This window comes from Carettochelys insculpta, chromosome 1, assembly GCF_033958435.1.
Source record: "Carettochelys insculpta isolate YL-2023 chromosome 1, ASM3395843v1, whole genome shotgun sequence".
Taxonomy (NCBI): Eukaryota; Metazoa; Chordata; order Testudines; family Carettochelyidae; genus Carettochelys; species Carettochelys insculpta.
This window is the reverse complement of record NC_134137.1, coordinates 72,068,384-72,190,279: the sequence shown is the minus strand read 5'-3', so window position 1 is coordinate 72,190,279 and position 121,896 is coordinate 72,068,384. Positions and strand designations below refer to the sequence as shown.

The window sequence follows — 121,896 nt, the reverse complement described above, 5'->3', positions numbered from 1 at the left end:
GTATTGCTGTAATTGAGAGATAATTAATGTCTACTTTTTATTTCCAGAAAGGAAAACAAATTTATTATGTTCAATGGAACTAGTATGAAGGATCCATCGTGAAGTAAATGGAGGTGACTGAGACACTTTCATTATCTATGGATCATTAGTACAATACACCATAATGGCTTCGCAAGAGCCTTTATGGTGCATCCATGAATATATTCTGACATAGACTGTACTACATGAACAACTGACATTCTACAGCAAAATATTTAATAACTTAATGCCAGAAAATCTACTTCAAAATGCATCTGTGAGATGCTATGAGAATGAACTATCTGTGGTTTGTGCTTGGTGGTTGGCTACTACTGATCAGAGACAATGAGAAAAATGTTTCCAAGAAGGCATTTTACAGTATATAATCTCCCACAACTGTCATCAGCATAGCTGCATTCAAGTCAATGAAGATATGTCGACTGCTGAGGATCTGCGCCAAGATTTTTTCCTGTCATACATTAGCTTGTGAAATTTAATATCTGTGGAATTAACCTCAGCCAGTCTTATGACTCCCCATTTCTTCTCCAATTGCTATTAATCATGAGATTCTTCTCAAGACTATATATGTACTTTGAAGCCCGATGCTGAATGCTGTTGTTCCTTCTACTGCTATGAAGCCACTCCCGTCTGAAGTAATGCACCTATAAATAGTGGCTTTGTGATAGATCCAAATGTCCCTATGACAGTGGACTTTCTCCACCTGGCCAAGGTATGGCAATTCACATTTACTGCTAAATACAACTTGAGCAGAGCCATTATGCTGCAGATGGAATCATTCAAATTAGCAGGCTGCAGCCTGCCACTTCTATCCAACTTCCATCAGTTTTCAGAAGCCCTGTCTTTCTACACAGGAAAAGGAAAATCTACTGGCAGTATCTTGATTACTGAGGAATAAATCTATGTCTAGCATCTGTGGCTCAGCCTTCGCTCATCTTAGCCTGGTATGTAAACACACAGCATTGTGCTTTTTCCCATGCAATTCATCACCTTTGGGAAAAGCTCCTTGTAAACATCCACACAAGTCACACATTAGCCTCCTTCAAACTCTCCTTTTTCATGTATCCAACAAAAAAGCTTGACAACAGTTAAATGCTGGGGTGCAGAGACCACTTCCTATCATGGTGACAATACTGTTTCCATGTACGCCTCTGTCTGTATGTGTGTGTTGTGTTTTGTCTTTTGCTAAGACGGCAAGCTTGTTGGGCAGGGGCTGTTTTTGTTGTACTTATCTCAGGATGACTATGGACCATGTGTGCAGCTCCTAGGTGCTATAATAATACAGTTTCTGCTCTCCTCTCTCAATTAAGATACTTTCATGTGTTTGCCTTGACTGTTTTACAGAAAAGCCATCAGTTCTGCTACTACTTCTTTGTGAGAATTGAAGAGAAAGTGCATGAGAATCACCATCACCACTACCCCTCTTGCTCTTTAGATAGATACTGGGGAGGTTTGGAGGGTTTGTGAGGAAAAGTTTATGGAAATACCGGATGGGAAAGGGATCAGTTTGTTTCCTCAATGGGGGAAATATTAGTTGTGGTGTGTCATTTATATCTGTCAGATAGAAAGCTTTTTGGGACCCTCTTATTGTTTTGACCCGACAGCCTCAGCGTGTACGGTTGTAATAATGCCACTGTTTCTCTGTCTCCCAGTCCAAGAGTGCACCTCTGTTTTCTACAGCTTTTCATTTGTTTGATCTCTTTTCTCCACAGAAGCTGAAGAAGAAATACTCCACATCTATGGAACTGCTTTTCTTCACAATGTTTGAAGGAGTCAGAATGAGGTTAAGCTTGCTTGTCCATGCAAGGTAATAAAAATCCGCCTTCCTAATTTGTGCCAGCTGCCAGTTACCACCACATATGAAATAGGATAAGCAGACTCCACAGAGTCACTTATATATCCCTCACCCTTGGGCAGAGGTACAAAAACTCATGACCTAATAAACTTGTTAGTCTCTAAAGTGCCACAGGATTGCTTGTTGTTTTCAAAGTTATGGACTAATATGACTTCCCCTCTGAAACATGTACAGTGTTATTGTTCCATCCCATGCCTTTGCCATAGACTACCATCGGTGAAGTTGACACCAGCCCAGTGTGGGCTGCTGTCAGGCCTGCTAAAGGGATGAGGTTTGCTTTTGCTGGGGTTAAATGTATGTTTGTCTTGGCAATTGTTCATAGAGACCTGAATCTCTCAAGGGATCTCTTCATTTCTATAGCTAAACTATAGGTTTCCCTTCTGCTACTAAGTGTCAGACATCTGCTTTCCTTCTATTTTTCTCCTCAAGTCTTACCACGTATTTGGCACTGTGCCCTCAAGGCAGCAGAATCCCTTATTCCTCCTGCTTGTCACAAACAGGAGATTATACTTGCTCAAGCCCACTGTGCTTAGGAGCACTACAGCTATGTCTCAAAATGTGGAGAATTACTCGTGTCCTTAGTCTCCTCTACTGCACACCTCTCAGTGATCTAATTGTGCCCAGGGTGTTTCTGAAAGTGCCAAAGGCACCATCATCTGGCACAGGGCAGAAAGAGTTTGCTACTCCTTGCATCACTTATGTTTGCACCCAACATGCCTAGAGGTGCAATTTCAGGCAGGTTCATTTGCAGTTTTCAAGTAGATGTGTTTCCTCCCTTCCCCCACTTTTTAAAAAAGAATGGAAATGGGGATATCTGGTTGAGTGTAATTTGCATGTTTGAAAATATAGTCCTTTGCACCTAATGCCCAGAGACATTATCAAGGCTGAAAAATCCTGAACATGACCTATTTTCTCCCTCCCCATTTATGCCCGTTTGCATTTTGGCACCTCTTCCTCCTCAAGTCCTTTATTACTGATTAGATTTTTTAAATGCAATTTCTGTAACATGGCTCTTACTCTCCTGTGTGAATCTGTAAGGAGAATATTTATTTTACACAGAGAAAATGGATGTAGGTGGAATTACAGTTTTTAGTTTCAGGCTTCCAAAGAAATGAATGCAATTAAACAAAGTAACACTATCGTTTTCGTACAAGCTAGTCATCAGAGTACCCTGTAAGAAAATACAATATTGGCTTTTAATGAATGTTCTCGTTTTGGGACTTGTATGATTATATAAGACTCCATTACTGCCTATTAGCACGGTGCACTCTGCCCTCTACTACTAAGTATGTTCAGGGCTAGAATGAGGTGGGCTGGCAGTGACCCAGCAAACAGATACTTCTTTTGAAGGTTGTCATCTTTGAAGGCTCAATCTTCTGAGCTTTCATTTAAAAAAAAAAAAACAAGCAGACTTTCAGAACCATTTACTTGTAAAATAAGTATTTACATAGCATGTGAGTAGGAGTTTTTAGATAGTTAAGTGCCCCTCTGTTCTGAAAATCCAGTCACACAGTTATCCCACAGACACTGGGTGCACAGTAGAGTATTGAACAGATGGGGAGATCATGTATTTGGTTTAGAAGGATGTTCAGAAAAGGGCATAGAAATACTGTGTGGGCTCTGAGATGATGGGTGGCCTCTTGGCATATTGTTTCTTGATGTTTCAGACTCTTCTTCTGGATGCTTAAGAAATAGCAAGACAGTCTTCTATTTGGTATCTACTTTGTCATGATATTAGCATGTGGCTACAGATTAATTAATGTTTGATATGCCACAGGAACATTTAGTGAAAAGTTCTTCAGAGGTCTTCTCTAAAAGTATTTCACACAGTGTAGGGAAGAGCTACAGAAAGGTTTCCTTCCCAGGAGAATCAGATTCTGCTGGGTAATGGTGAGATACTACATAATAATGAATTTGTGTGTATTTACCTTATAGAACAAATGTATCAACACGACGGCTTTCAAACTTACTCCATTTTGTGAGCTCTTCCCCATTCTTGATGGAAACACCCTAGGACCCTGCTCTCACCCAGCTAGGAAATAGCTAAGACTCTTTATCATTAAGTAATGCGGGAAAGATAGGCTGACCTCCTGTTGGTACCTGTTTGTGAGCCCCAGGTAGAGAATGCCTATATTAGCGTATAGGAGTGAGAAGAGGCATATTCTCCTGCAGGCTAGCCAGACAGGTAGCAACAATAATCCTTTGCTAATTACTCTCCTTTTAGCACATAAGAAAAGCGCCGTCCTTGTGGCATGGAGAATTCTGCAAATTTCTTTCAGGAACTGATCAAAAGAATGCCATAACCAGGTGTGATCAGCAGCTGAAGAAAATATATACATCTGGGCAGAAGGGAAAATCACTGCAAGGGAGGGTGAACACTCTTCAGTTGTGTTATTCTTTGAAAATGTTTGATTCCCTACATGGTAAAACCAAAGTTAGAATGAACGGCAGTATAAAATAAACCACAAGAAAAGAGGTCTGTTCTGCAGCTAAGCTTCTTCTGCCTTCTCCACCTCTCTTTCCATCAGCCATTCTTTTCCCAAAGAGGCATGAGAACTAGAAAATTCACTGGCATAAGTGGATGGAACTACTTCACTTTGGGCTTGTCTGCACTTGCCTCCAGCTTCGAAGGGCGCATGGTAATCAGGGTGATGGGAGATTACTAACAAAGAGCTGTGGTGAATATGCAGCACTTCATTAGGCAAATTCTCCCCTATGGCAACTTCAAAGTGTCAAACTTCGAAGTGCCCGCATGCATGTATCCATGGGCACTTTGAAGTGCCCATGCTACTTTGAAGTGCCTTTACTCCCCAGAATTTTGCACACGTGATGGCACTTCGAAGTTTGACACTTCAAACTTGCTGTGGGGGAAAATTAGCCTAATGAAGTGCTGCATATTCACTGCAGCACTTCATTAGTAATCTCCCATCACCCTGATTACCATGTCCCCTGCGAGGTTGGGGGCAGGTATAGACAAGCCCTTTTGGGAAACGCATACTAAATTATATCAGTCCAATAAAAATCTAAAGTGCCTGTGTGGAATATTAAATTGAAGAAGCCCCTCTTGTTTGTTTGGGAATATGTTGGATTGATGTCTAGAAGAAGGCTCCCTTAGGTCTGCTGAACAAAAATTGTCCCTAAAAATGTTAAACTGTACAGAAATCGGTGTCTAAGTTTACGTGTCAGATTAGATGTGTCCTGAATGAGTACCTGTAAAGGGTTGAACTCAGAGGGAATGGGTTCTCTGTTGGCAAGCAGCCAGGTGAGCCAATGGGAAGAGAGAGGGGGAATATTTTGACCTGAAACACTTACCTCCTGAGGTGGGGGAGGGGGTGCTTTTTGTTTGTATGGCTGGATAAGAGAGATGTTTAAACCTGAGCAGGCTTAAGGAATTCCATAAATATCCAGTCCACAATGAGATGGCATACAGATATGTCAGTAGAAAGGAAATATTTAGTCAGATGCAGTCTGCTTATTTTTTTTATTTTGGGTTTGGTGCGTGACTTTTCAGGCTGGCTGATGTACCCCTCTGTATACACTGTAACTTTTAAACTGAATCCCAGCAATGTAATTTTCTGTGCTTTAAACCATCTTTTTTGCTGCTCTGTAACAACTAGCAACCAAGTATTCTTTAATCATGTAAACCTTTTTTTTGTTAATAAATCACCTTTGTTACAGACAATGATTTGATTCCTGCATCCTAGAGAAGAGTTGGTGTATAGGAATGCCTAAGACTGAAAGGTCAGCTATCAGATTACAGCTTAATTCCTTCCTCTTTGTTTTCAAGCTCTCTCCTAAAGGAGAGTTAAGAGGTTGGGGTTACCCACAGGGAGACATCCCAGCTGTGTCTTCCTTTGTTTTAAAGGGGATTTTCTCAGTTGGGTGGTGTCAACTACCTCTCAGGGTCAGGAAAGCTGTGACCTTGGGAAGCTTGAAAGCAGAAGCCTATAGAGACAAGGTATTTTAAAGGTCTGTTATGAGCCTTCTGCATTCAGAGTGTCAGAGTGGGGATAAGCCTTGATGTGTTAACCTCCACATATAGCCACATGCTGGATGAATAAGCTAAGGGCCACACATTACATTTGGTTTGTCTGTGACAGTCTTATCAGCCAGACAATTGGTTTAACTCCTGGCACAGGCTTAGCTCAGCAAGCCTACATTCCTGAGCTGATAAATCCAGATTCAATACTTGGAAGAGACAGGCCATGAAGCTGCTGACTCTTAAAGGATCTTATGCTGCTTTGGAAGTGGATGATGCTTAAAAGAGTAAAAATTAGCCTAAAAAGAGGAGATGGTTGTCTAGATAAATAATTGATCCCAAACAGTGGCAAGTTTAAAATATTCTTCCAAACGTATACATATAGTAGGCAGACACACCTGCCAGTATGGCCATATTGGGTGCTCCATTAAGAGCATGTGCAAGATAGCCACCAGTCCTGTCTGCAGCAGGGAGGTGGGGGAATGTACATGGATGTATATTAAGATACAGATTGTGATATGCACCCAATTGCTAGTGGGATTTTTATAGGTGAAACACACAGTTTTCTGGTCATATAGAATGAAGCCATGGTTCAAATTCATATCTAAGTCATGTACTTATTATGATGAGTTGTTAGCATGCATTCATAACATTTCCTCACCCAACCCAGGATTGTAAGCACAGACAGCTATACTCAGCAAATATGTTAAGCTGTTCTCATGATGTCAGCTTACTTCAAGTAGTGTTTCTGAAAGAGAGAGTTTATTAGAGTCAGTCCAGAAGAGGAAAATATATTTTATACCTGAAGTGAAAAATATTACTCCAAGTGACCCTGGGACTTCCTCTTTCCTGTTGAGCAAATAGGAGGTGACTCAGAATGAGGGACTTTGACTGAAGTAGCTTGATAGGATGTTGCGGGAGCTCCTGGAAGAGTTGACCTAAAGCAGTGCAATAATGGTGTCCTGCAGATCAGGAGGTTCTGTAGGAACTACAGAGAGTAAGATCAGAACATGAAGATTAGGCCAAATAGCAGCTGGCAGTTATCAGGAAAATAATGGATTTCTTTCTTTCTTGAACGTAGGATATCAGAGTGGAATGCCTGGCTCCCTGTATAGTAAAACAGATTCTCAGATGAAGTCTGCAGAGAACTTGTTTCCTTAACATTAAAGTCCATCACCTGGTCACTTGGAACCCAAATGTGCTCATTCTACATATGTGGTTACTTACTTCATGTTGGCACCCCAAATACCACTTGCTTTTTCTTATAGAATTACAATCCCTGAACAACCTGCAATGTCCGCACTCATTGCTGCCATCATTACAATAGTTGAAGTTTCTAGTTTCCATAGCCAGTTTCCAAAAAAATCTGTAACAAACCTACAAACCCATTAAATGGGAGAGGCAACAAAGGGGATCTTTAGGGTTTCAGACAGAAAGTCATGAGGTAAAAGATAACTATACCCTTATTTTGCCTTTTTTTAAGTTTCAGTTTAGATGTGTGCAGTTCCTTTCTTACCTTCTTTTTCCTTTTCTATAGCTGTAAACTCCCTGGCTATTGGTAGTGCTCAATTGCAGAACTTTGTACATGATAGCTTAAGGGTGATGTGGCATGCACCTGCCACCCAATGTCTAATGAGCCAGGAACAAGCCTTGGGGAAAAACTATCAAACAAGATAAGTGGTGGCATTGTAGCAGAACAATTTGTAGATAGAGATAAGAGGAAGGGCACAAACGTGCAGCAATCTTGCATGATGAGATGTGGTAAACACATAAGCAGGGTTAAAGAACAAGAAGTAACAGAACCAATAATAGATCAATAACTGACAGCTAAGGAAGGACTATAAATGTTGAGTGACCTAACAGAACTGTATAATGAGGCAGAAAAACTGTATATAAGCAACACAGAAACCAATGCAATTTGGACCTCACCGGTGGACCATGGTGCTGATGCCTCAGAAGGCTAAAGAACTCCCACTCATCCGCAGCTGACCAGGGTCCCCAACTTGCCAAAGGGATGTGAGATGCTGCTTTCCTATGATGCTTTTGGTTTTTAGTTCAGGGTTTATTGCTAAAGCTGGTCAGAGCAATAAACTGCTTGTGGTTAACAGATATCTCGTCAGCATATTTTGTACTCAGAAAATCCAGTGTTGAACTTGAGACAACTTTTGACTACAACAATATGTCTACACTAGGGAGCTTTTTCGACAAAACCCATGAAACATCCACACTAAAATTACTTTCTGTCCACATGCTGTCAACAGAACGTGACACTTTTGTCAGCCTTCGGCTTCCCACATAAGGCAGACTGTCTTTCTCGACAGAATGTGTCAACTAAAAAGCTGTGTGGATGCTCTGGGGGAGCCTCTTTCTACAGACAGGGCTTCTGGGACACCAGGCAGCCCTATCTGCTGTGCTTCTGGTTGGCTGTTCTATAGAGATAGAGGACATTCTCTGTTAACAGAGCAGATTGCTTTTGCAATTCACTTTTGTGTGTGTATGTGTTCTGTCAACAGAAGTTTTGTGAGAAGAGCTCTTCTGGCAGTGACTTTTGTCAACAGATCACTGTAGTGTAGACATAACCCCTATGTTTGCCCTTTTTAAAGATAAAAATAACTTTGTAGTCATCTTTTGTGTATTTTCTTGGCTTAATATTTCTTCTGGCAATGAAAGTTTGTTGCCATGAAAACTGTGGTGCCGTGAATGTTTCTGTGTCTCTACCATTCCCGATGTGACCCACCACACATACATACTACTTAGTTTTAGTTAATGAGCTTTGACTGGTTGACAGATATCCTCAGAATCCATGTTAGTCTGTATCCGCAAAAACAATGGAAAGTCTTGAGGCACCTTATGGACTAACAGATTTATTGCAGCATAAGCTTTCACGGGCAAAGACCCACTTAGTCATATGTATGGCTTTGCCCATGGAAGTTTGTGCTCTGATAAAGCAGTCTAGGCTCTCTTCAGATTCTGAAGTGTTAAAACACATGGTGGATCCAGCAATTAGATCCTTTACAGCAGTCTGGTGGATGGCCAAGAGTGGATGCTAAACTGTGACACTGCTCATTTTTAGGTATAGTGTCAACATAGACTCTAATGGTGGTGAATTAAAATGTCAACGGTCAACAATTTTACCCTGATCAAAGCATGCTAAAAACGATAATACTCCTAATCACAGTTTGAAGACCTTCAGAAACTACTAAGTGTCATGTCATCTTAGTTTCTAAGGTAGCCAGTGCTTGTTTATGGGCAGAATGTGGGAGTGTATTACTGCATTCTATTTCCATTTTATGCCTGGCTGTGGCAACATACATAGCTAAAAAAGGCTGGGCCTACATGAAGCCTCAGATGAGGATGTGTTGTTTCTAAGATATAAGACACATAAATCCAAATTTGATAATACATAATATTTTAAAGAAATTAATGCCATGAGGTTTTCAATATAAAATATGAAATCTTACCATTTCATGGAAGAAATTTTACAACAAATATCTAATTATGTTTGATTACTGAGCAAGGTTATACACTTAAAAGCTTAAAAGAAATTTTTCATCCATAACACTAGAGAAATTTCAAAATTCTACAAAGTTTAAAATAGCCTTTCTGCAGAAAAAAAGAATAAGGAGGAACCTGGATGGAAATGCAAGCTGTAATTAAGGGAGCTGCTTGGCATCTAACCTGCTACCTTTCAAACTCAGGACAAGACACCCAATCACAGAACCATAGATCTGGAAGAGACCTCAAGAGATCATTGAGTCAACCCCCCTGCTTCAAGCAGTATCAACCCCAGCTAAGTCATACTAGCTATGACTGTGTCAAGCCATGACTTAAAAACTTCTAGGGATGGAGATTCCACCACCTCTCTAGGCAACGCATTCCAGTGCTTCACTACTCTCCTGGTGAAGTAGTTTTTCTGAATATCCAACGTACTCTCCTTTTGTAACTTCAGACCATTACTCCTTTTTTTTTCTGTCTGTCACCACTGAAAAGTTTCTGTCTGTCCACTTTAGAGTTCCCCTTCAGGAAGTTGAAGGCTGCTATTAAATCACCCTGCAGTATTCTCTTCTGCAAACTAAATAAGCCCAAATCCCTCAACCTCTCCTTATGCATCATGTGCTCCAGCCCCTTAATCATTTTCATCGCCCTCCGCTGAACCTGCTCCAGCACATCCACATCCTTTCTCTACTGGGGGGCCCCAAACTGCTCCAGATGTGGCCTCACCAGTGCCAAATAGACAAGAACAACAGCTTCTCTAGATCTGCTCAGAATTCTCCTCTGAATGCATCCCAATATGCCATTGGCTTTCTTGGCTACAAGGGAATCCTGTTTACTCATATCCAGCCTTTCATCCACTATAATCCCTAAATCCCTTTCCACTGTACTGCTGCTTAGCCAGTCGGTACCCAGCCTATAACAATGCTTGGGATTCTTCCATCTCCAATGCAGGAGTGTACACTTCTCCAGTAAGGTATAAGCAAAAATAAAGGACCTTTTGTTTCATATTACTCCATCAGGGATGACAGCACCTGCAGAAGATTCATTCAGTACAAGCAAGAAGGTTGCTAGAGACAAATTAAATATTTGCACATCAGACTCACCTTCCCTCATGGAGGGTCCAGCAGGCAGCAGTCTCTCATCCACACATTAATCCTGTACAAATCTGACTTTATCTCAGCTTGGCCCTGATAGACAAACCATTCATAGCTCCAGCCAGGCCACTCTCTCAGGCTGTATCTACACTACAAAAATAACTTCAAAGTTGCTTACTTTGAAGTACAACTTTGAAGTAAGCAACTTCAAAGCTGAGCATCTACACATATCCTATTTTGAAGCTGAACTTCAAAGTACAGCCCTACTCCATTCCTGGGAATGGTGTAAGGAATTTGAAATTGGGCTCCCTACTTCGAAGTTAACTGTAGCACCATGAAGTTAACTTCAAAGTAAGGGAAAAAGTGCATAGACTCTCTGCTAGCTATTTTGAAGTAGTGCCCAAGTTAACTTCAAAGCTATTTCCTAGCATAGATGCACCCTCAGAGTCTCTCTCAGAGTCTTAAAGTTAGAAGTCTTCTCTCCTCCTTCAAGCCACAGATGAGCGGGGCTCTCTAATTTTGAACCCCTCTGTCAAGGTACTCAGCACATCCAGTCAACTACCAACTATAAACTCAGTACATCCTACTAACTACCATCCTATAGGTACTTAATTCATCCTGAATATCTATTTTTTTATCTCAGAGCAGGCAAGAGTTGTGGGGCATGCCATATTCTTCTGAAGAAGAAATGCAAATAAATAAGCAAACAATTGGTAGGGAATCTGCAGTTAATATATCAGCTTCTAAAGAAACTGAAAGCAAACTGCTATAGGACCATTGCTCCTGAGAGCTGAGGGAGGTGATACACAGAAATGAGCTTTCATCATTTCAAAGGAAAGCTGAACAATGTTTATGCACACACACATTTGTTCTATAATTTTGATAAGGAGAAAATAGTGATTGCTATGAACAATTGTGCATGAATAATCTAGAAAAGTGTTTAATAGAATTTAAAGACAGAGGGATTAACTAGTATGATCTGTATTTACATTAAATTTCACCCAATTAGTTATGTACTGCACCCAATAATTTTGGCTTAAATATAGCTTTCAGAAAGACCTCAAATTTTGATTTGAAGACATGAAAAGATGGACAATCCATAACTTCTTTTGACAGTTCTTTTCAATGGTTATTTTTTGTTGAAAAATAATCCTAATGGCCAATCTGAGACATGTAACTCATAACTCTAGATGTAAATTCTATTTAATCTTCAACTTCTGCCTCCTCTGACTTGGATCATGAAAAATTATGACATAGGCATGTCTTCCTCACCAGTTCATTCATGGTTATATCTCAGAAGTAAATATATGGTGGGAGCGGGGGATCCATGATAGGACTGGATAAAAGCCTAGGGATGTGAGAAGCAAATTGCTAAAGCCAGCACAACACCACCTGGGCTGTGGCCACACTTGCAGCTCATTTTGAAATAATTTTTGAAATGAGGGGCAATTTCGAAATGAGCAGGAGAGCGGCTACACAGCAATTGCTCATTTCGAAATTAATTTCAAAATTAAAAGGCGTTCATTTTGAAATCGTTATTTCACTCCTATTTTGGGAATAACACCTCATTTTGATGTTAATTTCAAAATTAAATGTGTGTAACCACTCCCTGGCTGCCATTTCGAAATGAAAAGTCCTCCACAGAGCCATCCCCTCCCACGAGCAGCCAGAGCTCTATGGCTGTCAGCTGTGGGTGCCTTAAAGCTGCAGGGACACAGAAACCCCATGCAGGAAGCTGAGAGTGTGCTGGCAGCCATAGGAGCATGAAGTGGCCAGACAACACTCCTTAGCACCCCCAGAAAGTGACACCTCACTGTGGCCAGACTGATGGCCAGCAGCCAAGACCACCAGGATCCACGTGGAGCCAAGGGGTCCAAGCGGTGGGGCTCCCAGGGCTCTGGGCAGCTCCCAAAGAGGAGGGGGGCCCTCTGGCTGGAAGCTGAAGTCCAGGACCTGCTGGCTGTCTGGGGGAGGAGGACATCCTGCTCAAGATGGAGGGGCGGAAGAGAAACGAGGACGCCTTCACCCACCTCGCCAGCAACCTCGCTGCAAGGGGCCACCCCCTCCGGACCCCTGACCAGATCCACTCCAAAGTGAAGGAGCTGCAGCAGGGCTATGCCCGAGCAAGGGTCTCAGCCAGACAGTCAGGGGCAGCGCCAGCCACCTGCACCTACTTCAAGGAGCTCCACCAGCTGCTGGGACTGAGGGAGGATGCACCACTTGAAGAGACCCTGGAAACGGCGGAGCTGGAGATGCAGGGAGAGGAGCCCCAGCCAGGACCCTTGATGCCCCTCCCCACTGCAGACCCTGAAGTGCCTGCTGGCACTGGGGACAGCGACAGTGGGAGCGTGGGACCACTGTGCATGGTCGAGCCCTCCGAGGGCCCTAGCCAGGCTACCTCCACCCAGGCCTCTCCTGAAGCACCCGAGGAACCCTCAGGTAGGACCAGGCGTGGGGTGCACTGGTCATGCGAGGGAAGGCGTGGTCCCTGACGCAGCCAGTACAGGCCTGGGCACACGGCCATGGCTCAGGGACCCAAGGATGGCCATCATCACTGCCGGGTGGGGCCCCCACGGGGCCATGGGCTGCCATGAGGGTCAGAAGCCTAGGAGGGCTGGGGCAACCACTCTAATGGCCCCGCGTTGATGGACCCCACAGAAGACGGGCCATCCCAGAGCCCCTCCCCACAAGCAGGGTGGGATGGTGGTGGGGACAAGGCCACTGGCCCACGGTACCCAGGCTCATGACTGAAGGGGCACCACCCTCTCACGTTATGTCTTCACAGCCTCGGCATCTGCCAGCCACCCCAGCACCTTGGATGTGCCTGGGAGCCCCACATTAGCAGAGGAGGGTGAAGGGGCAACACCTCCCTGGACTGGGCACCGTGGTGGGAGGAGCCACCGCCGCAGCTGGGCAGATGATCCACATGGCTGCATGGCAGGAGCAGAACCACTTGCTGCAGGAATGGCTAACCACCTGGCCCAGCCGCCCGCTTCATGGATGTCCTTTCCCACAGCACCCACCTCTGGCCCAGCCCCCTCTTCCTCCCCAGTACCCTCCTCCTCCCTGCCACATCCCCCTGCCCCAGTCTCTCCCTCTTCCCCACGACCTCTTTCTTCCTCAGCTCCTCCCTGTTCCCCAGGCCCCCCCCCACATCTTTTGCCCCCCTGGCCTTTGCAGGTCTGCTCCCATCCAGCATGACCCCAGCCAAGCAGCAGGAGCTGGCACGCTTGCTGTGGCCAGGCAAGCCCTGACCATCTGTGGCTCCCCCCGCATCCTTCCCACGAGTCCGAGCTCCTAGATACCCCAGTCCAGTCCTACCTCCCTGTTCCACCTGCCCCATCCCGGCCCTGCCATGGTCCCTGGGCCCGGGGCGGTCGTGGCTCCAGGGGCCGTCGTGGCTCCCAACCAGCACTCTGATGGAGGATTGAGGCCCCCCACCTCCCTATGTATATAGTTCACCCTCATCCCCGATGTAAATAGTTCCCCCACCCCGTAAATAGTCACATGTTCTTTCTGTTCCAAACATAGCACTTGAATTTCATTAACGGTGTATGTGTCCTGCCTCGGGTGGGGATGGCAAGGGCGGTGCTGGTGAGGCAGGTGTGAGAACTGGGTGGGGGGGTTGCATAGAGTGAGCAGGGCCAGGTCATGGGGACCCCCGGGCAAAGGTCTCCCAGAGGGCCTCCCGCACACGCACCATGTCCCGGTTCACCTGGCGACATGGGACTGCACCTGGCTGCTCATAGTGCGGCACAGCCTCGGCTGCCCAGTGTGCCACAAATAGCTCCTGCTTGCTCTCCACAAGGTTGTGCAGTGCAGAGCAGGCGCCCACGACCATGGGCACACTGGGCAGGCCTACCTCCAGGCGCATCAGGAGGCACCTGAAATGTGCCTTCAGACAGCCAAATGCCCGCTCCACGGTGTTCTGGCATGGTTGAGGTGGGCATTGAAGAGGTCCTGGTTCTCATTGGTGTGTCCCGTGTAGGGGCACATTAGCCAGGGCTGGAGTGGGTAGGCAGCATCTACAACGATGCACGGGGGCATGGTCACATCCCCCATCAGCAGCTCCCATGGGGGGATGTAGGAGCCCTCTGCCATCCTGCGGCTGAGCCATGAGTTCCGCAGGATGCAGGCATCGTGGGCCATACCCGGCCAGCCCGCACAGACATTGGTGAAACGTCTTTGGGCATCCACAAGGGCCTGGAGGACAACAGAGTGGTAGCCCTTGTGGTTGATGTACCATCCCTGGCTGTGGGTGGGGCCCGGATGGCAATGTGGGTGCTGTCCAATGTACCGATGCAACTGGGGAATCCCAGCTGTTGGAAACTGGCCATGGCAGCATCCATGTCCCCAAGGCGGATCAGGCGGCGCAGGAGGATCCTGCTGATGGCGGCGACAACCTGTAGGGTAGAGGGCACAGGCGCCCATGAGTGTGTGGTAGCATATGGGGGCCCCACTCCCTGGCAACCCCCTCCATGGGACCCCCCTCCCCAGGGCCCCACACCTTGGTACCCCCCTCCCCAGGAACCCACCATGGGTGTGTGGCCCTGGATGCCTTACCGCAAGGAGGATGACCCTGATGGTGGCCTTCCCCACCCCGAATTGGTGGCCAACTGAGCGGTTGCTGTCTAAGGTGGCCAGTTTCCACAGAGCGATTGCCACTCATTTCTCCAGGGGGAGTGCGGGCCGCATGCGGGTGTCCTGGTGGTGAAATGCTGGTGCCAGCCAATGGCACAGCTCCATGAAGGTGGCCCAAGTCATCTGGAAGTTACGGATCCACTGGTCTTCATCCCATTCTCCTAGGATGATGTCGTCCCACCATTCCCCACTGATGGGGTACCGCCAGAGGTGATGGTGGGGCTGGAACAGGGAGTGCTCCGGATGCAGCATGGGGTGAGCCTGCAGGACGATGGCCACGTGTCGGGCAGCATGTAGCCTTATATGGCGTGCTGTCAGGATGGCCATCAGGCTGGCCATGATGTCCTAGGTGTCCCCATCAGTGAAGTGCTGTGGGTCAATGGCAGGCAGTAGGGTGGTGGCTAACCAAGGCTCTGCTGAGTGCTTTGCTGGAAATCGAGTGCTGCAAGCAGCCAGGGTCCTCAGCATGTGCACAGGGGATGTGTTTGGGAGGAGCCCTTTAAGGGGTTGGCTTGCCCGAGCTCCAGGAAGGGCTTGTCGGCCATTTGACCCTGCCCTCACCATTTCCTGCCATGTTATTTCGAAATGAAGCTGTGGCAGTGTACCTGCTCCATTTCAAAATGACTGGGAGTCATTTCGATGTTGCAGAGCACAACGTCAATCTGCATTTTGTGCATAGTCGCTTCCATGCCATTTATTATGAAATGGCTTATTTCGAAATAACCGCTAGGGGTAAGCCATTTCGAAATCACTCTCTAGTGTGGCCACAGCCCTGGAGAGATACTCAAAGACAGACCATCTTATGGTCAGCATTTGCTTCTCTTACTGTAACATTTAAGAATTTCCACACAGATGTGGTTAGGTCCCTAGGAAATAACAGATATCCCAAACATATATGACAAAAATACCAGATTAAGATCTGTAATATTGCTTTGAATTAAACTGAAGGGGTTATTTATTTATTTTTTTAATATCCTGAGAGACCAGCCACTGTGAAATGTGAAAAGGAGCTGCAGAATTCATCTAACCACCTGTTCCATTGGGAAGAAGAAGAAGAAAAAGAAACTTTTTTCCTTGTACCCATGTGAATACTTAATTATTCTAAATTAAGTACTTTTTACAGAATATGTGAAATGTCTAATTATTTAAAGTGTTTTATTCAAAAGTTTCCATTATATGTCCTAAAAAAATCAAAGAATCAGGGAGCTGCATAGATTTAGTGGAACATTTTCAGGTAAATCTATCTTCATCAAAATACTGTATGTTTTTTTTTCAGAGCCCAAATTTTTTTGTGGACAAGCATTGGTTTCAGATGTTTGTTCAAAAACTTCTCTGAATTTCTCTGCTATCTGGTCACTATTGACCCAGGGTGATGGAGACCAGAAAGACAAATTGAAAACTAGTGTTTTTTTCCTCAGACACAATTCTGTTTTCAAAGAAACATTTAAAAGGCTTTGTTTCACTCCAGTGTGGAACTACAAACAAAAGTCCATAATGTTGCAAGTTGTCAAATGGAATTGCCATCTTGTGATCATCATTGGTGCTGTGGTGGGAAAACTGATTAAATTATTTCAGCGTAGCACTAGTTCTAACAAATTGGCTTTGCTGTGTTTGAAAAGTACCTAAAAAAGCATACACGAGGAAAACAAAGATTTGTCAAATCATCCTTTATTTATAGTATTAAATATTGGCAACTTCTTAATCAAGGAAAGAAGTTTGAAATAATTTGGTCTGATTTACAAGGTACAAAACTTACTGTTTTAGCATTTTAATAGGTAAGATTTACTAATCAGGATGAGGGTTACAGGTTATCTATGTGTATACCTGTTGGAAAATTTCTGTAGAGATTAGAAAAAATGAATGAAATGCTAAATGCATATTTTTTTGGATTTTTGCTTAGAAAGAGAAAAAAAAGTTTGGCTTTAAATCTTCAGCCTCAGAGGTGGTTATTTTTATTTAGTTGACTTTTCAGTAATAATTATTCAAATGGCTAACTTTAGAATTACTGGTGGTAGAACTGACAGTTCTGTAACTTTTGATTGATATAAAGTTTGACAAATTGATAAAGACTTGTATTAAAGAACCATAGTTCTATTTTGCTACACAAGATCATCTCCGCAGAATAAAGAACTAGAATACATTTACCATTTAATAAGAAGAGTAATTTATTATGCTTGGATTTATTACTGCTTGATAAGCTTTAACATCATAAATTAAATTCATGCATTTAGACATTCTCATATAATTATACTTAGTTTACTTTATGTAATTTCTTATTTATCTTTAAAGTGTATTTTGATAAGAATTCTCAAGTCTGTGCGTTAGCTGAAACAACCTGAAATTAATGAATTAATGATAATCATGCTACAGTTAATTGGGTAATTAAAAGTATTTAACGAACGTGAGTTTTATATGTTCATTTTCCTTAATGCTCTCAAACCTTGCAATTTTCTCACACATCTTGTTATTCTCTCTTTTGGTCATCTTTGGCTGCTGAATGTGATAAAGTATGGAAACTAAATCTACTATTATAACAACCTGAAAACAAAGGTGAAATATTTTTTACAGTTGCTTTGATTGTAATCCAAAAAGCCCGCTTTAACAGGGAAAGGACACACACTCTCTCACTTCCACTCTCCATATCATGACCTGACACATATTAAATCAGTGTCTTCTTGTGAGGCAAACAGCCCTTGATAATGAATGCCAATTTCATGCATGTTACACACAGACAAGGTCTTGCTGCTCACCTTTTCTATTCAGTTTCCTCAAAACTCTGTACTGGTTATGAACAGAGTCTTCACATTGTCACAAGTTTTCAATATCAAATAAAGAACAGCTTAGCCCAAGCCATACTCAGCAACAGTTTTAAATGATACTCTGTTCCCTAAAAAGACAGTGATTCTTTCCAATGAACTAGAAAATCCTTGCAACTATAATGTAAGTCCTATTTCCTTTCTTTCTCAGTGCTCATATTTGCTTTACCTAACAATAGGATTTGTATCAAGAGAGGTGCAGTGCCTCACTGCTGCAGGAGGAGGGATTTTATCTCAAACAGGGATTGTGTTTTACATAAACAATCCCCCCAAGATTCTCAGTGCTCTTGGGGTATGTGGGCTGTAGTTGGTTGCCGTGTGTGAGGGCTGGGGTAAGGCTCTGCCTCTTCCCCAGACAAAATGACAAGATACTGTTGAGCAGACTGTAGACCAGATGTTCCCCCTCCTGGGATTGTGGGTAGAAAATGCTCTGATCTTGATATGAATGCAAGATTCAAGGTATCTACCTGCTCTGTGCTGTAAGGTGTTGAAGGTGGCTGAGCACCCAGGATATCAGAAGCATCTGTAGTTATGGTTTCTGAGAGGGTGTCTGAGAGAAAGAGGCTCCCACATAACCCTTGTGAAGATTCTTTGGTCAATCAAAAAACATGAAAACTTTCCATGGAATAGTTTATTTAAGTAGTACTTGTAGGGCTCTCACACCCACTTTAAAGCAGGCCTGAAAGCATGAGGAATGTAATATGGCATCAGGTGTTATGAATGAGCAAGTGGTCCTGTGACCCAACACATGGAGGTCTGTTTTTACATGATGAGGATTTAACTGAAGTTGGGAGGTAGGGTCGGACATTGTGAAGAATATTCCATCAATCTTAATAATAATTAATTATTAATAATTTTTCAACAATTTTTATATATATCTCGATCGATGGATGCATGGATGGATGGATGAATTAGATATAATATAGATATAAGCTGTGTCTACATGTGCACGCTACTTCGAAGTAGCGGCACCAACTTCGAAATAGCGCCCGTCGCAGCTACACGCGTCAGGCGCTATTTCGAAGTTAACTTCGACGTTAGGCGGCGAGACGTCGAAGTCGCTAACCGCATGAGGGGATCGGAATAGTGCCCTACTTCGACGTTCAACGTCGAAGTAGGGACCGTGTAGACGATCCGCGTCCCGCAACATCGAAATTGCTGGGTCCTCCATGGCGGCCATAAGCTGGGGGGTTGAGAGATGCTGTCTCTCCAGCCCCTGCGGGGCTCTATGGTCACCGTGGGCAGCAGCCCTTAGCCCAGGGCTTCTGGCTGCTTCTGCGGCAGCTGGGGATCTATGCTGCAGGCACAGGGTCTGCAACCAGTTGTCAGCTCTGTGTATCTTGTGTTGTTTAGTGCAACTGTGTCTGGGAGGGGCCCTTTAAGGGAGCGGCTTGCTGTTGAGTCCGCCCTGTGACCCTGTCTGCAGCTGTGCCTGGCACCCTTATTTCGATGTGTGCTACTTTGGCGTGTAGACGTACCCTCGCAGCGCCTATTTCGATGTGGTGCCGCGCAACGTCGAAGTTGAACATCGACGTTGCCAGCCCTGGAGGACGTGTAGACGTTATTCATCGAAATAGCCTATTTCGATGTTGCTACATCGAAATAAGCTATTTCGATGTTGGCTTCACGTGTAGACGTAGCCATAGATGTAGATATAGATATAGTGCTCCTTAAATCAAGTCAGTTTATTGGCTTAATCTAACACAAGAAAGCCTCTTACCACCATCAGCTCCTCAACCCTAAAGATTCTTCTATTCATTCCACAGCTGCTCTTAAAAACAAACAAATGAAAAAAAAAGCAGCAGAACTACCATGATCGCCTACAAATTTTTATATATATTTCAACGTTATCCTAACAGCTTTCTGCAGTTCTTTTAACATGTCTCGTTTGATTCAATGGCCAATACATTACAACTTCAATATATGCTGTATAACTGAAATGTATTACTTAAAGGAATTATGTAATTTTCATTGTTGCTGCAAAGTATCATATCTTTCAGCTGAGTCAGGTTTTGCCGGTTACCACTGCAAGTGTCTGACTTCATCTATACTTTTGACAACAGTCATGTTATTATAAAGCGAAAGTATTACTCATTTAGACTGGTTTTCTGAGGCCAATTTCTATCATTATAAGTAGAATATATGTCATATAAATGCAGTTGAAAAATAAACTTTTTTAACCTATGTGGTATATCCTTTTTGAAATATTAACTATTGGTTTATGATCTGCTTCTACCAGTAAAGATTTATCATATAAATATGACATTTTTGTGTGCAAAAACATTGTCAGAACCTCTTTTTATTATAGTATGCTGACATTCTGTTTTTGACACAGTTTAGATAAATAAGCAACTGGTTTCCATAGATCATAACACTTTGGTAATAGAATTGCTCCTATGCCTTGTTTTGGCTGCCTTTGAAGACAGATTTTCTAAGTCTGTTGCTATCAATGCTAGAGCTGTTTTTATTAGTTGCTTAACCTTTTTAAGTTCTTCCAAAACTAACATTTCCATTTCCATCTATTATTTTTATGATGTAAAGGCCCTAAGTTTTCTGGGGATTTTTCACTGCTAGATCAGTTATATGCTTTCCTAAAAGGTTAACCATACCCTCCAAAATCCTCTAATGACTCCTTATATTTTTGGTTAAACAGTATTGTGAAGGGCTCCTGTTTCTTGTGTCTCAATCTGTAATCACTGATTACAATTTCTTCTCCTAGATGTTAATGATTGCACCCTAAATTTAAACGTACTTTTGCAAAGTTTCAGTCATGCTTCTTTTTATTTACGTAATGCTTTAGTTAGCTTTTATATCAGACCCCATTAAGTTGTTACCCATATTGTTCTATCACCTATATACACTAGTGTATATTCCATGTAATACTTCTAGAGCTGAACATAATCCAAAAGTTAATCTTAGAAAAATAGTAACATCAATAAAGTGTGTTAAACATAGATAGCAACTGACTTTTTTGAGCCTATGGGTTTGTCCAAAATCCATTTGAAGCATCTACAGAAGAAAAGTAATTTGCTCCTGACTTTTGTCAAAATATTTTCTCCTTGGTAAGTATGTTTAAAATGTTCATTTTATTATACTTTATTCTTCTGTCTCTAAACATAGACAAAGATCCATCTTTCTTTTCTATTACTACTAAGATTTCACCCATCCAGTCAGCTTTTCTACTCCTAGGGTGCATCTACACTCGTCCCCTCCTTCTAAGGGAGCCTGGTAATCAGCCCGACTGGAGGAGGCTAATGAGGTGCTGTGATGCATATGAAGCACCTTATTAGCATAATGGCCTGTACAGCAACTTCAAAGTTGCTGACTTCAAAGTACTGACAGGCAGTGTAGCTGCAGTAGCTTCGAACTACCTGCTGAACTTTGAAGTTCCCTTACTCCCAAAATATGTAGAACTGATTGTTTCATTTAATTGTTATTTTGGACTTTGTATTCAATTAACCAAAACCATGTATTTAATAAGTTGATATTCTATTTCTAAAGTTTCCGAACCCTGAATAGTTTGAATTTTATCAATTGATCTTAGAGCTAAACTTGTATTTAAATCTAAAATAGAAATATTTGCATTTTAACTACTACCAGTCTTAATTTTTTTAAATAATTATGAGATATGACTTATAATAGAACTCCTCACCACTTAAGATTGTAAATAAAAATATATTGTGCTCTTTTTATAATTTTAATTTTCTTCTGAAATTATATTTGTTTATATATGTATATCTATTACATACAAAATAAAAATGGGTGGGGGAGAAGACGAGGGGAAGTCAAACTCTACAGAAACTAGAAGATCCCTCAAAAACTGGAGTCTTTTTGATATTTGGAAAGAATGTTAGAGATCTAAGCTTGATGTAGAAGACACTAGGCCCAAGGCTGGCAAAGGTTCAGAATATGTCATGTTAGTATCAGATAGATCTGCTTACCTACAGACTTTCCAGTGTGGATTTAGTAGAAGTATTTAAAGTCAGTACATGAAGCTTGGTACCAGAGGGTTTAGGAACCTTGACTTGTACTTCTTTTGGAACATGAGGTCATCTTGCTGCAAAATTTCTGAGGTGATTTGTCCCTTTTTTCAGTGACTATCACAGGATTTATATCTCTTTTTTGAGGTCTTTGAGCTAATTTCTGAAGTCGTCTGATGCTTTTTACCCAAGGGAGTTAGAGCTGTAGAAGCAAATATGTTTTCATGTGGGACAGCTGAATTTGCCATTGCTGAGGATAAGAGACCTTCTATAGATTTTGCAGGTTTTAAATCCCACGGTTTTCATAATATCCATCAAGAAGAGAAAAAAAAGAAAAAAAAAGAGAAGGTGAAAACAAGTGACACATTCACCAGAAAGAGGGAGGGGGACAACAACAACAGCAAAAGAAAGAGAGAGTAGAAAAGTAATCAAGGCAAATTAAAAAGTTAAATAAAGATACAAATCAAAAGCAAGGTGCAGAAATTAATCTTGGTGTAAGTATATACTAACTTGTGGGTATGACACAGCTCCCATTCAAGCAGTAAGTTAAGAAGGAACTGAAGAAGTGGTGAGTCTGGCCTGTCTTTTATGTCCTCAGATTGGTTCATGAGCATGCACATTGTGCAGGCTGCAAAAAAAAAAAAATTCCAGTCAGAGGCATCTGAAGTGTTGCACCCATAGGCATTACTTGAAAAATTCTCTAGCCTCCATTTTGTGCAACTAATCTCTATTCCAAATAAGCAAGACTCACAGCATGTTTAATTTGAAGTTGTAGATCATGAGCATACTCTGTGAAAAGATCGGCTAAATTGGTCAAATTTGGAGATGCCCCGTCCATGTAGTGGTATGGCCACAAAATAAGTGGCCTGATACATGGGCAGTAGGGTCAGATGAGATAATTATAGCTCTGAGGGGAAGTAACAGCAGCAAGCACGTGCAAGGTTAATAGAACCGAACAAGTCCAGGCATGCCCAAGGTAATGTTGCTAGTAAGCATGTGCAACGTGTTGGCATACATCCAGAAATGAGGTAATATTTATCAGTAAGCACTCCCACACAAAGAGGTTTTTTATATATATTTTGTGTAAAAACTGAAGGGAAATATAAAGGTCAAACAAGATTAAAAATAGCCCAATGCCTTTTCATAATTTTAGGAGCAAAAATGCCTATTTCAATGAAAAAAATGGCTGCTGTACTATTTTTTTCAATAAAGTAATTAATAAGTAATTTTTGGCATAGCACCATAAGATTTACTGTAATGGATCAAAGCTGGTTATTCAACTGGTCCATACACAGTCTGAACTGTTGACTTGCACCTAATTCTTCTGAAGAAACTCCTTTTATAGTGCACCTTGCCAATTGTACAATCCTATATTGTACATGGAAAACAAATTACTTCCTGACTGCAGCATGCGATCCGATTATGCCTTACAGCATAAGATTTAATTAGTCTTATTATTTTAGCTAACATGGTTACAAATATAATTAATGGTTATTTAATTTTTTTTTAAAAATGTAGCCACAGTATTTTTCACATGGCCTTTTGCAGTAGTGATTCCATAGGTTGATACAAAATTTGTTATAAATGTATATTCTTTAGTAGGGTATGCATTTACTTTCCTTTATTTCAGTTAATGTGTCTTTTAATACCATGGGACAGGCTGGACAAGGACAACTAATTATTGTTTTGCTTTTCCTTCATAAGGTCGATAACCTCATTCAGTTCCCCATATAATATTTTGCTTGTCTTGACTACATAATCCTAGTTGTTACATATTCTCACCATATACAAGCCACGCCATGCATCTAAGCCATCTTTATTGCCCTTTGCTGGACCTATTCAATCTCCAAGTGTGGCTTAGTGTGCTTACATGGCAGCCAGACTGACATAAAAGAACATAATGATTTCAGAGCAGCTGTTACAAGCCACTCGGTCAATGATCTGTGAACTCAGAGATCTGTAAGTAAAGCATGACTAGATAGGCCATAATAGTGCTAAAAAATCTGCATTTTAATAACACCCTCATTACATATTTATGCCTTCCACAAAACATTGCATGTTTTAAGATGTAATTTTAAATGATTGCCTAGAATATTTCTGAAGGAATCAATACAGTCTATTTGGTCCCTGATGTGCCAACTACAAATTAATATGAGCATGATAACTCCAGAAGAAAGTCCAGTGATGAGATCTTAGTTGTGACTATTTTTTTCTTCATTGGCTGAAGAGAGGGCACAGAATGCTAAGTCAGAAATATTAAAGCAATAAAATACTTAAATTAAGTTCTATCATTGAAATGACAGTTACAAGAATTTAAGAGCGAGTCAGCTAATACTGTAATTAATATCACTAGTCCGAGTGGCTTCCATTCAAAGAGGAAAAACAAAAGCACATGAGTGGTGTATATCATAAATATTATTGAGATCTACAGTGCCAGAACTTTTGTATAGGTTAAAGCGGTGGGAAGAATTCATACCCTTGGGAGTTTATAAGTTACTGGCCCTGATCCTACGCTGAATAAGTGTGGGTGAGCTATTTTACCTGTGCAACGTCCCATTGCTCTTCATGGCTCCAAGAAGTCCAGTGAACACAGGGACAGGGTAGCTGCAGCTATGCACTGCGTAAGGAGGATGGTGCCTATTGAATTCAGGAAGGAGTTGGGTCTGTGTCAGGCATGTGGGACTGTACCTAAAGTGAGTTAGACTGACATAAGTTTTAAAGTAGAAAACTCTGTTTCTTTTTTAAACCATTTTCTCTGTCCAGCAGTAATCCCGCCCCCCCCAAAAAAGTGGCAATAAAAAAACCTTTCTGATCAACCAGACAAGAGATTTACAGGAGATTTATGGTTAAAACCTTTTCTTTGCTATAGGTGATTTATCTGAAGCCTGCAACTTCCACAGCACAAGTCTGGTATTGGGAGAGATTTGGAGATGGGATAACAAATGCACTTAAATGTGTGGAAATAGGGAGTCAAATCTTGCTTGGTTTTTTTTAAACCACCACTATTACCACCATTTGTTTACCTGATCCAGCTGCACATCTAATATATAATTATAAGCTTTTAATGGCTGTTACCTCAATAGTCACTCCAATTCCTGGTCCCAGCAAAACTAAGTGCATATATTTTATTTTTTGTGTCTAATCATATGGCAGTCACTGAATAAAAATCAGGGCATGTGGATGAATAGGTATAAAGTTCCACACTAAAATATACGCTGCATTCCTACTCATTTAACACATATTTCTAATCAGCTGTTAATTTGAATTGTGCTCAAGTTCAAATGATTCTTGGCATAATAACTATTGTAAATAGAATCACTGACTTTACTAGTGAACAAAGTTAAATATTGAAAAAAACACGTATTTGCATTTATATACAGTATAATTACATGCTGATCAGTACAGTGTAATTAGGGATACAAATGTAAAATGTTAACTAAGAACCTAAGTGTTTGCTGAAAAATCAATAGGAGCAAAGAATAAAAATGAAGAGCTAAGCCACAGGATTTTAGTTTATCTTGTATAAAGTGAATGGCTGAGAAAGCTTACAAAATACCTATAATGTACTTCAATCAGTTATGTAAATGAACTCTGAAACGGTCCAGTGAACTATGTATTTTTTTCTTGAGACCCTTTAACAAAAGTGTGAATCTTGACTGACTTAATGTATTTAAGATTTGCCTTATGGAGAACTGGATTTGGACTGCTTGGGATTACAATCGAAATGAATTTGATGGTTCAGCTCAGCTTCTAATGGATTACAGTCTGAATGCCATCAACTTCATATGTCAGAAAAATTGTGATCCCTTTCCAAATTTAGAAGTCCAGAGCTGAACAAACAGAATGACTAAAGTCCATCTTTTGATCCCAGGAAGGAGGCAAAAAGAGAATTTAATGCCCTTGCTCATTCAACTGAGGCTTTCTGTTTGTCTAGCACATGCTATCTTGATGTTGAAAGACATGTTTACTGAGAACCAGGCAAAATGAGTAAAAGGTGCAGACATGATCTTGAGTGAACCCAGTTAAAAAACTAAAAAACTAACAAACATCAACTAAGATTACTAAAACATAGAACAAGAATTCCATTTTTTATTTTTATTTATTTTCCTTTTGATTTTCAGATGCTGTTGGAATTAGGCGGTTATAAATGGCACTGTGTGAATCTAGATCAGGGTTGGAGTGGGGGAGACTTTGGCTACGTCTACACTAGCACGCTACGTCGAAGTAGCCTATTTCGAGGTAAGAACATCGAAATAGGCTACTTCGATGCGTATCATCTACACATCCTCCGGGGCTGGTGCTGGTGGCATTCAATGTCGAAGTAGCGACAGGGAACGTCGAAAGGAGCTGCCCCGGAAGCAAATGCGGAGTGTGCACACACACACAAGCGCTCCCCATCAACATAAGGGGTCAGCAAAGCCTGCGGATGGGATCACATGCTGGACTAGCCCTTCTGGGACAACAGCAAGCTGCTTCCTTAAAGGGCCCCTCCCAGACACACTCAGCCTGCACAGCACAAGGTTTGAAGAGCTAACAACAGGTTGCAGACCCTGTGCACACAGCATGGACCTGCAGCTGCAGCAGCAGCAGCAGCAGCAGCCAGAAGCCCTGGGCTAAGGGCTGCCGCACACAGCGACCACAAAGCCCCACAGGTGCTGGGCAGAGCGTCTCTCAATCCCTCAGCTGATGGCCGCCATGGAGGACTCTGCTATTTCGATGGAGTGGGATGCGGATTGTCTACACATGCCCTACTTCGACGTTGAACTTCAAAGTAGGGCGCTATTTCCATCTTCAGATATTAATAGAGATTTCGATGTCTTGTCGCCTAATGTCAATTTCAACATCAAAATAGCACATGGCGTGTGTAGACGCGATGCGTGCTATTTCGACGTTGTGCCAGCTACTTCAAAGTAGCCAGCTAGTGAAGACAAACCCTTTGAGAAATATTCACAAATAATTGACTGAATAAAAATGAATTTGTTTTTGTTCTGTTAAGTGTCTCCATTTGTAAAATATTTACTGTCCACAAATACTCTGGTGAACAAATCTTTCTGGCAGCATTATTTACAGAAATAAAAAATACTAAGCTTATAGGACACAATAGCCATATAAAGTGAACTTTGAACTCTCAGACATACTGCTCCTCCACTCAGGCGAAAGAAACATATGGGACAATACAGCTCAAATTTTGAATATCAAATACTAAAAACATGGCACAATCTGCAAGCAAGTAATTGTTTTTAGATAATATACAGCAAATAAACTGGTATAAAGAATAAATTGGAGAAAATCCATAAATGCATGGCTAATTCACAAACAGACGAAAGGAGGTGAATTCAGCACATTGTGAGCCGATGCCCAGGTGCCAGCTAAGGGTCTGGTGGGGCAAAGGGGGTGATGCCACACCAGCAGCCACGCTAAGCAGCCAGGGCAGGCTGGGTTCTTTGGTTTGTATTTAGTTCAGGTACAGCAGCAAGAGGAAAATTACACTTAGAGTGGCTTTAACAGTTACTTTTTATTTATACAAAGATAGAAACAATTTAACTAAGACAAATGATTAAAGTACAAGTTAGTACTCGCAGTTTATAAAGGGGAAACAACACAATTTAACTTAAGAAAAGCTTTAGACAAACTAGCTAGCTTAAACTAATACAATTAATGTGTACACAAGAAAGGCAAGTTGCAGGTGTGATTTTCACCCCTGCCTTTTAGACTTGGTGGAACCAGAGTCTTTCCCTCAATTCCTATAGGAAAGAAGTGTAATACAGGTGTAATTCTTACCCCTGCCTCCTAGATCCAGTGTGACCCAGAATCTTTCTCTCAATCCCTCGGGAAGAAGTAGATACGAACCAGGCGTCCCCACTCTCGCGAGTTAATTCCAGACCTGGCCAGCGGGTGTAGGTGATTGAAACTCAAAGGGGGGGTGGTCTGCCAAGCCCCTTTATACTCCTTTTGTCATGTACGCTTCTTCCTGGTCTCAAGTGGCCAATTGGGAGGAATGTGTTTTGAACCCCAAGTTTCCCAGGGAAGATGCAAGGCTCAATTCGCACCTGTGAATTGTGGACAATTGGGCACCTTTGGAGGTGATGGGCGGGGGTTCCCCGTCCTTCCTGGGGAAGTGATCAAGGCGTGTCAATTACCGAGATCAGCCAGAAGGGTGGCCATTAGCTAGCCCATTCACTGTCTGGTTTTTGTGTATAATAGAGAGGCTGGGCAAGACAGCACACCTGTGTTCCCAGGACATCAAAGGCTACCTGTCTCCCCTGCTTGTTTCTTTCTCTGTCTCTCCCAGTGGGCGGGGGGAGAGGAAGAAAAGGCCAAGTGGGGGGTTCGTGTCTGGCTACACACATTGAGTGACTTATTGTTTGTTCTTATCTGCCAGAAATAATTTAAGTCACCTGTGTTTGGGGTGACATTAAAATCTCTGAACACAAATCAGGTTAATCAGATAGTTCACAAAATTTCACAAACCTTTTAGATGACTCCCCCAGTGAATAATGCAAGACCAATATTTGCTTTTTTAATATAAAAAATATACAAAATGTAGGATTTCATATTCTATAAATTAGGTGTTTTGCTAAATTTTCTTTCAGCTTTCAATTTTGTTTCCACCCCATTATCTAAACTGAAACAGAGTGGATGCCAATCTATGTGCATGGAAAGCAAAGAAAAGGATCACAAAAACTCTCGCCCTGTGAAACTGCTGAGTGTTGTACAAGTCTAGATATGACTAAGACTCACTTAAGCAAATCCACCGTGAAAGGTCAGAATGACTTATGGGGGTTACATGTAAAGAAACTGCCACTTTAGTAGACTTTCTAATCCTCTGAAGAATAAGGCAGTGCTCCTGTTTCACTCAGAAGGAATCTGCTTACTGCACTGACACCATTTAAAAACACAATTCTGGCACCCTTATATATGTGTATTTGATGATACGTCACTCCACAAGCAATCACATTGAAGTTGAGGTCAGGTGCAACTCAACATAAATAAGGATGCCACAGTCTGCAATAAGTCTATTAATTATCCTCAGTGCACTACTCCATTCTCTGACTTCATGCTGAAAAGCCAAATTACTGCTCCATAGCAGTAGCATGAATAAATACATGCACTTTGCCCAGCAGATAATGCTCAGATACTCTTGGAGCTGGGGGAAAATAGTTTTCCTCTCTTGCAAAGCTTTGAGATTTAAAACATTTTCCCACTTCACACAAGGATGAAGAAACAGACCTTTTGAATTTTTTTCATAAGGACACAACAGAGACACACATCTCCCCAGAACAAGTGCATACACAAGTGCATTTTCAGCTGAAATGTGGGAGAGCCACATACAAGTTCCTGCTCTGCCTGATTGACAGTAGAGACTTCAACATCCTTCATTCTTAGCAAATGCTTTAACCACTAGGCTGGCAAAACAGACTTTCACTCTACACCTCATCTGTTAGAGCTGTTTCACTCGTCTAGGTAATTGTAAAATTCATTGACTATAGCAAGTGAGACTGATTGAATCAGATGCCTGGACTAAATCAGACAATCCACGTGTTCAAAATTTGGGTCCTCCAATGCTTGTTGAGTGGCTTGCTGCCAGGTTACTTGTAGATGGAGGGTGTCAGGTGCACACATACATTCTATGGGGTCTCACTAACAATATAAACCTTGCTTTGACATTGTTGGTCAAGCTCTGAAGCTTACCCTACTCACATTTCAGAGTTCAAACAGAAGAATGAACTGAATTGTCTACAAAACCATTTTTAGAAAGTTAGCATAAATCAGTAGACTTAGGTTGAGAAACCTGCTCTCAGATGCAAAGTAGATGTGCCGTACATGTAGTATAGATTATAGGTTCAGTTTCTAGCCCCTATTACACCTTTCTGTGCCAGATTAAGGAACCCTCTATGAAATGCTCATTTTCCTAGTAGGGAGTTAGATTGTGCTCACCTCAAGGATGGGGGCTCTATCCTGAAAAACAGTCACTCTGAATAAGTTTCCTTTGAAAGTTTTAATTTTGATAAATTACCAATTTAAATTTACACATTTAATTAAAATATTCCCAGGCAGCTTTTATAGAGACAGATATGGAACATGCCACGTGTTCTCTTTGTTTTGCACGCTGCCTGAGTATACTGTCTCTGCTTTATTTGGAAAATTTGCTAGCTCGGTGCAAAGAACAGATTTCCCCCATGTGACTATGAAACTATACAATAGCTAGAAGAGGCTTCTAAATAGATCTAATGTGCTTTAGTATTCATCATCATCAATAACTGTGGGCTCAGTCCCCGTTGGTGTCTGATGCCCCTCTCACTATTTCCTTCCATCTTTCCCTATCTAGTGCACAGTGGCTTAGTTTCTGCAGACTAGTTCCGCAAGGTAAACCCAAAACTAATGTAATGGTGATGATCATGTGAGATGATTATGGTTATGTGCCCACACAAAGGCAACTCACCACTCCTGGTGCAATTGCCCTAAAGTGCTGTGCTGCAAAAGATTGTTGTCCTATTTGTATCTTTAACAATGTAAAAAGGAAGCATCTTCCTCTGTCCAGAGTTCAGATTAATAGACAATTACCAGGCCACACTTTAGGTTGTAATTCATCATATAGCATTTGCAATGCCAAAGTGTACACTTTGAAGACCATGTACCTGTAGGAGAAAAATATCCACTGCTGAAATGATAGCCAGTAGTGGCCTTTAAGGACATACCCACAAACAGTGCTACCCATTATTGACAGAGTTCTCCCCTCTCAAGTGCAGGATGCCAGGTAATTTTCTTTTATTGTGTGCTGCACAGTAACATGAGCACTCTTCTCACCACATAATTAGTTCTCATGGGGTTTATATAAAAGGGTTTTCATATTCCTGAACTCTTCTGATGGTAAAAAGTAAACCTGAGAACTAAAAGCTTTAGGCTAATGTCAGTCTCTACAACCTGGCCTCATGTAATGAATCCACACCTGCTGTCTGGATGCTGTATATATAAACATTCCTTTATGCTTCATTGGAAATAAAGCTCCAGAGAGATGTTAACCAATGTTCAAACCAAGGTATGCATGCCACTGCAGAAGGCCTTTGAAGCAAATCTGGCCATGTTGCAACCACTATTCTTGGGTTTTGGAGGTATAATCAAAACTGGTGTGTGAGACAATGACCTTCTGTGAAGGTCAAAGTGAGCAACAGCAAAATCAAGATGTCTTGCTTATGTTTGGGTTCATTTTTGTGCTTTAAAACCATATTTATATCAAGATCAGTGGGATATGAATTTTACTTAAAAACAAATTAAACTACAGAGCCCATAGCTTGGGACTGGAGAATGTGCTTGTCTGATAAGAACTAAGAACATGTATAGGTGCTTAGTCTGTTAGTGTCTATTACAAATATTAAATTTAGTGTGTGCTTGCAGTTTTTGTTATACAACAGTTCACAACTAGGGGTCTGAGCCCATCCTTTCTTCTCCACAAGCACGTTTGTGGGGAGGAGGGTGTCAGCAGAGACCAAGGATGATGTTGGAGTCAGCCCTGGAAAGACAGTCAAAGATGAAGACCAAGCTATTTAGCTTCACAGGACCTTCAGTGGTATGGAATTGTAGGCAACTACATTGCCTGCTACCCTCAAACACCATGCCTGGCTTTTAATATGTCGAAGATGAAGAAAACCAGTTATGACACAGGTAGGTTGTGCTGTTTTTATAGAATGTTGGGGGCATCCTCAGAAAGAAAAAGGTTGAGACCTCCTAGCTATAGCCAAATCTGTTTCCAGGAGATGACAATGTCAGGGTGGGTGAGGTAATACCTTTTACTGGCCTAATTTCTATTAGTGAGAGAAACAAGTTTTCAAGCTTCCCAGAGACCTGAAGAAGTGTTCTTTGGACCTCAAAAGTTTGTCTCTCTGAAAAGTTGGTCCAAATATCCAAACCATAAAACAAAAAACATCAGCGTACATGGTTGACCAAATAGCTCCCTTTCTACTGTCTAGTCACCATGCACTAAAGTTTGAGCATATAGAATGATATTTGGGGCAGCAAAGCAGAGAATAAGAAATATTTCTCTTAGGCCATGTCTATATTACAAAAATAACTTCAAAGTTGCTTACTTTGAAGCACAACTTCAAAGTAACAGACTTCAAAGTTGAGTGTCTACACACACATTACTTTGAAGTTAAACTTCGAAGTGGGGCAGTACTCCATTCCCGGGAATGGAGTAAGGACTTTGATATCAGGCTCCCTATATAGAAGTTAACTTCAAAATAAGGGAAATGTGTGATAGCTGTCTGCAGGGTACATTGAAATAGTGCCTAATTCCAAAGTTAACTTTTCAAGTTAGTTCTTAGTGTAGACACACCCTCAGTGATTCACCTGACTATCTACTCCCACTGTTGAATATTTCTGATATTTTTCCAATTTATTTCGTGGAGGAAAAGTGTGAGGTTTTTGAGTGCGGGGGATGGAGGGGTAGGTCTACTCTTCAGTAAAGCAACCTAATTGAGCAACTAAAGGGTCTGAGAACTAATAACAATGGGCTAAGGAATCTTTTTTCTTCTGGATCATTGCTTCAGATGAGGCCTATCCAATAATCAAAGGACTGAGAGCTATTCTGCAAGCTTTGCTGGCCTGGGGCCATGTCTACATTAGCCCCAAAAGTTTACTAATGAATTGCTGAAATGCATATTCAGCGCTTCATTAGCATGCGGGAGGCTGCAGCACTTCGAAATTGACGTGGCTCGTCCTGATGGGGCTCCTTTTCGAAAGGACCGGACCTACTTCGAAGTCCCCTTATTCCCATCAGCTCATGGGAATAAGGGGACTTCAAAGTAGGCGGGGTCCTTTCGAAAAGGAGCCCCCTCAGGACGAGATGCACGGCGGCGAGGCACGTCAATTTCGAAGTGCTGTGGCCGCCTGCATGCTAATGAAGTGCTGAATATGCATTTCAGCGCTTCATTAGTAAACTTCGAAATGGCCATTTGCGTGGCCATTTTGAAGTTTGGGGCTAGTGTAGACGTTGCCTGTGAGAAATAAATTAGTTAAGATCTGTTTATTGACTTATGACAGGCATTGATATTACAGCTATCATTGGCTGACACTTCTTGGAAGTCTCAGCTTTTGCTGGATAGACCCAAATATTGAACTACTTTCTCAGTCCTAATACTGATTCCACGGTTATACACCAGGCCCTACACAGTCTTGCCTAGGGCTTAAAGCACACTTCTGCCTGCTAGTTAGAACTGCCTCCAAGGTGGGCAGAGTCCAGTGTCAGTACCAGAGAAACAGGAGCTGAATGTATGAGCCAGAGGGTCAACCAGAGTCATGAGATGGATTGGAGCCAAGGATCAGTACCATAGGGGCATCCAAATTACACACTGAACAGCTAGGAAGATGCTATTGCCGATGAGCTTAAAGGCCAGCCAGCTGCCCTTCTGATGTAGTCAATCAGGTAGCCTGCTGCAGGCTAGCTGTTCTTATTTAGTTGCTAGGAGACCAAATCCACTGCAGGCCCTGATCCCTCACGCCCTCCAGGACAGAGTTGAAGTACACATGGAGAAATATGCATGGCTATTCACACTGTACTGCTCTGTGGATAAACACAAACAAACACCACTGTCATCAGTGCTGCATTTTTGGACTTTATCTATTAAATGGTATTTTATTCTGAGTTATGGTAATCAGTCACCTAAGATTGCTATCACTAACTGGCATTTTGGCATATTATGGAGCCCTGGGCAGTTTCTATAATGCGGTAGAGTACTAGGACCAATTGCCCCTTATTTTTTACCAGATATGTTAGTGTGTCTGGTGTGCTAGGGAGATGTGTGTAGGAAATATCTGTATTGTTATCTTTATGTTATTGAAAAAAAATCCATGAAATTTAAGATTACTGTAGCAATTACAGGTTTGCCATGATTTTGCCCCTTTAATAAAATAAATCATGAATAAAGTATAAACAAAAATGTATTTTGTTTGGGAAATTGATTTCCTTCTGCTGTCTGGGAATCCTACCTAAATATGTAAGGCAGTGGTGGGAGTCTGAAAAGCTTTCTTACTATATTGTCGTGAACGGAAGATTTCCTGCCGTGTGTCTAATAGATAAGTTAGTCTGTGTTTTAGACTCTCACCTGTGAATTAAATTCTATTGTTTCTTTGCCAACTTGGATTTGGGGCCAGGTTTCGGGAGGGGGACTGTTGTCCTGCACGAACTGAACTGGAAAGGATTTCAGCACCCAAAAAAAGGTATTGAAAAGTAACAGACAACTTGGAAATATTAGATCAGTTTTTAAGTGACTATTAAAGTCATTTTTGAAGTGGCTATGTGCTTGAAAATTCTATTTTTGTCACATTAAATGTGTAAAAAGATGAACTACATAAAATGCTATTGAAAGTGTGTGTGTGTGTGTGTGTGTGTTTTACTGGATATATTCACACTGAAAGGTGAAAGTGATGTCTTACTGACATTATGTGAATGAAGTCAAGAAGGAATTATTAGAATAAATCGGAGATAAAATGATATAAAATAATGTGAATGAAGCAAAAAAAAGAAATAAGCAGCTGAAATGAAACAATATAATTGAACTGTAACAAAATGTGAAGTAGGTCAAAGAAATGTGTTACAAAAAGTTTGAACAGACAAATGGTAAACTGAGATTTTTTAAAAACAAACCTAGATGAAAAAAAAAAACAAATTGAAACAATGGGGCTTATTATTAGGCACCAATTCTAATATCTGGTACCAACTGTGCAATATTCAACAAGCATGGGAAAGGTTTTTTCTAATTACACTGTGTGAAACATAGTCTTTGGTAAAATGCAATGTGTAAGAAAAGGTATACACAAAGCTCCTAATCCAGACCCCACGGAAGTTAATGGAAGTCTGTTAAGGGATTTCAGTGTGCTTTGGATAAGACCCTAAGAGCCTGATCCTTAGATGCAGTATGACCCAATGAATAGGATAGTGAACTAGAAATTTGGAGACCTCATTCTATTCCTAGCTCTGCCAGTTATTTGCTATGTGAATTTGGGCAAATCACTTGATCTCTGTGTTTTTGTTTGCCCGTCCATTCTTTGACTGTCTCACGTATTTAGAACATAAACTCTTCATGGAGTTACTATCACAATACAGCTGAACAGAGTCTATCACAATGGAGTTTAACTTCATCAGAGGCCTCTGGGCACTTCTGTAATGTAAATAATAATCCTGCTTTGGGATTTACTGGCCCAGATCCCTACAGCTATGCAGGGTCCCACCATGTAATCTTTAGATTGTTCTAGACTGTTGTGGAGACAAACAGGCAAAGAAACAGTCTGAGAGTGGGAAAGTTGCAACTGACTCATTACTGGACTGTCCTGTTTTCCAACAGATCCGGTGAAGTCACAGCATCTTAGAACCTGATCCATAAGTTAAAAAACATAAATCACCTGGGGAAAAATACATTATTTCTTCCTGTCAATAAAATTAATCCATTTTTCAATGTTAAGATCACAATCAAGTTGACAAAGGCCTGGAAAAAAAAAGACATAAGGCTCATACTTCACCCAACTTTTGTTCTTTTGAGCATAGGCACAACTTGGGCTGCAAAATATAAAATCATCTATGGATCTGAGACATTTGCATGATGGTTCATCAGAAACAGATTGTGTATGGAACACCAGGCAGGAGCAATGGTAATTTCCTATCTTTTATTCTCTACTAAACCAAGACCATGAGCCCAGGAGCTAAGAAGTCCATGCAACTTCAGTGACAGATGTGGTCACTCAGGCCTGGATCCACATTATATGGATGTGTCCTGCCCCTCAAGGTCCTCGTCCTTCCAGCTATTTAGATTCATAATTCAACACAGTGCATGAAGTGATCATAACACACTCCTCAACAGCTTTAAGTTTTTCCAGAAACACACTAGTCTTGTAATGGTTTGTGCTAGCCTGTGGAAAACTGGAACGAAAAAGCCTTTGGCTGTTTGTTCTCAGAAGGAGAGGGGAATGTAGGCAATGCAGTCTGGGATGCTGACATCACAGACTTACAACCACTTGTGGCACATTTTTCCCCATAACACACTAGCACAGGAATCCAGAATGCACTGGAGCTGCAGAAACTATGGGACAGGTACCCACAGTGCACTGTTGACAAAGTCAAACTTAGCAAATTCAATGAGGGGATTCTACCTCGACTTTCTGAACAAGTGTGGACATTCAGCATTGACTTTATAAAATCTAGAGGTATAAAGTAGACTTTAATAAATTTGACTTAATTTCCTGGTATAGACATAGCTTGGGAAGCAAACATATCAACCTTCCTGAGCTGCAAAGAAAACATTTCCAATATGTTTCCCTAAGAAGGAACAGAGACCTAAGCCTCTGTTCTTTCAAATTCAGGGCAATGAGAAGATGGGAAGGGAAACCTAATCCTGGTGCGTAGGCCCAGTAGTTGGACATGTGTTTCATGATTTTTTCCCTAGGCCTCCCAGAGGAATTTTAGAACACACAACATCAGCCAAACCCTTTCAAGAAACCACCTTAGCCCTCCACGCTTGTTGTGATAGATTTCTCTGCTACAGATCCAAAAATGGGTGAGAACTTCAGGGATGCCCCCGAAATAACACTATGGCAAACAGCTGGTTAACTTGAATTTCTCTTTAATGAGGTACTACCTGATTGTCCAGCAGCCTCCTTTGTGCTTGCTCTATGGCAGATGTGAAGTCTGCATCAAGCCCCACAAAAAGCATTTGCCCTTCTTGTTTGAGATGTGGAAATTCATGCAATCAGTTCTGGAGTGCCTTGACTCGTTGACTGGTGTTGAATAAGATTATGGTCATCGTGTAAATGGAGGCCCATCCAGGATTTAAACCAGTGACCTTCTAGATGGGGAAAAAAACCCACAAAGCTTTATAGCAAATTACTGTTGTCTTGTGAAAGTATAAGAGACTCACATCCTCTATGAACTGGCATCATTCTATGGGTAGTGGCTTCTATATGCACAAGTAGGAGAGCCACATTACTAGGGACTGTCATTCAACTTTAAGTCTTCGAAGTTCAAACAGCCTTCCCTGTTGCGACTAATGCATATCATTTTGTTCAGATTGCAACTCATCTCTGGACTCTTTCCCTGATCTCTGCATCTTCTACTTTCTTCTGCCTAAGCAGAGTTCCAGAACCTGTACACTACTGTGATCATTACATCATTCATAACAACCTCAGATATGGCTAACTAATCTGTTCCTCAGAACACAGAGCTACAACTTCTGTATTTGCTAACATGCAGGGATTGAAACCTGAACAGCACCTTACTGACATAGTTTCTTCTGACATCCTTCCTGCACTTTTCATGCAATACTTTACCCTTTCCCACATTTCTCTTTATAACTCAAGTTGTAAGGATAATATTCCTCTTGAAAGCAAGTGATGTAGTCAATAGAATTTAAACTTCAGCTCTTCCTAATCTAATTTGACCTCTGCTCATTACAAATATTTTTTTAGCTACCTAACACTACCTTCTCTGAGAACAAAAGTACCTAACTACTGGAGATAGTAGTGAGCTCAGTTTTATAAGCCTTGGTTGTGACATAAGGATGTGAGCTGTTTTTCAACCTTTCAAAGGAAGAAGAGGAGAGAGGAGTACCTGTTTTAGGGAAATGCTGACTTACCGGGGCATTGTACTACTTTTCAATGGGATCCTGCTGATGTTATTAAAAGGTGCTGTTCCACAGCTGCATTATCTCATTCACTTTCAAAGGGAAAGCAGCAGAACTGATCAAAACACGCCTCCCTATGGCTGCATTCTGAGCCACTTTCAGTACTGTGGCAGATGATGTGAATGTGAAATTCTGTTCGCTAGGTTTGTTAAGTAACTATGGGATAATGGAAATTGTGTGCACTCTTCACATTTGCTTTTTGCTTCTTTATTCTTCAGTCCCATGGAATGGATCAGTAAACCCCACCACTATTCAGCCATGCTCTCCCTATTCTCAGCAGGGTTTCTACAAATGTGCTTTGTGTACATATGGCATAATATTTTGTTCAGCTTTTATGGCTTGCCAACAAGTTGTATGGTTGTTTTTAATTAGGGTTGGTTGAATAGTACAAACAGCAATTTGTGGAGAACCATGGTAATTTTGTTTGTTACACTGTTCCACTATTAGTGGAATTATATTTTTAGTGATTCTGAGTTTATTGGCCTTTAGTTTACCTCTGAAAATATTTGTGAATTGCCCACAATTCATAAAGTTTAGCATTCATAATGAGTCAAATAAAAATACTATTAGTTGTTCCTGTATCTGCTCTAAGTTATCCAGTTATTTTCTAAAGAGATCTTGTAGTAGGCTCTGGATCTGAAATACCCAGACCACTTGGGAGCATAAGTTTGAGTACCAACTGTAGTCAGCTTCATCCTTCCAAAATAAATAATAAGTAGAATGCTCAGTATTGCAGTGTGCTGTGTGAGGTTTATCTGAAAACTACAGTCCTATCTGCCATGTACTACAGAGAGAACTCATGACATTTAGCTGGGAATTAAGTGAAGACTAGAGCTGTTTGAGCAGAAGGTTGGACTAGATTGACCTCCAAATGTCCCAATCCTAATCATTCTATGATTCTATGACATTTTTCGCAGCAGCAGGAACATATCCCGATGTCTGTGAGAAACATCTTCCTCTCCTGTTGCATAGTGTACTGTGTGCAGGTTGTTTGGCTGGCTGCCAGCGCTAGCCTATCTATCTACTTTAGAATCCTTCAGGAGGAATGGTGCTATCTAAAAGTACATTTATATTGGTTTTATGGTAGTGCCTATGCAGCCCAGAATCTCATTGTGCTAGGCACTGTACAAACAGAACAAAAAGACAGAGCCTGACCCAAAGAGCTTACCATATAAATCTCAGACAAGAGACACCAGGTGGATGCAGACAGACTGAGTACAAGGACAGGAGGAGACAGCATTGGTCAACATAATGAGCCATGGTCTCAGGAAACCATTAGCTTCTTTCATGTACATTGCAGCAAGGGAGTTTTATGCAGGGATTTGATAGAGATGAATGATGAGGTTTGCAGAAGTATATGGTGAATAACTCCCAATTGTGTGGGACATGGTTGAAGAAAGGATGAACATTCAAATTTCAAAATGTAAGTGGGCAATGGAGACAGGCATCCTGGGCAGACTGGAGGTGGGAATTAACCCTGTTAATATTATTAAAAACATTAAACTAATCAATCATTAGATGCTAGAGTCTGCTCTTGAATATTGTGGGCTAGAGCAATCTTCAGTAATAAAACATATTAAAGAAAATTAAAATGTTGTTTGGGCAATTCTCATTATCATTATGTTTTTTATGATATATGAGTGAGATAATGATTTAGCCCTGTCAGATTATATACCCAGTGCCTGTTTCCAGAATCATATTTTGTTTGTTTAAAACATAGAAGTGAAATGACAGGTAGTAGTGCTGGATGAATTGTTCAACCAGAAATCAGAGGACTGGCACAATCCAGTCTGCCATAATTAACCTGAACATTGGAATTTCAGGTTCAGCACACTACCCCAAGTAGCCAGGGACAGGAGACCAGTGAAGAACTGAGTTCTGGATTACTGCCTTTGAAACAGACAGGATGACAGAACCTGACTTTTTTGATGTTTTTTCATTTTTTTGTTGTTTTTTGAGATTAGTCAAAAAGAAGGAGGAGAAGGTGGTGGGCTGCCATTTGGAGAAGCAGTGTGCCAAGAAAAGTCAGTAACTGGGGGGACAAGTGGAAAATTCTTTAGCAGGAGAAGCAGTAATTTTGGATTTTTGCTACCCTAGGTGATAATGATGGACCCTGGACCAGAGTCCAAAATTCCCTGAATTCAGCCACCCCTCAGGAATGTTATGAAGTGCAGTGTTTTCATAGGGGCATAAACTAATATTACTTTAGAAGATATAGGTGCCTTCACACTCAAGGGGACAGCTGTAGACCAGCTGTGAATGCTCCAACAAAATCTATGGATCTGTGTGTCAAGGGATTTGTGCACATCAGAATGGAAAAAATCATTATAGCTCTGATTAACAGCAGCCAGTGACTTAACTAATGGAAGCACTAACCTAAATCACTGTTTTCATATTCATCAATGTATCAGATTCATTGTTCCTCAATATCAAAAAGTCTATGTCAAAATATCCGAATCAAAGTTTTGAGGGCCACACTGGGGAATATAACCCCTTTCACATTTACCTATGTCAGAGAAAATTTACTGACAAAAGCAGTTACTCCAGTCATACTCATTATGGCTGTGGCCACACTTGGCCAAAACTTCAAAATGGCCCTGCAAATGGCCATTTCAAAGATTACTAATGAGGTGTTGGACTGAATATTCAGCACCTCATTAGCATTAGGATGCTTCCGGCTGCAGCACTTCGAAAGTGCCGCTCGGTGTGGCTACATGAGGGTCCTTTTTGAAAAGGCCCCGCATGTTTCAAAATCCCCTTATTCTCCTCTGCTGATCTCTTTTCACAGGAATGTATCCCCTCTTGCATCTGATGCAGGACTTGACTGGTATCATTCTATATAATTTCATTTTGGTATTTTGATACTGTTCATTTCTTTTTGCTTTGTTGGGGATAAATGTAAGATTTTCTAGATACTTCACAACAGAAGACCAATGATCCCCACCTCTTATGTAAGTTAATTTAGGTTTCTATGGGTGTCTCTACACTAGGAACTAACTTCAAAGTTAACTTCGAAGTTAGGCATTACATCGAAGTAGCCAGCAGAGAGTCTACACACATTTTCCGCTTACTTTGACCTTAATTTTGAAGTAGGGAGCCCAACTTCAAAGCCCTTACTCCATTCCCGGGAATGGAGTAGTGGCCTACTTCAAAGTTTAACTTCGAAGTAGGGTGTGAGTAGACCCTCTAGGTCAAATTTGCTTACTTCAAAGTTATTTTTGTAGTGTAGACACAGCCCATGGGTCCTATCCTGCATGCTGTTGAGCATGTGTCTATCATGCACAGAGCACTGTCATCTACTACTGATGTCTTTAGCTCCTTGATTTATGGCCTGCACTAGACTTTAGCCTGATGTTAAGTAATATTCAATGCAAATAGTGAGTGTCCAGCACTATCAAGAAGCCATATTATGTCTTTGGATTTGAAGCAGAACTCTCCTTTTATAACAAAAAGAAATCAGCAGGATCACTGATGTATTGTTCTTCATAGCTAGTGGTGCATAATATAGTCAAGGATCGATTTTGCTGGACCAATACTGTTCTCATTTATAATGATGTAAATCTGTCATGAAGTCACTTATTTCACTGTGGCTAGGTCAACACTAGCACAATATGTCGAAGTAGCCTGTTTTGAAGTAAGGACATCAAAATAGGCTACTTCGACACGTATCATCTAAATGTCCTCCAGGGCTGGTGCCATCAACGTTCCATGTTGAAGTAGCGACGGGGAACATCGAAAGGAGCCTCCCCAGAAGGAAATGTGGAGCGTCCACACACACAAGCACTCCCCGTCGAAATAAGGGGCCAGCAAAGCCCCAAGCTGCTCCCTTAAAGGGCCCCTCCCAGACACACTTGCCCTGCACAGCATGAGATCCACAGAGCCGTCAAGTGGTTGCAGACCCTGTGCACGCAGCATGGATCCCCAGCTGCAGCAGCAGCAGCCAGAAGCCCTGGGCTAAGAGCTGCTGCACATGGTGACCATAGAGCCCGGCAGGGGCTGGACAGAGGGTTTCTCAACCCATCAGCTGATGATTGCCATGGAGGACCCCGCTATTTTGAAGTAGTGGGACATGGATCGTCTACACATGCCCTACTTCGACGTTGAACGTCGAAGTAGGGTGCTATTCCCATTTTTGGATGGGAATAGTGATTTCGACATCTCACTGCCTAACGTCGATTCCAATGTCGAAATAGCACATGGTGTGTGTAGATGCAACGTGTGCTATTTCGATGTTGTGCCGGCTACTTCGAAGTAGCTGGCTAGTGTAGATTCACCTTGTGTGTCAAGAGATATTATAAATAATCTTCAAGTTATCAGGAAAATGGATAATCTACAGAATTTCTGAAGAAGATAATGAACTTCTTGTCCTTAAAAATCCTGATTATAATTCTCATGGCTAATTTCATATAATATCACTTTTAGTGATATTTTTCATTTACTCATTTATTGTGTGAGTTCTTAATGATTTGAAATACCATGAAAACAAATGTAAAAATAATCAAATATTGCTGAATCCATGTAATTATTCCTCAGAACTGCTAAATGGGTACAACATTTTGCAGATAGATTGGCATAGTGACAGCTGTATTGCTTCCCAAGGAAGAAGACTGATGACTTGTTTCAGAAGCAGTAGAAAAAGTTGCAGAAGATAATGCGAACTATAATGATAGGTGAGAAAGCAAAATACAAATTATCAAGCTGACTTTCAATTCAGGCTGCTTTGTAGACTTCATCAACACAACCAGTATGAAGAGGGCAGATAAAAGGTGAACACAGATTCTCAGTGCTGCCCTTTATCTTGGAGACATCTATTGCTGCCATCACAGAAAGATTATTTTGGTGTGTGAGACTCTGTCTTGTTTGAAGGACTGATAAACAGTGAATGACGCTCTTTCTAGACACAGAAATATTGGGAACCTTTTCATATTTATTATACTCCCTATCATGCAGCATACTGTGAAGCACTGGGATTTTATGTTCACAGAAATTCAGAGAATGAAGTCCCTAGGATCAGTTTTCAGTATGGCATAATTCTATAAAGGGAACAGCTGGGCTGTATTGTGGGAACACTATGGCTGTGGCCACACTGGGCATTAATTCCGAAAGTGTTTTTGAAAGGAGGAGCAATGTGTGTAGTTCCCTGGCTGCCGTTTTGAAATCACAAGTCCTCTATGGTTCTGGCTCCTCCCCAGAGCACGGAGATGCCCTGACCAGCACCCAGGGCTCTATGGCTTTCAGCAATGGCTGCCTTAAAGCTGCAAAGACACAGAAACCCTGTGCAGGAAGCTGAGAGTGTGCTGGCAGCCACAGAAGCACGTGCTCGCAGCTGCACACTCTCCAGCACTCCCCAGATGGCAATAATCCACCAAGCCAGAGCCATGGCCAGCAGACAACACCTCTGGGAGCCTCAAGGATCCTACAGCACCAGGAGACAGGGCTCCTAGGTCCCCAGGCAGGCTGTGAAGGGGAGGGGCACTTTGTGGCTTGATGCCAAGGTCCAGGACCTCCTGGCCATCTGGATGGACAACCTGGCCACAAAGGGCCACCCCCCCTCAACTTCTGACCAGATGAGCTGTAAAATAAAGGAGCTGCACCAGGAGAACGCAAGGGCAAAGGACTCAGCCAGGCAGTCAGGATCAGTGCCTGCCAGCTTCCCCTACTTTTCAGAGCTTGGCTCCGGGGAGGTTGGACTGCCGGAACAGGCCCTGAACACAGCCAATTCGGAGCAGGAGGGTGAGATGCCGCAGATGGAACTCTCTGCAGTGTAGCTGACCCAATGCCTGGAGCCCAGGGCGATGACAGTGAGATCAACAGAGAACACAGGAGTGAGGGCACGCTGTACATCATCGTGCCCTCAGAGGACATGAGCTGGGCCACCTCCACCTGGGTCTTCCCCGAGTTTCCCAAGGCACCCTTAGGTAGGATTGGGAGTGGGGCTCCATGTGCCTGCGGGGCGGGTGTGGTCCCCATCGCTGCTGGCCTGGGCACGGACCTGGTCACATAGCCAGTAGCCAGGGGCCAAGAGCCCCTGGGACAGCCATGGTCACTATCAGGGAGGGGCCTGCACATGGGGATACCCACATGGGGCCACGTAGGGCATGTGGCGGGGAGGGCAGCGGGGGCAAACCAGCCCCGCAAATGGCCCAGAGTGGATGGACCCCACAGGAGCTGGGACACCCCGGGTTCCCCTAACAAACAGGGAGGGATGGTGACGGGGACATGGCCACCAGCCCACAGTACCCAGTCGCATGACTGAGAGGGGGCTGCTCTCTCCCCTTATGTCTTCACAGCCTTGACAGCCATGGGACACCCCAGCCCCCTCGATGTGCCAGGGAGCCCTGCGGCAGCTGGTGAGGGGCAAGGAATGAAGCTCCGCTCCGAGGACTGGGCCCTTTGCTGGGCAGGCCCACCACCACAGCCTGGTGGTTGACCTAGCGGCAGCCCACACAGTTACATGGCAGAATTAAAACTTCCTGCTGTGGGACTGGTTCTTGATGGAGCAGATGGCCTGGGACCAGGACTCCGGGTACCTGGATGCCCTCAGCCGGGCCATTGCCACCCGCCTGGCCTGGCTGCCTGCTCAGTTGATTTCCCCTCCCACCACACCTCCCACCACCCCTGCCCTTGCCACCCTGCTCCCACCCCACCCAAGACTGAAAGGGAGGATCTGGTGCAGTGGCTGCAGGTGTGTGCGCCCACCCCAGCCATGGCTCCATCGGCCACTCACCGGCGAGTCCAAAGCCACCACACCCCCACTGTGCCCATATCTACTGGTGTTCCCAGTGCCATTCCAGCCCTGCAGGGGACTTGTGGTTCCAGGGGCCACAATGGCTACTGTCCCCTGACCCCTATGGATGAGTGAGACCCCCCGTCCCCTGTTATGGAGTTTGCCTCCCACCCCCTTGTACATAGTTCACCCTCATCCCCTGTTATGGAGTTTGCCCCCCCCGCCCTCTTGTAAATAGTTTACTCCCCGCCCTCCTATTACAGAGTTTGACCCCCAACCCCACCATAATTAGTTGCATTGAGGCTTCAGGTTTTCAGCAAGGAACAGTTAACTTCAATAGAAAGGTGTGGGTGTCATGCAGTGGGTGGGGACATAGAGGGACATGCATGCAGACAGGGGTGCTGTTGGGCCAGAGGTGAGGGCTAGGTGTGTGTGGGGTGAGCCAGGGCCGAGTCACAGGGGCCCCTAGGCAAAGGCCTCCTGGAGAGCCTCCCACAAGTGCACTCTGTCCTCGTGCACCTGGCAGCATGAGACTGCACCCAGCTGCTCATAGTGCAGCACAGCCTTGGCTGCCCAGCGCACCACAAAGAGCTCGTGATTGCTCTCCACAAGATTGTGGAGAGCACAACACGTGCCCATGACCACAGGCATGCTGGGAAGGTCCACCTCCAGGTGCATCAGCAAACACCTGAAGTGTGCCTTCAGTCACTCAAGCACCTGCTCCACTGTGTTCCAGGCCTGGTTGAGCCAGCCTGTATTGATCCTGTCTCTTGTTGGTGTGGCCCATGTAGGGATGCATTAGCCAGGCCTGGAGCAGGTAGGCTGCATCAGTGACTATGCATGAGGGAATAGTTGTGTTCATATGAAAATTTTGGACCCACTGCTCGGCATCCCACTCCTCCAGAAGGATGCAGTCCCACCATTCCCTGCTGGTGGGGTACCTCCAGAGGCGACAGTGGGCCTGGGGAAGGAGGTGTTCTAGATGCACCATGTTTGGGGGGTGGGCTGCAGAATGCCAGACACACGGTGGGCAGCATGAAGCCTCAGGTGGAGTGCAGCCAGGACAGCCGTCAGGTTGTCCTTGATGTGCAGTACATCCTTGTCCTGGAGGTGCTGCAGGTCCATGGCTCAGCCTGAGCCTTCAGCATGTACACAGAGGTGGGGGTGTTTGGGAGGGGCTTCTTAAGGGGGCAGATCCAGGAAGGGCTTGTCAGCCATTTGACTCTTCCTGCATCATTTCCTGCCCCATTCTTTCGAATTAAGATCAGAGCTTTATTGTTTTGATGGTGGTTGGAAGCATTAGCTGGCCTTTTGTTAGTCCACATGTGGCATAGCTTTAAGCAAGCTTCTGGCTGTATGGGGGAGAAGGGTGCAGTTGAGTTCTTGCCTTGCATGCCAATGAAAACTGGCTCATGTGCCACTCCTGGCACCCATGCTGGGGGTTGCTGACCCCCTGGTCTAGAAGGTGGTTGGTGCTAAAAAGACATGCGACCATATCATCTGGTACTGGATTCTATTTTGATCCAGTGTTTTTCCAGGGGGAGTGGGGTTAAAGAAAAAAATTTTTCTGCCCTATGGGATTGTTTATTGAAGCAAAGGAAAGCTATCAGTTTGGTCATCAGCCTGTGTCAGAAACTGTCTGACACACCTTAATAGGAAACAAAGAACTATTCAAGGAAGTTGAACCAAATCAGAGCAGGACAACAGTTTCAGTTGGAGGATTTCACTTGACATAAAAATAGCTACGTAAATTAAGAATCTACTTGTGTTAAGTTTCCTAGTGAAGTTAAAACTAGCTATGTGTTTTCTTTCCATTTCAATTTAGTAACTTACTTTGATCTGTGTTTCTTCATTTATAACTATGTGTCTGTGTCTTCACTTATAACTGTGTCTTCACTTATAACTACTTCAATCCTACTCTTTATGGATAATATAAACTCTTTTGTTGATGATCAAACATAGTGCAAATAATTGTTGCTGGGGATGGGAGCACCAGAGTGCAAATCTCCCTTTCATTGCTGAAAGGGGCTTACCAATTGAGCCTTCTCTGCACAAAAGCTGAGCAGAAAGAGACAGATTTGTTTGGGGTTTTGATCCCTTTGCGGGGGATTGGTTTCCTGGGTGCTGTGCCCTGGGAAATCAGTGTTTAGGTAAGGGCCAGTAACTCCAACTCCGTGCCTCAGCTGTGGCAGACCAGAGGATCAGGCTGATCCACGGTTTTGGCTTCTAGATCTGGAAGGTCATTTTGACACAAGAGTTGGCTGTTTATTGATTTCTTACTTATTTAGCACTTTCCATGCTCCTCCTTTTTTTTTTGGCCTTAAAATGCAAAAAAAGTGAAAAAAAATCACCCCAATTAAACCCCCCACCACTCAACCCCCCCAACTTTTCCACCCCATGGCCCCAGTTCACCCCTCCTGTGCACCCCAGCTCATCTTCCCCAGAGTGGGGGCTCCAGCTGCATGCCTGGGGCTCCCCTCCAACCCCTACAGACCTGGCATCTCTGTGCCCCAACCCCTGCACCCATCCTCAATCCCTGCGCACCTGGACCCAACCCCACCAACCCCTGTGCAGCCTCAGCTCACCCCCACCCTACAGCTGGCTCAGCGTTCACGGGGCTCCAAAGCCCCCCACTCAAGCACCCCACCCAAGTGCATCCCCGTTCAACCCCTCCCCTTCTTGGCTCTGGCTTCAAGCCACGTGCAGGGCTCCAGCTCCCAGCTCCTGGTGTGCTGCATCAGGCTCCAAACCCACTCAACCACCCTACCCCAGTGTACTCCCTGTCAACCCCCCACCTGGCTCAAATCCTTCCTGCCATGGGCCCAGCTCACACCCCCTGGCATGCAAGGCTCCAGCTTCAACCTGCTCCCAGAGCTCCCAACTCTCGGCACACACATGTGCAGGGCTTCAGCTCTAACCCCCGTATCAATCACCCTCACGGCCCTGGCTCCAACCCCCTGGCTGGGTTCAACCCCCGCCTGAACTCCCTGCTGCCCAGATCCAAGGCCCTGCATGTCCCACTTCAACTGTACTCTTTCCCCCACCCCCACAGTCCTAATCCATACCAGACTTAACCTCCTTGCCCCCTCCCAGGGCCTCAATCCTTTCCCCAAGCTCTCCATGACTTCCATGAAATTCAAGGTATGCCAGGGTTGCATGGAAACAACCCTCATGGCTCTCGAAGGATTACTGTATTCAAAATCCTTGTATTACCAACTATATTTTAATCAATAGTCTTGAGGCCATTTTAGTCAATGGTTAAAGGTGGTGGGGAGCCCCAGAGAGCAAGAAAGCAATTGTCAGTATGTGAAGGAACAATCCTAAACGATCTTTTTTGACTTCACTCCAGCACATCCAGTTCCTTCCTCTTACTCCCCATCCCCTTTTAAGTGTGTCCCAATGAATAGCCAAGCTCAGGAACTTCATCAGTGACAGGTGTTTGCCAGGAAGAAGCAGTCATACACCACTTCCTACACAACCATATAAACTCCTGCATATGCATTCCTTTGCTTTGTGTGCTACTTTTGTTCTTCAGTGGTTGAACATAGTATGACTTTATTATCTCCTGAGTTATCCCCTCAACACAGATAGTTTAAATGAAAAGTTAAAAGGTGTGATGGGGTGTAAAAACTCCACGCTGAGCTGGAAGAGGCTGAATAACAGAACTGGCAGTCTCAGAAATGGGAAGGTCAGACCTATCCTGAAGGCTCCTAATAAGGGTTCTAGAGAAGTTTGCCTCAAGGACTGAGATTGTATGTGGAACCCTCCTGGCAGTTGGTCAGATTGCTTTTCTTTTGTTTTTCATCTTATTTGGACTGAAATCTGGAGAACAACAGATATTAGGAAGGGACCCAGAGAAAGTGACTTGGAAATCACCTTCAGGGTCTGCAATCCCTAAATTTGATATTCCTGTATGTACCCCAGAATCTGACAATGCTGCAGTCATTTATTGTGTGTTGAGTTACTGCCAGCTGAAACCCAAAGGTTACATAGGCAGGAATAATCTTAGCTCTGAAAAGCAAGGCAATGCAGCTGTATGTTTGCAGTGAAAGTAGTTTTAAGTGAAAGCACTCTTGCTTTTTTCAATCATTTATCAGGCGGATGACCTGAATCACATCAATATATTACTGCCATTGCCTGGAGAGATACAATGAAGATACTAATGCTCTGGGTTCTGAAGCCCGTTAACCCTCTGAGGTCCTAGTTTGGAGGCTGGTTGGGTAGAAGTGCCTGTGCTCATCTTACCACTGCTCAGCTCATAAGTAAAAGAGGATCTGGGCTACAAGACCTGCCCACAGGGCTGTGGAATTAGGCATGTTAACCACTAGGCAAACTAACCCCACCTAGAACTCTATTACACCAGCCCAGTAAGATATATGTGGTACATTAACTATTTAAAGATTTTATATTTGTTACACACTTTTGGCTTCTACTTCTGGAAAGTCATTTTGACACTAGAGTTGCTTGTTTATTGATTCCTTAATTATTTAGCACTTCTACTTACTTCTCATTTTTTTAAAGAAAACCTTTGTCATACCTTTGCCTTGATCTCAATTTAGTCAATAGCAATTTTGCCAAAGACATCAGTATGAGCAATAGGACTGTTCACCTCCATTCAGAAAATCATTCCAATTTAGGAAAAGTGCTTTCTGCAAGTGTTGGGTCTGTAATGATAACTAGGTCCTAGTAGGCACAGCCCAGTTGGGATCTTGACTGAGGAAAAGAAGAAAAAAACTATAAAATGTCACAGTAACTGAAACAATAAATGTTAATAAGGAAGGTGTACAATGGAACCAGGCAGACAGAGTAAGTCTAAACAAAAAGGCCTACTTACATAGCTAAGTAACAGAGAGAAAGCTGTGCCAGTCTATATAGTATGAAAACAAAAAAGCAGTCCAGTAGCACTTTACAGACTAACAAAATAGTTTATTAGAAGATGAGCTTTCATGGGACAGACCCACTGCTTCAGATCATAGCCATACCAGAACAGACTCAATATTTAAGGCACAGAGAACCAAAAATAGTAATCAAGGTTGACAAATCAGAAAAATATTATCAAGGTGAGCAAATCAGAGAGCAGGGGGCAGAAGGGGGTGGAAGTCAAGAATTAGATAAAGGGAAGTATGCAATAGAGCCCCTATAATGAGCTAGAAAGTTCTCATCCCAGTTCAAACCACAGGTTAATGTGTCGAATTTGAATACAAAAGAGAGTTCAGCAGCCTCTCTTTCTAAACTGTTATGAAAATTCCTCTTCAGTAACATGCAGACTTTCAGGTCATTAACAGAATGGCCCGTGATTCTGTGAATAACCTGGTTAGGTCCAGTGATGGTATCTGCAGAATAGATATATGGACAAAGTTGGCAATGGTCTTGTTTCAAGGAAAAGGCCCAGGACTGGTTTTCCTGCAGTATAGACTGTGGTTGTTGGTGAGAATCCTCATAAGGTTGGGAGGTTGTGTGTAGGAGAGAATAGGCCTGTCACCTAGGGCTTTCTGGAGTGTGGCATCCTGATTAACGATAGGCTGTAGGTTTTCAGTAATGCATTGCAATGGTTTGAATTGGGGACTGTAGGTAATGACCAGTGGTGTTCTGTTATTGGCTTATTTGGGCCTATCTTGGAGTAGCTGGTCTTTGGGTATGTGTCTGGCCCTGCTGATTTGCTTTTTTTTTTTCCTGGTGGGTAATTCACGTTTATGAATATTTGGTAAAGATCTTGTAGTTTTCGGTCTCTGTCAGCAGGATCAGAGCAAATGCAATTGAACCTAAGGGCCTGACTGTAAACAATGGATCTAGATGTGTGTGCCGGATGGCAGCTCAAAGCGTGCAGGTAAGTATAGTGATCAGTGGGTTTCTGGTAAAGTGCGGTACTGATCAGGCCATCCTTGATTTGAACTATAGTGTCCAGGAAACGTATCTCTCTCGTTGAATAGTTGAGGCATAAGCTGATGGTGCGTAGCAGTGTGTTAAAGTCTCTGTGGAATTCTTCTAGAGTCTCTATACTATGGGTCCAAATCTTAAATATGTCATTGATGTATCGTAAGTAGAGGAGGGGCAATAGGGGATGAGAGCTGAGAAATCGTTGTTCCAGGTCATCCATAAATACATTAGCATAGTATGGTGCCATACAGGTGCCCATAGCAGTTCCACTAATCCAGAGGTATAAATTGTCCCCAGATTGGAAATAATTGTGAGGGAGAACAAAGTTACAGAGGTCAGGCACCAGATTGGCTGTGGTGACATCAGGGATGTTATTCCTGATCTCTTGTAATCCGTCTTCATGTGGAATACTAGTGTACAGAGCCTGTACATCCATGTTGTCAAGGATGGTGTTGTCAGGAATTTTCTGATGTTTTGTAATTTCCTCAGGAAGTCAGTGGTATCTTGGAGATAGCTGGGAGTGTTGGTGGCATAAGGTTGTCAGCCAATGGCCAGGTACGGGTGCCCCAGAGTCTGCTCTGTGGAGGCAGCATGACGACTCAGCGCCCAGCTTTTACTGCACCTTACCACTGACCAGGCTGAATATAGCCAAACCGGCTAAGATTTTTTGTTTGCGTTTGGCTGAGTTACAGCAACTAGAAGGAGTCAGGCTGAAGCTTAAACACGGTTACTATTTATTACAAAGCAGACATGAAAATCTTAATGGTTACAGAAATATATAAAGTCTTAATGGTTACAGTTGAAGGAAAAGTTAGATAAAATCTTAATGGTTACACTGTTATTGCTCTGTTTGCTTAGCTACTATAGTAGGATGTTACAAATGACATGTCAGTTAGAGAAAGTTACCCATTTGAGGACCAGACGCCTCAGACTAAAGAACTCTTTACTATTAAATGTGCACAAAAAAAAACATTGCAGGTATAATTCTCACCCCTGCATCTTTCGACTCCAGCGTAGCCAAGGTCGTTCACTGAATCCCTCGGGAAGAACTGTACGAGGAAGGGGGTCCCCTAGATCCTCGGGAGGCAATGACCTTACCCGACCAGCGGGCACAGGAAATTGGAGCTCAGTTAGAGTGGGCTGCCGGGCCCCTCTTTATACCCCTTGGGGCACGTAGGTTCTTCCTTATCTCAAGGTACCAACTGTACTGGTTCGTCTTTGTGATGCCAGCGCTTACAAGACAGTTACACTTGTAAGGAGAGAGATAACTAAATTTATAGAAACGGGGCAAACTTTCACACAGGCAGTAAAATTCCCCTCCTGGGACGATGTGTGGGCAGATCATTATTGATGCCAGCCAAGGGCAGCTTGAAGCCCCAAGGCCGACAGCTAGCCTATTAGCCCCCTTATCTGTATTCTTCAGTCCAGGGTCATGCTGACATAGCACACCTGCGTTTGTGAGGCACCAACACACAGTGTCCTCTCAATACATTCCAAGATTGTGCTGTCTCTTTGTGCTGTGTGCTCTGAGGCAACTAAGAGGGGCAGGCAAGATGGAGTAGAGCAGGGGGATTCTGTCTGGCTACAAGGGTTTGAGGAGGGAGTCCACATAACTGGATAGTCCAGTGGTAAGGGTGCCAATACTCAAAATGATAAGGGGTCCGGAGTTTCCATGTTTGTGGATTTTGGAAAGCAAATAGAGTAATCCAGGTTGGGGCGCAGATGGTGTGTCTGAGTGAATAAGGTCCCAAGTAGCAGCAGGGAGTTCCTTAAGTAGTAGTTGTAATTTCTTTTTGAATTCCAAAGTGGGATCAGCGGAGAGAGGTCTGTAAAATTTGGTGTTGGAGAGCTGTCTGGCTGCCTCCTGTTCATAGTATGACTTATTCATAATGACAACAGCACCCCTTTGTCAGCTGGTTTAATTATAATGTCTGGATTATTTTTGAGACTCCGGACAGCATAGTGTTCAGCATAGTTGAGATTGTGTCTCATTTGGCATTGTTTGTGTATAATGTCAGTCTGAGCACGGTAGAGGAAACATTGTATGTAGAAATCCAGACTTTCACTACGATTGTCAGGGGGAGCCCACATAGAGTTTTTCTTCTTTTGGTGTTGGTGGGTGGGGGGTCGAGAGAGTCAGACCATTGTTCATAGGTGTGTTCGAAGAATTCCTTTAGATGGAGGCAGTGTAAGAAAGCTTCAAGGTCACCACAGAATTGTATTAAGTTCATGGAGGAAGTGGGGCAGAAGGAAAGACCCTGGGATAAGAAAGATTCTTCTGCCAGGCTGAGTTGGTAGCTGGAAAGGTTAATGATATTGTTAGTTGAGCTGTGGTTGTTGTAGTTGTAGTATCCTGAGGTATGAAGTAATTTAGAAAATTTATTGTCATTTCTTTTTTGTAGGAAGTAGAAGTGTGTTTTATAAATTTCTTATCTAGTATAACTTCATTCTGTAGGGTCTTGCATGGATGCCTGGTTGTTGACGAGAATTTCAAGTTCAGAGGGTTCATTTTTAATCATCTTTTGTTTATTGTAAAAGATTTTGATCTAGTGGTTCATCGGTTTCCTAGAGAGCGTGTGGCATAGATGCTTGCTGTAGTCGGTGTAGTATGTTGATTGTAATGGGTTTTTCACCGTCAGTCCCTTGGGTACAATGTCCATTTTGTTGCATATGGAGAGAAAGATGATGTCTGTCTGGATCTGGGTGAGCTTTTCATGTAGTTGATGGATCTTCATTCCAAACGGCTAAGAGTAGTGCCTTGCATGTTGAATGGTAAGAGAGAGATAGCTGTGCTAGTCTATATACTATCAAAACAAAAAAGCAGTCCAGTAGCACTTTAGAGACTAACAACATAATTTATTAGGTGATGAACTTTTTTTTTTTATATAGCTTAGTCACTGAAGAGATGATGCTTGGTAAACAAGAGAAGCGCGGCATGAAAATGAATGTAATAAGATTGTCCTGTTGGAAATTGGACTTAATTGGTGGACAAAGCAATGAGAGGATAGGCTTTTCCACCCACCATTCATTTTGATTTCTTAAAAAGAGACTTAAGTGAGAAATACGAGCAGACCCAAATGCTGGCCGACTGAAAGATGGGAGAACAAGAAGAAGCCCAGGAGCTTCATGCCATGGTTTTCAATGACTGTATCTCTTGGAAACCACTGTGACACTATTGAACTTTCACTATCTTTATCCTGAGAAATATCCTGAACTAATGGGCCAGACCATCAAAAGGGACCCAAATGATATCATCAGCTCAGCTGCTTTTGGCTAAATCCTTAACACATCTGGGATGGGAGGCTTTGGATGGTCTTTACTTTTCCCACATTCTGTCTCCTTTTTCCTTCTGTTTAAAGAAGAATTTGGTATTGCAGACCAAGACTGCATATTTTGTAGCATCATAAGCCTGTGATCAAACAGGCAACTGAAAGCAAGTCTTAAATTGCCCAACACTGGTTCACCTATGCCAGGTCTCAGAGTGGCTGATAAAACTGTGTTCTGTGCTTGCATCTTTTGTTTGTTCATTTTCCCAACAATGAGGCTGGAAAAAGAAATCACACCTAGAGATGGGAGCAGTATTTTCTGTCTTTGCTGTGTTTTCTTTTCATCTCTTTTTTTGTGCATTTTGTTTTGTCTTGTATTTTAGTAAATGGACTGGAGTTTAACAATAGCATCAACAACTTTGTGAGTCAATTTAAAAAGTCTTATCCTCTCCAAAAAACAACCACTGCCATCTTTAAAACAATCTCCAGGAGTATCAGCCAGATTTTTTCCCTTTAAAGCTCTCCACAGATAAAGATAGCAAGTTATATGGTTAAAATGAAAGCGTTATTTAAAACAGGTTCAGCCTCTCTAGTCCAGGATCCTCTCATCTGGCAATATCCATAATCTGGCACGATTTTAGTTAGCCAGATAACCACTTATCAGGGGGCTGGCCACATTTCCTGTGGTCACATAAAGTTTGTGTATAGCCACCAATCCTGGCTGTCAGTATTATGTGCTGTTACTTAGCTCTACTTTACTCCTCGATGTCTTCCAAGAGCCCAGTAAGCAGTGAAAGCATTGGTAATGCTCATCATCATCACCAATAACCATAGGCTCAGCACCTGTTGGTGTCTGATGCCTCTTTCACTTTTTACTTCCATCTTTCCCTGCATCCATACTATTCTCAGGATTTTTCTATAACAACAACTCTCTAACTCCAATATTGTTCTCTTCAAATCATCTGTTACCATTGTCTCACAGCTGTACAACCTCCTGCCAAATAAACACATTTTCAAGACACTCAGGTTTGTTCCTAAGCTAATCACTTTGCTTTTCCAGATCTTATTCATTGCCTTTGAACTTGATCTTCCTTTCTCTATTCTAGTCACTATTTCCTCATGATAACTATATCATCCGCGAACCTCAAGTTGTTAATTCTTTTCCTGTGCACAGATATCCCTTCCTTGATCTTGTCCATCACTCTCTCTAGATATGAGATGAAGATACTTGCCGAGATCAGATTTCCTTGTCTCTCACCTCTACTCGTTCTTAACCAACTTCCCAACTCCCCGCACATTCTCATTGCTGCCTCCACATTGTCATTGATATCCATCAACAAACCATATCAGTCTGCTATCCCCTCTGTTTGACTCCAACACTGCACAAGGCACTTTCTGACCTATACTGTCAAATGCCTTCTGAAAATTGATGAAGCAAGTGTATATGTTCTTGTTCTTTCATTGAGCTTTCTTCACTATCAATCTTAGTGTCAATATCTACTCTATGGCACTTCTATCTTTCCTGCACCCCACTTGCTCATCCACTAGATATTCGTCTATCTGCAATTTTAGTCTCTCCATCAATATCATTATCAACATCTTGCCTAGATGACTTGTTCTGTAGTTCTTGCACTCCAGTGTACTTCCTTTCTTGAGTATTGTCACTAGCATGGATCCTGTCCATTCATTAGGTGCCATCCCTTCTTTCCATGATATATTACAAAGTCGGTGTATTTCCTGATTCATACTTTCTCTACTGTATTGATTATCTCTCCCGTAATGTTATCTTTTCCAGGGCTCATGTTGTTACTTAGTCATTTTGCTGCTCTTTCTACTTCCTCCTTCAAAACAGTGGTTTTGCTCTTGATGCTGAGTGGAGATATCTCTTTGGCTAGGATGCTAATGAGGCACTGCAATTAATATGCAGTGCATCATTAGCATAATGGTGGCCACAGCACTTCGAAAGTGCTGCTTTCAATTGCGCATGGCTCATGTACACAGGGTCCTTTTCAAAAGGACCCCGCACACTTCAAAATCTCCTCATTCCTATAACCAAATAGCAATAAGGGGATTTTGAAGTGTGTGGGGTCCTTTTTGAAAGGGACCCCATGTAGGCGAGCTGTGTGTGATTGAAAATGGCACTTTTGAAGTGCCACGGCCACCATTATGTTAATGAGGTGCTGCATATTCATTGCGCTCGTTAGCATATCCCAAAATGTCTCATTAACATCTCCCTTTCAAAAGTGGGGCTACTGTAGACATAGCCTTTCAGTTCTTTGATCAGTTTCTCTGAGACACTCGGGTCCAACTGTGCTTTGTATAGATCAGTGCAATATCCATTGCAATATCCAAACTTCCATTGCTGCACAATCTTCTCCTTTTTCATGAGTACCTCTTCATTCTCATCTTTGATTGCCATCTGCTTTGGTTGCCACTTTCCATTAATATTCTTAATCATCTTATACACCTCCCTGGTCTTACATTCACCAAAATACCTCTCTATGTCTTCACACTGCTCCTCTGACCATTTCTCCTTATCCTTTCAGGCCATTTTCCTTGCCTCACTGCATTTTACCCTATATTGCTGTTCTGCCCTTTCAGAAAGATCCCTTCTGATCTTCAAAGCTCTCTTCTCTTGGGTCAACTTCAGTGTCTCATGGATAATCCACTTGTTGATCATCTCTTCTGGAATAGTCTACTCAATTGCATCTTCTATTGCCATGGCCATACCTTTGACTCTCTTATCTAGGTTTTTCTCTGTGGCCGCATTCCAAATCTTCTCTTCGTGTGCTTCTCTGTATGCATTCCCTATTTCTTCCTCATCTAACCTTGTCACATCTCTTCTCTTCTCTTCTTAAACTGAGTCTTATACCTTCTTTTGAGTTTTAGCTTGATGTTTGCAATCACTAGACTGTGGTCCAAGTTTATATCCTCTCCTTGGAAGGTTTGGCACTGCTGTACTGGTGTTACCCATCTTCTTCTTATCAAAATCATACCTGTCATGTTCTTGGACTTCCCATCATTCAATGCCCACTTCCTACAGTCCTTTTGTTGGAATTTTGTGTTGCAAATCACCATCTCATGCTCTGTAGCAAACTCTGGTAGTTTCTTACCTCATTTGTTTCTTTTTCCATATCCAAACCTTCCCATGATGTTCTGTCAACCTTCATTATCTGTTCTGACCTTCGCATTCCAATCTCCTCAGATGACCAACTCATCTCTTTTCAGTATATCCTCCAGCATCTTTGTCAAGTCTTTATAAAATAGCTCAATCTCTTCCTCCATATTGTCTGACATGGGTGCATACACCTGAATGACTGACCTGTTGAATGGTTTTGCTTTGAATATCACTACCATCATTCTTGCTCTCACTGGTTTTTATCCTAATAATGCTCCTCTAGCTCTTTTGCTAAGAAGGAGTCTGACTCCAGCCTCAGACTTCGTTTTGCTCCCTGACCAAATGACTTTGCAGCTGCACATCTCTCCCGAAGCCATCCAATGCATTTCCGCCAGTCCAAGAATATCACATTAGTATCTCTCCATTTCCTTCAAAGGAGCTCTAATTTTTCAGTCACCCACAGAGTTCAGATGTTCCATGTTCCAATAGATAGCATATGTGCTGGTTGTAATTGTCACTCATCTGACTAACCCTCCTCCTTTATCCAGGCTTGGGACTATCATGGAAGCTGTAGAGGCTTCATGGTGAAATTGTTGGTAATGCTGCTAGACAATAATGACTCTCATGGTCCAGCAAATTCTGTCATCCAGCAATGGTCAGGTCCAGGTGGTGCCAGACTAGAGAGGTTCAACTTGTATTATACGTTTCAGATACTTTAATTGTTTTCCCTCCTTTGCTATGTCTTAAAGGTAAATAAAATGTTTTAATGGCTTGTTTGCCATGGTACTAACAAGGCTGAGGTGTCTGCATACCCAACACCAAACCTTGTTTAAAATGGATTAATGTTTGAAAGAGACAGGGTCACATTAACTCTTTTGTCTCTTTGGGCCCACATATTTCATCTAAATAAAAAGACAGGTCTTACGGAAGTCAGTGGTCCAGTAACCCAGCTGCCACAAGTCTTTCTAGCGTATGGATCTCCACCACCAAGAATCACCCTTCATAGATTATTGTGAGGATGGGGTGGTGAAGGAGCAGCTGGTATCCTTTATGTTTTGAGGTGAGATATACACACACAAGTTTCTGCCTATAGATAGATCCCAAAGACCCAGTCTGGCCCATTATCATTGCTCTTACAGAACCATTTATGCAAACAACACACACAAGCATTAGAGAAGGCAGGATCTGCACCCAAGAACAGTTATGATCCAGATATGACACAGATATTCCTGTTCAGCCACTGATATATTTGTATCTAAAAAATCAGATACAATTATACTGATATGATGTAACTGATGTAAAGTTACCTCTTGCCAGTAAACTGGTCCCACAAATACTAAATCTAACTGTAATATCGGCATGTTTAAAGTTAAGCATGGACGGGAGTTTTTGTAGATATGACTATCTTTGAATATTCTTAACCATATGGCCAAATTCACTGAAGCCATTAGGAGCCCACTAGTACATAAGCATGGATCTCAACCCACAGACATCTAGCATCTGAGAAAAAGACTATAGCACATGCACCATAATGGGTGTTGAATTTATTAGCAGAGCTAGTTGAATTATTAGCTGTGAATTATTTATTTAACAGTCTTTTGCATTTTTATTCTGAACATTATTTGGTTTGCTTTATAGTTAGTCAAACAATGATCAGGAAATAATTGCTTTGCATTTTCTTCCTGTCCCATCAATGGCTGAATAAGTTATTCACAAACAACTATTGTCCTCATCTGCCCATCTCTAATTATGATTAAGCTGATTGTTTAAACCTACAAATATATTCACACTTGAAAAAGTCTGATTTTTTTTTGTTTTTCATGAAATCATCCCTAGAGCCTGATCCAAAAACACTCATATGCATGCTTAATTTTTACACATGTGATCTGTCCTCTTGTAGCAAACTTATGGGAGTCAGTAACTGATGGGGATAAATCAGCAGAATCAGGGTCAGAAATTGGCATAGGATTGTAACAAGTCTTCTAACGACGCTTTGTTCTCTCCAGAAATGATTGAGAAATCAATATTTATAAAACATTTTTTCGTATTATTATATATAAAATGGCTGAGTAACGGATCTTATGTATTTGGAAACTCTATAGCAAGAGACAACAGCCCCTGGCATGGGTGCCAAGAGTGGCATGCAAGCCGATGTTTATTGGCACACAAAGCAGGAACTTAGCCCCGCCCTCCTGCTCCATGCAGCCGGGATCTTGCTGGAAGCCATGCTGCCAGTGGATTAACAAAAGAACAACTAATGTTGCCAACCACCACACAAATGGTAAACCTCTGCATCTTAATTTATTGAGTAATGAAGCTGTTGTAAGAAGGACTATTAATGACTTTGAAAGGTATCACTGGTACTTGTACCTTACACAGAGATCAAATGATCAGATTTTGGCACTCTGCCTCAGAAAGGTTGCTGACCCTGATGTATAGCATTGACTAGATCCAAATATCGATGCCAAAAATACACCTGCCCTGCAGCATCCCTATTACTCAAGCTCTAGGTTCCCTCTGAGTGTAGTCTCCTCTTTGTGCTTTATAGACACATTCTGTACAGAGGTGGTTTTGTTAGATGAATAAATATCTATTAAAGAACTAATCTGAGACCATTGAACTAATTTTGCTTGTGACCCAAGTCATATTTAAACCCAAACCTCTGGAAGGTGAATGGAAAATATATTAACTCATGTTATTATGAAACTTGCTCCAGGGCAGGAAGATTTCAATAACATTTGGGAAAAAACTCTTAAAATTGAAATATGAATAATTTACACAACGAGAAACCTCACCTAATAGTTTTATGTTCAAATTCAATACTTCCATGACCTATAGGTGAGGTTACAGTAATGTGCTTTATTTGGCACTATTCCTGTAACAACTTGCACAATAGATTAAGGCTCTTAGAGAAAGCAGCAGCACAACAACTCACACGACTTTGCACACATAATCAGCAAAGCCCACACTATTCAAAATGCATTGGCTGCTTACCATTCAGCAAGGCCCTGATCCAGCAAAGGGCAAATGTGCTTACGCTTAAGCAGGTAAGTATTTCCAGTGAAATAAGTGGCAGTAATTGTGCTTAAAGTTGAAAATGGCCTTAGACGGTTTGCATCAAAATCATATTAGCTTTAAAAGCCAAGGACAAGTTGCACTGCATTGTTATCATATGTTCGCTGTATTTACAGATATTAAGGAGTTTAGCCACATCTCTGTTAATGGGGGAACTAAAAATTGAATATCCAGTAACTTTACCCAGAAAAGCTTATGCTCCAAAATATCTGTTGGTCCATAAAGTTCCACAGGACTTGTTGTTTTGAAGATACAGACTAACACAGTTACCTCTTTGATACTCAGTTTTTATACACTTTGCAGAGCTATACCTGAATAGGTCGGTGCAAAGTAATGGAAAATCAAACACAGAGACGATCCGTCCGAGGCCACATAGGAAGTCTGTAGCAACCCCAGAGAAGGCCCAGATCTCCTAATGCTTCACAGAAGAATATTAGTATTGTAGAGCTGATCGAATATGTTCTGATGGAAAACTTTTTAAAAAGCGCAATTTCTATAACATCAGAACTGCCTTCAGGGAGAGTAATGACACCAAAGACTTAAGCGCTTAAAGCCCTAGTGTTCTGTAGTGCAATTTTCAGAACAGAATGCTGATTTTTGTTCATTGCAAATGCCAATTTTATGTTAAAAATAGAAATAAAAATGAAGCATTTCAACATTATTGAAATAAAACACCTCAGTTAACCGGACTACTTTTTAATTTGTTATTTTTTTTCAAATTTCAAAATGATGGAATTTCCTATGAGATGGAAATTCTTTTCTCACACTTCAGTAACATTCTTCTCTCTCCAGAGCAATACAGGATTCTCTTCAGTATTGCTAATCAGCCTGTCAGTAGCTGAGGGCTGGTCGGGCTGTGTAGTATATGGGTCTTTATTTATTAGTATCTCCTTTTTGTGGGACAGGGAACTACACCAACATGGCTCTTTCCCATATATCTGAGTATGCATTTGTCCAATTCTTCTCAACACCTAACCCCTAATCCTTCCTGGCCCTCAATAATTTCTGTCCCCTTTAACATAATGGAGAAATGGAAGGTCCATGTCTTAATGGGGCTAATTAGCTCTATTACTCTTGGGTTTAGGATTTCTTCTCTGAAAGTGCCTGGATGGCAGATAGGAGAACCCAGGCCTGCCCATTCCTTGGCTTTTAGCTAAGAGTCCTTGTTATGAATATCCAGCACCAATTCTTCTCCACCCCTTGCTGTTTGTTCTCTGAGCTTTTTGCTACCTCTTAGCTTGGCCCTCTTTGGAGTGTTGGTTTGTCTGAAAACTTCTCACCATTCTGGGAACTATTCCTCTCTCTGTCTAGCAACTATGCCACTCTTCTGCCTCACAGACATTTTCTTCTCATGCCTGCTTTGGTGCTTCCAGTCAGCTGTGGTTAAGGAAGAGGCAATTGCTTCATTAACCTTTTGGCTGCTGAACCAGCATGGGGTAAGACTCTGGAGAGGATAGTATGAAGAACCCTGTATGCTGGGATGCTGGGGGAAAGACTACCTTGGCCCTTCCCCTACTCTTGGGGGGCCCTACCAGGGGCAACTGCCCATTTTGCTACCATCATTTCTCCCATTGTCATCAGGCTTCAATGGCAACTGTGCCAAGAATTGGAGAACTAAAGAATGGTCTTGTCATACCCATCTGGAATCACTGAAAGCACGACAAATGACGTGGAGGAACTTAAACTTTTCCTGCCTATGCTATCTGATGCCTCTGTGTCCAAGAATAATCATACCAAGCAGTGTGTCTACGGATTTGGGTGGTGTGAGTTAGGCTTGGAGACAGATTGCATTTCTACAGTGACCTTGTTTCTTGGTGAGATGGCTATAACAATGGGTGAAACGATCATATGACATCTTGATATGTTTTTGAATTCACAAGTTCTGAGCATGTGTGGACCTTGAGCTTTGTTTGATCTGTAATAGCAGTATAACACTAGCTATAAACTGAGTTCTAGATCTAGGCTGAGATTGTGATCTGCCCATTGACTATTGGGTTATTTGGATACAGAGACTGAGCCTAAGTAGTCCTTTCTATTCTATATTGGTTCTGTTACTGTCCTTTTCCTATTGTGCATTATATGAGTGCCTTCCAGTAATGCATTAAGCCAAATGACTAACATCTATCAAGTTGCAGAGGGAGAAGCACAAGTTGTGAAGTGTCTTGTTTTGGCAGGTTTTATAATCTCCCTCGTATTTATGCTAGAAAAGACCAGATCAAAGAAACATAGCTTGCAGTTGGAGTGAAAGTTGGTGAGATCTATGGTGATCCTTAGTTTCAGGGAAGAGGGGTATTTCACATTTGCAGACTGGTCTTCCAACAATCAGTGCCTTGCAAAAATGAGAAATGTTAGTATTGAGAATGCCATTGTGCCAAAGGAACAAATTTACTAACTATGGCCTTTGTACCACAGCTTTGGTAATCCTTAAAATATTCTGAGGCCAGACCCTTAAAAAAAGAAGACTGAGACCTTGAACTTGATTTAAAACTCCATGGCTGTTTCCACATAGGTCACTTCCTTCAGAAGTTGCATGCTAATACATGGAGCGAAAGATGCTAATGAGGCGTGGATGCAAATTCCCCATGCCTCATTAGCATAACGTCACATGATTTGGAGTCCGGAAGACTGTTCTTCTGGACTCTAAAATGCCGTGTAGAAGCATGGCCCCAGGGAGCTTCTGGAAGGAAGTCCTTCTTCCGGAGGCCACTTCTTCCTGAAAATTTTTGGGAAGAAGGGGCCTCTGGAAGGAGAACTTCCTTCTAGAAGCCCTCCTGGGGCCACGCTTCTACATGGCATTTTGGAGTCCAGAAGAACAGTCTTCCGGACTCCAAATCACGTGACATTATGCTAATGAGGCACAGGGAATTTGCATCCATGCCTCATTAGCATCTTTGTGGGCAAAGACCCGCTTCATCAGATGCATGAGTGGGGAGGTTGGTCTCAGATGCATGGGTGGGGAGGTTGGTCTCAGAGGGGTATTTAAAGAATGGGGTCCCAGTAAAAGGGAGGACCAGAGCTGACAATTTCTATTCAGTCAGTGTGGAAAAGGCCCGTAATCAGTAGTACGTATGAAGCTGACGAGACATGCTGAAATATGCTCTACCATTCCCTCACAGGGATGTATACTGTTGTGTGGGATATTAGATTTTGTTTTAACTTAATCATGGATGTATTGGAGCCTGCTATCTTTTTCATGTGTCCAGTATAGTCATTTTTGATGCCCTGAGACCTTTGGCATAGATATCACTATCATAGAAATTTAGGGATGGAAGAGATTCAGGAGGTCATCTAGTCCAACCCCTTTTTTTCTATTATCCAATTTATACTTTCCTGTGATGGGGGTGGTTGCCCTGCCATGGGATAGAAAGAATTAAAATAGCACTGGAAAATTGATGAAGCTGATAACCAGTTGGGAGAGGGCTTGTGGAAGCGAATCAGAGTACATCACGGTTGTATAAAAAGATGGCTAGCCAGGGGGTGCTCACTCTTGCTCCAGCTTTGGCAGGAGAGGGACCTACCTACCTGCTAGTAGTGGATACCTTGGACAGAGCAGTGCTGGGGAAAAGCAGGGCAAGTCAAGGAGCTCAGGCCTGAATAAACCCCAGACTGAGGCCCAGTAAAAGTGGCCCAGGAAAGTACTAAAGCTGCAGAGGAACAGCCAAGACATAAATAGGCAGCAGGTCCAATTCCCTCCCCATCCCTGCTTTCCACTGATGAAGTTTGCTCTCTCAAACTGCAGTTCACTCCTGAGGGAAAGGGTTAGATGACCAATGGCAGTGGGTCATTGTGGAGAGGTGCATCTATGGACAAAGGGGTTCCCCAGAAGGGGCAGGTCCTGGATGTGAGCACCACGAGTTTGGCAGAATCCTGAGGGAAGGAGCACTGGAGCTTGGGTAGGACCTGGGGCCTGAGGAGGTGAAGACAAAAGGACAGGTAACAGTGGGCAGGACATCAACCTGCAGAGAATGCTCTGAGGGTGTGGAAGAGATAATTCCTGGAGTGACCGGCAAGAGGCTCCTGGATGGTACGTTCCAAACGGTTACACTTTCCCATTGTAACTTGAAACCATTGCTCCTGTCATATGCCACTACTGAGAATACTCTAGCTCCACCCTCTGGAACTCCTTCTGGTACTTGAGTGCTATCAAATCTCTCCTCATTCTTTTGTTTTGCAGACTAAATAAGCCCAGTTCCCTCAGCCTTTCCTTGTAAGTCTTACAGCTTAGCCTGCTAATCATTTTTCTTGCCCTCTACTGAACTCTCTTATTTATCCACATCTTATTTGTAGTGTGTGTGTGTGTGTGTGCGCGCGTGTGCATGTGCAAAACTGGATGCAGTACTTCAAATGTGGCCTCACCAAATTTTTTGAGAGTGAGGGCACTTGGAAGTTGCACAGGAACTTCAAAGTGCCCGTGGCTACATGGCATGCTGGCACTTCAAAGTTTGTAACTTTGAAGTTGCTGCAGGGAGAATTAGCCTAATGAGATGCAGAGTATTCATCACAGCACTTCATTATTATTCACTGATCAGGCTGATTACCATGCCCCCTTTGAAGAAGGGGGCTAGTGTAGACACAGTCTACAACATCCTCACATTCTACTAAATGCTGTGTTGTTAGTAGAGGGATTTGAGTACTGTGCAAGACTAGCTTCTTCCAGACAGATACTGATAAGTTAAGTGTTCTCATCTAATTAATTTTGTCAGAAGGACAGAGTGTAAAAGTATGGACATTTACTCGATTAAGGTCACTTTATCACACTTCTCAACAACCAGTGCATAGTCTGAGAAACCCTCAGAATACTCAGAAACATTAAAAACACCTGAAAACAGGTAAAGGGTTTTATCTGGGTTGTGAAGAACCTGCGAAGTATTTCCAAGGCAGGAGACATACATATTTCTAGCCATTTTTTTTCTTTAGATTCTAAGACTCTAGACTCCAAGGTCTAGAGGTGTAGACAAATAAAATAAATCATCAAGGAACAGTAAAGGACTGCACACAACACAATGGGCAGTAGAAAGAAAGTGAGCAAATGGGATGATTTATTTGAAAAGCTCTTTGGTAAGGTTGAATTCTATACTAGCTCCTCTTTTTTGACAGTTACCTGAGTGAAGGAAGATTTGGGCCTGGGGATTTTTCCACCTTATTTGTGAAAAACCCTTTAGAGTAATTTGAGTAATGTCGGAGGCTTTAATAAACTACTAGGTTCCGTTAGGGACCTGTATTTATTCATAAGATTATGTAAGATATATTCTAAAGGCTATTTTACCCTATGCACAGTGGTTTTCCTTCTATGCATTTATTATATGTCTGAATCTGCATACAGATCAACTTCTGTTTCAAAATCTTCAGCTTATATATATTCATAATTTCCTTCTTTAATGTTAGAACTCAAAGCAAACTCTATACTTCAATTTTCTCTTTCACTGTGTCTATCATTTATAATTAAAAACAGTAAATGGAAAAACAAGGAAATCGGCTAAACAAGACTACCTACACTCAGTAAAAGGTCCTATAACAAAATCGTGGGATCTGTGTGACAACTCTTAGCCCTGAAAAATTTATACAAACAAGCAAGAGATTATTTTGGAGGCAACATAAATGATTTTCCTCCACATGTAAACTACCCTCTTCCACAGATACATTTGGGATCTTGAGGTTCACAGGAACCAGCTAGGACAGCCGTTCTGCAGGCCAAATGCAGATAGTGGAATGCTAAAATAAAGCTCATCTCCCATTTTCTGAGCTTTAATTCAGATGTGCCACATGCATGAACACGGTTGTAAGGGGCTGATCTAACTCACATTAGTGGTAATGAAAAGCCCGATACTCACTTCAAAAACAGTTAGATCAAGCTCCAAACAGCATGTCCAAAGGGGTCTATTTGGCATCACAATTAGATTGGATGAGATAATGGCATGCTTTATAAAGACTATCACTCATACAAATTCTTTGGTTGTTATTATTATTTTCTATTAAAAGTTGTTTAAAAAAATCAAAACACTGAGAACAGAGAGGATGTCAAGTTTTTTTTTTTTTAAATAGTGCCCTGACTTTCAGATGTACTGGTCACAAGTAGACCCCATTGAAGTTTATGGCAATGATAGATGTCCTGTGCCTGTGAAAAGCCAGGCCACAGGAGCATAAAGGTGGGCTCCACAGTCCTTGTTTGCAGCTGTCTGATGGGCCTCAGCATTCCTGAAAAATCAGACCTCTTCCAAAACATGGATTTAGGTTTCTATTTTTGAAAAGTTAGTGTTATGAACAAGCCCATAATAATATTTATGAATTTTATATAATATATACTATAATAAATTCTAACTGCCGCCTGTCATATTTTATGTTAATGTGAATATAAATGTTTGGGTGTTTACTTCAGCAGTGATTAATGTGACGTTGCATTGATAGTCAATTTTCTCATGTAGTAGTGTTGGAGAAGCACAGGCAACGTGATCAAATTAAAAGAGAATATAAATTGGCAATGGAAAGCCTTTAATCAAAATGTACTTGAAATGCAGCCCCAATATTGTTCTTTGTTTGCTTCTCTCTTTGTAAAATGGCAATTCTAAGTTGGAGGTTCCTGCTATCTTTTCATGCAATAAAGCCACGTTAGTGTGGCCAAATTGTGAGAATCAAGAGAAAGAAAGAAAGGAAATTGAAGTTGTCATCCTAAAACCATATCAGTATTTCAATTAACTCAGAAAAAATTGAGGGTCATGTTGAAACAGTCTGTAATTTTTAAGGCATGTAGAATATTTCAGAATGTAAGTTTTCCAAAGTATCTTCCTTTTAGATGACCCCGTATAGTCCCTTTATTTCAGCTTTTTGACTACATAAAATAATGGGATTTTTTCTTTAGTGTTAGGACATATGAAACTATGTGATAGAACTTTAAACAGTTAAGACACTGATTTCAAATATATTTTCTTTCATTAAATAAAAAAGATTCAATTATTGACGATTTTCTCTAAAGTGATGATGTTCTAATAAAGTTTTTCTTCAGAACAGAGGAATTTTAATCATGCCATATGAAATAAAAATTTTGCATTACAATGTGCATGGAAATGAGAATGCAGGTGTCGGTAAAATTAAAGCTATTAAGAAAAGTTACACAATACATTCTGAACAGTGTTTCTTGTATACCATATATTGAACCACCTTTCTGCTCATGTTAAGCTGTTCAGTTTATAATTTACTATACAAATATCAGGTGCCACTGAATAGGTGCTCACAGTAAAATATCACCCATTCAACTGAATGACTGATTGTATCACAATTTGACCATAATGGCTGATAACATACACTTTAGATTACCTCTGGCGTGAAAAGGATAACTCTTGTAGTTTCTTTTTATTCAATAAAAAGCGTTCCTTTATTTTAAATAAAACACTGTGCTTTTGGTTTTGATCCAGGTTTCCTGAGTTCAGAGTACGCTTGAAAGTGCATATAATTACTTTTGCCTAGAAATGAATCAAGTCAAAGGGTCTTTGAAATCTTTCCTTACAGTGATCATGTGCTTCAGCTTTGGCAGTCAATAACACATCATTTATCAAAGGCTAGACTGGTTTATTTGAGGGGGACTTAGCTTGGTTCAGAAAGTTTAGTGATTTATTAGTTGCATGGTTATCTAATTGAGTCTCCTCTGATAGAAGTCCTACTAGAATCTGAAGGCACAACTGGCATACAGATTATCATTCAGCTATTATCAGAAGCTGACACCATAGTTGACGTTTGATGCAGTTCTAATGTTAGAACTTGATAACATATATCTTCAAGAAAAAAAAAATCTTGTATTTCTTTCTAAATATAGTGTGCAGAGTATGTGATCATTGCAGGATGTTTTCCCATGCTCCCAAAAGGCAATCTTTTTCCCTTAAAAAATAAAAATTCCAGTAGCTTCTCTTTATCACTGGAAGCCCCTTATTCACCCTTTTGTTGCTTTTATTGCATAGTTTCTTTGTCCTGGGCTCTTTTTACCAAATACTCATGTCTCCCAAACCCATGACAATTCCTAAACTAGTACCTGAGAAGCTGAGTAGGCTTCGTGTTTGTTTGTTGGAATAATGGATGTATCATGTTTCCAAGTGTGCTTGTGATGAAAGTTGATCACAACAAGAGGATAGTGGGACCCTAGGAAGTGAGCCAAGATTCCGACTTTTTAAAGAAAATTGATATATTTTTGACTCCTCTGTATTTCAGGATTCTGTGACTGTGGGGCGTACTTTGGAATTCATAATTTGTGCCCATCTGTGCTCCAGAAGTTAGCCTTTATGGTTGCAAAGGCACCTTAGGAACATGAGCTGAGTGTAAATTAATGCAACAATGTCTTCCTTGTTGCTTAAGTCAGATTGAATAACTCAGAGAAGGACAACCTCAGGCAGTGAGTGGGCTGAAAGTGTGACCCTCCTTCATCTCAGTGGGCCACAAGATTGTAGTATCCAAGACAGTCTTCTGAGATATGGTAGTTTTGCTAACTATGCCTGCGTTCCTACAATTTGTGGGGTGTGATGATTGTACTGTAGCAGCACTTGGACTGAATGCAGAGGAAGGGCATAGGTCTCAAAGTCAATGTTGAGTGCATGACACTATACTAATATTAATAGGAAAACACCCTGTCTGGATGGAAACCAGTGGAATCTGGCAAACTTGTGCTTGGGCATAGGTAAACAAAATGTCTCATGGACCACAAAAAGAACCTCAAAGGTCTCATGTGAAACATGGATTAAAGATTGCCAACCATTGATAAATATACTAAAGGGGGATGCAAAATACTCCTACACATAACAAAAAATAATTAGATACACTGTAGATCTAATACAAGTATACTTTATGGGAATTGGATAAGAATAATCAAAAGTCAATCAATTTTTCAAACCTGTCTAGAATGAAATTGCTTCCTGCTTTATTCAGTACAGCAGGATTAAAGAAATGCTGCACACTTACTTCTAAAACTGCCTATTAAAACATTTTGCAAACAAATCTGTCACCCTCATTTTTCTTCCAGTCCTATTAATAATCACAACTGTCTCTAAGAGATCTGTAATATCCTCAAATACATGAAGGTCTACCTTTCACAAGCGTTTATTTTTTTCCATATTTTAAGAAGGCTCACATATAGAGAGGAGCTAAACATTTAGAGTGCCTTCATTAGTAAACAGTTTTGTGTGCCTATGCACAAACACATTGTCCAAAAAGAGTGGGCGGGGAGAGGGAAAGACAGCCCAAGGGGCCCCCTCCTGCAATAAACAACTCCCTTTCAACAGAATCTAAGTGATAGAATTATTCGAGTCCTAAATCAGGGTCATCCATACTTCACCTAGCTTAGGGGCATCCATAATTCAGCTAGCTGAAGGCTGCTGCATTGGCAATTTGCCTGGTGGCTGATGTCTGCATGATGTGTTTTTGTTCTGGAGGTTTATTCAAGAATTTAATTAAAAACTTTTCTTCCTTTTAGGGACAAGAAGGATTGTGGGAGCTTTGAGAGGCCATGGTCTGAAAAAGTGTGAAGAATACAGGTCTTGATATGCAGTGCTGCACTTGGTCTAAGCAACATTTAATTCAGATAATACTACATCCAGATCTGCATTACGTGCACCTCTGTACTAAAGATGAGGTGCCAGATTGTGTCTCCTATTCTGTCTGGGTTTTGCATCGTTGGTGCAGCAAGTCTGGATCTTTTCAGTCACAAAAAGAAATAAAATGGATGTCCATCAGAATGAAAATACTGCATTCAAACATCATGGGTTCTGCAAATTTTCTCTTTATTATCTTCAGAATTGTGTTTCTTGAAGGCAAGTATAATCTGCAAAAAGAAATACTGACATGTTAATCTGATTCCACTCCCACAAATGCCTAGAACCTAGGCCATAATTACAGGTACTTCCTTCTCACAGGAATTTTACTCATCAAAATGCTTATTAGCTTCCAATTTCTTGTGGTACCAGGGAAAATAAATACAGAGAAGCAGAAGGTGTTTCATATTCATTTTACAGTTTTATGAGAATGTTAATTGCTGCTGGCATCATCTTTTAGTTCCCAGAAAAAATTGGGCAGATAAGAGTCCCAATAAAACATTTAATAAATCTTTCTCCAGAATGACATCTTTAGGAAAGCCAGGGGTTTGGGACTGTATACAGGTCCTAAATGACCTAACATTGTAAACTGACTTTTTGCCATACAAATGGCTTTCACTCTGGGAGCACTGTATGGAAAAAGAAACAAGAGTTGATGTAGTTGAAGGGAATACACATGGAGATCACTGAAAAGGAGTGTTCTTGCATGAATGTGAGCTGATACATAAGAACTAAGGGAAAGTATCCAGGCCCAGCCTTAGGGCAAGACAAGTAAAGTGGTTACCTTGGGCCCCACATCCATGGGACCCTGCACTTCAATTGACTTCCACTTGCCGGGCCCTTCTATTAGTGTCCTGCCTTCTGCCCCTCCAACCAGCCAGGCCCTTCAGTCAGAGGTGGCTTTGGTCTCACAAACACTTTGACTGGGCCTGGAAGTGTCTCTGATGGCTTCAGAATGTCCCACATGTTTATATTTAACCCACCTGTTGCAAATGTCAGAAAGCCACTCTGGAATCTGAATGGAGCTTCCTTTTGCCAACCAAACTAGGAATATCAGCTAGTATAATCCTATTTTTACTTCTCTGAAAACAAAAAAGAGGATCAGTTTTCATCTATCTGATCTGCTTATAGAATGTTGATTTTTTTATCCATACAAAAATATGGATAAAGGAATCTCGACAGACAAATTTTCTCTGTCCCATTTTTGAGCTAGTGAAGGCCAATAGGGTAATGAAAATTCTCATTTTCTGTGTCTATGTCATTAGTATCCTCAGGCCTATGAGTGAAAGCTAGGTGCTTAAAATCCTTTCTTGGTTAGATTACATTACAGCAACAACTCACAAAAAAGTCACTAATATCCCTAAAATGTTAATTAAGTACTGAACAAAATCCATGGGGCATATTTGGATTCTTCAGCTATCTTTTTTAAATAAATCTGCATTTACAGTGACCGTTTTATTGCACACACCTTAATTATAAGACGTTACATAGAAATTAGTTTAGAATTCTGTTAAGAAAAAAAGACTGTCAATCTAGAATTTATTCCAGAGTGTTGTTTCTTTCCATCTGAACTGGAGACAACTCATAGCACCTGTGTGACCTCCAGTTAAACACAGAAAAACCTGTCACACACATAATGGCAACAAAATTCTTTCGATACAATCTAGCTTTCTAAGTTTGTGGAAATGAGGAAGACTACAGATCTATTAATTCTCACTGAAGTTTTCATGTGTGTTTGTCAATGTGATTTGGGAGCACTCAGTTACTGCACACTTTCTAGTGGCTTGGGGTGGTACTACAATTCTTTTCTCACAGGCCGTGTGTACGCTAGCCCCAAACTTCGAAATGGCCACACAAATGGCCATTTCAAAGTTTACTAATGAAGCGCTGAAGCGCTGAAATGCATATTCAGCGCTTCATTAGCATGCGGGCGGCCGTGGCACTTCGAAATTGACGCGCCTCGCTGCCGCATGGCTTGTGTCAACAGGGCTCCGTTTTGAAAGGACCCCACCTACTTTGAAGTCCCCTTATTCCCATCAGCTCATGGGAATAATGGGACTTCGAAGTAGGCAGGGTCCTTTCGAAAAGGAGCCCTGTCGAGACAAGCCACATGGTGGCGAGGCGCGTCAATTTCGAAGTGCCATGGCCACCCGCATGCTAATGAAGCGCTGAATATGCATTTCAGTGCTTCATTAGTAAACTTCGAAATGGCCATTTGCGTGGCCATTTCGAAGTTTGGGGCTAGTGTAGACATAGCCACACAGGCACTTCCTGCAAGCTGACTTTGGTGGATCTTCAATGGTGTGGTTCTTCAGCCAAGTCACAAACACTAATGAATCCATTCTGGGATAGTAAACAGTCAAATTAGCCTTCCTACGGTCTTCAGACCCTTTGTTCAGGCTCTCTACTAAGCCCTGTGCCCTTCGTGGGGTTTACACCACTGTGGTTTGTAGATAAACCCATGCCCATCAACTACTCCAGATTCCAACTCAGGAACCCTAAAAATAGCAGCCATATGTTGCTTAAGTTCAATGCTGCTTCTTCCCTAGGCCTCTTTGTATCTGGCTCCTTTTAGCTTCATCCCTCCTTCAGGGTTACAGTTCTTAACTCCTATCTATCTCTTCAAACCCAGCTTAAGAAAATTCAGCCAGAAACAAACTCTGTTTATCCCTGCAACTACCCTTTGGGTTCCAGCCAAGAGCTGATCTGCTAAGGATCTACAAGTCCTTTTAGCTCAATCTACTGAGCTTTGATTAACAGCATCTGTAAAGTCTGTCTATGTAGCCCTGGCACACCCATCTTTGCTACTTCTTTTCTGTAAGTTTCCTGCTTCCTGGGGCATGGGGCGGTAAGATCACACTGCAGTAGGACCCTGGAGCCTCCTAATGAGATCAGAAAAGGCCTGGTACTGCTATCACAGTCAGACTTTCAGATTCATGCTTTTCAAACTAGACCTCAGAAATTTATAAATCAGGGTTTATCTTCTGTCCTGTCCATATTAGAGTCTAACCTAGTAAAGATTTCTCAATTTTCTGGTCAAATATTCAGTTGAACCTCATTCCTCAGCCTCCGTTTACGTGTGCTCCCATCAACTCTCAGGCTTCTTTTACTCAGGATTCTTTTGATTTGTTGTTCAGGAATTGCCAGCCAGAAACATACAGACTGCATAGTGGCAGCTAGGTCACAGGAAAGCAAATGTGTGCCTGTCACTTGCTTTCTATGACTAGCTACATGACTGCTCAGACACCCACGGCCAGAGTAGGAGGTAGCCTTAGAACTAGACAGAAAAGGATACATTATCCTAGTGGGTTTAGGTAAGCCTAGGGCAAACTGTTTCCTTGCAAGCCAGAGAAGATATCAACTGATCAGATAAAGTAATTCTGCCAGAAGGCACTAGGAGTTGCCCAAATGGCAATGGGGAGTGTCATCTGCATGAGTAAAAAGGGAAGGAGCTATACTAAAATTGCTGGGTCACTGAAATAAATGAAAACTATAAATTAGGGGAGGAGGGGGAGGTGTTTGAATAAAACTGTATATTATTTGTATTAGGAATGATCTAATTTTCTTAAATTCAGTTTAAACTTGTTGGGTTTTCAGCCAAAGTGCCAAAGAGCCATGTGTCCTGGCTCTGCACCTAGAACCATTTGTAATATAGTTTTTTTTTTAAAATGCAAAACTGCACAGGAGCTCATAAAACACTGCATTTTTAATACCATTTCTGCACTTCAGTACCCTCCAGAAGGACAATACTTGGGCACTAAGCTAAAACAATCACTGAATCAGCAGACTGGAGCTCTGTCACGGTATTTCCAGAAATACTACTTAGGAAGCAAGACATCTGTTAGTGATGGTAGTTTTACCGTCTGTGTGCATTAGCAAAAACAAACAAAACAACCTCCACCCCCAAATCCTACTGTATTCCCAGGAGTTTAAATACTTTAAGCCAGCTCCTCAGTTGTAAATTGGCCTGTTTTGATGAGAGTCAGTGGAACTCTATTGTCTGGCAGCGTCTGAAATTCTGCCTCTTCATATCTTTAAGTACTTGCTTCTTCCTCAAATGATTTGTTTTGTTTCTACTCAAAGATAAAGATGAAATCCGTTCTGTCAATTGTTATGCATACAGGTTCACTTGTCATTTAGAGGATGATCATCAAGCAGCCTGGTAAATGATGTCAACACAGTAGGATCAATAGCCAAAGAAATAACAGAAGCTTTAAAGAGAACGTATTCTACACTGTTGGAAAGAACTCAAGTCTCAGAGTTTATCAACTCTGTTGTAATTGCCTGATTTTATTATTAGAAGATATATAAAAATAACTGTGTTTGAGAGCTGTAATTTGTAGGTGAATTTGCCTAAAGATTTTTTTTAAGATTTAGAAATGTCAAGCAATTAAAATATAATTTCCCTGCACCCTCCTCCTCATTTGCACTGTGTTAACCATGTTAGTGACTTTAAAGGGTAGCACTGATATAATGAATGTATTACACATAGCAAATATATACATGTTGGATTCCCCGAAAATAAATCGAACTAATAGCTGTCTGAAGATCTTTGACCAAAAGTAGGAGGTCTTACTTGTTAGAAAAATGTAGTATCCTTTATTCAATTAGTACAGACTTTCTGAAATCCTTGCTTAAATTAAACCCCCCATTTTCTCACTCTGATCTTCACCATGTTCATCCTTTCCTGCATGTTCGTCCCTGCTTTCTTGAAGCTAAGATATTGAAAAGGATAATTTTGGCTTGATAGCACCGTATGTAACTGGACTACAGTATGTTGCTAGGATACCATTTTGGTGGTCAACTGTCTCTAGTGCTGCTTCAATTACTTGCCAGGCTGACAGACATAATATTAGCTTTTATCCCTCCTAATGCTTGAATTATAAAAAGTTTCCATTTGTTCTTTCCATTTTGATTTTTGGAGGCAGGGGAGAAGCATGCTTTATTCTATTTTTTTCCTAAGATCAGTTGGTAGGTCTAGTAGGATAGGTTTAGAATTTTCCACACTGAGTGGAATACAGGACCTGCTCCAGTGCCCATTAAATCCAAGAGGAGTCCTTCCTTTTGATTTCAATGGATATCGGATCAGGCCCATTTAGAATTCCTCCTGTATCTGTGTAGGTAGTCCGTCGATGATGTCCTGATGAGAATGTGCAAAGAACCTGTGCGGGATAATGTTTAAAGTGGAAAAGCTGTTGCACAGGGGCAGTTCCACTCTCTTGACCTCAGAAGCCTGGTTCCAGTGGTATGAAAAGTCGTCATGGCTGGGAATTCCTAGGCTGCAGTGGATGGCCATGCTGTCTTTGATGCCTTGTCATGCCCTTCGCTCTCCACAGTGTGTTGCAGAACCGCCTTCCTGGTCATTGGATTTTGCTGTTGACCTCATCAGCCCAGTCTGCTGGGGCTGACTTTGCATATCGGGATAGGCAATTCCCTATCTCACTTCAGGTTTCAGATCTGCTGGCTACCCTGACCTGGTTTAACCCACCTGTCACAGCGGTTTATTGGGGTGTGGCCGCTGCATGCTACAGCTTCTTGGAGCCATAGGTGAGAGCTGGGTGCCAGGTGGGAACCAAAGGTGCATGAACTGCCCCGAAGAGACACAACAAGTCCCCACACCAGAGGTGTTACCACTCCCTGGACACCCCATACACCCCAGTCATGTATCTGTGACTGGTGGTCTAACCTACGAGAGACATTCAAAGCTAAAAGCATATACTGTGGCAGCTGGAGCTAAAGAAGGTTCTGAAGCTAGGCATTGCAAGAGCAAACAGAGGCCCTTTAACATATGATCACCCATGGGTTATACACCCATGGGAAAATACATTCTTCTAGTAACTAAAATAATCATTGCTTTTTTTTTTTCCCTTTGGATGGCAACAGTTCTGAAACACTGACCCTAGAAACAGCTGCGAGCGAGTACTCAGCGTTTTTGAAATTAAGATAGGTTATTTACCTTACTCATATTGGATTTAGGGACCCAGGCTTAGGTATCCTTGTTGAAGATAATCTTCATGGTAGTGTACTTGCTATTCCTGCTCCCACTGAAATCAATGGTAGCTGTGCAATGAACTTCAATCAGAGTGGAGTTGAAGCACTAATATTTCGCTACAAATATCATTGAGCATGTGTACTTACCTGTGCAAAATTTTGTCACTCATATGCTATCTTTTGAGAGAAAAGGGGAAAAATCAATCAACAACAAAGAATTCCAGATCTTAGGCTATGTTTTCACTATGAGATAGATTTGAATTTATTAAAATTGATTTCATAATGTTGCATTTTATAAATTCAAATTTGAGTATACTTACCTCCCCACAAATTTCACACAAAGTCGACTTATTGCTGCCACACTCAATCACCAGATATCGACTGTTGCAGCAGTGCCTTGTGGGACCTACGCCACCATTCTCTCAGCGCCATAGCATTCTGGGCATTTTCACTTGTGCAGCATGAGAAAAAATGCCTCACAAGTGGTTGTGGGTGTGTGATGTCACCTTCCCACATTGCACTGCCCTCATTCCTCTCCCGTGGAAAGCAAATGGACGTTTTTCCAGAAGGAAAGAAGGAAAAGAAGGGAATCATGATACACGTCACATACAGTGCTCTGGGATCACCCAGATGATTATGCCATGTCAACTGGTCCCTCACCTACTTTTCCTCCCTAGGATGGTATGACCTGTTTTAAGGAAACCATTTGCCAAAAGAAAGGAAGATTGGAATGAAAGCATCTACAAAAATTGCCAAATTAACTGAAATCTATTGCTTTTATAACTGAGTTATCAATGATTTTACAAAAAGCAGCAGGTGTCTGTGTCTTCTCAACTGGCCGTTCAGCCACTGTCCCCTCCTCCCTTGATTCCAGAAACATCATCCCTGAAAATACTGCAGGAACAATGCAAATCTTGAAGAAAAAGAAGGATAGAAAAGGTTAGGAAAAAGATTTTTGTCTTCCTGCTACATAGATTTGTCCAACCCAGGGAATGGGGCTCACCAAATTTCAGAATGCAGTGTTGCGTAGGCAGGGGGGCCAGCCCCAATTGACTGTGAGGGGGCCAGCCCCTCTCATCTAATTAGGGGTTTTCTGGGATCGGTAGTTGAAGGACCAGTTAAAATGGTCCCTTCAGTGTTGCTCAGGTGGCAGGAGGGGCAATTGACTGTGAGGAGGCTGGCCCCTGATTGCAATGGGGGGCGGGGGTTTTCAGAGGATCAGTGGTTGAAAGGCCAGTTGAAATGGTCCATTCAGTGTTGCTCAGGTGTGGATGGGGCAAGCTCCTGAAATCTTTGGTGCCAGCGGTAGACTTCCCCCTTGTTGCAGCAAGTCCCTGAAAATCTTTCCTGCCTTTGGAGGCCTCACTGCGCACAAGCCAGGACATGGTGCTGCCTGGCATCATGGTACACAGTGAACAGCAAGCACAATCTTTCACTGGGTCAGGGGCTAGCCACATGATGTGGTCAGGCAAGGAAAACACCCCACTGCATGGCACCTGTGGGTGGGGGGGAGGGGCTGTACAAATTTAAACCACAGAAAAGAAGTTTCTTGGCCTCTCACACAAGCATGACACCCCCCAGCCTAGCTGCCATGTGGAGCAGTGGTTGGCACCTGTGCTGGAAAAAAAAAATCCAAGTGCTCAGCTTCCAGAGACAGAACCATGGGCTCCATTTTGTGGTTGTTTTTAAAGGGTAGATGTGCTTACCACGCTGGCAGCAAAGACAATAAGAAGTTTCTCAGCCTCTCATACAAATATGACCCCACAGCCACAGGCTTTCTGATGCCAACTTCAAATTCATGGACTTCCTGTTACCTAATTTCTGCACAACTGCAGACCAGTGGAGATGGAAGCGGCCAGATCAGATTATTGTGGAGCACTGTGGGATACATACGGGACACCTCTGGAGGCTAATAAGGTCTATTAAAAGACATGGAATTTCCACACCTGCCTTAATTCAAACTTTTAAATTCAAACTTGACGCCATGTCAAGTTGCTTTGCATGGTATTATAATACTGACCGTAGTGCTCCCTAAAATTGACAGATAAGTTTCAGGCTAGAGATAAGGTCCAGAATGACCTAGATATATTGGAAGATTGGGCCAAAAGTAATCTGATGAGGTTCAACAAGGATAAGTGCAGAATCCTGCCCTTGGAAAGGAAGAATCCCAAGCATTGTTACAGGTTGGGGACCGACTGGCTAAGTAGCAGTGCAGCAGAAAGGGACCTGGGGGTTACAGTAGATGAAAGGCTGAATATGAGTCAACAGTGTGCCCTTGTAACCAAGAAGGCTAACAGCAGATTGGGGTGCATTAGGAGAAGCATTTCCAGAAGATCTAGATACATTATTATTCCCCTCCATTTGGCACTGGTGAGGCCACATCTGGAGTACTGCATCCACTTCTGGGCCCCACAGTACAGAAAGGATGTGGATGCATTGGAGCAGGTTCAGCGGAGGGCAATGAAAATGACTAGAGTGCTGCAGCCCATGACCGACAAGCAGATGCTGAGGGATTTGGGGTTATTTAATTTGCAGAAGAGAAGAGTGAGGGGTGATTTGATAGCAGCCTTCAACTTCCTGAATGGGGGCTTTAAAGAGGATGGAGAGAGGCTGTTCTCAGTAGTGATGGATGGCAAAACAAGGAGCAATGGTCTCAAATTGCAGAGGGAGAGGTGTAGTTTGGGTATTAGGAAAAGCTATTTCACCAGAAGAGTGGTGAAGCACTGGAATGCGTTACCTAGAGAGGTGGTGGAATCTCCATTCCTAGAGGATTTAAGTTCCAGATTGACAGAATCCTGGCTGGGATGATTTAGTTAGGATTGATCCTGCTTTGGGCAAGGGGCTGGACTAGATGACCTCCTGAGGTCCCTTCCAGCCCTAGGATACTATGATTCTGTGAACACCAAATCTAATTGAACAGATTAATCTTTCTCGGCCTGAGCCAGGAGAAAGCTTGTGAGCAGGTTTCAAAATATACTAAGCAGTTGTAAGTTATTTAAAGTATACTAAAGGAATCTTTTGCACTGCTTCCTGACACTGAAGTCTTAATCTATTTCCTCCAAATGTATACATACAATAAACCACCCCACTTTATACAGTAATAGGCTCTTGGGTGACATTGTGAAACTTGTCTATTTGATGAGGCCAATGCCCTACTCACTGGATTATGGCTTCTCTTCAATTTCTACACAAGTTAGCACATCAGTTTCCAGACCCCTTTTTGTGCAAGCCAAAATATTTCCCCCAGCAGTGACCCTGGTTTAAGAGGTCACTTGGTGCTGTACCAGTAGGTGTTAGAGTATGAAGAGTCATCTGCCAAATAAGTGAATGCACAAGCAGGTGCACCACTCACCTCCTGTTGTCAAAGATCATTTGAAAGGGAAAGAAAAAGAAGAAAAGCCATCCTCCCCATTGTCATTTTCTCTTGCCTGCTGCAAAGTGGAGCCACTATCGCCTGGGCTGAGCACAGCTCACGCAAGTCTTTGCCTCAGGAATGTACCAGGCAAATGTCTGTAGACCCATAGGACTTGCTATCCTTTCCCTGGCCCAGGGGCAATTTGAACTCCCAGGCTGGTGCTAGTTACAGCTCCCTAAACCACTGGTCTTAGGGCAGTACAAAGGGAGGGGCATTATTTGGCTACCACAGCTTCTAACCTGCTCCCAACTCCACTTGCTGGATCTCTAAGACTGTGCCTTGTCTCTTTTCGGCTACGTCTACACGTGCCCCAAACTTCGAAATGGCCATGCAAATGGCCATTTCGAAGTTTACTAATGAAGCGCTGAAATGCATATTCAGCACTTCATTAGCATGCGGGCGGCAGCCGGGCTTCGAAATTGACGCTCCTTGCCACTGCGCGGCGCGTCCAGACGGGGCTCCTTTTCGAAAGGACGCCGCCTACTTCGAAGTCCCCTTATTCCCATGAGCTCATGGGGTTGTTCCCACTCCTCTGTATGGCCTTGCCTGGCTGCATCTCTCACCTGGTCTTCATGAGTCCCTTCTCCCCTCACTTTTCTCATACCCTGTGGCTTGGCTAACTTGTCAGTTAGACTGACTTGGGTTTCCGGCTACTTCCCATGGGCTCTGCTCTGGCACTTGCTAATTGTCCAGATGCTCTGGCACCCCCAGGATCCTTCAGCCCTTCCTTGTGCTCCTGGCATTGGAAGATTGCCAAACAAAAAAAAAAGTTTTAGCAAGGGGCCAACAGTTCTGAAATATTTGTGGCTTGCAGCTTCTCCTTTTTCCCTGTTTCTTCTCTGTGGCATCATCTGTTTAATTTGCAAGTGCTTCGAGGTAAGGATCTACAGCATGTTTCAATGGCATATTCCTGCAGCTTTACACCCATTCTGACAACACAAAGTAGCCATAAACCTGCCTGAAAAGGCCAGGGTTTGCAGGTTTATGGTCATAATGCACCACTGGAGTAATTCACTGTAGTCAGAGTCTTCTGCTGAATCGGACTGTAGTTTTCATATTCAACTTTAAAGGGCTGAGTATATACATGGTGCTCTATTGTTCTATCCAAAAGTGCTTGCCATTGAGACTCCTTGGCTACGTCTACACGTGAAGCCAACGTCGAAATAGCTTATTTCGATGTAGCAACATCGAAATAGGCTATTTCGATGAATAACGTCTACACGTCCTCCAGGGCTGGCAACGTCGACGTTCAACTTCGACGTTGCGCGGCACCACATCGAAATAGGCGCTGCGAGGGTACGTCTACACGCCAAAGTAGCACACATCGAAATAAGGGTGCCAGGCACAGCTGCAGACAGGGTCACAGGGCGGACTCAACAGCAAGCCACTCCCTTAAAGGGCCCCTCCCAGACACAGTTGCACTAAACAACACAAGATGCACAGAGCCGACAACTGGTTGCAGACCCTGTGCCTGCAGCATGGATCCCCAGCTGCCGCAGCAGCAGCCAGAAGCCCTGGGCTAAGGGCTGCTGCCCACGGTGAGCATAGAGCCCCGCAGGGGCTGGAGAGAGAGCATCTCTCAACCCCCCAGCTGATGGCCGCCATGGAGGACCCAGCAATTTCGATGTTGCGGGACGCAGATCGTCTACACGGTCCCTACTTCGACGTTCAACGTCGAAGTAGGGCACTATTCCGATCCCCTCATGAGGTTAGCGACTTCGACGTCTCGCTGCCTAACGTCGAAGTTAACTTCGAAATAGCGCCCGACGCGTGTAGCCGCGAGAGGTGCTATTTCGAAGTTAGTGCCGCTACTTCGAAGTAGCGTGCACGTGTAGACACAGCTCTTGATGTATAAGCAATGAGAGTAAAATTCCCCATAGAATGTAACCAAGTTGTCATGAAGTAACAACACCCATGTATATTGTTCAGAAGACCCTAGTGGGTAACTCCAGAGCTGATCAAAAACATTCAGTTGTAGGCTATGTCTTCGAAGGGGCCATGGTAATCAGGGTGATGGGAGATTACTAATAAAGTACTGTGCTGAATACTCAGCACTTCTTCAGGCAAATTCTCCCCTGTGGCAATTTTGAAGTGTCAGACTTCAAAGGGCTGGCATGCATGTAACAGCGGGCACTTCAAAGTGCCTGTGATACTTCAAAGTGCCTTTACTCCCCAAAATTGGCCACCCCAGACAGTCACTGATCCATTGGCCACCAGTTTGGGTGTTCAGAGCCAGTGTCAGGGCCATTTTCAATGAGGTAGGCCATTGGGGCTGGGGGACAGTCCCCACCCGGGACAGGTGTGGGGATGGGGACGGGATGAGTGGGCATGCAGGGGGCAGGGGCCCCAGGGAGGCCTGCCCTGAAGGGAACAGGAGTGGGGATGGGGGGGCATGCGGGGGGCAATGGGCAGGGGAAAGGGGCAGGGGCAGGGACGGGGGTGGGCAGGCACACTGCAGCCCACCCCTCATTCACTAGTGTGTACCCCACCCATGTCCTGCAGGTTGTCTGGGCCATCAACAGGGACCTCCTGCAGCAACTGGTTCATTTTGAGGACCTGGATGATGCCATTCAGGGCTTCAGTGAGTTCGGGTTCCCGAACTGCTTTGGGGCCCTGGACAGCACACACATTGCCATCTGGGCCCTGGAGCACAGTGGTGGGGCCTACGTAAACTGCAAGGGCTACCACTCCGTGGTCCTGCAGACGCTCATCAACACCAGCGGTTGCTTCCAGGCATCTGCATGGGCTGGTTCAGCTGTGCCCACAATGCTAGGATGTTCCAGAACCTGGTGCTGGGTTGCCGCTTGGCTGAGGGGACTTTCTTCCCCTGGTGGGAGTTCCCCATCAGGGAAGCACACAACTATGCTGCCCTATATCATGGTGGACACAGCCTACCCACTGCAGGCCTGGCTGATGAGGCCATGCACAGGACACATGCTGCCTAGCCAAGACATTTTTTAATGAGCGCCTGAACCGGGTCTGCAATACAGTTGAGCGGGCATTCGGCCGCATGAAGGGGCCCTCCGATGCCTCCTCACCAGGCTGGAGGTGAGCCTTCACAGCATCCTGGCAGTGGATGGGGCCTGCTGCACCCTGCACAACTTGGTGGAGGCAAAGAACAAGCCATTTGTGCAGGTAGTTGGCTGTCAAAGCAGGGCATGGGTACGAGCAGACCCCTGCCGCTCCTGCTAGGCCCAACAGGACAGGGTGCAGGTACGGGAGGCCCTGCACCAGGCCTTCCAGCAGGGACTACCCCCCCACCCTGTACCGACCCACCCTCATGCACACGCACCCCCTCACATGCACAGGGGACTTGGGGTTAAACTGCACAATAAACACTTTAATTACACCTGACAGTGGTCTGTGACTGTGCCAACTTCAGGGAACTATATATGTATGGGCATGGGGGAACTGTAAACAGGGGGCTGAGGGAACTATATACAGGGGTGTAGCAGCCCCAGGTGGGTGCTCTGTGAGCCCTGTGAGGGCTGAGGGTCAGGGTGGGGGCTCTACCCATTGACAGGGGTTTAGGCTAGAATCCCTGTTGCCCATGCCCACCCCTTCTCCCCTGTGTCTGGGAGCCCCGTGAGGGCTGGGCTGGGGCCAGTGGTACAGAGAGGTAGGGGTGCAGCTGGGATGAGGTCCCTGTGGGCTCCCTGGGGTCAGCATGGGGTAAGGGGGTGGGGGGAGTGCAGCCTCCTCCTGGCTGGCCCTGGCCAGCAACATATGGGCCAGCTATACAAGGCTGGCTGGGGACAGGTGAGTTGGGACTAGGGCAGTGAGACTGAGTTCTTGAGGGGGGGTTGCTGCAGGTGGTGGGATGGGGTGGGAGGGAGGTCTGGGGTGGGAGGAAGTCAGGGGGACAAGGCTGATCGGGGGAATGGGGTGGAGGGAGAGCTCAGAGGGGGGAGGTGGCAGGGCGGCCAGATGACAGAGGGACAGGAGATGGTGGGGTGGAGGCAGGAGGGACGGGCATGGGAGTGGCTCATGCGGGGGTTGCAGCCACTCCCAGGCAGCCCACCATGGCCTGGGTCAGGGTGTCCATATTCTCCACAAGCCAGTCCCAGGCCTGCTGCTCCATGGTGAGCCGCTCTCACAATGTCAGTGAGGTCCCGCAGGGCTGCAGTGTGGGCGACATCCCCCACCACCTCCTCCCCACTGTGCTGGTGTGGCAGATGGCCCCGTGGCAGCCCCACACAGTCCCTGCTGTGGGTCCAGGCCACTCCCCCTCACCCTCAGTGGTGGGGTTGGTCTGGCTGCCAGCTGATGGAGTTCTGGAGACAAAAGGGGAGAAGAAAATGGGCCATTAGTCCCAGATGTTGGCCACTGTGTCCCTGCCCACCTCCCCATCCTTGGGGCCCTGCAATGACCACATCCCAGGGTTCTCCGCATGGGTGCCACAGGTACAGGTTCCACCCTGTTGATTCCCAGTCCCTCCATGGCTGGCTGGCCCATGATGCTGTCCTGGCCATGTGGTGCTGAATGCTGCACATTGGCTCCCTGGTGCTGGGGGAGCACAGCTGTCCAGGGTCCACATTCACCAGGGCTGGTGGCCATATGGGAGGCCTGCGGCCACCTGGGTGGAACCTGGGGCCCCATCCCCAGGCCCCAGGGTGGCTGGTGTGCATTTCACCTACCTGTGGGTCCCTGCAGGAGGTTGGGCAAGGTATGTGTGGATGGGGCCTGGCTGGACAACCTGGATGCGATGTCAATGACGGAGACCTCCTCACTTGAGCCCTCGTCATCACTGGTGGGTCCAGTTGACATGCTGCCCATGAGCGCCTGATGCTGGCTTCTGGTCCTGGGTGCTCCTGGCCCTCCTTCGCCATCTCTGGCTCAATGTCGGGTTCAGCTGTATCCAGCATGATGACCAGAGGTCCAGCCTCCTTGGGCCCCAGAAGGGAGTGGAGCTTTTTATAATAGGGGCAGCTTGTGGGAGCTTCCCCCGGATCACCCAGCCACACCCTAGGCCCTGCAATAGCCCTCGCATAATTCTTTAACTTTTGACCTCACCTGATCCAGGGTGCCGATGGGTGGCCCTGCCAATCAGGCCCTTGCACAGCCACTCAAAGGCCATGGCACTGCAGTGCCGAACCCTGGTTTGGTGGAGGATCTCCTTGGGAGAGAATGTCCTGGATCTTGGCATCTGTCCAGGAGGGGACATGATGCTTCTGGGCCTGGCTCGCCTCCTGGGAAGCTCCCCACTGCCCTTGGCGGGGGCCCTGGGGTAGGCAGGGGTCTGGGTGGCTGGCCATGGGGCTGCGGAATGTGACGTGCTGGCTGGGGTATTGTCACAGTTAGCAGGTTGTGCAGCAGCATGGGCTTCCTGCTGCCTGCACGCTTTCGGTTTCCTACTGCAGGTATGGGGGAGCCTGAGTCTTTAAACGCAACTGGAGGCTGGAGCCATAAAGCTGTACTTACACGGAGAGTGGAGCCGCCGCTTGCCAGCTGATTGCCACCATGGAGGACTCCCTCTTTTGAAATAGCCATCTACAGAGCATCTACACTTTCTCTCTTTTGAAATAATCTTTCAAAATGGGCCACTTTTCCCACCAAGCAGCCCTCTTTCGATATCAGTTCTGAAACATTCCAGGTGGTATGTAGATGCTCTGTGAGTTATTTTGAAAGGAGGCCATCTTCTGAGCTCGATTTCAAATGTATTTGCTATTGTAGATCCGGCCATAATGTTTTATTAACAGACAAGTGTAATTTGGCTAAATGGAAATATTCACTGCTCTTTGCTCTTTGCAAAGCAAGAAAGCTATTTGCTTTCTTCTCTATTTTTTTATTTAATTTGTCTATTTTTTTGAAATTCAAATTAGCATTTTCCCACAAAATTAAAAAAATCTAAATTTTCTATGGCAGAAAGAGGGAAACCCTTTTTAGATCAATACCAGCTAATTTACTCTTAGGTCTAACTATTAAAGATTTGCATCTCCTTTGTGCTGTAGATCAGCTACATTGTGTGAAGTTGTGGTGAAATCATATGGCCTCACTGAGTTTACCAGGAATAAAGCACAAGAACTTGTGCATCATAGAATCACAGAACACTAGGACTGGAAGGGACCTTGAGAAGCCATCGAGTCCAGCCCCCTGCCCCAATGGTAGGACCAAGTACTGTCTAAACCATCCCTGATAGACATCTATCTAACCTGTTCTTAAAGGAATAAAAAATTGTCTCCAATGCAATACAAGAACTTACTGGATAGTCTGTGTATTAAGAAATCAGTGCAGATTTGGGTTTTGGTGGAAGAACTGGGCAGAGGTGTGTGTGTGATAATGTTGGTTCTGGGAACAGAGCAAATGAGCTGTGCCTGCCTTTTCTACAAAAAGGGATGGTGGATTATAAGTGAGTGAATAATTGTTTCAGTTCTGGGACTCACCCCACAAGAAAATCCTCTGAAATATTGTTTTGTTTTAACTAAAGCTGAATTTTGAATGAGATAAATATATGGCAGAGTTTTTATAATAATTCATTTGGGGATTTTTTAACACTTTGTTCGCTTGTTTTTAAGCTAAATTTTGAAACAGAGTCTGTTCTGGCCTGGCTATGGTCTGAAGAAGTGGGTCTGTCCCACAAAAGCTCACCTAATAAAGTATTTTGTTAGTCTTTAAAGTGCTACTTGACTGCTTTTTTGCTTTTATAGTATATAAACTGACACGGCTTTCTCTCTGTTACTGTTCAGAATGTTTTTCCTTCCACCTCCCACACCACTTGAGCAATTCACAAGCTTTGTGAATAGTTTTGATACCCTAAATATTTTTTTGGGGGGAAATGTACTATTTGCTGATAAAATTATCTAGAGTGAGTAGTCTTCTGCTACTTGTAATCAGAGAAAAAAGCATTTGTATTTATTTTGTAAACAAACACAATGCACTGAGAAAATACCTGGCTGCATCTCCAATTTCTACTCCAAATACAAAATTGACCTATAAAGTGCTAAACTTGAATTTATATAGCAACCATTGTACCACCAGGATTTGATCCTGGGGAGCACATAGTCATACGGCTGTCACTTATTACATTTGTGAGGTTAACTGTGATTGGTAATCATGCTAATTGTGCCCCTTAGCAAAAGGATGTACCATGGCTTATGATGGTGGTACTACTATCCATTTTAACTGTGCTTCTGTTTGCTGCTCATTATTTTGTTTATTACCAGCCCCTTCTGGATTTTATTGCTACTGAAATTTATTTCACTGTCTGCCACTTTACAACTAGCTATAACTCACCTCTCTATATATTTTTTCTCTTTCATGTGCTCCAACACCTTTCTTCTCTTTGCAACCTTTGCTGTCTCTGGGCTGCTTCTTTTCCCTGGCCACACATGATACACAGTCCTAACTCAGACAGTGGGTATCCATCTCTGGGAACAGTATGGTGCTTCTGCATGAACACACGCTGCTGTTAATTGTCCATCTCAGAACTCATTTTGAGGCAATATTGTGCGTGGTTTCACGTCTATGCCTTCAAGACCTTGCAATATGATGGCACATGGAAGCAAGGATTTGGATACAGCTGTCATGTGTAAATGCTCAATTTTGTGCAGGAACATAATCTGAATGTGAGCCAGTGTTTGGCTTCCCCCTATGGCACGCTCATGGCCATGGCTGCTTGGTTATTTGTCACAACCTCCTGCTTGGTTTAGGAATCTACGTCAGCAGTGCTCATCTGACAATGTAGAGGACATTCTACCCCCTCTCCTTTCTGGCTGGATTGCCATTCCTTCCAGAGCATCCAATCACAAGGGAGAAACACACCATTTCATTGTACGTAGTGCTGGGAAACACTCTGTCCTTAGCTTTACACTGATTGAGTAACAGAGAATCTGTGCACATTTCTGGGCGCTTCTGGGCTCATTCCTAATCATCTATATCTTGCGGCTACCCACAAAAGAATTTAGCTCTCTGCCTCACGCAGGCTACATCTACACTACACTTCAAAATGGCCGTGCTAGCGGCCAGATCAAAGAATATTAATGAGGTGCTGAAATGGATATTCAGAGCCTCATTAGCATGCCACCAGCCATGGCAGTTTGAAAATGCTGCGCTTCGCTCGCCCGCAGCTTGTCTACATGGGGGTCCTTTTTGAAAGGACCCTGTCAACATGGAAATCCCCAGCTGATAGGAGTAAGGGGATTTCAATGTTTGCAGGGTCCTATCAAAAAGGACCCCTGTGTAGGCAAGCTGCAGGGAGAGCGAACTGCAGCACTTTCGAAGTGCCGCACCCAGTGGCATGCTAATGAGGCACAGAATATTCATTTCAGCGCCTCATTAGTATTCTTCCATTTGGCCATTAGCATGGCCATTTCGAAGTTTTTTGTAAGTGCAGACATGGCCACAGTGACTAACACAAAAGTAAACCTGGCTGTATTTATACACAGATAATTTTCCTAGTATACAAGTACCAGTTTATACCTTGGTTTTTCTTTTTAAAATATGTACCACTGTATAACACAGAGTATGTTCCTGAGGTTTTTTTATAATATTTGTTTATGTTTATGCATATGCACCAAAATTAACAAAAACTTTCTTCAGAAAATAGTATTTTAACTGCATCATTCAGTTTTAAAAAAACATCAATGCAAATTTTCCTGGAAAACTTATTAAAATTACTCAAGATTAATTTATAGGTGCAACTAGCCGTACAAAGGCCACTGACTGCTAGCAGTTATTTACATAATAAAGTGAGCCTGTGCACCTCATGCCTTGTCTAAAAATAATTAATTCATTAACTTTAACCATATTAATAACCTGAGCATATTATTAAACACCAGTGCAAGAACAGATAATATTTGGGGTTCACATGCACAAGTACGTGCAGCATTAAGGTTTAGTACTCCTGCATATGCATGTACTCACACACATTTTACAGCATGAGAAGGATTTTAGGGAGGTGGAAGATACTTGGGAGTAGGGGAGCCAAAAGTCTGTTTTCAAGTTATCGATGAATTCTAGTATCTATAAAAACTTATGTGAAAATATAAAATTCAACCAGACACAATTTGGCGTAAGATAATGTTCACCAACACATGTAAAGGTGGCACAGTTTGGCCCTTGTAACTATGGAATTAGTAAACCTAACCAGGCAGCTTGCTTTTTAGGGTCCCTTGTAAGTTCTTGCTATGTGAGTCTCCCATGTGGAGCTAAATAGTTCGTCCATGAAGGCACCCGTAGGAGAGGTAAGTTTACTCCATGGCAGCCCTCAGTGCATTACATTGTGTGCATGGCTCCTGGTTCTGGGAGTTGTGGCCTGACATTCAGTATATGAGTGCCACTCAAGTCTGGCATTTCTATAGATAGAGATGAAGGGATGGATGGATTAAATCCCTCCATCTTCAGCTGCAGAAACCACATGCACAGGTCACAAAGCCACCCTATGGGTCTAATAAAATGTGCTTATTTCAGCCCTTTCTATTCAAACCGACCATTTCTGTGATCACTGTCTCCTCCCTGACAAAAATCATAATCCTATTCATTATGAAAGCTACACTTCAGAAACAATTACTGAACATGTCCAGTAATTGGTAAACCCTGTTTCTGGACCCTTCTCTTTGATTTGCTGGGCTCTCTGCAAGTGTACATAGACACAATGAAAACCTAGGTTTTTCTCCGCTCTCCCTCTGCCTTTCATTGGGCCAAAGTAAAATCATAGACACAGAATAATACAACCCTAGAACTGGAAGGGACCCTGAGAAGTCATCAAGTCCAGTCCTCTGCCCTCATGGCAGTACCAAGTACCATCTAGACAAGGGGTCTGCAACCAAAATAGTGAGAAGAGACTTTTTTTTCAAATTCTATTACATAATCAATACTTCAAGAACCACAATGCATGTGAATATAAGAAGTCCTTAATAAATAATGTCAAACCATACTTTTCGTAACCCCCATTTTAAGAACAGCGCACATACAATCATTCGAACTAGTTAAGGTTAAGTTACTTTCACCCCTGTATTGGAGAGCAAATGCGGATGATGAAAATGCTGTGCCTGGGGATGGGCTCTTAAGCAGGAAGGAACAATGTTCACATCAACCCTCCACGCATCCCCCCATTCCCAGATTCGATCCCCCTTGGCCCTCTTACCTGCCCCTGACATCTCCAGGTTTTACTCACCTCAGGCCTCATCTCACAAATCCACCACTCTATCCTCAAGCTTTATCCCCCATTTTGCAAACCCACCCTCTCTTCCCCAGGCTTAACCCCTCTCAGCCCTAAACCCGCCCCCACATCCCCAGGATTAACCTCCCTCAGCTCCAAATCAGCCTCTGGGACTAACCCATCCTAGGCTGTGGCTGGGGAGCCTACACCAGGTGGCCATGTGCACCCAGCAGAAGGAAAGCTGGTGTGGAGGTGTTAAGCTAAGCTAAGCGATGTCCACCAGAAGGGTGTGGCCTCTTGGGTAGCAGGGCAAGTGAGGGACTCTCTGAGGCTCCCTGCTCTGCCACCACTGAAATAATGGAACTCAGTTCAGTTGGTTTAACAGCTGGATCCCTACCACCACCAGGCTGGCTGTTAAACCAATTAAATTTAGATCTACTGTTTCAGTAGTGGCAGGGCAGGGAGCTAGAGAGAAGTAAGTGGCAGCAGCATCCAGAACCACAAATGACTCCTTCAAGAGCTACATACAGCTCCAGAACTGCAGGTTGCTGACCCCGATCTAGACCACCCTTGACGGATATCTATCTAACCAGTTCTTGAATATCTTGAGTGATGTAGATTCCACAACCTCCCTAGGGAATTTATTCGACTGTTTAACCACCCTGACAGGAAGATTTTAGGGGAGTTTATGTTGAACCATAAAATCATGGGTTATATTCCTTCTTGCTAAGATTTACTTCTTGTAATGTGTTGGAAACTGTGTTAAAATTGCAAGCTATAACTTTACATTTTCAGGGGTTTTCCTTCTCCTGCTTGCAGTCTAGGACCATCTTCAGGCAAGCATGCACTCTGAGGCTAGCAACAAAGGTCCAGCCTAGAACAAGATGGTTAGTTTGAACCATTCTGCCTGAAGAAGCAACCTGCTTTGTCTCCCTGCTCTGGTTCTTGTTTCCCAGTTGTCAAGATTGCAGCTTCCTTCTGAACTTGATTTTTCTGTTTTATTATATTAAATATTTCTTTTAAATTATTTTCTCTTCCTTATAACTAGATATTAGTATATCTTTTATGTTATACTGCATTATTATGTCTGATTCCATCTGCACCCTTTCTAAAATATTTACAAAGTGCCCTGTTTACACTTCTGTTGAGAGAGTGCACTGGTGGAGCACATACATGTGAGGAAAAATGTTGTGATGATATTAATAAATAATAACAACACCATAATTATTTGAATGCTTCAATTGCCTTAAAGAAACCAAGCAAGGTGCAGAATTTGTAGCTTCTTGTGCATCCTCTACTAGAGGACAGCAGCCTGCTGTCATGCACTGTCTGTTGCATATGGAAAACTAGACAAAATAGCAGATGGGACCTTCTGTACCAAAAATTCATATTTGTGTCTCAGTGCACTTATTTTTCTGAAGGAAATGATAAACCCTGCTTGATTATATTCTCTAGGAATATTTCATATAGATGACTGAACAATATATATTTGTGAATCTATGCATACATGCTGTATGTGTGTATAGGTTCACAAATATACATTTTTCAGTCACTGATATCACTGTTTAATTAACATTCATTATTCACTAACATTCCAACACAGAATCTTCAAATCCACATAGAACAGAAGATAAAATATACAGTGAATCCTTATATAACTCAATAATTACATTCTTAAAGAAACTGTGTGTTATATAAAAATATGTGTTATATAAACTGAGGAAGAGAGATATAACTGTATCTTCTCCTCTCAGTTTCTGGCAGTCAGAGGTTTAGGGTAACCCCAAGCATAGGGTTGCATTGCTGACCAACTTGGCAATAACCAGTGATGGACCTATCTTCTATGTACTTACCTAGTTTTTTTCTGGAATCTAGTTATGCTTTTGCTCATTATGATATCCAGTGGTGACGAGTTCCATAGGTTAACAGTGCATTGTGTGAAAAAGGATATCCTTGTTTGTGTTAAACTTGCTTTCATTTAATGTGTGTCTATGCCATCTAGACCTTGGAATGTGATAGCACATTGGAAGCAGCTATATTTCTGATTGGATCTGGATACAACTGCCATGTGTACCTGATCTATTTGGTACAGAAACATAATCTAAACATGACCTAATACTTGGCTTCCCATCATGACATGGTCACGAGAATGAGTGCTTAGTTACTGAAGCAATTTTAACACCATCAACTTAGACTTGAGTAAAGATTTTGGCTGGTTGATGCATTGTTGTATCACATGCTATGAATAAGACTCATTCAACCTAACTTAATTTGCCTCTTTAAACCATTGCTCCTACAATTAACTGGTATCAGCATTCTGGATCCTGTACTACCCTGGAGTCCATAATTTCCACTCCAACTCATCTGATGAAGTGGATTTTATCCACAAAAACTCATGACCTAATAAATTTGTTAGTCTCTAAGTTACCACAGGATTTCTTGTTATTATTAAAGTTACCCACTAACATGGCTACCCCGCTGAGACTTAATACAGTTAGGTATTCCACAATTTCTTATCTACATGGATTTCTTAGAACTCTTGGGCAAATAACATCTTGTTTTTGGGACCTGTTACTGTTTAGTTTACCCATTTGTTCTAAAGCCTCTTCTACTGACACATCATAGAGGAACCGTCCATCAGATTTATCACCCACATCAGACCTACTATTTTGGGTATATTCTCTATATTCTACAGAGTGAAAACCAAAGCAAAAGATTCATTTGCTTCATTGTTATGGATCTTGTTTTCCTTGCTCTCCCTCAGCACTTCTGTCAGCTAGTTGCCCAAATATTTTGCAGTCTCTTTGATTCTTTCATACATATGATATAGTGGTGGTTTCTGCATCTTTTGTAAATTTATTCTCAAATTCGTTCTTGGTATGCCTTATTATACTTAATTATAGAATTACAAGGCTGGAGGAGACCTCAGGAGGTCATCAAGTCCAGCCCCCTACCCAAAGGAGGACCAACCCTAACCCTAATCACCAGTCTGAGATCCTTTCTCAAAGCATCATTAGCTATAATCCCAGATTCCTTTCCTATGAGTGGAATTTTCCTTTTTCAGTGGAATCACTGTGATGCCCTCAAATTTCTCAGAGATTTGTTGCTGGCACAGTAAACCCCCAGTATGTGTGATTTCAATTTGTGTTTAACTTGCATTAAAGTCAGTTAAGTGCAAATCAAAAGTGCTCAGACTCTGCAGCTGGGGGAAGAAGGGAAGGAGCCCTGCTGCAGTGGCTCTCTGCCCACTGGGCTCCCTCAGCTGGGGGAGCCTGGAGGACAGACAGCTGCCGCGGTGGGCTTCTCCCAGCTGGGAGAAACCATGCTGCTGCCTGTTTGCCCACCCAGCTGGGGGAACAAGGAAGGCAGAAAGCCTCAGTGGCATGGCTTCTCCCCAGCTTCTCCCAACTGCGGGAGCCATGGAGCAGCCATGTCTGGCTTCTGCCACTGGTGGGGAGGCAGGAGCCAGGCTGTTTCTTGGTTTCCAGCTCCCCACCACCAGCTTGCAGGACCCGGGAAACTCATCGGCACATGGCTGGTCAGATTTTCAGGTCTTGCTAGTGGCAGGGAGATGGGAACCATGTGGCAGCCTGGTTCCTGGCTCCCCTGCACTGGTGGGAACCAGGGAACTGATGCAGCACATGTTCAGGGAGACAGGAATCAGGCTGCCACCTGGTTGCTGCTGCCCACCACTCTGGGATCCTGGAGGGATGGTCAGTTTCCTGGCTCCTGAAAGCCCATGGGATCTGGGAACCAGGCTACTGCTAGGTTTCCATCTCCCTTGACTTGTGCAAAATTTGAGTTGCAGGGGGGTTGCGAGGAATGTAACTCAGGGGTTTACGGTAGTATGCTAGTGGTACCAAAGCTCCCAGAAAGGTGCAGAAGGCTCTTTGAGCTTAAGACTCTGGTGAGCTCTCAGAAAGCATGCACTGATACTAATTACTAGGGTGCAGGGGAAAGATAGCAAATACCATGCACACTATGACTTGGACAGCTACAGCCAAAAATCAGCCTACACATTCTTTTATCAGCCACTCCTAACTACTGAAATAATCATGCCCCATGGACCACTTCGTACCTAGGACTTGGGGTACTTCTAGAAAATCTTGCTGTGAAAAAGAGCATTCAACTGCTCGTCTGTTGCTCCATTGTCCTGAGCATAATCTGATAATATGTACTGTCTGTTAGGGGTGCATCAGCTTTATTCTGTTGTGCACCTGTTGAAGTGAATGGTAGTTGGAGCGTGTAGTGCATAGCAAGATTATGCAATTCTATTGGGATTTAATGGGATTGCACTTCCTACTACAAAACAGGCCAGACTACCCTGCTCCAAGCCTCTTCCAAAGCTTGAAGGTAATCTAATAGTACAATGCTAGCTTTTCTGTTATGTTCACGACAGAATTACAAAAATACAATTCTGAGTTAACAAAGGGTCAGTGTTCCACTGAAATGTGCTTTTTCTTTCTCCTAAATTACTATTTCATTGCTTATTCCTGAAATTATGCTGACACTTTCTTTTTGGGAGTCGAAGGTACTTCAGGGCAATTATTCTGTGTAAAAATGCATGAGATATATCAATAGCTGCAACCTCTCTGTCTCTGACCCATACTGATAAAATTTCTGGAATGAGCCCTGTCAATGAGTTGGGATGGAGGGAGGCTAAATTCTATGGAAGGAAATCTATCACATACTGAACTGTGCTTAGAGCTCACTTATTACAAGACATGAAAAATAAATGGGTTATGTATGAAGCTTATTTTTTCACCCTCAGAATGGCTCAGGGCATAATGGACTGCAGTTAGGGATCCTCAGTTATTTCATTCAATGTTTTATGTATTCCTCTTCATTGTTTGCCAAAATACTTTCCTAATTTTGGTGGAATTTGCTTTTACTGACAGCAAATAACCTTTAGGTATTCAATGTGTTTTATACCTGCTAGAGTAAATCCCATCACTTATACCATACCACTATCCCCAGCAGAAAGTAAGACATATGATACCCAAAAAAGCCCTCATCTGGTACTCTGACAAGGAATCACTCTGGGTTCAATATAGCTGGTCAGGTATGCATAGGACTCAGCCTCAGATGATTCAGTGATTGAAAGAGTAACAGGAGGGATTATTACTTAATGAAAAACAAAAATAGCAGGTAAGAATAGGACACGCTGCATAGTCCTGAGTGAATTACAAAGAAAATAAAGGACATGCTGTAGCTTTAGCAATTTTATAGAGATCAAATAGCAAAATAGTAGCTATGGAAAAAACAGAAAGTAGTGTTACTTTACCTATAAATGTTAAATATTTAATATTGGCACCCAGGATGTACAATAGTTAATTACCACTTAAAATTTAAGATACTTATTTCTTACAGTGATTCAAAAGGCCATCACACAATGGCCAGCAGAAATTTAGAGTGCCTACATGTTTCAGCTTAAAAGAGAAGCAACAAATGCAAAAAGTCATGTACTTTTATATAGCTGTTCAGAAACAGTTGTATTCAACTTCAAAAACTATTTGACATTTATTTCAGATTCATTAATCATTCAGTACAGTCCTGACAGCAATATACATTGCTATCAATCACATAATATGACAATGACAGTGCGTGAAAAATACCATTTTTCCTGTATATGTAGACAAATAGCTTAAATACTCCCAAACCTAAAAATGTGTGAATTCAGCACCATCCTTTATGTTTTTAGTTAAACTAAATCTAATGCTATAGGATGGTTTTGTAATGATCTCTTTTATCTAGCATAGCTTCTTTCCAGTCTCAGGTTTGTTGCTGAAACCACAATTAGCTTATCTAGTACAGCTGAGTGAACCATAGAATCATAAAATCACAGGGCTGGAAGGGACTTCAGGAGGGCATCTAGTCCAGCCCCCTGCTTCAAGCAGGATCAACCCCCACTAAGTCATCCCAGCCAGGACCTTGTCCAGCCGAGACTTAAAAACCTCAAGGGATGGAGAATCCACCACCTCTCTAGACAACGCATTCCAATGCTTCACCACCCACCCGGTGAAGTAGTTTTTCCTAATATCTAACCTACACCTCTCCCTCTGCAACTTCAGACCATTACTCCTTGTTCTGCCATCTGACACCACTGAGAACAGTTTCTCACCCTCCTTTTTAGAGCTGCTCTTCAGGAAGTTGAAGACTGCTATTAAATCACCTCTAAGTCTTCTCTTCTGTAAACTAAACAAGTCCAAATAAACCATGGAAAACAACGTATGGAAGTAATTTCCCCTATCCATTTTCAGGTACTGTTCTAGCTGGAGATATGTGTTTTGGTCATAGCTATCTGAGATATCACCTCTCTTCTCTGTGCACTATCCCCAAAGCTGAGAACAACTAATGTGCTCTTGTTTTTCATTCCCTCAGTAGTAATGCTGGGGCAAAGGCATTATCAGTGAGCACGCTTTGTAACTTGTTTCCCTTCTTGATCTAGTGGAGATTGCATGTGTTAATGGCCAGGGCATCGTGCAAAATGAATCTTGTTCCCTTATGAAAATTTGGGGGTATGTCTTTTTGCAGTGGGAGTCAATCTACTTTATATTGGACAGTAAATGTAGTATTACTTCCTATTGTGTATGTGTGCCCAAGGAACAAGTTAATTTTCTGACTTGATGTCTTATATCACCTTTGAACAGGCACAGGTGGAAACATAGTAATTTTAGGGCATTAATTTCTTTGGGTTTAGGACCTCTATCAGACTTCCAGTTTTACGCTGCTTTGCACTGAATGGACAGGATGGAGTTGACTGATCCCAGTTTTGTCTGATGAAGAATATCTCCATACAATATTGTCAGGGGAGCTCTTTCTCTTCAGAAGCTGTTGCAGCCAAAACGGCATGCTCTTATATCCCTCAGAAATATGTTGTCTCTAGTCCAATGCCCTATTCAAAACACAATGGCCAGGATTTTCAAAAGTGAGTGAATGCCTAAAGATGTTCCCTTAATCTATATTTAGGCATGTAAATAACTGGCATAATAATCAGAATCAGAGTATTTCAGTGGAAGCTGCTGGGCTCTGAGAATTGTGAAAATCAACCCCCTTTTTGGGGGCCAAAATATTTCCTTGGAATAAAACTTTCAAAAGGGCCTTAATGATTAGGAGCATAAATCCAACAGAAAGTTAATAGAATTTAGGCTCCTAATTATTTGACAAAGTGGGTCTTTGCCCACGAAAGCTTAGGCTCCAAAATATCTGCTAAAATGCCACAGGACTTCTTGTTGTTTTTGAAGATGTAGACTAACATGGCTACCTCTCTGATAATTATTATTGGTGTCTTTGAAAACTGTACCATCAGAAATATAACTTTTGGCACTCATTTTTAAAAAAAAAATCTCAGCTGGTATCTTATTTACTGATTTACATATACTTCATAGCCCTCTCTAAGGCTATGTCTACATGAGAAGCCTCTGTTGACAGAAGTCTGTCAGAATGCACTTCTGTTAGCTGGTGGCCAGGTAATGTGCGGTGAGTTACTCCCCTGGGTCCTAAACAACCCAGTTTTTTACTGTTAGAGCAGGGAGCTGCTAGCACTCCTATGGCCAGGCTGTAGAAACCAAACGGTTAAAGTTCTTTTTGTTGTGCCGGCTGTGTTGCAGTGACAAAAGGGTTAACAGAAGTTAGGCTCAGAGCTTAACTAGTTACAAGTTTATTAAGCTACAGTTATAAGCGTGCGGTTACAAAAGGCTATTGTCTACTTCTTATATGCTAGCAAAGTACAGGTGTTAACAAGTTACGTTACAATCCAATACAAAGATATCTGTTACCATCTAGCACAATGATATCTTGATACAATGACATCTAGTTACAAAGCTCTAATTCTTTAGCTGTGCACAAAAAAGTCGGAGACCTAGCATGGGTATATCTTATCCTCTCTGCGTCTCTCGATACCAGCATAGCCAAGCCGGATCGGTCACTCAATTCCGCGGAAAGACGAATATGAGGTTGGGCGTCCCCAGTTGTGGACCTCGGGAGGCAATCGCCTGACCCGACCAGCAGGTAGTTGGTGGAATGCACTCAAAAGTAGAGTTCTGCTGGACCCATCTTTTATGCCCCTTTTGGGTTACATATTCTCTTGCTTATCTAGGGTGCCAGATTGTACTGGTCTGTCTTTTGTGATGCCAGTTTGTTACAAGGGCATTTCTTACTTAATTTGCACTTGTAAGACAGGAGATAAGCAATTTAGGAGTACAGGACATTCTTTTTGTGTGGGCAGGGCACTTCCCCTTCTGGGATGTTTGTGTGTGTGCATCATATTGATCAATGCCAGCTGGGGTGATTTCTTGAGGGTCCCCCCAAACTCTCATGTTGATAGTTTGGCCTGTTAGCCCTCTATCTGTACTTTCTGCTTCTCAGGGTCACAATGAGCTAGCACATCTGGGCCTCAATGAGGGCATCAAAGACTGTGCTGTCAGCAGCCGTTTCCGTGCCCTGTGTGCTCCTCAGTGGGGGGGGGGGGGCAGCGAGCAAGCTGGCTTGTAAGGGGGAGACTTTGTCTAGCTACAACTTCCCAGAAAAACTGCTGGCAATAGATTGCATCTACACATGAAAGAAGATTGAAAGAGCAATGTGCTCTGTTGGCAGAGGGCCCTGCTATGTTTCTTGACAGAAAATCTGACCAGAAGCTCTGCAAACAGTGCTGCCTGGTGAACCAGAAGCCTTGTTAGTCGACAAAAGGGCCCCAGAGCATCTACACAGCTGTTTCATTGATAGGACGCTGTTGAGAGGGATGTTATACCTGAATGGGGAGAGGTATAACGTTGACAGTGGATGTGCTGGGTTTTGTCAACAAACTGTCAACAGAGCACATTTTGCGTGTGGACACTCCAGAGTTTTTAACCGACAAATGCCAGTCTTTCCAGGAAAAGCCTCTCAGTTAGATGCAGCCCTAATGTTGATTTTCTGCTGTAAAAACAGCACTTCTACATTATTTAATTCTGTTAATTCCTTTTAAATGTAAGGAATGTGGCAGCAGAAATACGAGGTTACTGAGGCTGGGAGGAATGTGTCTCCCAGAGGTCATCTGCATAAGAATGCAAAGGGAAGCATGTGTGATACTGAGGCTGGGAGGAATGTGTCTCCCAGAGATCATTTGCATGAGAATGCAAAGGTGTGCATGTGTGATACCTTTCAGGCAAAGCCTAATGGGTAGCAAGTAAGCCATGAGATTTGGTCTATTGTAAACATGTTGTAGAATTACAATTTAAGCTGACACTCAGTGTGGGAGTTGTGAGATCTCACCAATGCTCTGGGTTGTTGTGTAGGACAGGGTAGTTGCCATAGCTGTGTAAGGCATTGATTGCACAGGGCTCCCTGGTTTAAAGCATTGTAAAGGAGGAGGGGAGGGGTATTAGTTAAGCTAGCCTGTTGAGTGTCTGGGTACTGCCTATGCTTTGGTTATACAGCTGTAAGCCTGGCTTGACTAGCCTTCCCCAACTGTTGAAAGGTAGAGCTGGATACTAGGGTGCTCATGACACTCTACTGGAGATAAAGAGCTGAAATCACAAAGTGGCAGCTGAGGCCATGCAGAGTTGAAATCAGAGGGTTCTGCCTCAGGGCAATCCCTAGCAGTGTGACTGGTAAGGGAGCACTGATGGTGACTGGCAGGCAGCTGGTAGGACCAGTGGACAAGGGTGGGTGGCTGGTAGGAGGAGTGGTGGCTGGGTAGGAGGAGTGGCCAGCAGGTGGCAGCAAGGGGATGCTGCAGACAAGTGGACAGCTAGTACTGCCCTGGTGATGTATCTGGGCTCTGGGTTCGGGACTGCATCGTGGGAGGTACACTCTGTAACTGTGTATGGGGTAAAGGGCCAAGAGCCCCAGCAAGAAACTTGGTTCTACTGCATATGGGGATGGTATCTTGGTAAAGGGGTTTGTCTCTTCTTTGCTTAGATATACTGCATCTGTCACTGTAACCTTGGGGTAGGTTATGGTCATTAAACAAGTTGTTTCTATCTCAGACTCTGTGCTTGCGAGGAGGGGAGAACTGCTTTACAGGTACCCAGCATGTGGGGTGAAATTGTCCCAGGCCCCTGGGTGGGGACTCAAGCTGGTTGGTTGTATCCTTGACAGGAAACCCCCCAGGAGTTGAACCCAGCCCTTCTGGCAGGCATCTGGCATTAATAGAAGGGTTACATAAATATAGTCAGAATACAAGATATTTTACAGAATAAAGCTGAATGGTATCTAAGCAGGTTACATAATCCCTATATTTGCTCATTTTTAACTTCACAGGGACAGGGCTATAGAAATAATGACAGTGGAGACTCTCGTACCAGACATTAGAAGGGGGCAACAAAGACAAAAATTATCTGTCTGCTTCAAAGGAATATTTTTAGAAGTTAATCCAAATTATTGATGGGTTGCTAATGACTCATTGGGTCTGGATTTATAGGACAGATGGGTGCTTTGACATTCCTGGGTGGAAGCTGTGTTCTGGGCAAATAAGTTTGATCATCTGAGATACATACATGGTATTTTGTTTCTCTGAAGTCATGCACGTCTGTTTGGATGGCATTGTGCCATTCATGCAATTCAGCATAGCGTTCAAGCAATGGTAGGGTTTATGCAGACAGTTGGCTTCACCCTATAAATGTCACTTGTTTTACATGAAGTCTTTATTCTGTGCCAGCATTATCGTATGGGTACCACATGCCTCTTTACACCTAATTACATGCATTGAAACTTACATGCTCCAACAGGAATTCTTGAATTGGGAGGAAGGAAAAGAAAGAGAAAACTTAAAGCTACTTTACAATTCCACTTAATTTATTTTCAGACCACTCTGGAAATCAAAATATAACAGTAATCTCTTGTGTGCAAGACATTTCCCTATCAGACCATGTTCAGCAGTGCTTTGCGCTTCTGACATGGCCAGTGAAAGATATTGTCTAGTTACAGAGCTGTGGGGAAATATGAGCTTTCTTCTTCTCAGATGCTGCCTTGTGGGATAAGTCTATGATGCAGTTAAAATACTGCAGCTGGCCTGTGACAACTGACTCAGGCTTATGGAGCTCAGACCACAGGGCTGTTTCATTGCAACATAGGCATTTGGGCTGGATCTACAGCCCAGGGTTTGGGACACTGTCACTTTGTACCATTAAGAAATAACAAAGATCTAGGTGAATGCTGTCAAAATTATTTACGTACATAAAAGCCTATTGGGATTTTCAGAAGAATGCATGCACCTAATTCTTATTAAAATGGGAGTTAGGTGCCCTGGTACTTTTGAAAATCCCATTAAGTGTCTATCTGGAGCTTTCATGCACCTTTTGACAATGTGAACTCTAGACCAATAAATGTCAAACACTGGTTATACATTTAATGAAATTGTAATCTTTTGATGTTCTTTTCATTATATGGTTGCACAGTGCTAAGTAAAAAAACAAAAAAAATCAGTCCAGTAGCACTTTAAAGGCTAACAAAATAATTTATTAGGTGATGAACTTTCATGGGACAGACCCACTTCTTCTGATCATAGCCACACCAGAACAGACTCAACATCCCTAAGTATAGTGGGTAAATACAGCAATACAAACATTACATGACGACGATAGGCTTTTTGGAAATTAAGGTTACTGATCACCTATTGAGGAACCTCATTGATCACTCATACTCTGCATGGACTAGGATACTCTAGAAATACCTTTTGATTGGCCTGTCAGGTTCACCACACAAATCAGAGTATTTGACAGACGCCATATTAGAAATTGAATAGACGAACATCAGGCAGGTTCCAAGGAGAAACCAGTTATGTGTTGCCTCTGGTGTACACTGACCAGCCCTTTATGAGCTCTCTTTCACTTTCCTCTCCCTGCATTGTCCCTTCAGTCCCTACCCCAACCCCACTGCTCCTCCATATCCCCCCAGCAGGATGCGTCCTGCTCTCAGTACCGTGAGGAGAACCAGCTGCTCTTTGGAGTGTTCAGATCACCAACAGCCTGGCCAGCAGGCTCCTTTCCCCACAGTCCCTACTGGGTGGCAGCCTGGATAAGATCAACTTTCTCTGGCCTGGCACTCTGGCTATGATGAGCTGAGCCCAACATGTACCAAAGCTCCCATTATTCTGGCACTGGCAAGCCTCTCGTACCCTCATCTAAGCTGTGGAGTGACAATTTCTAGCTGGATTGTGCCTGGACCCTGTGGGCTCCATAGCAGCCCTCTTCACCTGACCCTTTCAGGTCCTGCCAGTAGGAAACTTTGAGCTGCTGTCATCCCTAGGCATCCTCCCTTTGTGAGTCATCTCTGTGGCTGGGTTCATTTGAAAGCCCTACAGTCAGGTTCCCTGGGCCATGGTGCATAATGCAGCCCCAAGCTTTAACCCTTTCCTGCCCATGCTGTAGTAGGGAGGCAGGAGGTGACTGCTTTATGTTGGTGGCTAGCAGCAGCTTGGAACTATCAGTGTTCAATGATGCATGGACAGAAAGGGACAAGATGCTTCAAGCCACAGGTGTCATGGGGTGGGAGAGGAAGGGAAGTGTTCTGCCAAAACATGATCGAGGTCATCCTTTTACCTCCCCCTTCCCCTCCTGTGACTGGAAGCAGCTCCTGACCCTTCCCTCCTCCGCAGTTTCAAAAGGCTGCTACTGGCCACATTTTAGTGTGAACCTTGTCAAAACTCTGGGATGTGTGTGGAGACATGACCCTGCATGCCATGTATTGCCTCAGGAAGGTGGGGCACTAGGTATGAGGAGAGGCAGGTCCATCTCGGGGGCCCAGCCACGTATGAAGGGTGGAAAGCTCCTGGCAGGGAGGGTCAGGTTGGTCAGTCGCAACACACAATGAGAGAGATGGATGAGAAGTGTGTGTCGTCTCTTGCCATGTGATCCTTAAAGCATTGCAGAAGTGAGGGCAAATCAAAAGAATCCAACTCTGGAATATTTCATTTTTAACAGGGGATCAGTCAACTTGATGTTCATTTGAATGTTTATAACGCATATTCTGACTGAGGACCATGGAGCTTGTTTGAGTAGGAGTAATTTTACCATGGGCCCCATATTTAGCATAGGCAAATATGTTATCCCATTAATGAAGGAGTTAGTGCATGAAGTTCTGTGCCTTGTGCTATACAAAATACCAGACTAAATGATCTAATCCTCCCTTCTGGCCTTAAATTCTCTATATAAACTGGTCAAACAGTACAATAAGACAAACTTGAAAAATGCTTCTTGGAACATCTAGCTCCAGAGCACACAAGAGAGGCTTCTATTCTTGCCGTAAAACACAGTATCAGACACAGGTTAATTTAAAACAAAAAAGCAGTTAAGTTAAGACTCAATATTTCTGGTCTGGCTATGGTCTGAAGAAGTGGGTCTGTCCCACGAAATCTCACCTAATAAACTATTTTGTTAGTCTTTAAAGTGCTACTTAACTGCTTTTTTGTTTTGATAGTATATAGACTAGTATGGCTTCCTCTTTGTTACTAGGTTAATTTAAGAAGAGAGAGGGATAAGCCACTAAGCCAATAGTATATTTAGACTCAGTATCCGGAGGAGGGGAAGTAGGAGACCAAAAAGGAAAACAGTGACACCAAATTTTAGAAAGTGAAGTTTCAGTACAATTCAATTTGTCAATAAAGTCTCTGAAGGTGAAGGAAGGCAAAGGAAGACAAATCTCTTGAGGTAGCAGGGAAACTTATAATAATAAAATAATAATAATAATAATAATTATTATTATTATAATAACAAAAACAGCAGTTGCATCTTGGAAGAGATATATGTTACTGAACAATAGAACAGAGTCAGAAAGTCAGGGATATTTTCTTTAAAACTATAGTAGAAAACCAGTCGAGGGGGAGGGAAGGCCCTAACATTAGCACAGCTGTGAAGCAGAGAAAGATAGGTAAATAGTAGCTTTAGGGATAATATTATTTTCCTTATTCTAGTAAAGTACCTTGTGAAATGTGAGAAGAAAGCTACTCTTCCTGTGTTTCTTTGCCACTGTCATGTGGCAAGTGACACACCTGGAAGGGAAGGAATGAAATTTCAGGAGGCACCTTTATTTACTTTTCATTAGGGGAAAATAGAAGAATGATTAAAGACCAGTGGAAGCAAACAGCTGTCTGAGGGTTCTGTTCTGCAATAATTCTTTCAGTGGCTGCAGGTGTTAGAAGTTCTTCAGGTCTCTTAAGCTGCATATCCAGCCCCCCCAAAGGTAGGGGGAGGGAGGAAGAAGACAAAAGGAACAGTTGCTTAGGGGCCTGGTGAACTTAACAAGGTGCAGAAACACTGCTGCCACCCTTGCTGTGGTAGCTGTGTCAGGGTACCAAGGTCCTTTTAAATAGCACTACTGTAGCACATGGTAGGACTGTGGGGAGTCCTGGAGCTCAGCTCTGAGGAGTTGCAGGATGGGAGGGAGGCTCAGCAATTGCAACCATGAGCAAGTGGGGAGAGGAGAGCCAGGCTGGGAAAGGAGGTGGGAAGGCTGGGAAGAGAAGGAGGGAACTGAGTTCTGGGGTAGATCCAGGCACAAGACTGTGGGGAGCAATGGCTGAAGGGGGCAGAAGTGCCAGGCTAGGGAGGAAAAAGAACAGAAGTGTGGAGAAATGTAGGCAGGTAAGCAGGCTAGAAGAAAGCTTCTGTGATTGTGGGGGTGGGGCACAGGATTGCTGGGGGGGCAATGGTGGGCTTGGGGGCAAAAGGGAAGGAGCCAAGTGGGGCACTGAACCACTGAAGAGCACAGCTGCACAGGGAGTGTCCATTGTGAAAGAATGAAGGGGCAGAGCTGGGCTCAGGAGCATGGGGGTGGGGGCAGAGCGGGGCAGTGAAATGCTGGGATGGGGAGAAAGGAGACAGGCCTGAGCTGGGCTCCAAAGAGCTGGGGGCAGATCTGGGCTGGAGGGGCAGAAGGGGAAGGAGCTGAGTTGAGTACAGGACAGCTGGGGTCAGGGTTGTGCATGGATGATGGTGGCAGCAGAGAGGAGAAGGAGGGTGGGACGAGCAGCTCCAGAGAGGTTGGGGATGGAGTTGCAACCAACCGGAGGAGTCCTCTGATTGAGGGGTGGTTCTTGGAGTTTTCCTGGGGAGGCTTGTGACTGTGTCTGAGGGAGGCGGATGGGGAGCCACTGATTGTTCTTCCCAGGGACCCAGAATTCCTGTCAGCAGACCTGTGCATATCTATACATCCTCTACCTGACTGAAAGGTATGAGTTTAAAATCCTGGACATTTATGAATGCCCCATTAGATTTTTAGTTGTTTCCTCTCACCAGCATTAAAAAAAAAAAAAAAAAAAAAGACCTTTCTTACCCCTGTTTGCTGTGGGCCTGATTATGAAACTCTCATTCCCTCTGGCACTGACATCTGTCGGGCAGCATTTCTGCGCGACTGCATAACAGTGGGCATAGTGGGTTCACAGGTTAGATCTGTATGCAGAAACTAAGGAAATAGATGTGTGGGCTATGCTGGGTCTCTCAGTTGTATGTACAGAAAATCTTTAATATGGCAGTGAAGGGCGTGAATATCGGAAAATTATCTACACTACCAAAAAGGCCAGTAAATCCTGGACATTTCAAAATACACCACAGTAAATGGAGTCCAGATTAATCAAAACTACTTAAATAGGGCACTGAAGTGATAGTGGAAATCCCCTTGTGGCAAGAGAGTAAGTAATATTTAAAACATGAAAAATAATACTGTGTGAGGTTAGTTTGGGTTATATTTTTACCCTGGAGCTATGTCCAATTTTGCAACTCCTTACGTATTATTCCAGCTTTAACCCCAAAATAACCTGCCTGCTTGCAGAGGGAACAGTAAAATGAGTCTATATGATCTGTTTGCAGATGGAGGGTTTGGATTTTCAAGCTAAGGAAACCAGTTGGGTGCAAAGGCAATTTAATTAGAAACTGGAAAATGTTTATTATTTAATACATCTGTAAAAGAACAATTTACATGTTTGTGAACCTCCAAGACAGGATCTTCACAGATATCCTAAAATTCATAGATATATGAGCTGCTATAGAAAGAAAAATGTTTCTATTTTTTAAATTTTATGTTTCTTTGGAAGAAAATATAAAACTTATTTCCATTCTACTTTTTAAACAAGGACATAGCAGTGTAAACATAAATGTACACCTGTTATGGGTTATGAAGAATTTTATCCTTTTCTCCTTTTCCACTCCGACTGTACTCCACTTGTGGTAAATAGTAGGAACAATGGTTCTTGTGTGGATATGAGAATTTATACATATAACTCCTAGGAAAGGAAAATGGTAACATAGGAAACCCTAAATAAACAGTATCAAAGGGTAAGAAATATTATTATGAACTACAGTAGAACATCAGAGTTATGAAGAGCTTGTGAATGAAAGTTGTTTGTACCTAAAATACTTCTAAATTTTGAACAAAATATTGTAGTTCTTTCAAAAGCTTGCAACTGAACATAGATTTAACACAGCTTTGAAACTTTACAATTCAGAAAAAAATGACTGTTTCCCATTTTTAGGTGTTTACATTTCACACAGTATCTTTCTTTCTTTCTTTCTTTGATGCTCATTGCATGCTTCCAAATAAGGTGTGTTCCTGACAAGGGTTAAGGGGTAATTCTTGTTTTAGAATTCTTATGGTCTACTGTATTATCTAGCTAGAAATCCTTTTTGAAAAGGAGAGGATACAACTAACTGCAAACAAATCTGATCTGTCATCAGATTGTAACAAAATATCTTATTCTAGAATTGCTTGCATTTCTTTTAATAATTTACATATGTGCAAAGTGAATGTGGCACATAAAATGACACTAAATCAGTATTTTTTCACTCACTTGTGTCGATGGTCATGCCTGGCATGCTCTCCTTCCTTACTTTTCCAGTTGTAAATGACTGCAAAAGCTTCAAAGCAATAGAAAATCTTACCTAGCAAGTTTAAGAAAGTTGGCCATAGTCTTACTTTCAAAACTAGAATTAAATCTCAGACTCCATATTCAGTTTACATTTGATAAAAACATTAAGGCTGTGTCTACACTTGCATTCCTTTTTTGAAAGAGGCATGCAAATCAGGGAAGTCAAAAAGCCAAATGAGGTGCAGATTTACATATCTTTATTTAGAAAGACCTTCTTTTGAAAGAAGAAAAGCAGTGTAGATGCATCGCTTTCCAAAGTAATCCCCATCTTCAAAAGAACCATTCTTACTAAAAAAAAAAATAGGAAGAAGGGTTCTTTCAAAGATGGGATTTACTTTCAAAAGAGCAACATCTACACTGTTTTTCTTCTCTCGAAAGAATATGCAAATGAGGCAGTAGATGTGTAAATCTGCACATCATTTGCATTTTCAATTTCCCTCATTTGTATGCCTCTTTCAAAAGAGGAATGCAAGTGTAGACACAGCCTAACAGTTTATGGTTGCATATACAATGTCTCCAGGGCCATTAGGCATCTAGACAGTAAAAAGAATGGGGGATGATTCTTAACTCACAGATATCTTTGCAGTGAAAAGGGCAATGACTGCAATTGTAAGGTCTAATCTCACACACATTTGCTACCAAACATAGTCCCCAAAACACAGAAGCATATGAGCTTGTATTTAAATCCCAATCACACCAATGATTTTCCTTTCTGCTGGAGGACAGAAATCTACAAACAAGTGTTAGAAAATGTGACTCTCCATTTATAATTTTCCTGCATGCAAAGAGGTTGACATTCTGAATGGGTAGCATTTTGCACAGGAGTGCAAGGTATAGGGAGTAAGTCCGACTATTTTGTATGTATGTCTCTTATGCCTAGTAGACTACTCCATGCAGCTGACATTCAAGGGGATTTGGGGTTTCAACTTCTTTAGGCAATTTAAAAGTCCAAGTTCATGCCATGAGAATTCCACAGATTAGTGTGCTGCTGGTCATTTATTACCTTACCAGGATGTTTGGTTTATTAAACAATTGAAATCTAGAAGTCACAAACAAACTATTATAATAATTGTCTCATAAGACAATTTATTAATTATTTTCCCACACTAAGGCCATTTCTATACAGGCCACTTCCTTTGGAAGTCACATGCTGATTCATGGAGCGAAAGATGCTAATAAGGCGTACATGCAGATTCCCTGCACCTCATTAGCATATAGTCACATGATTTGGAATCTAGAAGACCATTCTTCTGGACTCCAACATTCCATGTAGAAGTGTGGCCCCGGGGGGGCTTCCGGAAGGATGTGCTATCCTTCCGGAGGCCCCTTCTTCCCAAATATTTCGCGAAGAAGGGGCCTCCGGAAGAAGGACTTCCTTCTGGAAGGCCCCCGGGGGCCACGCTTCTACACAGCATTTTGGACTCCGGAAGAACAGTCTTCCGGACTACAAATCTCGTGATGTTATGCTAATGAGGCATGGGGAATTTGCATGCATGCCTCATTAGCATCTTTCACTCCGTGTATTAACATGCCACTTCCAAAGGAAGAGGCCTGTGTAGAAATGGCCTAAATATATTTTACTCTAAAAATATTGTTTTAATAATAGACTGAATGAGCACTATGTGTTTATTCTCATCCAGTGGTAAGTTATGAAGTTTATATACTAGAGAAGCTAGGGTTTTTTTGTTCCAGGAGAAAAACTGAAGAATCAAATGGAGCTCTTCTTCATTCATTGTGCTTGCCTATGTAGAAGCTAGTTAACCATAGACTAGAGAAGGAAAAGATTGAATACATGCTTAATGTTTGAGATACTCTTGTTATATATGAACAGGAGAAGTAGACTGATGGTGACAGAAAGACTAAGACTCAACTGAGATAATGAGATTTAAAGGACTATTTAAAATTTCAATAGACAGGAAGAAGGAATAAATTTGTATTTTCAGTTCAGCTACATTGTTAGAGAGGAGGACATTCTTTACGTATGAATGGTACTTCTCTGATGGATGAATTCATTCTATAGCTACTTGCACAGACATAAGTGGCCAATGAAATATCAAACTTTTGGAGTCCCTATTCAGATAGTCTTGTAGCTCCTGTTAGGATTCTCAACCTGAATGTCATTCCAGCTGGAAAGTGCAGATAACTTGGATGGAATGAAATAAAAGAAATGACAGATTTTTGCTTCAGCTAACTGAAGATGAGGACAGCTCCTTAGCTCATGTAAATCATAGTAACTCTACTGACATCAGTGTCCCAATACCTTTTTATCTAAAAAAAACACAGAATAAAATTCTGTAATAGAAGCTGTCCACAAGAAATACTTTACAGAGTAGTAGTAGGCATCCCTCAGTCTGCATAGACTATGGATCGCACCCTTTAAAGTTTCAATTGAGGACTTCATTTACAGTGTCTGTTGTGACTATAAAGACCCACACGAGAGTGACAGTCCTTGCAGCATCTCTTGCAGATGTAGTGGGTGTCTGGCAAGTCTTATTGTGCTTTCTGTGCACTCGCTTCTCCTCTGCTAGCTGTCTGATCTTCAACTCACCCTTCTGAAGGCCCTTGTGTAACCCCTGCCTCCATCTGCTGTGGTCGTCTGCTAGTTCTTCCCAGTTGTCCAGCTCGATGTCTACCTCTCTGAGGTCTCTCTTGCAGACATCTTTGTAACGCAACTGGGGGCACCCGGGAGGTCTTTTGCCAGAGGCTAGCTCACCATACAGGATGTCTTTTGGAATCCTTCCATCGTTCATCCTGTGGACATGGCCAAGCCAGCGGAGTCGACGCTGCCTGAGGAGGGTGTGCATGGTTGGGATTCCGGCTTGCTCGAGGATGGCAGTGTTGGTAACTCTGTCCTTCCATGATATTCCAAGGATGCGCCTGAGGCAGCGCAAGTGGAAGACGTTCAGCCTCTTTTCCTGGCGGGCATACAGGGTCCAAGTCTCGCTGCCATAAAGGAGGGTGCTGAGGATGCAGGCTCTGTAGACTTGCATTTTGGTGTGAGTGTACAGCTTGTTGTTATTCCATACTCTCTTGCTGAGTCTGGACAGAGTTGTGGTCACTTTTCCGATCCTCCTATTTAGCTCAGTGTCCAACGACAGGGTGTCAGTGATGGTGGACCCGAGGTAAACGAACTCGTGGACAACCTCTAACGTATAGTTGTCAATGCTGATTGATGGGGATTCAGCAACATCCTGACCGAGTACGTTCGTCTTCTTTAGACTGATGGTAAGCCCAAAGTCCTTGCACGCTTTGGAGAACCGATCCAGCAGTTTTTGAAGCTGGTCTTCTGTGTGAGACACTACAGCAGCATCGTCTGCGAACAGCATGTCTCTGATGAGGACTTCTCGCACCTTAGACTTTGCTTTCAGCCTTGCAAGGTTAAACAGTTTCCCATCAGATCTTGTGTGCAGCAAGATGCCCTCTGTTGAAGATCCAAAGGCATGCTTCAGGAGGAGTGCGAAGAAGATCCCAAACAATGTCGGAGCAAGCACGCATCCTTGTTTGACGCCGCTCCTGATTCTGAAAGCATCCGATAATGCGCTGTCATATTGGATGGTTCCTGATCAGCTGATCACCTTATGCCCCAACCCTGTACGCCACACCAGAAGTAAAAGACAAGTTCTACGACATGCTTAGTGCTGCTGTAGTGCAAATACCTGCTCGTAAACAACTGTACATCTTGGGTGACTTCAATGCAAGAGTTGGAGCTGATTGGGCCTCATGGCCTTCCTGCTTAGGACACTTTGGTGTGGGAAAAATGAATGGCAATGGACAGCGTCTCCTTGAACTGTGCACGTACCACAATCTGTGCATCACAAACACATTCTTCCGAACGAAGCCACAGCACAGAGTGTCGTGGAGACACCCACGCTCAAAGCACTGGCATCAACTAGATGTGGTCATCACTAGGCATAATAACCTCAAAAAAGTCCTTCTGACATGCAGCTATCATAGTGCTGACTGTGATACAGATCACGCGCTAGTTTGCTCCAAGCTCAAGCTGAGACCCAAGAAGCTGTACCGCTCTAAACCTGCTGGAAGGCCCCGCATTGATGCCAGAAAGACGGCAAACTCGGAGAAAGCTGAAAAGTTCAGAGAGACCCTCCAGGAAAATCTGCGCAGCGGCCCTGGGGGTGTCGATGCAACATCCAAATGGCAACATCTGAGGGATACAGTTTACAACACGGCCTTGTCGGTGTTTGGAAGAAGAGATAGAAACACGAACGACTGGTTCGAAGCTAACTCTGATGAGATGATTCCAGTCATTGAAAAGAAGCATGCTGCACTCCTGGAGTACAAACGCTCACCGAGCCAGAGTACCCAGCAAGCACTTAGAGAGGCCAGAAGAACAGTACAGCAGACAGCCAGGCGCTGTGCCAACAACCACTGGCTCCAGCTATGCAGCAGCATTCAGACCTGTGCCGACTTTGGTAATCTCAAAGGAATGTACAAAGGGTATGAAGAAGGTATTAGGACCCACTCAGAACAAGATGGCACCTCTGAAATCCAAATCTGGTGAAGTCATCGCTGACAAAGCCAAACAGATGGAGCGCTGGGTTGAGCACTACTCCGAGCTGTACTCAGGCAAGAATGTTGTGGTTGACGCAGCCCTCGATGCCGTCGAGCTCCTACCAGTAATGGACGAACTGGACCAAGAGCCGACTGTGGATGAACTGAAGACAGCCATTGACAGCATTGCAGCTGGAAATGCCCCTGGTCAGGATGGTATACCACCAGAGGTAATCAAATGTGCCGCGGACACACTCCTGGAACCCCTACATGAGCTACTGTGCCTGTGCTGGAAAGAGGGTGAGGTTCCACAGGATATGTGTGACGCTAACATTGTAACATTGTATAAGAACAAAGGAGACAGAAGCGACTGCAACAACTACCGTGGAATCTCCCTCCTAAGCATCACTGGTAAACTGTTCGCTCGCGTCATCCTTGGCAGACTCCAGAAGATTGCTGAGAGGGTGTACCCCGAATCGCAGTGCGGATTCCGCGCAGAGAGGTCTACCATTGATATGGTCTTCTCTCTAAGGCAGCTGCAGGAGAATTGCAGGGAGCAGAGAAAGCCACTCTACATAGCCTTCATCGACTTGACCAAGGCTTTTGACTTGGTCAGCAGGGATGGTCTGTTCAAACTGCTCCACAAGATAGGCTGTCCTCCACGGTTACTGAAGATGATCCAGTCGTTCCACGAAACTTTACAGAAGTAGACCAATATCTAGCTAATAAGATAACAAAATACCACCCAGAAGCATTTAATACTTTTTTTTTTTTGGTGAAGAAATAACTTTCCTGGATGAAAATGATATCTAGTCTTCAAGTGGACAATGGCCCGGCATCAATTACAAAAGTCTATGTAGTCTCTGTAAATAATAAGCTTGGATTGCATCCTGACCAAATGCATCAGTCAAAAATTCTGATAAATGCTGCAGAACTAGAAGCAAATGAGTATTTACAAAGTCTAGCAAAAATGCATGTGAAGGACCATAGGGTAACTTGGTGAACAATATAGATGGTCAATGATTATTTTCTTAGACAATGCCAGTCTGTTGAAGCCATTTCTTGGGTCTGGGTGGAATTTTTAGTCAGAGGGACATCAATAAATAACTGGAGACAACATGAGCTTTCACCCAGGCCATGAAAGTAGGGTGTAAGTCTCCACTCTGCTTAATTGAGGCCATACAATTGAACAATAATCACCAACTTACTGTGTCATTGACTTTTTTGGTCTCTCTCACACTTTCTGTCTTCCTGCTCTTCCTTATTCCCTCTCTTTCAAAAGCTATCAGTTTAATTTTGCACTAGATAGAAATAATGCCAAAATATGACTTTTTTCATGTAATGGACTTCTTGTTTTCTGGCCAATCCTAGTAAATATGTTTCTATGGCAAAAACCACAAAAACAAAAAATGTACAAACAAAAACAAAAACAAAACAAAAAACCTGTCTACAAAGGAGATAATATTATTCTTGAAGTAGGCTATGAGCCAGTGTGTCTGATGAGCTATATTTAGCATATATATAGATCTGTTGAAGATTGAATAGAATATTAGGAAGTATCAGACATGTTTAATGCAGAATTAAGCCACAGATCACAAATTATTGTATATTCAGTTTTTTGGTCACTGAATTGGTTCAATTTGGCTCTGATAGAATAATTCCACCGTTATTTTTGAGGGTTGTATATAGTGGAAGTTTTCAATAATGTAGTAATTATTAAATAGTATGCAAAATCCTTCCTCTAGAACCATTCTAAAGCAACATCCATATAGTAACATTACACATTAATTACTAATAATTATGTGACCCTTAATACTTTTGTTTAATTTAAACTCTATCACCATATCTACAATGTCCTATTTGCCCTTCCATGTGAAATTTCTTGTTTTGTTTGCAACTGTATAAATCATGAATTCTGCTCAGGTTCAGCTTTGTGCAAATGTAGCAAGGTTATAAAAATCCTGTTAAATTAGTGCCAGATTTTGTTACCCAGGTTCAAACTGAGTCAAAAGTAACTTCCATGGATTAAGGCCCTGATGCTGCAAAGGTAATGTCTATGCTTAGTTTTATGCTCTGTAACTTATCCTGTTGTCTACTGAAGTACTTTCAATGCATAAAATAAAACATGTAGATATGTTTTTGCAGGAAATGCTTAAATTACAATTTAATATGAAGAAGGATGGCATAATTTGGTATGTTCTGTGTTATTATTAAAACATATCTGTCAAGTCTTAACCATAAATTTACTTCAATTCTTTTAATGCTGAACTATATACATATAACCTAAGGTGAAATTCTGGCTCACTACACACATACACATATTTGTTTAAAATCCTCAATAAATTTCACAATTTATATTTACCAGGGCCTAAAATGTTGTTAAAATAAATTATTATCAGAGTCATTGTTTCGGAACACACATTGAAGCATTACTGGGATTTTTTTTTTCAATAGTTTTCTAGTTTGCAAGCACAAATAATATGCCAGAATGTTCCAGGAGTGTTTTACAGAAGTGCACTCAAATTAACCATCACAGTAAACAGAACCCATCCTTTGGAGAGTTGGCTGATGACTACTCTTGTGAATCCTACTTGTCTTCGGCAAGAACATTTTAATGCAGTACGTTGTTCCTCTACATCTCTTGTAGAGAACATGTGGAATTTTGAAACTATTATTTTTATCCCATCAGCAGCTGTTGAAGCTTTTTATCTTTTCCCAGGGCAAAGAATGCTTCATCTTTATGATGTTCATGTGCTTTAGAGCTTGGCTTCAAAACAAAACAAAACACTCTTAATAAGAAGGAAGTAAAAAGAAGATACTGAATGCATTCAGCAACTTCACCATCAAGATAAACAAGACTTGTGCTAGAAAGTGAAGGACAATTTTACAAAAGAGGTTTTATGACTAAGAGCACAGAAACTAAACTTTTAGCCAAATGTGACACTCAGCCCTGCGGCAGGAGGTCATCTGGAGTGACAGATGCTGCATTACATTTTGCCAGGTGGATGGCATGAGAAGCGAACCAAGCCATTTATCCAGATGTACTTTATATATAGGCCTGTTCAGGTAAATTCTGTTTAGGAATATGAGCAGTAAGAATAGAAGTAGATTCACTTGAAATTCTAGAACAAGATTTTTCCAGTCGCATTAACATTTAGGCCTTGATCCTACCAACACATACACACATGCTTACATATATGTACACAAGCAGTGCTCTTTTTTTGTGCCAGTACTTGTCAGTACTGCATAGTGGCACCTCGGCAGCCCCAGGTGAGGGACTGGCTGGAGGAAAATGGTGGGGACCCTGCTGAGTGCCGGCTCCACTTTTTTTGTTTTAAACAAAAACGGCACTGAACACAAGTGATTGGAAGTGAAGGTCCAGATTCAGTAAAACATGAGTAGTTCCCCTGATGTGAATGGTTTTCAAGTTTAAAGCATAGTTATGTGCTTTGTAAAAGCATTGACAACATTTCTGTCCTTTTTTTTTAACATGTGTGCTAAAAGGTGTGCTGAAAGGCCAGATTCTGGCATAGAGACTTATACTCTCTCTAGCTGAACTTCTGCTGAAATTTTTCACTTTCTTGTACAATATTGTTGAATCCTGTTAAGAGTTCCTGTGTTGCACCCCAAAAATGTTTGCATTTCACAGGTGCATGAACTGATTCAGTTATATTCTTCATCTACTATATCACAAAATGCCATAAGGCTTAACTCTTGTAAAATATCTTGCAAGCCTACACTAGAAGAATGAAAAGTCTTAGATAACAGTCTAAGGGAAAAAAATGTAGGATGAGGATGGAAATGTTTTAGGTGAATTCTTCTAATATTTGCAAAGGGATTGGATGCTTCTATTTGATTGGTTTTTTTGTTTTGTTTTGTTTTTGTTTTCCAGATTGCTGTCTATGCCTGTTAGCCTTTACAGTTTTTGTAATTAAAACTTCTGCCATTGAAATCAACATTCTACCTGCATTCTGTGTTCATTATTTGCACAGCAAGTTACCAACAATCTTGTCATGAAGAAGATTGAGTTGCAAAGATGTAAATACTTCCAAAACAATGAAATACAAATTGAGAGACATCTTTTTAATAGAACTATGCACAACAGCATCCATTTGTTCACACCCAGGAAGTAACAAGATTTTCAAAAGTGTTTAACATCAAGTTGATTATACCAGCAGCAAAGAGAAACACTGGGAACTGAGTATCAGAGAGGTAGTTGTGTTAGTCTGTAGCTTGGAGAACAACAAAAAGTCTTGTGGCACCTTATAGACTAACAGATATTTTGGAGCATAAGCTTTGCCCATGAAAGCTTATGCTCCAAAATATTTGTTAATCTATAAGGTGCCACAAGACTTTTTGTTGTATTGGGAACAGTGCTTTTGAAAAGCTGTTCCCTGCATTTAGGTGCCAGAATGGGGATGACCTATACTGAAAGTCCTGCCCAGAGTAATTCCCAACAGCATGATCCTACAAGACTCTTTAGTGACCAGATCTCTCACAGACAGTACAAACAGCAACACTTGGAAAAGATCCATCCACATATGAAAAAGGACCTTTTTTCTTGTATGTGAGTTGATTAAGTCCTTAAAGGTGCTCTTCCAAATGCTGATGACATCAGTAGTAGAGATGTTAAAGTTCTGGATCTGTTCTCTTGGAACATTGGCCTTTCAAAACTATGAGCCAATTTCCAATGATTGTCCTGAATGAATAAGAAATGAGAGGTTTAGCTTTATGCTTTTAACTTTGAAAGACAGCCTTAACTGCTCCTCTGAATATTTCCCAGGTTATTGATTTTTTTAAAATTTCAGTATGATTTATTTCTGGTTACAATTTTCATAGAAACTTAAGTGATAATTTACTATTAATAGTTTCAGGGTATGACCCACTTAAAAATCAGTAATTAAAATTAATTTAAAATGGATATTTTTTTCTTTTGGTTAGCAATCATTTTTGTAGCATATTTTCCAAAAGAACCCTCTTTGACTCCTTGCATCCAAGTACTCTAGATAAGTTTAAGAGATGATGAACAACAATACCAATAAATTACATACATAAGGAAAAAAGCAAGCTAAACTCTCACTGATGCCTACTTACAGGAAGTCATAATAACAGATGTTCACAATAGTGGTGTATGGGGGGGGGTAATAATGTTCTAAGACGTCATTCATAGTCACAGACCATGTATTTAGAAAAGAACTCAAGACCATATTAACACCTGTTTAATCAGATGGATTGCACAGAAATAGGTCGAATAACATCTGTAGGGTCATCATTTAAAGTATGATACTCCTTTTACACCTGGGTTAACTCTGAAAAGTATAATTTGCAGAGGATTTTGGAAACAGTGTCTTATAGTTCAATGTATAGGGAATGGAAGTGATCCAAAAAATACAAATTTGTTCAGACTTAGTTGCTCAAACTCTAAGAGTAGCTCACATAAGGCACCCTTGTCAAACAAATAAGACGGAATCCTAGCTGCATTGAAATCAATACTAAAATTTCCATAAGTTTCATTAAGACCAGCATTTTGCCCACACCCTTCCTCCCTCCTCCAGAGATTCCCCAGGTTTATGTGTGCCTTTCAGAATGACTTGGTGGTGACCTGTATCCTATTACTTCTTTCATCTGTGTGATGTGTCCTCTTGTACATTTCACCTGTAGCCTTGAAAATATTGTGAATGTGTTGCTATTCTCTACCTGCATTCATGGCAACGCTTCATTCCTTTAACCCAGCCTATCTTTGAGTGGATTTCAAATCTGTAGCAGAAGATTTCCACAGATGTATCCACAATCCCTCCATAAACCATTCATAGACATTCTGAAATCAAACACTAGGGTAAGAAAAATACTACTAAGGCTTCTGGAATACCTAATTGCTAACAAATTATCCTCCCCTCCCTCTTTCCCCTGCCCCCTGCCCCCCCCAAAACAGGTAAATATACATAGGTTAGAGACACATTTTATGATGATAAAGGGTTTCTACTTTTGTTTTTTGGCTTTCAAACATACTAAAGTAACACAAAAGTTGTGAATAGTACTGATCTCCTTTAGGGTATAAATCACATTTTTATAACAAAAACTTATAGCTTACAGTTAGTTTACCTATATATACAATATACCTACTCTCACTGGGCTTGTCTACATCAGCTCCCTACTTCGAAAGGAGCATGATAAGTAGGGTGTGGGAGATTATTAATGAAGTGCTTTGCTGCATATGCAACACTTCATTAAGCTAATTCTTCCCTGCAGCAACTCCGAAGTGTTAAACGAAGTGCCAGCTCGAGTGTAGCTGCAGCTAACCTGCTGATATTTTGAAGCTCCTGGGCAACTTCAAAATCCCTTTACACCTCAAAATTTTGCAGAAGAGTTTGAGGAGTAAAGGGACTTTGAAGTTGCCCAGGTACTTCGAAGTACTGGTGGGTTAGCCGTGGCTACACAGAAGCCGGCACTTTGAAGTTTAAAACTTCAGAGTTTCTGCAGGGGAGAATTAGCTTAAAGAAGTGCTGCATATGCAGCACAGCACTTCATTAATAATCTCAGGGCACCCTACTTACCATTCTCCCTTCATAGTAGGGAGCTTGTGTAGACAAGCCCACTGTGTATAATATACAGTTCAATAATAAAAATATGAATATTCCAAATTTATACTAGTTAACTAAAACACCTCCCATTATATAATTCTCTACATTTCATTTGCATATTTTAAATATTTTTAAATTGCATATGTCATTTAAAATGACTAACAAAAACACTTAAGTCTCCTGTGTAGTGGCTACATAGCAGCAGCAAAATTTGCCATCTCAAATGTGGAAATTATACTAGACACATCTTTCCTGGAGAGCTATACCTGTGCCCCAGATCTTCCGCTGGTGTAACTGGCTTATCTCTGATGTGTCATATGAGGATCTGAGTCTGCTTTTTTAGATGTAGTCGGTATAAAAAGTGAGGTGTGACCTTGTACCAGTGAAGACAAGGGACATGAAGAAGGTGAGGAGCCCATCCCACCACTCGTCAGTTACTGGTAAGAAGTGCTGGAATGCCTGCTCTTGCTTGTGTCAGCATCTCCAGCGTCGACCATTTTTCCATACCAGAAGGGAGAAGCAAGAGACCAGCTTCAACTGAGAAAGTTTGGACTGGGAATAGGATTTGCAGTACTCTATCCCTTGCGAGTAGATGCAGTGCATGCCTTAAACTAAGCTACATTTGCCTAGCATAGTTCGAGCAAAACTGAAAACATTCTGGTCAGTATCACAGCTTCCTTCAGATTTCTTCATAAAACTGAAAGCACAAATATGACAAATTTTGAATTTTTCAGTGAATAACTTATTCATAAATTTATTACAGCCCAGCCAACTCTGTTTCTGAATAGTGGGCAGAAGCACTTTGAAATGAACACAAACCTGCACCATGCTATCACAGAACACTGTAACTGAAAGGGACCTCAAGAGGTCATCAAGTCTGGTTGCCTGCCCTCATGGCAGGACCAAGCACTCTCTAGACCATTCCTTATAGATGTCTGTCTAACCTGGTCTGAAATATCTCTAGTGATGGAGATTACACAACCTCCCTAGACAAGTTTCTCTACTGTTTAACCACTCTGACAGTTAGGAAGTTTTTCCTAATGTCCAATCTAAACATCACTTGCTGCAGTTTAAACCCATTTTTCCTTGTCCTATCCTCAGAGGCCAAGGAGCACAATTTTTATCCTTCCTCCTTGTAACCCTCCTTTAGGTATTTGAAAACCATTATCCTGTCCCCTCTAAATCTCGTCTTTCCTAAACTGAACAAGTCCAGTTCTTTCAGTCTTCCCTCACAGCTCATGTTCTCTAGTTCTACTTGTTGCTGTTCTCTGGACCTTCTTCAATTTCTCCACATCTTTCTTGAAACGTGGTGCCCAGAACTGGATACAATACTCCAAATGAGGCCTAATCAGCTCTTAGTAGAGCGGAACAATGACTTATCATGCCTTAGTCTCAACACTCCTCTTAATGCATCCCAGAATCATGTATGCTTTTTTGCAACAGAATCACACTGATGGCACATATTTAGCTTGTGGTCCACTATGACCCACTAAATCCCTTTCTGCAGTACTCCTTCTTAGGCAGTCACTTCCCATGCTGTATGTATGAAGCTGATTGTTCCTTCATAAGTGGAGTAATTTGTATTTGTCCTTATTAAACTTCATTCTGTTTATCTCAGACCATTTCTCCAGTTTGTCCAGGTCATTCTGAATTATGACACTATCCTCCAAAGCAGCTGCAAACCCTCCCAGTTTGGTATCATCTGCAAACTTAATTAGTGTATGCTCTATGTTAATATCTTAATTGTTGATGAAGATATTGAATAGAAGTGGTCCCAAAACAGACCCCTGTGGAAATCCCCACTTGTTATGCCCTTCCAGCATGACTGCAAACCATTAATAGCTACCCTCTGAGAATGGTTATCCAGCCAGTTATTCATCCATCTTATAGTAGCCCCATCTAAGTTGTATTTGCCCAGTTTATTAATAAGAAGATCATGTGAGACCTTATCGAATGCCTTACTAAATTCTAGGATTATTCTTGGTATACCATATTCACCACTTCTCTTTTATCCACAAGACTTGGTATTCTCTTAAAGAAAGGTCTCACTTTGGTCTGGTATGATTTGTTCCTTACAAATACATGCTTGATGCTAGCTATCACTTCAGTTCATCCCAAACTCAGTGAAGTTAACGGAAAATTCCAGTTGACTTCACTGGAGTTAAGATCTATTTATGAGAATGCAGAGTAACCTTTTGCGAGTCTTCGGGCTTACAACTAGCTATTTAGAAGTCTAAATATGGGTTTATGTGCCAAAAGATATATCCTTACGTGTGGATATTTTGGTCTTAGCATTTTCTATTAGCTCTACATAATCTTTCAAAATTTACTTAGCCATAAAATAAGACCAGATTTTCTGACCTCAGGAAAAAAAAAAAGATTTAATTTTGTTGTTTAATGTGACAAATGGAATTTGCAATATTTGCCTTGAATTCTCAGTATATTTCCATATATGGAAATCATCTGTATTTAGATTTGATATATTTGATACATTTTGTTTTTAATTTTAGGCTACCTTCTAGAGGAGTACTAGACATTAGACACATATGTTAAATGCATTCTAACTCAATTTCAGTTGCAGTAATCGCTGGGTGAGCAAAACAATGTTTTATTCACATTTTGTTCATGTTCACAAACTTTTTAAAATAGTAACAATGGCAATGGTCTGAAGAAGCAGGTCTGTCCCATGAAAGCTCATCACCTGATAAATTATTTTGTTAGTCTTTAAAGTGCTACTGGACTACTTTTTTTTAAATAGTGGGGTGTTCTTGTTACCCTGAATCCAAACTGTGCAAAATGAATTGCAGGTCGCTAGCCATACATGGGCATTTGCTGGACTTACCAAATAAGACCCTGATGTTGCACAGGGCTTCAGTGAAGCACATCCTAGAGCCCCTCAGCGACTCCTATTGGTTTTAATGGATTCTGCACATTTATAAAGGTACACTCTTGTAGATCTTGTGGATCAAGCTCTAAATTTTGATATATAACTAGCGAAGCTAATAATGAGTATGGAGAAGTTTTGAAAGAACAGCATTTCCAAGTTAAAAGCAGGGCAGCTGGTTTTTGTAACTAAGAGGACAAATTTTATACTGTGACATGGAATTAAACACAGGAGGATTTTAACAGCAGTGGGTGGGTGATTGCTATACTCATGAGAAAGGCAAGTGATTGACTGGCAGAACACGGCAGCAAAATGTGATAGGTCCACCCCTAGTCTCAGCCAGCCTGCTGTCAACTTAACCAGAAACATAGGGAGAAATGTGAGGCAGCTTGCCAGTAAGCAAGAAAAGTCATCAAGGGATGAGGAAATGACGAATGAAAAAAGAGCTAAATATGTATATGCTAGCTCATTGCGGAAGGAGGGAACATCAAGGTCTGACTGGAAAGGTTGACGTATGAAGAGAGATCGAGGAATTTAGGCTTAATTAGGCTACAGCAAAAAAGAGTGAGGGGAGATTTGATAGTAGTCTTCAACTATCTGAAGCGGGATTACAAAGAGGATGGAGAGAGGCTGTTTTCAGTGGTGACAGATGACAGAATGAGAAGTAATGGCCTCAAGTTGCAGCAGGAGAGGTCTAGTTTGGATATTAGGAAAATCTATTTCAGCAGGAAATTGGTGAAGCACAGGAATAGGTTACCTAGAGAGGTGGTAGAATCTCCATCCCTAGAGGTTTTTAAGTCCCAGGTTGATAAAGCCCTGGCTGAGACAAGTTAGCTGTGATTGGTCCTGTTTTGAGCCAGAGATTGGACCTGATGACCTCCTGAGGTCTCTTCCAATCCTACAGTTCTGTGAAAATGCTCCTACATTTTAATATGAGGGCTATCATTTCTGCTTTTGCAGCCACTGAAATAGAGGAATTTTGGGAGTTTTGGTATCTTAGAACTATGAGTGACTTACCAGATTTAAAAGAGGATGCTTTTGGGATCTTGGCCCTGTGATGCCATCTGCAAAGTGTGAAGAGTGCCCACAGACAGAGCAGTCTGCTGAGGAAAGAGCTCTCTACTCTGCTGTGCTGTCAGTAATACTTCAGGAGAAAGTGTTCTCATTCTGTAATGGGGCTTTGACTCAGATCTGACTGAGAAAATAAAATTGGAGGAGATGGAAAGGAAGAATGAGGTTTAATTGAAAGATGAGATAAAGTGACTGAAGTGTTCTGCTCTGAGGCACTGATTGTAAGAAAAAGATGGATCAAAGGGATAGCTCATTTTATTACATGGTCAATAATTTTGGCCTGAAGACTCACTAGTCATCTCACATCATTACAGAGTTGAGGTTCTTATGTTTGTTTTATGGTTTATGTTTAATATGTCACTTCATGGACCCACTGATTATACTTACATAGAGTGCATAGCAGGATTTGATGTGTATTGAAATACTTTATGGCCTCTTACTAGCACTTGGCAGCATTAGTTGCTTGCACTATTACTGGTACTATCCTTTGACTTCAGGTTGTGAAGCACTGAACAATTGCCAAGATTGTCTTCCCCACATAATGGAGTCTGGTTGACACTTTGGATTTCCTTGTGTCTGTTGAAATGTTAGTTCAACATTGGTAAACCCTCCTGCTCCACCCCCTCACTCTCTTTCCCCCAAAGGAGGTCTCCTCAGTATTTGCATTAATTTGTAAACTTAGCCCTGGAAAGGATTAAGAATTATGTTTAGTTTTCTGTACAGACAAAGAATAACCATTAGTTCCAATTCAAAGCTGATTTGGATCCAGAAAAAAAAATCAAAAGCAACAATATAGACTAACAGATATTTTGCAGCATAAGCTTTCGTGGGCAAAGACCCACTTTGTCAGATGCATGAGTGGGGGTTCCAGAGGCGGGTCTAAGTATATAGGATCATGAAAATGAGAGAGTCCCAGTCAAGAGGAGGACTAGAGTTGACAAAGTCAGTTCAGTCACAAAGGACGTGGCCCATCAGCAGCAACTAATATGGAGTTGTGAACATCAAGTGAGGAGAAATCAGGTCCATTCAGTCAGGGAGAATGTGGCCCATTTTCAGTAGCTAATGTGGAGGTGTGAATATCAAGACCGGAGAAACTGCTTTTGTAATTGGCCAGCCACTCCCAGCCTCTGTTCAATCCTTGGTTGATGGTGTCAAATTTGCAAATGAATTGCAGTCCTGCAGTTTCTCTTCAGAGTCTGTTTTTGAAGCTTTTTTTTTTGCCAGGATGGCTACTTTTAAATCTGTTACTGAGTGTCCAAGGAGACTGAAGTGTTCTCCTACAGGTTTTTGTATACCGTTCCTAATACATG

The 121,896-nt window shown here is 42.5% G+C and overlaps 1 long non-coding RNA gene across 1 annotated transcript; it reads left to right on the top strand.

Moving 5' to 3' along the window:
- Positions 1 to 669: 669 nt before the first annotated feature.
- Positions 670 to 69,188, top strand: LOC142005300 (uncharacterized). Its single transcript, XR_012643090.1, has 3 exons — positions 670 to 748; positions 1,749 to 1,843; positions 69,079 to 69,188. It is a non-coding gene; the product is annotated as an uncharacterized LOC142005300 (long non-coding RNA).
- Positions 69,189 to 121,896: the final 52,708 nt, after the last annotated feature.